The following is a 127,053-nucleotide window of genomic DNA, read 5'->3' as shown; positions in this document are numbered from 1 at the left end:
CGATATGAAAACTTGTCTTGACATGCCGGTCGGTCTATTTAAAACGTTTTTTTGCACGAAATATTTTTCTCGCAAACTCGACAATATAAAACATTTCCGTCGTATGTAAATGTTCCAGGTTGGTCAGCTATCTACGAAGAGGCGCTTTTTTTCGGGAGGTATGGTACACATCAAACTTTGCTCAAATAAATAAAAAAACTAATAAAAAATAAAAAAAAAGTAATGCAATGAGCGCGTCAACAATAACTTGCGTAATTTAATTGCCTAGTGCGAGGAGTGCTCCAGTAGGTGTGCGCGACGTAGAACGGTATCGTCCGTCTTTGTCTCGCGTGATTCTGTGTTTTATTTCGCCTCATAATAATATTATCCTGCCAAAACCACAGACACGCGGCTGCTAAGTGGATTCTAAGAGCGTTGCGGCTAATAGGTTTGGCCGGCTACAACTTAAGATTTCATTTATTAACTAGGTATTCTACTGAAAAATATTGTAAATACAGCGAAAATATGCATCATCACTAGATTTTAAGGAAAATATGCAATAACCGGTGAGAATGGGCTTAATATGCAAATGCATATAATCCGATCTCTAGTCACAACCGCGACTAATTATCTATTTTTCTAATTACGATGACATAATTTTTTCTTCTAACGAGATGTGGGGGCATCGACTGTTATGATCATTTGCCCGAATGGAAATTAGTAGCGTATGAAAAATACACGGGAGATTCGAACTCAGGACCTCCGGGTGAAAGGCTGAGACGCTATTACTCGCGCCCCGGAGGCCGGCAATTTTAATTATTCTAATTATCATCTTTTTTTAATCATTTTTACCAGTTATTTTGTAATGAATAAAATTTTACTTTACCTGAAATTAACCCACGGGTTGGTCTAGTGGTGAACGCGTCTTCCCAAATAGGCTGATTTGGAAGTGGAGAGTTTCATCGTTCAAGTCCTAATAAAGTCAGTTATTTTTATACGGATTTGAATACTAGATCTTGGATACCGATGTTCTTTGGTGGCTGGGTTTCAATTAACCACACATTTCAGGAATGGTCAAACTGAGACTGTACAAGACTGCACTTCATTTACACTCATACATATCATCCTGTGAAGTATTATCTAAAAGATAATTACCGGAGTTTAAACAGGAAAAAGAAAACAACGTTTATCTGAAGTTGATGTTTTTATTTCAAAGCTGCCAATTTGTTTCTATAAACCCTAGAAGGTTGAAATTTTCTCGAATAATTTTTAGAACCTTCGTTAAAGGGGGCTGTAAAATTTCAATAGAATCGGTGAGGCTATGGGCGAGTGATATTAAATCAAAAGCGTACACCTTTTCGTGGGACGCAGAGTGTCCCACGAAGAGGTATCATAAATACTTTTAGGAAACCCCATCAAATCAGAAAAACAAAAAGGCTTACTCCATTTTAAATGAATTCTGTGCAATCAGGTAGAATAATAAATTGTCTCACTGTTTCATACGAAATTAATTTATTTTCATAAGTCATCGTCTATTATATATAAAACAAGAACCGGTGAATTCAATATGGTATGACCGTTGGTGGAAGCGAAATGTCAAAAGCCACCGAGCACGAGCCAAGCCAAGCGGCTTCACTTCAGCTGGACAGAATAAGAATACTTCCATCAAAGATTGTTAAAAGAGGGAATACGAGATATTTGGTTTACATCTGATGACATTGATTTCATAATTGATTTACATGGCATTTCTCCCGCCACCACTCAATCGGTCGCCCTAAAGCATAAGACCGAATGTCTGTGCCACAAACGACTACTGAGCCTCGAATCAGTTTAGCGACCAGTGTCTTAACCAACTCCTATAGCTAACCTAATTGCGTGAGCTAACTAAGCATGGTGCCACACACCACATACTTCGTACCCCACCGCTCACTTGTCATATATTCTAAAATGGGTGGGCGCACCCCCTCAACTACTAAAATATATGTGGCATTCAATAAATTAAATTTATTTCGTCAAGACAGCAATTCGCTGCCACGCCTAGGTCGCTGAATGCCAGCAAGTACCTGCCCACCAATATTAAAGCGCTTGGAGCTTTAATTAGCTGATGACCCCCTCAACAGTCAGACAATGCGGCTCAAGCCACATTGACTAGCCGCTTACGAGTGGCCAATTTTCCCCTTGACCTCTAAGTTCCAGGGTGGCCTGAGTTCTGGCCCCCCCAAGAGCTGGACAGTCGAACATCATATGTCCGTTCGACTGGACCCCCCCGCAGACGCACAGCTCATCAGCTGCCAAGCGGAAGCTAAACAAAAATTGGTTCAAGTTCGCGTGGTTGGAGAGCACCTGGGCACCTGTTGCCCTTAAAAATAAAGGAGAGACATACCATCCCCCCAAGTCCTGTATAAATCTATACAAGGACCTTCCCTTAAAGGATTGGTTTGATAAATCCAGTATTACGATTATAGCTTCAGTAATTTTTGTAAATATACTCCATTTGTTCACATTTAAATAATTCGGTTTTACACGACTCGCAAGAGAATTTCTGTTTTGTCATACTGTGTGGTCGTGCATTGTATCGTATAAACTTTAATACCAATAATCTCTATTAAAAGTTATTAACTAATGATGGTTTAATTTATTTAAATCTTATTTATTCTATATAACGTTAAGGAACTGCAAAATTAAGTTGTTTAACAACAAAAATCATTATTTCATTATATGTATTCCATTATATGTATTCAGTGATTCCCCAACTGTGCGCCGCGACTTTTTCACAGGGGCGCCGCGAAATATTGTAAAAGTTTCATAATTAATTGAACCAAGACATTTATAATTATTAATTTAATGTTAATAAAGTAAAAAAATTATGAAGATACACGAGTTTTATCTATTTTTATAGCTTTCTTACAAGTAGTCGTACTTTTATTTAAGCTATGGAGAAACTTTAATTGAAAAAGGGCGCCGGGACTCGAAAAAGTTTGGGAATCACTGTATTAATGTGTTGACTTCGATGTACTCTTCAGTTTTTTGTTCATTAACGGCTTATAATTAGCAAAATTAAGAAACAAAGAAATGTGTAGACTCTTTTACCATTTGCCACCACATACCTGCGTGAAATAAAATTTTCATCACTTTTCCACATAAAAAGAAAATCCAGAAATCTCTTAAATGCAAGTGATAACTTACGGCACGGTTGTTTAAAAAAAATCTGATGTAGACACTACATTAATTCCTTTACGCCTATTAAATTACACATACACTTTTGTTGCACTTCATTTAAATTTAGTTCATTTGAAAGCGAGATACGATCCTTCAATTCATTAATAAAGCGGATAGTTAAACAACTGCATTGTGGTGGACACCACATTGCATCACACTTTTTTGTGGTGTCCATATCACCATTTCATATTAGTTCATATATAAATTTTGTTTCACGTTGCTCAAGTAGTTACGTGGTGTGAGTGAGAACGTGTCGGATCCGTAACCATACACACATCGGTTCGAATCCGACTTCGTACACGTACATTTTTCTTAACTTTTTTTTTTAATTTAAATATATTGAATTAATAATAATTAACCTCTGTAAAAATTATTGAATTAAAATAGAAAGCACATAAAATTTTATTTCACTAATAACTACTGCTTTTTTCAAATTTTTAATTTTATTTTATTGTTATTATTGAATTATTATTTATTGAATTTTTTTTACGATCGGAGATTAATAATTATTAATAAATCAATATATGTAAATTAAAAAAGGCGATAAATTTGAACCGATGTGCTCTTGTAAGATCCAAATATTTCATTAATTAAATTTTCATTTGGCTATAACTCTGGAACCAATGAAAATAAGTACCGCTTAATGATATACCGTTGAAAAGCTCTCAATGAGGGCTTACTACTACAGTTAAGAAAAAGTATAAAATCCATTTTTTTGTATTTTGAGCTTTTTTGGTCCAGTCGATTGCAATCAAAATGGGATGTACATAACTAAATTTTGCAACAGTCCTAAATCAAAAATTTCAATATCCTACGGCTAATCGTTTTTGAGTTATGCGAGATACATACGTACAGACGTCACGCCGAAACTAGTCAAAATGAATTCAGGGATGGTCAAAATGGATATTTCCGTTGAAATCTGAAAACCGAAATATTTCGCCTATCACAATACCTCCTTTACTTCGTACAAGGAAGTAAAAAGGAAAAATTATACATTAGATCATCTGTAATATGTTTAAATTACCTGTAGAATATTATTTTTGACTTACCGTAAGCAATAAATACTGCCATTCTACAAACTGAACAGTTTTGTTATTAACACTTGATGAAAACTGATATGTAAATTAATTTATTTAATGAATCGTTTATATATACTGTACATATTTGAGAAAATTGATTGATTTTCCTATGTTTAATTAATTTTATTTAAAGAAGTAATAAAAATGTCTTTTACATGGTCATAAATTCGTAAATCTAAAAATAATAATTATTTAAAATTATAACAAGAAAATTAGGCAATTCTATACAAATATATGATTAAAAAAATATTTTTCAAATGTATATTTCATTATAAGAATATTAAATTAATAATTTAGTTAAACTAAAACAATTTTTTTTTCTTTTTTTAACCTCTGGATCCACCGTTAGGTGGATCAGCTTAAGTGGATTGCTTCAGAGGATGAGATGAATGATTTTGTAGCGTGTGTGAAAATGCCATGCCTGACCGGGATTCGAACCCGGGACCTTCGCCCTTTCATTCGGAGGTCCCGACTTCGAATCCCGGTCAGGCATGGCATTTTCACACACGCTACAAAATCATTCATCTTATCTTCTGAAGCAATACCTAACGGTGGACCCGGAAGTTAAAAAAAAAAAATTAGCTCAGTAAAACAATTAATTAGCTTACTCTTTCTGAAGTGATCTGTTATTATGAACTATAAACACGTGATATTTTATCAAATGGTTTTCCAGAATTTTTTATTATATATTTACTATTTTTACTCTATTTTCTGTTAGTAATTTTTCTTTCAAAAGATAATAAACAATATTCATGCAGGAAGTGATATGATATTAATTTAATTTAATAATAATATCTGGTTTTCTAATAAGAATTATTTTTATAACAAATGCAGTCGTTTCTAATATATAAAACAATTTAAAAATACATTATAAACATGATACGTTTCACTAAAAAAAATCTAATCTGGACAACATATAATTTCCTTTATTAAATGTAATTTAATAAATTACATTTACACATTTTTTTTTTAAATGAAAAGTACCAAAAATTTTATTTCATTAAAAACCTCTGATATTTTTTTCATATTTTTATTTTTATTTTATTTATTTTTTTTGTTATTGAATTATTCATCATAAAACTTTTTTACAATGAGAAGTAAATAATTATTAATAAATAAATCAATATATTTAAATAAATAAAAAAAAGTTAAAAGAAAAAAAGGAGATGAAATCTGATTCGAACCGTTGTGCCTTTCCCTAAGAACCAAATATTTCATTCATTAAAATTTTATTTGGCTATAACTCTGGAACCAATGAAAATAAGTACCACTTAAGTCCAAAATCCAGATTTGTTTGGATTTTGGGCTTTTTTAGTCAACTCGATTGCAATGAAAAGGGAAGGTGCACAACTAGATGTTACAACAGTCCTAAATCCAAAATCTCAACATCTTACTGCTAATCGTTTTTTGAATTATGCTAGATACATATGTACATACAGACGTCAACCCAAAACTAGTCAAAATGGATTCAGGTATTGTCAAAATGATTTCCGTTGAAATGTGGAAACCGAAATTTTTCGCGATCACAATACTCCCTTTACTTTGTACAAGGAAGTAAAACACAAAATTCTTTAAAAAATACTATATATATTAATTTTATTAATATTCTACAGTAAATGCATGTTGTAGTATAAAAACATGCAAAACTACAAAGGGATATTCAAGTTACCTTAATTTGAAGATTATGTAAATAATGTATTGTGATAAATTAAAAGCATAAAAATAATTTACTGATAATTTTTTTATAAGTAATTTAATTTTGTCCATCATTTTAGCAATCGATGGTTTGACCATACAATTTATATGGAAAACTTAGAAACGAACAAGTTAGAGAAAATGAAAATATGAAATCCGGCATTTCAACAAACTCTTTTTTATTTCCTTGTACGAAGTAAAAGAAGTATTGTGATCGCAAAAAATTTCGGTTTCCACATTTCAACGGAAATACCCATTTTGAACATCCCTGAATTCACTTTGACTAGAGTCAGCGTGACGTCTGTACGTACATAGTATGTATGTATGTATGTATCTTGCATAACTCAAAAATGATTAGCATCTCGGGCATGTTGAAATTTTAGATTTAGGACTATTGTAACATCTAGTTGTGCACCTCCCCTTTTAATTGCAATCGATTGAACCAAGAGTGTCCAAAAAGCCCAAAATCAAAAAAAGAAAAAACTGGATTTTGGGCTTTTTCTTAACTGCAGTAATAAGCCCTCATTGAGAGCTTTTCAATGATATATCATAATTAGTACTTATTTTCATTGGTTTCAGAGTTATAGCCAAATAAATTTTTTATTAATGAAATGTTTGGATCTTAGAAGGGAAAGACACATTTGTTCGAATCCTACTTCATCTCCGTTTTTTTTAACTTTTTTTTAATTTAAATATATTGATTTATTAATAATTATTAACCTCTAATTGTAAATAAAGTTTTACCATGAATAATAGTTCAATATCAACAAAAAAGAGTATGAAAAAATATTAGAAGTTTTTAATAAAATAAAATTGAATGTATTTTTCATTTTAAAAAAAATGTGTATTAATTTAAATACATTTTAGAATGTAATTTAATAGGTGTACAAGAAAGTCATGTGTTGTTCACATCATATTTTTCTGTAATATTATATTTAACCGTCTAACGACTAAACAACGAGTGACTCAAATGTTTGAACTATATTTTTGAAAATAACTTGATAATAACAAAAAGAAGTTTTATTCAAAAAACTAGTGACAATTGAGTTTCAAATTCTATGATTTCCTGATTTTCATGCAGTCTTAAGTACACAATTGGGGGTATATTTTGAACTGGTTTCTTCTACATTAATGTGGCCTATATTAATGTAGGCCACAAGATAAAGGTTTCTTCTACAAGATAAAGGCCAGTTATATCGATTTACAGGATTATCAACTTATCAAGTAAGCTGATTTTAACGGTCAGAAGGAGAGAGAAAATATTAATCTTAAAATCACACACTTGCATACATACTCGTACATTTTATATATACTGTGGAGTTTATGAGAATTTCTTAACCGTCTCAGACCTGAAACAAGGATGTTCATTAACTCCCTTCTATTTTTGTTATACAAAAATCACTTATATGATTAGGCGTTGCTTTAAAATAGATGAAATCTTCCTTAAAATGTTAGTTATACGGATGATATATTGTTGTTGGCATCGGACCGGCTTACACTGCAAAGAATGATAAATAATTTTGAAAGGTTTTGTAAAAAAATAAACTTGAAGAAGTCTAAAATAATTATATTTAGAAATGGTGGAAAAAGCTGGGAAAATATGAAAAGCGATGGATAGGAGGAGATCGCATAAAGGAAATTAACAGCCATAAATATCTTGGCATAGGAAAATCTGGAATTGAAGTCTTCCCACCACCTATGAAAGGCTTTCCACCACGAGTAGAAAGTCCTGGAAAACGAGAAGCTGTCAGATCACAACGCGATCTTATATGTCATCAGTTCATTGGAGAAGGGGGCAGCAGAAGATTCCTCGTCTTGTAATTAATCAGGAGGTTTTGGTCTCCTTCCAGGCCAAATTTCTGGTGCCTCACAGAATATCGATCTCACAGACCCAGAGAGTCTCTCGGAAATGCAACCGAGAGACTCACCATACCGAGCGGTCACGCAGGCCACCATAGGAAACGTGCCATTGGTGGACTGTCACGGTTGATATGTTAAAACAATCTTGCATGAATGCCATGCGAAAACCTCAGGAAACCAATAAGAAGGATGATATCGAATTCCTTACCTAATGACGGGACCAGCACAAAAGGACTAGGAAGAATCTGAAATACGGATCTGAAGGACCAAACGGTAGAAGTGGAGGGATTCTGCGATGCCATTGAAGAGGATATCCGGAGAGACGGTTACAAGAATGCATACATACGTACATGTTGTACGTAACCTTTTTGGTCACACAACTGCTTTTTGATGTGTCATTGTCCGTCTGTATTGCAAAGAACAGATTGTTAAGCGGACCCGTTGTTCTAAAAAAAAGAATCCTTTTTATCTCCTTTTGGATTCTTCTTTTCATTTCTGTTTTCTCTTTTTTTTCTTCTTGGTAGAAATCCGTTACCCTGGTCTGTATTTGTCTTCACACCGTAATTGAATCTTAATTGCATTGAAAGATATTAAAAGAACAGTAAATGATATATACGGTATAGATATACTTTCTTTTCAACCAGACAAAATGACGATTACTCTTAATATGGAAAATGGTGAAAAAAGCATCGTTGCACCCTATACATCAAAATGATTGAATACTAATACACAAATGCTATACACAGAATTGACTAATTATAATTCTGATTAACTAGCAATGAAAGTACTAGAACTGTGAACTAGTTTTTAAGGCGAAGACAGAACTGATGTACCCTTAATATGTAAACTTTTATATATGAGAAAAACTGCTCGCTCTGTAATACACAAGAAGATGAGATTGTGAAGCACTTCATAGCAAGATATCCAGTTATGAGAGAATGAAGAAAACCTTTTAATAAAACTGAACTGGTTCATAAGGAGTTTTTATGATACTCTGATGGTGAGGACTGGTCCGTAATGAATAGATACTTTAAGGTTGCATGGAAGTACAGACCTTCGCTAATTTAAGAATTTAATTACTGATGGTACTGAAATTATTTATAAAACCATATTGTAGGGTTTAATTCATGATCTGTAGGAGTACGAATATTTACTATACTCTGTGTTCTATAGGTCTGGTCAAAGACTTTAATTACAGATTCTTATAGTTTCTGTTTATAATAATTTTTGTTACTGTTGGATGTGGTAAATTCTTTTAGTTGTTTTATTTTCTTATAGTCTTCTAAATTGGTGATTATTAAATTATAATATCTGATTTGGTCATTACTCTTCAGACGGTCAAATGACCATGAATAATGTCTACAGCTAATATTGATAGTAACAGATGTTGTTTTTTAATTGGAATTTTCTTTGTTTTTTTATTATCGTTATTATTATTATTATTTATTTATTATTATTATAATATTATAATTATTATTAAGAGATTCAAAGGAAAGGTCTCCTCAAGGTTGGTAACCTCTGAAAACATCACCATCGGGGAGGCCGCTGGCGCTGAAGCCATGGTTGCTTCGTCCATGCGGCTGATCGCTTCTGCAAGCGACGCCCCCATGCCCCACAGGAAATCAAGGTACCGGAAGCGACCCGTGTACTGGTAGACACAGTTGACTGCGAAGTTGTGTCGAATGTCTTCGACTAAGACGAGTGGTTCAACATGCAAGGAATCGCACTTATGCGAACACCAGGTCAGCTGAGCATAAAGCGACAAAAAACCAGGGCTCCGTCAAGCCATTAACCTTAGTAAGGCACGCTGCTGGCGAGAACTGAAGAAGACCGTAGACGCAGACCCTTGCGAGCTGGATTACAAGATAGTAACTCGAAGATTGGGGATCTTGCGGTCACCAGCTGTACTAGACGAGAGTAAAAGGGGAGAACGTCGTCGAGACTTGTTCCCGGCCCACTCGTTCGTGCCGAGCGAGACTTGGGCGACTTCCTACTCTTCTCGATGGAGGAGCTGGAGGAAGTTCTACAGTCATGGAAAGCCAGAAAAGCCCCTGGTCAGTTTCCGACCAGTTTCCTCTTCCTAGACGGTTTCCAAGTCAGCCGTAATGGTGGTAGCCTGTGTCATACCCACCGCTTTTTGGCAAGAGATCGCAGGGCAGCCTACAGAAGGCGAAGACCGGGAGTCCAGCACCAAGGAGAAACGGACTCGCACATTTCTTCCATGGCAAGAGACCTGGGAAATGAGACCAGAGGACGATGGACCGTAAGGCTTATCCCTCTATTCAGACCGTGGAAGAAACGGCGGCATGGAGAACTGGAGGACTACGTTACCCAGTTTTTAACGGGTCAAGGTTACTTCGGCGCTTACCTCCACGTCATAGGCAAATCGCCGTCCCCCGACTGCCTCTATTGCCCCGGTGTACGGGACGACGCCGGGCACACCTTTTCCAAATGTGCTTGGTGGGCGACAGATCGAGGAACACTAGAGGCAGATCTCAGAAAACTGAGCCCCCACAACGTAATTGCGATGATGCTTCGTGACCTGAGCAGCTTGGAGTGGGCCCAATATGTCGGCAGAATTCTTAGGACCAAGAAGGGGACCTGAATTGCATTGAAAACTAATTAGCGGCCTTTCCAAGCTAGGATAGGAGGACTCGGGCTGAAGTAATGTGTTAAACGGTTCCGGGTCGAATCCTGGTAGAAAGGGGTTGGTTTTAGGCGGTAATCTGCTGATGACGGTTGGATAATACAGTGGGAGCCCCCGACACACCGTGCGTAAACACATTTCCACCTCCTTTTTCCCCCTCCAAAAAAAAATTATTTTATTTACGATAGATGGTTGAAGAATATAAAAAACAAACTGCAGCCCTTGTTTAAATTCAGTGGTATAATTTACTTATAATAACAACAGTATCGTTGTCGACAAGTTTCTCAGCAGTTACATTAGAAAGAGAAAGGGATGATTGACTGGGTTAATTAATGTCAAGAATGACATCTTTTTAATTGCTTTTTTTTATACATCTTTCTTTTAATTTTTGCTAGCCCTAGTTTTAAAACTATTATCCCGCAGTTCATATTTAAATATCAATAAAATTAATAATATCTATAGCCTTTCATAATCAAGTTTTACAGAAGCACAGTTTAAACAATTTGACAATTTGAACATCTTTATATACTGTTTTAGACTAGAATAAAAGTCAGTCTTGTCATTGTTCTCAAGCTACAAAATTCAACTTTCTTTGCAAACACAAAAATTTTCTTTTTTGAAGAAATTCTATTCGAAGAAACTAGTGATGGTTAATTGGGATTCACATGACATTCAGTGATTTTCACTCAATTCTCATTACACATTTAACTTGGGGGTATATTTTGGAATTGATTCCACACCTACTAGGAGCAGGATAAACACCAATTATATCAATTTACAGAATTATCAACCTGCTTTCTATCATGTAAGCTGATTTTAATAGCCAGAAATAAAGAAAAATAAAATTAATTTAAAAACACACACACAACCCACCGGGTTGATCAAGTGGTGAACGCGTCTTCCGGAATCAGCTGATTTGAAAGTCGAGAGTTCCAGCGTTCAAATCTTAGTAAAGTCAGTTATTTTTACACGAATTTGATTAATAGATCGTGGATACCGGTGTTCTTTGGTGGTTGGGTTTCTTCAATTAACCACACATCTCAGGAATGGTCGAACTGAGACTGTACAAGACTACACTTCATTTACACTCATACATAACATCCTTATTCATCCTCTGAAGTATTATCTGAAAGGTATTTACCGGAGGATAAACAGGAAAAAGTAAAGAAAAAACACACATACAAATACACATACATAATATACACACATACATAAATAAAGTATTGAGACTAGTTTTTTTTTTTTTTTTTGGCAGCCAAAGTGGCAACATTGTAAAGTTACTGTAATCGTATGGTCACATGAACAGCTGATTTATGTTAGGTATTAATATTTTTAGTCTATTGTTGCCACGTGAGACCTAAACAAACTTTTCTTGAAACGATTTTTTGTTGTGCGTTACAAAAATGAGTGATACTAATTACGAGTAACGTTGTGCAATCAAGTTTTGTGTTAAACTCGGTGAGAATGCTACTGAAACGTTTGAAAATTTAAAAGGGCATATAGAGAAGACTTTCGGTCACGAGCCCAATTTTTTAGATGGTTTAAAGCATTTTCATATCAGTTGAACACGATCCACGCTCTGGAAGACCGTTAACGTCAAAAAGTGACGACTATGTTGAGGGAATCAGAGACTTGATACGGTACGACCAGCGATTAACTGTCAGAGTGATTGCAGACCAATTGAATTTGAACCGTACCACGTTCCAACAAATTTTGACAAACGAATTGTTGAACATGAAAAAATTTGTGCAAAATTGATCCCAAAAAACCTCGCTGTTAAACAGAAAAACAACAGGGTGGAAGTGTACCGCGATCTTCTCGGGCGAATTGAAACTGATCCTGATTTTCTAAAAAATGTTATTACAAGTGACGAATCTTGGATATTTGAGTACGATCCAGAAACAAACGCCAGAGCAAGGAGTAGCACACTTGAAACTCACTCTTTCCCAAAAAAAGCAAAATGAGTAAATCAGAAATCAAAACCATGCTAAATTGTTTCTTCGATAGTAATGGCATTGTCCATGAGGAGTTTTTATCTACAGGACAGACTCTAAATCAATAATTTTACCGAGAAATTCTTAAAAAAGACTGCGGAAAAGAGTCACCCGTGTGAGACCAGCCATCAAAGACAACTGGATGCTGCATCATGACAATGCACCTTGTCACACTGCACTCTCAATCAGATTTTGGCAAAGAAAAACATTCCTATAGTTCCTCAACCATCTTAATCACCTGACTTGAGTCCCTGCGACTTTTTCCTGTTCCCGAATTTAAAAAAAACACCTCAAAGGAAACCATTTTGGAACAGTAGAAAACAAAAATTAATTTAACTAACCATCTGAAGGATATTCCGGTTTATGAGTTCTAACACTACTCTATGAAGAGCGGGAAACCCGTTAAAAGCGTTGCTTGGCTTCGCAAGGAAACTAGTTCAAAGGTGATAAGAGTCAATGTATAATTGAATTGTACATAAAAAGTTTTTCTGAACCAGTTTCATTACTTTATTTATAGATCTCGAATATACATATATATATATATATTCGAGGTCTATAAATATATATTAATATTACATATATATATTAATTTCTCGAACATGGTACCACTGATATGTTAATTAATTAAATAATATTAACAATTAATAAAATCCACCTTTCCAGCACATTGAGATAAGCTCTAGATCTTTCGGCTTACTTGAAAGTCATCATCAGGAGTTAAAAATATTAAAGTAAAGTCAAAAATTAAAAAATCGTAAGTTAAAATATATAAACAGTCATGACTGTCCGGTCCTAACAGTATACTGAAGAAAAATATACGTAATCTGGTGGATTAAAGTGAAATCAAACAGAACCATGTTATCAAGGAGAAATTATTATTTCTTTAAATTTATATTTAGTATGTTTTTAAATAATATATCATCTTTAAACATTTTTTTCCTATTAAGTTTTTATTATTACAGTAAATATGATATTTTTCTAAATTAGAAGTATTATAATATTTATAAGATATATCTAAGATTTTCATGAAATTATTATGGTTGTAGTTTGGTCATATTGTACTATATGGTTAGAAAAGTTGGAGTTTTCTGATTTATTATTTTTAATGCTATTTATGTGCTCTTTTGAACGAATGGAGGAGAATTTGTGATTGGTCAAACCCACGTAATCAAGTCGCAATCCTCACAAACAAGACTGTATACTCCTTGTTTATCAAATTTGGTATTATAATTATGTTGGTACTACAAACAAATTATATAATAAAATAAATATAAATAACAATACAAAATTATTACCAGATAAAAAGAATAAAATAAACATAAAAAATGAATGTACACCTTTTAGTCAAAAAATAAAAAATATATACAGAGTCCGGCATATAAACCTGACCATTTTTGAGGGATAATAATTAAACTGTGTTTCGTACTATTAAAACATTTAATATATCAAATTAAGATCAATTTTTGCAATTTGTAGTGAATTACTTACATAGATTTTTTTTTTGTGGAACCGCTTCAATTTCTCGTTGAATGGCCTCCTTGAGGTCTGCAATTGACTGTGGTCGACTACTGAAGACTTTATGTTTGAGATACCCTCACAGAAAAAAATCACAAACAGCCAGATCAGGTAAGACGCGCTGGCCAAGGAATGTCGCCAAATCGGGAAATCAAACGTCCCGGAAAGGTTTCTCGCAGAACATCCACTGCGATTCTCGCCGTCTGGGCGGTGGCACCATCCTGTTGAAACCAAATTTCATGTCCTTGAAAGTAATTCGGTTTCGGTCGAAGAAATTCATTCAACATGTTTACGTATCGATGAGATCTTACTGTTACTCTGCGATTTAACTCCTCAAAAAAATATGAGCCGATTATGCCGAACTTTGAAACCGCACACCACACTGTAACATATTGACTGTGAAGTGGTTTTTCAAGAATTTGCCGTGGATTATGCGAAGCACAATAACGGTAATTTTGTTTATTCACAAATCCTGACAGATGAAAAAGCGCCTCGTCACTTAAAAGAATAATGGCATCCTGGTGGACATTTTTGAGGATGACCTCGTAAGCTGCTTTGCGAGACGCCCGAACACTTGCATTAAGTTGCTGCACTCACATCATTTTATACGGATGGAATTTCAGGTCGGCATGAAGAATTCGTCGTACACTTCGATCAGAAATGGCTAGCGCAGCAGCATGTCTCGCTGCTGAACGTCACGGGGACCGCGTAAAAGCTAACCTTACAGCGTTAATGTTTTCAGGCGTTCTCACAGTCCGTTTTTGTCCTGTTGGTTTCATTTTTAAAGGAGACGATGTGTTCCTAAAATTCTTCACCCACAACAATATCATATTCCTACTAGGAACAGACGCGTGTCGATTTAAATTGTAATGTCTGTGAAATAAACGCTGTGTTACAATAACCAAGTCATTATTTTTAAAATAGGCTTCAATCACAAACACTCGTTGTTCACCCGACCACGACATACTGGCTACTGAAATAGTATGAATAGACCTGTCGATGTACAACACTCCCGCCTTCTCATTGACAGTGGTGCCAACATAAAAATTACTAAAAAATCGTCAAATTTATATGCCGGACCTTATATGTATATATATATATAAAAAATATTATCACGGAGTTCGTTAGAACTTCGCCGGTAAGAATCGACGAACTACGTTTATAGTTCTAAATATGACCTAACAGTGAAATGAAAGTGGGAGAAAAAATAAGCGTGAAAACATTACATTTCAATTCAATTAGGTTATTAATACAGAATACTTTAAAAAAATACTTCGAATTTTGTTAAACAACGTTTTTTCCCATTTGATGAACCGCGAAATTCGAATATGTCGTTTAATTCATTTTTTTAATGTACCTCTACGAATCGCGCCGCTAGATAGCAATATTTGATGTTACTAGGTAGCGTACAAAAACTTGATAATATACTTCAAATAATAAAATTTGAATGAAAATATACTACAGCTTGTTTTAATAGTAGATGCTGTTAGGTAAATGAAAGTACTGAAGATGTAACAATTTTTTTAATTCCCAACACTTCTTTCAAAATAAATAAATAAATTAGAAGTATTAGTTTACAAGAGATTATACTAGTTTTATTAAAAAACCAATAAATAAAACAGAAATAAATTCGATTGGTAAAATCGAATTTAACGATAAAAATCGACGGTTACATTTACAAAGTAATAAGTGCAATATTACACCACGGATTTTCGATTCGTAAAGGCCATTATACTAGTTTTATTAAAAAAGGAAAAATATGGTATGATGTGAATGATCTACAAAAAAAATTGGTTATGAAATTCAATTTGTTTGTTCTAAGGCAGTAAAATTTAATAATAAATCCAAAACATAACAATCAGTAATTCATAAAAAAAGAACAATCTAACAAAACGTAGAGATATCCAAAATAATTACAATGAAATTATAAACCGTACGGTAAGGGTATTGCAGATATCATTTCTCCCGCTCAAAAAAACAAAAATTTCTGTAATATAAATTAAACTGTTTTTTTTGTCTTCAGTAATTTGACTGGTTTGATGCAGCTCTCCAAGATTCCCTATCTACAGCCATTCGTTTCATTTCAGTATACTCCCTACATCCTACATCCCTAAAAATTTATTTTACATATTCCAAACGTTGCCTGCCTGCACAATTTTTCCCTTCTACCTGTCCCTCCAATATTAAAGCGACTATTCGAAGATGTCTTAATATGTGGCCTATAAGTCTCTCTTTTAATTATATTTCTCCAAATGCTTCTTTCTTCATCTTTTTGCCGCAATACCTCTTCATTTGTCACTTTATCCTCCTATCTTTTAACATTCTCCTATACACCACATTTCAAAAGCTTCTGTCTTTTCTTCTCAGATACTCCGATCGTCCAAGTTTCACTTCCATATAAAGCTACGTTCCAAACATATACTTTCAAAAATCGTTTCCTGACGTTTAAATTAATTTTTGATGTATACAAATTTTATTTCTGAATTAAGGCTCGTTTCGCCTGTGCTATTCGGTATTTTATATCGCTCCTGCTTCGTTCATCTTTAATAATTCTACTTCCCAAATAACAAAATTCTTCTACCTCCGTAATCTTTTCTCTTCCTATTTTTATATTTTATATTTTCCATCTACATTATTTCTACTGCATTTCATTACTTTCGTTTTGTTCTTGTTTATTTTCATGCGGTAGTTCTTGCGTAGGTCTTCATCCATGCCATTCATTGTTTCTTCTAAATCCTTTTTATTCTTAGCTATAATTACTATATCATCAGCAAATCGTAGCATCTTTATCTTTTCACCTTGTAATGTTACTCCGGACCTAAATTGTTCTTTAACATCATTAAGTTTTATGTAAAGATTAAAAAGTAACGGGGATAGGGAACATCCTTGTCGGACTCCCTTTCTTATTACGGCTTCTTCCTTATATTCTTCAATTATTACTGTTGCTGTTTGGTTCCTGTAAATGTTAGCAATTGTTCTTCTTTTTCTGTACTTGAACCCTAATTTTTTTTAAGATGCTGAAACTGTTTTTAACAAAACGATACTGATAAAAAAGATAAGACACCACATTTTTATTATCAAAATCTGTTATTAATTTAGAATTTTGTTTAAAAAATACATGTTAAATATGTGGAATAGACAATAGATATACAATAATAGATAATAATGTTTAAGCGTTCCATATAATAGGCAAAGAAAAGAAAAATTTGTTACAAAACTTTACCGGCCCGATTTCATTTATTAAACAACGAATAATGGTAAGAACTGTATAATTGAAATTTTGATTTTAAGGGGTTCAAATCGATAAAAAATTTAATTTCGTGTTAACAGCGCCATCTGTTGGACGTAAAAGCAACATACGCTATACTAAATATTTTAGGATTCCATTGCAATTTTTCTGATATGTGTGTCTGCTATAGATTAAAAAACTACTGGACCGATTTACGCGCGGGGAGAAGGGAGAAAGGGAAAAATTGTAAAAGGGAAATAGTAAAAAATCTAAAAAGGTAAAAGGGAAGAAGGGGAAAATGGAAAAAAGGGGAAAAGGAAAAGAGAAAAAATAAAAGAGGAAAGAGGAAAGGGGAAAGGGAAGTAAGGGAAAGAGAAACGGGAGAAGGTAAAGGAAATGGGAGAAAACGGGAAGGGAGAGCGAAGCGAGTCATGACCCTCTGATCGTGACGGGAAGCGCAAGTAACCATAGAGCAGATGCTAGATTTGGAATTGTAATACATTTTTTGTTTATCTTTATTGGACTTTTATATTGAACCATTTTATTCATTCATAAAATGGATTAGTCTAACAAATATTTTCAATTTTCTTATCTTCCTTTTTTGTTTTCCTTTATTTAAGTTTTCGGCAACAATTGATTGTTTATCGTATATTCCTTCAGTATTTTCATAAAAATATTTATTTACCGTTTTATCAAGATTTAAAAAAAATCTAAATATAATATTGTTGATTAAATATTTTTTTTATTTATAAAAAAATAAGTTTGCTGTTAAAAACAAAATTGCGAGTGAAGCTACATCTACATTGTGGGCGAAGTCGCGACGGGGTACGCTAGTTTTAATATATATTTATCTTTATATATATATTTCTTGTGTGTGTGTGTATGTCACTGAACTCCTCCTAAACAGCTGGACCGGTTTTGATGAAATTTTTTGTGTGTGATTAAGTTGATTCGAGAATGGTTTTGATTCACAATTTGATCCGATAGAAAATGTTTTTTTAATTAATTAATTTGTTTATGTGTTGTTGATCTTGCGATGGTTAATGTTCACAATTAAATCCAGTAGGCAGCGCTGCGATCGCGTTTTAGAATTTTTTTTTAATTTTTGGCATATCAGTCAGAACCGGTAGTTGGTGGTGCGATCGGATTCTAGGAATTGTTTTTATTTTGTTGCTTTTTCGCATATCAGTTACTTGCGTCGTAGCTTAATGTTGTTATTACATTAAAATTCGTATTTTTAACGGTCTACTGTGTTTAGAGAGTAGTTTGAATTAAATCCTATAGGTAGTGCTGTTCTGACAATTGGATTTATTTACATTCTGACTTTTATAAAGTGAAAGGTTAAATTTTATGAAGTTCCGTAATGTTTTGTAAGTTTCTTAATGTTGAGTATTAGTCGTAATGATTTTGCAGCCACAACCCTTTTCGTTAAAAAATTATTTTCCACCGAATACTCTGATTAGAGAGTGGTGTGAATTAAATCCGATAGTAGTGCTGTTGTTTTGCCATTTGGTTTTATTTACCTTCTGACTTTTATAAAGTGAAAGGTTAATTTTTTTTGAAGTTCCTAATGTTCATTGTTTTTAAAGTTTTATGAAACTTTCAATTGTGTTCATTTAATTTGTATGTATACTCAAATCTAGCAATAGCGAAGCATTGCCGAATCTGCTAGAATTGCACGCTTATTGAGAATATTATTTATTTAAATAACGTTTTAAAGTGTAATTAAAAAATATACATTGTGCAAATTTGTAAGATGCAGTATTGACGTGAGTATTTTACATGATTTTTCATGAATTTTAATGATGTATACACGTGTATTCAATAACAATCAACTTAACCTACAAACCCACCGTGTTGGTCTAGTGGTTAACGCGTCTTCCCAAATCAGCTGATTTGGAAGTCGAGAGTTACAGCGTTCAAGTCCTAGTAGAGCCAGATATTTTTACATGGATTTGAATACTAGATCGTGGATACCGGTGTTCTTTGGTGGTTGGGTTTCAATTAACCACACATCTCAGGAATGGTCGAACTGAGAATGTACAAGACTATACTTCATTTACACTCATACATATCATCCTCATTCATCCTCTGAAGAATTATCTAAACGGTAGTTACCGGAGGCTAAACAGGAAAAAGAAAGAAAGAAAGAAAGAACTTAACCTACAAGTCGAGTTGTGGACTGCGTAGTGTGTACACTAACTTTGTATAGCTCCGCGTTTTTGGTCATTTTGGTTGGTTTTTTGGTTGATTTTATTTGATTTGTGCATTGAAACTTGTGGAATAATGACTTATGGACACGGACATAATGTTTTAAGAGATTTGGACACGGATTAATTGAGTTATTTTGTTTTTTTCTTAAAATAGTGTTATAGTATAATAACCAATAGTTTTTTTTTGGTTATTTAAGTGGTTTTTTAACCATATAAAAAAGGTTATAAGTGTTATACTTATAGTTTAGTAGTGTGACAAGTGATCTTGGATATTGGAAGTGATTAATTAATTGTTTTATTGGAAATAATTATTTTTTTAGGTTATACATTAAACGTTATATTAGTATAAAATTTTCAAAGTTAAACAGCGAGTTTGTACTTGCTGTCTACGTCATACTGAAAGTAGTAAACGAGGACTTTGTTAAAATTTCTTGTGAATAGAATGATGTGTGTAAATTTTTTCTGTTATTCGAGCCATTATAAGGGGTTACAGTTTTTCCTTAATAACTTCCGTAATATACCCCCTATCCCAAAAAGTTTTCAATATCTATCCGTTTCAGAAGTTTTTCTTTATCCTGACCCCCTAACCCAAAATCATCCCCCCCACCCACCAGCCCAAATTTTTTCCTTCAGTTTTGTGATCATACATTTTACCTACCCCCACCAACCACCTCCGGACCCCCCGTCGACAATGCGACGTAGGGGCTCACTTCCTATTGAAGATACGACCTCACAAGTGGCCGGGCCCTCAAGAGGGACTGGCGGAAGGAAAGAACATGTAACAACGGAGTCTGAAGTAATGGATACTGGCACTGGCGGGACGGGTATCACTCAGGATAAAAAGAATTGGAAAGTGGTTGAAGGCAGAGGGGCCAAAAGAGCTAGAGCTGGCTCATCTGAGGAGGAGGAGGCTCCTTTAACATTGAAAGAGGTAACGCATAAATTAGGCAATGTTTTAAGTCAAATGAGACAGAACTTGGGAAAAACAAGCATGACAGTAATGAAAGCTCATGAACGCGACTGAAATATATAAAGAGTTACTTAGGATCAACGAGGAATCGATGGAAACAGTTAATCAGAGTACACAGACCGAGGGGATGTCTAAAAATGAAATGTCGGACATCTTAGATACCGATTTGTCCGATGAACAGCTTATGGACAGACTGTCATCCAGGTGGTCTACCTGGGTGATGAATCGCTTGACCCAGGTGAGCGCCTTAAGACCGGAGGAGGACAGCTGTCATTTTATTGGTCTAGTTACGGTGAGGTCCAACAGCCAATACGCTGGTGCGAGTCCTGGAGCAATGGTGCTCCAGGATTCCACGATATTAGAAGAGGACAGAATCACCGCAACAGGCACAAGGTTTTACAGTGTTGTATGACTCTAGTAAAGGCGACAGGACCATGGCGGCTTATGTTATCAAAGCGCTTAGAAGAACGGTTTGCAAGCTGGAATCTTCAGTATTCGTAATCCCTTCCGGTCCGACAGGCAAGTTAATTAAAAAAATTGTAATTTATTTAATGAGAAAAGGGAAAACTCTTCCCAGAATGCTTCTACCCAACCTGGGGGAACAAATGAGAGCCAGATCAAGATCGGCGTCCGCAAGGGGTGCACTGCCAGTTAACGATAGTAAGACCATAGTAGTAAAAGGACCAGGCAAGTCCTATGCGGACTTACTCAAGACTATGAAGGATAATGTCACAGCGGACGAAGCCGGTGATGTATTGTCAATAAGAAGAGGCAAGAACCAAGAAATGGAAGTGAGAGTTAAGGGGACCCAGAGGGCGGGGGAATTTTCCTCACTGCTGAAAGACAGGATGACGGACCTGCAAATAGACGTTAAAACCAGAGGAGACCGAAGAACTGTTGTACATGTAAAAGATTTACTGGGCGATACATCGGAACAAGAACTAAAAGAGGCGATAGCGAGGGTACTTGGCACTGATGAGAGCTATAGGGTCACCTCAATTAGAGAGGCATATGGCGAGACAAAAAATGCCACGGTGGTGATTTCTCACAGAGGCGCGATCAAACTGATAGCTTCAAGACTGAAAGTTGGGTGGATCAATTGTAGAGTTTATATAAGAACAGAAAACGAAAAATGCTATATGTGCTGGGCGGTAGGACACGGCAGAAGAGATTGCAGGGGCCCAGATAGGTCTAATCTTTGTTTCAATTGCGGCGGACCCGGACATATGATAAAGGATTGCCGTGAAGCCTCTAAATGTCTGGACTGTAGAAGTCACACACACACAGGACTGGCAGTGCGGTTTGTAATAAGGCCCATGATTAAAGTACTGCTAATAAACAATAATAGGAGCAGATTATCACACGATCTAACTGAAGAAATATCCAATAGGGGAAACTACGACTTCATCGTGGCTATTGAGCCAAACAGACTCTCAGTAGCCGGGAATCAATGGGTTGTAGATATAAATGGAGACGTAGCGTTTAGGAGAACAACTGGTTACAAAGATTATAATCTTCATTTACGAGATGAGGGCATTATAGCTGTTAAGCTGGCCGAATTAATGATAGTCGGGGTATATATTAGCCCAAACATCACAATAGAGGATTTCCAGATAGAATGTTCTGTGTACAACGGGTCGTCACACAGTCACGTAAGCGAGTGATAATCCTAGGGGATTTTAATAGCAAAACTATGTTAGCAGGCTCAGAATCCTTTAACGCAAGAAGTGGAATCCATGAGGAATTTTTGGAGACCACGGGTTTTATTTGTATAAATGACGGAACGCCCACTTATAGTGCCAGAGGACATGTATCCATTTTAGTCTTGGTTATAATCGATGGAAGAATTCATCCAAAGATAGTTGAATGCTCAGTAATCAACGATGAAGCCGGAAGCGACCATAGACGAGTCTCTATCACCATCAGAGATCAAAATGCTAGATCATTACAACCACGCATATAGACTAACAAATCACCAAATACAACGGGTAATAAGGAGATCAGCTAATAAAATAATGACAAGTACACTTATGGATCCTGATATATTTCAGAGAATAATTGTCGATGAAATATCTAGAATCCCTCAGAATACAACTAGATACCACCCAGTATACTGGTGGATTAACGAGATTGCTGAACAACGTAATTTGATGCAAAATAGTAAGAGAAGAGCTCAAAGAATACGAGCGCGCACAGGAATGACAGAGGAAAGCAATCTCGCGTTAGAACGATATAGGGTAGCCAGGAAAAAACTTAACTACATGATCAAAATGTCTAAACGCAACAAATGGTTAGAGTTGTGCGCAGAGTTGGATGCCGACCCCTAGGGAAAGGCATTCCAGATCATAACGAAACTGTTAGGTAGACATGTACGAGTCCTTAATACTGAAAAGGCTACACAACAAATGAGAGTCCTGTTTCCGAGACAAGAGAGGGATAACCATCAGACAATCATCTGCGACAGGGCTAGATTCACCCAATTAGAAGTCATGAATGCAATGAAGAAACTAAAAAACAAAAAGAGTCCGGGACCGGACGGAATACCGGTGGCGGTGATTAAGGGGCTGGCAGAGGTCGTACCATGGGAAGTTGTGGACGTAGCCAGTCATGGGCTACAACATCGAACGTTCCCAAAATGCTGGAAGACTACAAGGACAGTGTTTTCACCTAAGCCAGGGGTGAATAACGGACAGGAAAGTTACCGGCCCATCAGTTTAATTAATAATATGGGCAAAACAGTCGAACGTATGATAGCCACCAGACTCCAGGAAGAACTTGATACAAAAAACTGCTTACATCCAGACCAACATGGATTTAGAAAAGGTTTCTCTACAATTGATGCACTAGTTAGTTACTCCTGGGGATATTGTGAGTGGGGAAGGAAAAAGAAAAGACCGAGTTCCGGCCGGCGGTGTTGGTACCGGGGCTCTTCGGAGATTCTGGGGCCGGCATCGTCGGTTAGAGGCAGGCATCATGACCGAGTCCCGGTTCCCCTTGGAGGGGGTGGGGGACGGCATAGCCGGACCTCGCCTTCGAAACGGGGAATTAGAGGCAGGCACTGAAAAGAAAAAAGAAAAAAAAAAGATCTGTGACCGGGGAGGCTAACCTGCCGTGCCGGGCGCACAACCGGTGGGCGGGGGACGCCTCCTTAGAGTATATGGACACTCTCCCCAACTGAGTATACTTAATTGGATATCCGGTTGTGGAGAGAAGGAAAAAAAAACTTAACCTACAAATTTAAATTATCAGTTCTCATTTGATTCTATGAACTTATGAAGTATTGAAAATAAAAATGTCAGTTTGTAAATAATTTATAACATTTATAAAATTAAAATATAATTTACGTATAATAATTATAGTTTAAAGTATATTTAAAAAATTGAAGTTATAATTTTTGTAGCTGATTAATTTTATAAAAAATGTTCTAAAATTGTTTTTAATTTACAATTATCTAAAATTTGGTAAAATAGATGTTAAAATAAAGAATGAGAAAAATGATAAAAATTTCTACTAAAATTTTAACAACGTTGCTTTTTTTTACAGTGGTTTATTTTTTTAATTAATTGATTAATTAAGCTTATCACATGGTTATGAAACTTCAAAATTATTATAAGTGAAAATTAGAAGTAACGTGGATGAAAATTTAGGCACCTACGTATTAACGCCACCGCAGCTACAGCTTTATTTAAAAACAAAGTAGTCAATCGGATTTCGGTGGAAAATGAACAGTCTCTTTATTAATTTTAATAAATGGTTATTTATATTTATTTATTTTATAAATATAATTTAACCAAACTTAACCTACGCTCGCTAACCTTGACTAATTAATACCGTTCTTTTTTGAGTATTTATTTAATAAATTCAGTAATTATTGAATTATTTATTATTTAAATAATCAAAACACTCCTGTTAATTAGTCAAGGTTAGCGAGCGAAGCGAGCTCAGGTTAAGTTTGGTTAAATTATATTTATAAAATAAATAACCATTATTAAAATTAATAAAGAGACTGTTTTGAATCTATGTTAAACTCTATATCGGACCATTTTCCACCGAAATCCGATTGACTACTTCGTTTTTAAATAAAGCTGTAGCTGCGGTGGCGTTAATACGTAAGTACCAAAATTTATTAATTACACTAATTATTAATTTTACGGCGTTTCGATTTTTTAATTCAATTTTCGTCAGACATCTCAATATTTAGTGAAAATAAATATTAATCATACTACACATAATTAATCAATAAACCCATTACAATAATACAACAATCACAAACTGATAATAGTCATATTAATTAATGAAATTTCGTCCACATTCCTGCTAATTTTAACTTAAATAAGTTACTTATATTTATGTGTTGTGCATTTATTACAGAACAATGCCACGTCAGGACAACGTCTGTCAGGTCCGCTAGTGTTTATATATAAATATAAAGAAATAATAATTTAATCTAAAAATTATCTCCTTGAAATACTCTCAAGTGTTTGTATGTTTACCCTATGATAGATAATACCACCCTATATAATATATGCCGGCATCCGTGGCGCGAGTGATAGCGTCTCCATCTTTCACCCGGAGGTCCTGGGTTCAAATCCCGGTCAGGCATGGCATTTTTCCATGCCATGCACAAATTTCCATTCGGGCTAAATGATCATAGAAGTCAATGCCCGCACATCTCATTAAATACAAAAAAATATATATATCTCCCTCTATGCATCATGAGACCTTGCTGATAGTGAGGGGACTTTCATACTCAGTGACATAGAATAGCTGGACCGAAGGTGTAACCATATCGGAGAGGTATCTGTTGAGAGCCAGACTAAGGAATGATTCCTGAAAGAGAGTAGTAGCTCTTTCAGTAGTTGTTAAGGGTGAAGGTCAGGAGGACTTAAACGGCCATATCAACATCACTCAATCTTCTGAGTACTGTGCAGCTGAAAGCAATAGAAAACTGCAGATGCTTTTTTTCCAAGAAAATGTATCTCTCTGCATTTTCATGTAACAAGATGAAGAGGCCATTGTTGGAAAAATATTCTGGAGGTAAACTATTCCCCCATTCAGATCTCCAGGTGGGGACTACTAAGGAAGGGGTAACCAGAAAATTAAAAAATAACATACTAAGAGTTGGAGCAAGGAATTTTAGAAGTCTAAAAAAGGTTGGTAGGTTAGATAATTTGAAGAGGGAAATGGATAGGTTAAATATAGATGTATAGGAATTTGCAAGGTTCAATAGAAGATGAAAACGACTTTTTGGTCAGGTGATAACTCAGCTTTAAATAAAGGGCAGGCAGGAGTAGGTTTCATAATGAACAAGAAGATAGGGAAGAGAGTAGAGTATTTTAAATGCATAGCAATTAAATCATTGTAATAAGAATAAAATCTAAGCCTAAGCCGACAACAATTGTTAATATCTATATGACTACAAGTGCCCATGATGATGATGATGAGGTAGAGTATGTATACAAAGAAATTGATGAAGCAATTAAACACATAAAAGGGGAAGAAAATTTAATAATAGTTGGAGATTGGAATGGAAGCATTGGAAAAGGCAAGGAAGAAAATATTGAGAGTGAGTATGGGCTGGGCAAAAGGAATTAAGAAATACTATAAACAGGAAGTGTGAACTAGTGAAAGAAGAGTATATTAGAGAAAAGTGTTCAGAACTGGAAAGAGATGATCACTAGTAAAATAGACAAGAAAGTTAAGGAAAATTTTGTGGTACATAAGTTAAAATCTAATAATATGTTTAACAAAGATGGTACACCGATTTATAACACGAAAGGAAAGGACAATAGGTGGGTGGAATATATTGAAGAGTTATATGGAGGAAATGAATTAGAAAATGGTGTTGTAAAGGAAGAAGAGTAAGTTGAAGAGGATGAAATGGGAGAAACAATACTGAGATCTGAATTTAAGAGAGTATTAAAAGATTTGAATGGAGAAAGGCTCCTGGAATAGACGGAATACCTGTAGAATTACTGCGCAGTGCAGGTCAGGAAGCAATTGATAGATTATACAAACTGGTGTGTAATATTTATGAAAAAGGGGAAGTTCCATCAGACTTCAAAAAAAGTATATAGTCGTGATTCCAAAGGAACAGATAAATGTGAAATTACAGAACAATTAGCTTAACTAGTCATGCATCAAAAATCTTAACTAGAATTCTATACAGAAGAATTGAGAGGAGAGTGGAAGAAGTGTTAGGAGAAGACCAATTTGGTTTCACGAAATGTATAGGGACAAGGAAAGCAATTTTAGGCCTCAGATTAATAGTAGAAGGAAGATTAAAGAAAAACAAACCAACATACTTGGCGTTTATAGACCTAGAAAAGGCATTCGATAACATAGACTGGAATAAAATGTTCAGCATTTTAAAAAAATTAGGGTTCAAATAGAGAAATAGAAGAACAATTGCTAACATTTACAGGAACCAAACAGCAACAGTAATAACTGAAGAACATAAGAAAGAAGCCGTAATAAAAAAGAAAGTCTGACAAGAAAGTTACCTATCACCATTGCTTTTTAATCATTGCATAGAACTAACAGTTAATGATGTAAAAGAGCAATTTAGATCTGGAGTAACAGTTTAACGTGAAAAGATAAAGATGCTATGTTTTACTGATGATATAGTAATTCTAAATGAGAGTAAAAAAGATTTACAAGAAATAATGAATGGCATAGATGAAGTCCTACGCAAGAACTATCGCATGAAAATAAACAAGAACAAAATGAAAGTAATGAAATGTAGCAGAAATAATGTAGATGAACCACTGAATATAAGAATAGGAAGAGAAAATATTATAGAGATAGAAGAATTTGTTATTTGGGAAGTAGAATTACTAAAGATGGACGAAGCAGGAGCAATATAAAATGCCGAATAGCACAGGCGAAACGAGCCTTCAGTCAGAAATATAATTTGTATACATCAAAAATTAATTTAAACATCAGGAAAACATTTTTGAAATTAAATGTTTGAAGCGTAACTTTATATGGAAGTGAAACTTGGATGATCAGAGTATTTGAGAAGAAAGGTTTAGAAGCTTTTCAAACGTGGTGTTATAGGACAATGTTAAAAACCAGATGAGTGGATAAAGTGACAAATGAAGAGGTGTTGTAGCAAATTGACAAAGAAACAAGCATTTGGAAAAATATAGTTAAAAGAAAAGACAGACTTATAGGCCACATATTAAGGCACCCTGGAATAGTTGCTTTGATATTGGAGGGACAGGTAGATCGGAAAAGTTGCGCAGGCAGACAGTTTGGAATATGTAAAACAAATTGTTAGGGAAGTAGGATGTAGGGGTTATACCGAAAATTAATGACTGGCACTAGATAGGGAATCTTGGAGACCTGCATGAAACCAGTCAAATGACTGAATAAAAAAAAAATATATATATATATATATGCAATAAAAGAAATTATTATTATTATATATATATATTCGAGTATATAAAAGGCAAAACAATTGATAAGAGGTTTTTGTCAATTTCAGCACAATAAGTTGGTAACCCTGTGATGATTCAACTGTTTCAGTAAGATTGTTTTGTTTATAACCTCGAAATCACATTTTACGCGAGTCCTCTTGACGTTTGCATCTTAGTTGAACAGGTTGCAAAGACTTGATTTCTTTGGTTTTTTGAAGTTGAAAATCGATTAAAATTTCCTCTCGTATGACCGAGCGATACAAAAAAAGTTGTTGAACTGCAGAAACTTTTACTAGTGGGTAGAAAAAATTTAGACGGTCGAACCTCAATTATTGAGGAGCACCTTTCTGTATGTCTAACTAATGTTTCAACTCAAGCACTTGAAACTAACAGAAACTCTCTCATAAAGATGACCTATGAATTTCAGTTGAGATTATGGCTGAAAAATTATAGATAATTGTCAGTACTGTTCATAACACCAACAAGCCCAAGATGTATTTAAAGTGAGTTGATAGATCACTATAAGGTGACAAGATGTGCACAGAACTGAAACAATGATTTCAACAGGAATGATACTGCACAGTAGTTTAACCTGTGATGAAATATGGAGTCAGCATTATGAACCGTAATCAAAATGCCAGTTCATGGATTTTAGAGTTCACCTGTCACCAGGTTGGTCTAGTGGTGAACGCGTCTTCCCAAATCAGCTGATTTGGAAGTCAAGAGTTCCAGCGCTCAAGTCCTAGTAAAGCCAGCTATTTTTACACGGACTTGAATACTAGATCGTGGATACCAGTGTTCTTTGGTGGTTGGGTTTCAATTTACCACACATCTCAGGTATGGTCGAACTGAGAATGTACAAAACTACACTTCATCATTCACACTCATACATATCATCCTCATTCATCCTCTGAAGTATTATCTAAACGGTAGTTACCAGAGGCTAAACAGGAAAAAGAAAGAGTTCACCTGTCAAGAAAAAAATTCAGAATCCAACCACCAGCAAGAAAAACCATGATGACAATCTTTTGGAATGCATCAGGCATGGTTTTTGCCAATTTTCTAGATCAGTGAACAATAAACAGTGTACTCTAAGGTAATTTGCTTATCAACAAAAAGTGAAGCCAGCAGTTTTGAAAAAACCCCTAGATCTCACCACAAAGGGTTCATTCTGCTTCATGGTAACTCCTGGTCTCACGCAGCTCAGATAACTAAAGAAACCATTGAAAAATTGTATCGGATAGTACTATTTCACTCCCATACAGACCTAACTTGATGCCATCAGATTTCATTTTTTAGGTCCACTCAACAAGGTGCTACATGGTAAGAGGTTTAATGGCAATGATAATGCCACAGAAAATGTGCTAAATTTGCTCTGACATCACGACAAAGATTTCTTTGCTTCAAGCTTAAATAAGCTGATTCATAGATGGGACAAATGTATTAACATTCCTGGAGTTCATAGTAAAAAATGAAAAAGTGTCATACTGATTAGATAAACCATTTTAGCTCCAGAGCAATTTATGTCTTTAATTACTGACTGACCCTCATACATTTAGCTTAAATGTAATTTGAACTTATGAAACTTTAGGGCTTACATACTAAAATGTAATATATATATATATACATCAGACATTCTCTAATAAGACACAAAATTGTGTGCTGAACCACTTGTAGCACTATATGTTTAAACTAATCTATTCATTTGACACTTTTTTTATCGTTAATTATAATAGTCAGTTTTTTTTTGCAATAGATTATGAAAATATTTATACACTATTTGTGGTAAGGATCAGTTAGTATATTTATGATGCAAAAAGCAAAAGGGCATTTAAGAAATCCTGTTTAAAAACAAGACAAACTTCACCGTGGTTTATAAATAATACCATATACATCATTACTTGGGAAAAATAATAGACATTGATGAGTTCATATTAATTTTTAAAACTTTTTTCCTACTGAAAAATTATAAGAAAAATAAGAAAAACAGTTTTTGAAAAAACTCTTCTTTTGAGTCTATTACATGAATAAAGAGTGTGTTCCCTTTTAACATTATGAAAGCTCAAGAGTTGGTTGCACCTTTATGACTCCGAGGAGAAAAGTGAAGAAATATTTTAAAAAAATTCAAAATGCTGTTTTAAATCTTTTTTTTATTATTTCTGGTCACATCTGTCAAACACTAATAATGGAATTATAATAGAATCCAATATAATATGGAATCCATATTATATATGGAAGCAGAGGACACTAATTTTTGTTCAATAGAATGAAACCTAGAAACAACCACAGAAATGTATTTGTACAGTTCATGAATCAATATAACTGACAGGATTGCAAAACCATAATGCTTGACTGAAAAACAATGCATATAAATCTAAATATTTTTGAAAATTAGATTACAAAGTTGTCTTCTTCTTCTTCCTCCATAAAATACTTTAAAGCCTAATTTAACATTCAACAAGCTCTATCTATTTCAAACCTCAAAAAGGACAAGATATTATTTCAGTACTAACGCTATGAAACAAAACAAGTAGTGAAATAATGCATCAAGGATAGCTGGATTGAATTTCTCATTAATGACATAAGATACATAACATAACTAGTGATGGTGATTACACCTAAATATAAATATGTAGATTTGTAAACAATTAATTAATTATTTTTTTTTTTATTCTACACACCTCTTTTTATTCTTAAATACCTGAACAATAGTTAATTTGAATACAAGTCATTTTTCCATACTTAAAATATACAGGTTACTTTGCTTACCTAAAATAAGATTCTGTTCCAAAGGTTTTACCTCTGCCACAAACTTGTGATGAAAACAGAAGATAATTTTCTTTTTTGTTGAGGTTTTAGGGTCATCCACTACCATGGTCATTAGCTCCTTCCTTTTCTTCTAATATATTTATATCAGGTTTAAGCAACACATCAAAAAAGAAGAAAAAGATAATACTCCTCTCCCCCGTGACAAAAACCCTAGAAACATAGTCAGAAACTAGTCTAGTCAAAATAAATCGTCTAGTAATAGACAGAATGTTATTAAAACTCCAAATAGAAAACACAATATGAAAAGGATATAAAAAAAGGCCCTTGCCACTTATAATACAAAATATTTCTAACAAAGTTTTTGCAAAGTCATACTTTCATACATTCTTATTTCTTATCACCAACTTTTGCCCTTGGGCTATCCTTTCTTTTTTCTTTTCTCCATCTTCCTGAAGGTCTCAATGTCAAATTCGAAGGTATCTGAGGCCTCCGAGATGCAATCTTCTGATTCTCTACAGGAAATTAGAGGATGTCTTGCTGCCAATATCTGATACCAGCTCAGATGGTGCAATCAGTAGTGCAACTGAGTCAAGACTCAATATGCACCCCACACCAATGTATGTGGGGTGACTGAAGTACTTGGCTTCTCATTTAATGGTCTCCGTGCCTTTAGAGGCTCCATCATTGGTCTTTCAAAATCCTTTTCTTCTAATATATTTATATCAGGCTTTACAGTTCACTGAGAAGAGATCTTCTGTATTTTAATTTTTATTTTTGGTATATCTCGCTCAGACTTCTTTGGAGGGGATATAAATGACTCCAAAAAGGCATTCTGGAGAATCTCTGAATTTGCTCACCACAAACTATTTCATGAAGTGCACAGTAATAATATACTCTTTTCTGCAATGGTAAACATAATCTTAATATTTAGTTTTTGTAATACATCATTGCTAATTCTCTTTAAATGTTTATGGTTGGATATGGATATGGATATCTCCTTTACAGGCCCTTTTGAAACGCCTCAAGCTATCACGAAGGGACTAATCTTTAAAAAATCTCTTTCTTTTCTTCTGATTACTAAATGATAAGAAATAGATCTGCCACTTTTCATTTGAAATTTAGTTCGAGCTGTTTTTTCAAATATTGTAAACTCTTCACTCTCCTTCGCTTTGCATCCGAAGAAATGGTTCTCCTAAACAAAGGATTTACATGGATCTTCTGCGATGGACGTTGTTGTTTCCATAATTTATAATTTTGTCAGTTAATATGTCACAAGGTGCGGGTGGAGAGACGATTAGGCATCTCGGGATCATTGATCCTAGTTGGGCTTCCCAGTCAGCCGCTTCCTACAGATTTAACCCGGACCAGGGAATCAGGCACTGCCTGACCCATGATACCGACATCCCAGGCCTTGCACATAGCAGTAAGGACTCCAATACCCTTATCCTTGGTACAATCCCTGCCAAGGACCGAAGTGACTGACTCACACTGAGCGCCGCAAGACATCGGCAGAGCAATTTTTTTTTTTGTATTCAGTCATTTGACTGGTTTGATGCAGCTCTCCAAGATTCCCTGTCTAGTGCTAGTCATTTCATTTTGATATAGCCCCTACATCCTACATCTCTAACAATTTGTTTTACATATTCCAAACGTGGCCTGCCTACATAATTTTTTCCTTCGTCCCTCCAACATTAAAGCGACTATTCCAGGATGCCTTAATATGTGGCCTATAAGTCTATCTCTTCTTTTAGCTATATTTTTCCAAATATTTCTTTCTTCATCTATTTGCCGCAACATCTCTTCATTTGTCACTTTGTCCACCCATTTGATTTTTAACATTCTCCTATAGCACTGCATTTCAAAAGCTACTAATCCTTTCTTCTCAGATACTCCGATTGTCCAAGTTTCACTTCCATATAAAGCGACACTCCAAACATATACTTTCAAAAATCTTTTCCTGACATTAAATTAATTTTTGATGTAAATACATTATATTTCTGACTGAAGGCTCGTTTCGCCTGTGCTATTCGGCATTTTATATTGCTCCTGCTTCATCCATCTTTATTAATTCTCCTTCCCAAATAACAAAATTCTACACAACTATTATAGCATAATGTATTATTGCATCACTAAGAAGAAGATGGCAAGTCAGTTTTGGTTCAACTATATATTTAAATCTGCAATGTATCACTACTGTGTTATATTTATAATTTTATATAATTATGAAGAAAATAAGGGTTGATTAATTTTCATAAGATTTCTTTTTAATAAACCCTATTTCTGTTGTAAACATTTTTACCTAAATATCATTTTTATGCAACATAAAACCTTATGATAATTTTAGTTTTACTTTTTATGATCATTATATTTGATTGATAAATATTTTTTTCTGCATCATAAAATTTTATGATAATTTTATTTTTATTTGTATGCTTATTTATTCTTGATCAGTTAAATTCAATAGTCTTGAGAATGTGGAAGAAAATTACAATTATAATTTTATTTAGTATTTGATGAGTACTTACAGATTTTTAGAAGAAAATTAGTTCTATTTTTTTTGCTAACAGTAATTTAGTTTTAACAGTTTTTCCTGATTTGCTCAACAAAAATAAAGCAGGCAGTTAATTGCATAACTTTCCTGGTTAAAGTGGTCAAATTAAGTAGTTCATTTTTCAATTCAATTTTAAGCTATATCTTAATTGTAAAATAATTTCTTTTTCTTCCAGAAATTCTCCATTCTTTCAGACTATTTAGCTCTTCTTTCTTCAGTCCATTCTCCTCTGTTGAGTTTTTCATTTCATCTACAGGAACTTTTAATTCAAAGATCTTCTTTCTAAACTAGACATTTTTTCCTGTAATGCTTAAATTTTTGAGCTCTTCTTTTATCTATTTAAAACCCTTAACTGCACAGTGTTGTACTTCTACAACATAGCGATTAAACATATGTACTTTGTTTATTTTTTTAAGAAAACAGGCTCTATTTTTTCTGTTTAGCCTACAGAACCATCGTAAAGTATTACTTCAGAGGATGAATTGGAATGATATGTCTGAATGTAAATAAATGAAATAAATGTGTGGTTAATTGAAACCCAACCACCAAAGAACACCAACATCCATGATATAGTATTCAAATTAAGAAACAGGCCTGGTTGCATCCTATTGTGCTTTTACAACGTATGCATTTGATTTTTAGTTCATAATATACTCACTAGATCACTCGTGTATTTAGTTTTTAACTTTTCTTTTCCTGTTTAGCCTTTGGTACCACCGCAAGGTATTATTTCAGAAGATGAATGAGAATGATATATATGGATGTAAATGAAGTATAGTCTTGTACAGTCTCAGGCCGACCATTCCTGAGATGTGTGGTTATTGAAACCCAACCACCAAAGAACACTGGTATCCATTGTGTATTTAGTTTAAACATACTTTCTTTAGTAAGATTGTGGTTTGTTGTCTAGTTGACTGGGTGGGCTGAATGTGAGTTATTATTGTCACTGGTAGTATAAATTCTGGTTTTTAAAAGTTAATTATATATTGATTGCATTTCAATTCAGACATTCAAGTGGTTTCCTTAAGTTAATTATTTATTTCTGTGGAGGAAATTCGTGTTTTCTGTTTGTTGTAGTTCTACAATGCCATGCATGAAGTACTGCATATTTTCTAAACTTGCATAACTTAAAAGTGTCACATGTAAGACTTACTTTATTATTATTACAAGTTTTTACAAATGTTATTATTTGTATATAAGCTCTTTAAAATAATTATTTATTTCTTAAAATGTCTGCTGATGACTTCGGAAACAGAATTTTGACTGATGCTGAGTTAGAAATGTGTTTAGATAACATTATTGAAAATAGTTATATTTCAGAGAATAATTTAGAGAATGACGAATATATTTTAGAACCTATAGATAATAATGATTATCTTATTGGCTCATTAGATAGAGATAATATTGAACTCAATGATGAAATTTTAGAACAGCCTGAACAGCAGAACTTAGAATCAGATAATGCAGGCCTTCCATCTGTTCTAAGGTTGGAAGAAATGAATCATTATGATTCAAATCATATAAATCAGTTGTCAAGATTAGAATCACTGATTTGAGTCATATAAATTTTTCAGTGTATCCAATGTCAATAATTATTAAGAACAAATAGAATGCATAAAAGAGTATTTTTATGAATCACTGCAACTCAATAACGCAATACCAAAAGACCTTGAAAGCCACTTTTGTTAAAAGTACCAGTACATATAAATAAAACTTCAATAAAATCTTTAAATTTTAATAATTAGTATAAAACTATTATATTTATTATCAATTGATTTCTTAGCCAACTGATTTTGAGTTGACTATCAGATTATTGAATAGAATCTAAGTACACTATCAAAAACTTGATGAAATTTATATCCAGCTAATATTAAAAATTATTGCAATGATTTCATTTTTGATAATCATTGTAAAAGTTGCACACAACTGTTGACTAATGAACTGTATAATTAATTATATCTCAACAAGTAAGTAACAGAGCAATGGGTCTTTACTAATTTTGTTTATTCTGAAATAACAAAGTTTGAATTGAATAGTTTATTTATGATGTTGCATTGGTTAGCCATTAGATCATCAACAGTTTCTTCATTTTATATATTACAGCCCACATCGCCAGACAGACCACCTATCTGGCAAAGTCTTATTACTAATTGATGGCAGCCATTTCAATAATTCGGTTGTGGTACAAATCAATGAAATTGATTCAAGATTAGTGAGATATGGAATGATTAGTTGCCCAACACTTGATGTGCAGCTGTAGTCACACTGTGGAGTGTTCTGTGTTCACTTTGCGTTTCTATGCAATGGAACGGTCATCACAATGCACCGGATCTAAATTTTGTTGCCCATCTCCCGCCAACGAAAGAGGCTGCAGAGCCTCGCGATGGAAGCATGGTAGCTGGAATGGGACACCACGACTAAGGGAAGATCCCTATTCAAGTTTTTGCAGGATCTGGGAGGATGGTATGCCTCGATTTTGTTTTATATAATATGAACCAATACATTATTCGGTTCCACCTGGAAGCTGATGAGCTGGTGTCTGCAGGGAGGGCCAGTCAAATACACCTGAAGTATGACTGCCCTGCTCTTGGGGGGCCAGAGACCGGGCCACCCTGGAACTAAGAGACCAAGGGGAAAATTAGCCACTCACAAGCGACAAGTCAATGAGGCGAGAGCCGCATTGTCGTACCCTGTGGTAGTTCCTTGTTGCGGTTGCTATGTTCAACCGACATCAGTAATTTACTTAAGGGAAAGACTACTACCGTACTGCTGTGGGAAGATAACCTAGAGATATATGGCTGACTACCAACCAATTAAGGCTCCAAGCGCTTTAATATGATGGACAGGTACTTGCTGGCATTCAGCGACCTAGGCGTGGAAGCCAATTACTATATAGACGAAATAAATTGTAATTTATGGAGGTCGTATATATTTTTAGTAGTTGACGGGGTGTGCCTACCCATTTAAGTAAATATATGACAAGTGAGCGGTTGGGACACGTAAGCGTGGTTAAGCGTGGTGTATGGCACCACGCTTAAAGCGCTCACGCTGTTAGGTAAGCTCTAGAAGCTATTTAGGACACTGGTCGCTTAACTGTTTCGAGGCTCAATTGCCGTTCGTGGCATAGACATTCGGCCTTATGCTTTAGGGCGACCGAATGGGGATATATATAAATAAATGCCAGTAAACAGCTTCATTGAATCCTGACTATATGATGGAGTTGATAACAACGCTACTGCCATTACAGATTCTGAGGAAGAATAATGAGGTAATTTCATTCTTCAGACTTTTGAAACTTGTATTTTTATTAATTATACAGAGCGTTTCAAATTTGTAGTTCCCTTTGTAGAGAATTTAATTCTGAGAAAATTGATGTAAATAAGTTAATGTCTATTAAAATTAAACACGAATTTGAGAAGTTAAACTTTAATTAGAAACAAAACACACAAACTGGCTTGGGAAAGTGATACGAATTTAAATAGAAAAATTTACATACAAATATACTAAAAATAAATTTGAAAGATCCCTCCGAAACGTATGAACATTTTTTTATTTTTTCAGAGGTTGGCAATGACAGCTGATCAACAATTAAGTGTAATGTAGCTTTTAATTTAAATATTCATTTGAGCTGTGCGTGTGCTGTTATTGTTCGGCCTTATCTCTCACCTCAATCACCAGAAAGTTCTCATACCACATCCATGTTTCGAAATCAAGAGCGTGGCAAACGTTACAAGAGCATCATTTATACCAATTCCATTTGACACGTGTACAAGAGTTATTACCACCTCATTTGATAAACGGATGAAATTCTGTCGATAGTTAATTAGAAAATGTGAACATCATCCCGATTTCCTCAGTAATATTCTAATTACTGATGTATCCTGTTTTACAAGAAATGGCATTGTAAATTATCGTAACATACTTGGGCAGAAAAAAATTCCCAAGACTTGCAAGTCATTTTTCTACGCACTCGTTTAATGTGTGGAGTGATCTTCCTAGTGATAATCTTATAGGCCCTTTTTTACCGCCAAGGCTCAATGGAGAGCGGTACTTGCATATTTTGCAAATAAATCTGACTGAACTCTTGGAAAATAATTCACTTGCAGATAGAGTGCTCATGTGATTTTTCAATGTTGGCGCACCTGCTCACTACTGTCGTGATATAAATCATTTAAATTAACACATTTAGTAAGCAATGGACTGGTCGAAACAGACCAGTAAATTGGTTACTACGTGCTCCCAATCTTATGTCAGCAGGCGTTTTCCTTTGGGGTTGGATGACGTCGTCAGACTATTCCGTTCGTGTTGGCGTACGAGAAGAATTGAGAAATCGTATAATAGAAGCTCCACCGCTATTATTAGGAACGATAATGATATTAGGCATGCCCGGCTAACATGGATTCGCCGAGATGAACTCTGCATTAAACAGAATGGCGGTCACATTAGCAACTGCTTTGAAGAAATGTTTGCAGCTTTAACAAGTAGCAAATTTGATATTTAATGATTTTTAGAAGATACCAAAAAGTAAGCGATTTTTATTTTTTTAATTCTATTTTTTCTGTTATTGATAAGTTTTCTATTTGTTTTCATTTACATTAAGTTGTTCAAACATTCATGAAAACTGTTCTGTTTAAAATCGTATAATTTTTCCGATCCAACTTGTATGATCTGTTTCAAATTAAAGTTGAACGTCTCAAACTTGTGTTTAATTTTTATAGACATTATTTACTTAATTTTCTCAAAATTAAATTCTCTATACAGGTAACTAGAAATTTTTGTTTGTTTTATTGATAAATTAACATTTATTTTATTCAAAATAAAAAAAAAACTTTTTCGTGTTTCACCCTGTTTTTTTCTTAAAACCTAAGAGATAAAAGTTTGGGACCACATTTATTCAATTTCATAGATCAAAAACCATAAGCAAGCACCAAATCTACCCTAAGAATTTTAGTACGGTTAATTTTACAGAGGGAGCAGAAAACAGGGCTAAATGTTTCGCGAGCCGAAACTCGCTAACGAACCGTTTTGTGACTTATTTTTTTAAGAACGTTTTTCTTATTTTGGGCCATAAAATAATCTCCCGAGAGATTGCCATGCAATTTGTAATCGTTCTATATATACAAGTAAATATATAATTACATTATAATATTTATATATATAATTAAATAAATACAAAAGTATACAGTTTGGTAAAACTAAACTTTCCTTCTTTTTCCTGTTTAGCCTCCGGTAACTACTTCAGATAATACTTCAGAGGATGAATGAGGATGATATGTATGAGTGTGAATGAAGTGTAGTCTTGTACATTCTCAGTTCGACCATACCTGAGATGTGTGGTTAATTGAAACCCAACCACCATAGAACACCGGTATCCACGATCTAGTATTCAAGTCCATGTAAAAATAGCTGGCTTTACTAGGACTTGAACGCTGGAACTCTCGACTTCCAAATCAGCTGATTTGGGAAGACGCGTTCACCACTAGACCAACCCGGTGGGTTTGGTAAAACTAAACTGTAGGATGGTTAAACAACGGGAGGATACGGTCAACAGACATATGTTGCTGTAAACGAGATTCAGAATTACTATGGCCTGGTAACGTGAAGAAATATTGGAACTAATTTTGACTTAATGAAAACTGCACTATAAGCAGAGTACTTGCATCTTGGGTTCTCTGATGACTTACCAGTCCATGAATTGTGTTCTAATCCCACCAAAAATTGGTGCAAGAATGCCAATCCCAACAAAGAACCTTACTATCATAAGTAATATACACACTTTCCTACAAATGTAATGAAGTTAATCAAACCTATTTTTAGGGACCTAGCCCATCCTAATCTGCTTTGAAGATACCTGCATGTACACAAAATGCAAGTGAATCTCTAATATGGTCCCGTTTACCCAAATCCATTTTTGTTAGAAAAAAGACATTGGAACTAGGTAGTTTTGAAACAATAGCTACCTATAATGAGGGAAATATAGTAAAATTTAGAATAATTGAAAAGTTGGGAATTCTTCCTGATAAAAATTGTGGTGCGAGGCTGAAGTTTGTGACATACTAAGGATAAAAGAAGCCAACAAGCACATTGAAGAAATAGAAAAGAATTGTTGGCGAAAGGAGATTGGAAGACAAGTATGAAGAGAAAGAGGACCCAGACAATCCTTCATAAGGAGCTGAGATACAATATGGTAGGAAATATTTACAAATTTCTATAGTAGCCTATGTTTAACTTGGGATTTCTGAAAATAATACTATTTAACTTTCAATGTACCTATGCTCGAGAACTTAGTCAAGTTAATTTTATTTTATTCTGTTCAGCTTACCTAGCTGCTCATTTTAAGCATGGTTTGTTTTTAATCTTGTTAGTTTAGAAGTAAATAAAGTTTTAGTATGAATTTTATTCAAAAATGTTAATATTTTTTTTTTAAATATACTTTTTCAAATATGAAAAATTTCTCCACTTAAATTGTAAACAAAGGTGCTAGTTTTAAATTAAAGAAAAAATTAGTATGATATCACCTATAGTTTGGAAAAAAAGGTACATCAAACCTATGCAAATTAACATGGTGGATATACTCGTATATATGGACACCTGACAGCTCGTAAGAAATTAAACTGATGTAGTATTTGTCAAATTATTTTTTTGCTCATTGGTGATGTTATATCACTATAGTATCATCATCATCAACTGAACAATAAATAGTATAAAAAAATTTAAAACAAACCATAGAACTTTTAATGTTTTTTTTTTTAACTGTACTTGTGTACAAAAATTTTCGTAATGGTAATATAATTTTAAAAAAGTTTCAGTTACAAAATTTTCCAATAAAACGTTTTTATTGGAATAATTAATATATTTTATTTTTGCTGTAATTTTAATTATGATAATTAAATTATTATGAAAATAACTGCTCTTTTTTAACAACTAATAAATAAATCATTCTTTCCACAAATGTTAATTATGACTTTAAGCAATAAAATTTATTCTGTGAATAAGTTTTTATTACTTGAACCAAAGTTTATCAATAATATTAAAATTAGACTGGCTCCGATAATTCATAATAACTAACTGAGAGCCCAATTAATAATTACCAATTTCTTTATAATTTTAATTTTATTTTTACTGCTGCTGTAATAAAAATATTATTACCAACAACATCAAGAGAAAAAATTTGCAATAACTGATCATTATTTAAAAGTAACACAATTTAATACTAATAATGTTTTATAGTCACTTTTATGTGAGTTTTATAGTTTTTCTCTTAATAATCATTTAAAGAGGAAAACTATTTCTTAAAATATTCAGTTTACAAAAATTGTTTTTTTTCCTTTTACCAAAGTATTATTCAACATTTTTAATAGGCAATTTTTTTTAAAATGTTTATAGTTAGGATATGATAATATATTAATCCAGAAATGATTCTTAGATTTTTATGCTACTTACAATATTGATGCTATCTGATATTAAATTTGAAGAAAAAAATAACTAATTGTGTAGTATTAAATTTTTTCTCAAATATTTATTAAAAATGTGATGATAGATTGTTTTGAGGTTGAGGTTGAACATGAAGCAGGACTAATGGTTTGAAATAAAAATCTTATATGAAAAATTAAAACAGCACACCGGGCTTCAATAAGAGAAGTGAAGATGTTAGATTGGAATCAGAAATTATGCATTGATACTTTGGTATAAATAATGGTGTAAAAAATTATCAAAATAATTAACAGTCTGCTATTCCCAGATAACATCATGTGTTTGACTGTACATCCTAATTCAGTTAAGATCAGCATTGTCTCCCTATTTGTTGTTGAATCCGAACGGGTTTGAAATAAACTTTTTATTTTCCAGATTAATGTGCTAACTGAAATATTTATTTCTGTACAATATCTTAATTATATAGAAGGTATAGATTACAATGCTATCAGTCATGATGACTTTTTAGTGATAGAAGAAATGTCATCAAATTGTCTAACAATATTTGATAATATATTATGAGAAAAACAAAGTAGTATGATATAACTTTTATTTACCATTTGTTGTAATAATAACATTGATGTATATTACATGAGCCAAACATGTATTCTTGAAGACATCTGGTTTGTGATCACTCAAATTTTTATATGGAAAATTTTATATCTCAGTGTTTTTTCCTTAACAAACATTAATGTTTTTATGGCAATTTCTATAAGAAAAACTAGTCTTCAGTTTTTTTTTTCTTTTTTTTTGTAAAACTTATACTTTCTTCAACATGTAGTTACTGACAATATCATTTGAAAAACTTAAGATATGTAACATAACATGGAAACATCTCAAAACGATTTTCTAATGATTAATGATCAAAACAAAAGGGATACTCATCATAACAACATATTCCTGATGGAACTTTCCAGAGCTACAGACCTGAATGACTTTACAACGTCATAATAGTGGTAATTCTGCTTATTCATTTATTTATCTACTTATATCATGTCTGGTTACTGAATATAGTGGGATAAGTGTTATCTAAACTTCATTTTCTCTCTTTTACAAGTAAAAATTATGTCGCATATAGGAAATATATTTCATTTAATTAACTTATCCTAAAAATTTTTTATGTAAGTGTAAATTTAAGAGTAATCAAATTGTTAATTTTAATAAATTTCATGAAATTTATCCATCTGGATATAACACATGGAAATAAAATCAAAGGAGTTAGAGATTTCTAAAAGAAATTAATTTTCCCTGCATTTCTGATCAATATTAGTTAATTCTTAAAAAAAGAAATTGTAGTTGATAATATGATTTATCTTTTTTGTTCTGATACAGTATTAAAATTATTTGTTAGATCTTTTGATCTACCTCTTTGATTAAACTTCATCAAGTGTTTTATAGTCATCAGTTATTCCATACAAAATTAATTTTTCCAGATCTATTAAAAAAAAAATCAATATTAAACTTCTTTACAAAAGTGCTCCAAAATGAACCCAACAGCTACAGTAATATCCGTAAAATCAGTTACGAGGAAATTATTTGAAAAAGTAATTTAGATACAACTTACATAACAAAGCAAGACATTAGAATCACTTTCCCAAAAATAATACAGCCTAATTTCATGATTGATTTCTACTCATAGTTTTTCTTTTAAAATTCAAGCTAGAGAAAAGGTTGCAGCTTTCATTATAAGATCTGACCAAATTTTTTAGCAATGTAAATTATAAGAAGTTATTAAAATTATAAAAAAATAATTGAATTAGTTCATGAAGCACAGGTGTTCCATAGAACCATCGTAGACCCAGCCTCTTTTAATTAATTATATATATATATAGATGAGTCTGAGAAATGCCATTTATGCAATCCCCATAAATGGGGGAGTGTTGGACTCGCACAGGTTTGGCTAGATGTTATTAAGAACCTATGTGTACCCACACCCTACCGACTAAAACTCCTATCTCACTGATTCGGGGCCAGTCCTGTAGTTTAAGCATTGCACGGGCCCAAGAGGTGCTTTTAGGGTCCAAGGTTCCACAGTCCCCATGCTTCATCATCGTTGCCCATCCGCACATCGGCTCCACAGGGGGCTGTCCTTCGCCCCTTCACCATCAGGTCACTTTCTTGATCTGAGTCTTAGGTCTTTTAAATGCAACTCTGATTCCTTGCTGGGTGATCTTCAGTCCTCTTACTGATCTGGGTCCTATATCAGGCTCTATCCATTCTCTAGCTCTCTCACTTTAGTTTTCAGGATAGTTGTTGCTAGGTGTACTACCTTGTCCTATTCCATCCTTCCTATCAACATGTATGGAACTGTTTCTTCCAAAGAAAGCCAGCTTAACCCAACATCTTGTCTGACCACATCCCACCGCTGGCATTGGTGAGCTCAACGGTATCTTCAAGATCACAGTACCTGCATATAGGAGACACTCTCCTGCCAAATTGTTGCAGGTAGGCTTCAAACTCGCAATGTCCTGAAAGGAGCTGCATGATATAGAAACCTACCTCACCCAGTTCTTTCTGCACATTGTAGTTTTGGCTCCTCTCCAACCAATTAATTTTATATTAGGGCACCTACTGCTAAAAATTGTAACAGGTACATGTATAATAATGGGACATTTATAAGGTAAAGAAATAATTCAAATATTAACCTCACATAAAGAATTATTTTTCAAATCTTTATATTTTAATTCTAATTCACTGAAAGTTACATTTGGTAAATCTATCTTGGTCCATTTCACTGCTAGAGAACATATGTATGTTCAAAATGCCCTGGGGGAAGATATATATAGGTTAGGCAATATAAAAATAGCATTATGTTAATAATATGAGTTTGAAAGCTTTTGTTAAAAAAAGGTATCAGAACAACATTTAAAATAAATTATGTGAAATTTTTCCGCAAAATATTTATACATCATTAACTCCACTTTTTGAATCAATTTTGAATTCTATGTACCATACTAAATGATTTTATTGTTTTACTGATAATAAAGATTTGGTTTGATTTTCTTAATTTAACCTAATAATTCTTTAACCTTATCATATTCATTGATTATTAGACTCCAAAAAGTCCTTGGTGAACATTGAATTGAGGACCTTCAGTATAGAAGTTAGTATCGCTATTAATATATTTTTTGTTACGTGGAAAATGTATATCTTTTAATTAATACCTTATGTTTTATTTTATTTATTTTTGGAGTTCAATTAACAAGACTAAGGAATTGTTGCACGAGACTTAACAAGACCAACTGTAAACTGTTCTAGGACTTGCAGCTATTTGCAGAGATATATATATGGAAAAATAAAGAAAATGAATATTGTTATACTAATTTATATTGTAATTCAGGGTTAAAAGAGTATTGTTTTAACAAAACCATCAATTGAACAGATCTATTTTATTTGTAAAATAAAAACTACTGTTACTCTCCACTCAGCCTTGAAAATGTAAAAGTTTCATTTTTTTTATTTTTACTGAAAATGTAGAAGTTGCATTTTTTATTTCTACTGAAAAATTCTCATTTTTTTGTAAGATCACATTTAAATTAAGGTTTTATTTGAATTTTCTGTTGCTGCTAAAAGTGAAAAAAATATAATTTGTATGAATGGGGCAGAATGTGTCAGCAGAACACAGGCGAGAAAAATATTGGGAAAGTAGTTGTTGGCATAAGAAATAGATTTTCAGAAATTTTTTTTTGTAGAAAAGATGCCCAAAATATTTAATTCTTTAATTGTTTTTTTTTTTTTTAACGCCTTGGATATTTTTATATCAGGAAGAAAACTAATTTTTGTAATGCCAAAGTAGTTTTCAGACAACTGTTTTAATTAGCTACTTAAATACTGCTGTCTACAATAAATGTAAAAAACATACAAAAATAACTAATGAATAAAATTTATCTGATTTCACACAAGTTAATTACAAATAATATATAACAATAACAACCCACTCAATAATGTTTAACAAAAAAGCAGTTAATATCTATAATAGTTGACCACTGAATAATTATTATGCCCTATAAATTTCATTATTAATTTTTTTATTCTATTGGTATGATACGGTAAGGTTTATAATCATTTTAAGATTGATAGAATAATATTTTTTAATTCATTAGAAGTAAACAAAAAATAAAATATTTCAGAGTATGAAAATATCAAACAAAGTCACAAGACAAAAATTTATGACAAATTCATTGATCTAGATTTTAATCATGATATGCAATATCTTTGGCAAATGTTTAATAATATCTCTGGCATAATTTTTTTATTAATTTATTACATTAACTATCTTCTTTATTTATGTTAGGAATTACCTAATATGCTGGGTAGTTAAAAGATACTGGAAAGTGTGTGAAACACTTGTATTAAGTATGTAAAAAGATGTGATAACATTTAAAGATTATAAATTAATTACATGGTTTCAAATTATATAATAATTTTTCTTCCTGAGGAACTTGTTGAGGTAATTATGGAGTTTTTAATTCATTTAAACTCACGAAGTAATAGATACTCATGACATCCATGTTCCTATACAAAGGAAATATATACTGTGATATATTCATTGAACATCGTACCACAATTTTCATATCACTGCAGAATATGAGATTAAATAATGGCTTAACGTTTTGTACTCACCACACCCAAAATAAAAACAAATACGCTTTTTACACGAGTTCGATCCAGGTCAGGCATGACATTTTCACACGCTACTTATTCATTTCACCCTCTGAAGCAATTCCTAACGGTGAACCCAGAGGTTAAATAAGTTTTCTAAACATAACCCATCTAGGGTTAAACGTGGATCTAGGTCTAGGGTTAAATGCGTCATCGCAAATCAGCTGATTTCGAAGTCGAGAGTTCTAAGGTTTAAACCTAGTTAAGGCAACTACTTATATACGTATTTGAATATTAGGTCGTGGATACCAGTGTTCTTTGGTGGTTGGGTTTTTTATTAACCATACATCTCAGAAATAGTCGATCTGAGATTGTACAAGACTACACTTCTTTTATATTCATACATATGATCCTCTGAAGTAATACCTTACAGTGATTCCGAAGGCTTAACAGAAAAAAGAAGAATAGGGGCAAGTGATTTGGATGTAAACTATGTCAAGAAATTATAATGTAACGATATTCGGATCGTCCACACTGCGATAAAAAATGCATCAGAGACGATTCAGTTAAGTACAAATACAAATGTGAAGACAACTTTATTGGAATTAAAACAATGAAAAAATATGAGGCAAAATGATTCAAATATATTACTCGTCTTTTATAAACTAAACTTTCATCAGAACTCGATATATCGATACTACTTGTTTTAGTCGAACACTACATGAAATATATGATCAATCACAACATTAATATCGGTTTAAAAATGGCGAGGGCTGCAAGTAGCTTCAGTACGGGAGAAAAACTTGTGTCGATTATTGATGATATCGAACTAATTACAAAGTAATTTATTATTTTTCTTTTTATTAATATTTGTGTTAAGACATTTCATATTTAATTTATAAGACCAATTAGTGTTATTTTATGTAACCTATTTTTTCGTAAAGTTTTATTTTAACTATAACGTAATAGACAGTAATTGTATTTGGCACCGCGCGGTGCCAAATATTCGAAATCACTAACAAATGCTTAGTTTTTTTTTTTTTCAATTTTACGTTGTCTTGTGAAATTGCCTACCGGCATTTAAAATTCGTAGTCCAGTTCTTTTTTATTAACAAAGAAATAACATTAAGGTTATGTTATAACACACAAATTATAATTTGTCTATTGTAAACTTGTGTTTAATGTAACATTAGTATAATAGTTTTTTATTTTTTAATTGATTACATTTTTAAAGGAAAACAATTCTCTTGTGTGGATTATCACTGGTATTCAGGTAACTTGAATCTTTAAATTTTTACTCCGAACTTCGCCATTATTATGTACCTAAGTGATTGAAGATTTTTATCATTAGATGAGCCGTAAGAGCATGTTCTAAAACTTTATTTATTGATTTTAATAACTACTAGTTTTATTCTGTTGAACAAAAAAAAAATTATTGTATAAAGCATCAATATAAAAAAATAATCAAACTGCTGCTTATCTCTGCCTTTGATTCAGAAAGTTTTGGGTTAGGATCCTGGTGTGTTAAGCTTCATACTAAAAAATTAATTTCTAATTATTAAAAAAACATAGATATAGCTGCAACAGGACATATGCCTGTATTTGACAGCAAGAAAAAGTTTATATAAAAACAATGCGTATTCTATCGTTTAGAAACGACTATCACACTCTAGCAATATCCACGACAGTCAAACCATAATTTAGGTGATGCACTCACACATTGTCATTGTGCATCACTTTTATCATTTTATCAGCTTCCAGTTTTGAGAAAGGTTTGTAGTTTGATCATTCAGTAGTGATTTAATGAGATTGATATTTGATTATTATATTATACTTAATTTGTGATTTTATCTTCTCTTTTTAAGTTTTAATCTTTGAATTTTCATGTTTCTGGTCGTGTATATATTTATTCAAGTTCAGTTTATTTTATATTTAATTTTTTTAATTTTACTGTACAATTTGATTTTGAATAGTCTGCTCAACCGTAGCATGCAAAGTTCAGCTCTAGTTCATGTTTTAAAAAAATTTCCTTTTCTATCTTAATTGAAGTTTGATAAAAGAAATTCTGATTCTGTAACGAGTTGTAGTTGAGTGATCAATTTTGATAGTATGTATGTTTTGAATTCATAAGTTTATAGTTGGAAACAAACTGTATTTTTATAGTTTAATCGATTTTTAGCTAAATCAGTTTTTTTGGCATGATTTGTAATGCTTAAAAAATGGAAATTGAACTGATTCACTTGCTCTAACATGTTTTATCTTATTTTTAAGCCATAAATCTAGTATAAATGATTAGTCATTATTTCCATCCCTATATTATATATATATAACATATTTGTTTAGCTTACTTTATAAACTTCAGCTGAATTATGGCAAATGGGTTAGTATTTAATAGAGAAAAAATTCTTATTCAAATAAGCAACAGTGCCAGATCAAGCAAGTGGAAATTTACCTAATATCTGACAATTCAACAGATCGTTAATTATCGTTTATCAGAAGGTTTCATAGAGAATCTGGCAGCACACCTTATTAAAACAAATCCTTCACAAGAAATTGCACCAAATAGTTGTTAATAAAAATATAAAATGTTTAAAAATAACCATATATCTAATACGATTTAATAATCTTGATTTGTAAAATTACCAACGTAATGTTGATAATTATATTAGATGTTTGTTTGTTATTTATTTATTATACCCTGAAATATGATATGTTAAAATATTTCAGAGAAATAGTTGAAAATACCATAGCATTAAAACATCAGAAACCAAATGCAGTTGAACAGCTTCATCTTACTGAACTACTTGTAGCCAAAGATAATGATTTAAAAGAAACATTAAATCTAGCCGCAGAACAAGCAAAAATAAATCAAAAAATGGAAGCTTTAAAAATACAAGTTGAACGACAGGATCAAGATATTCAGCAGCTTCAAAGACAACTTAAAGAAGCTGAACAAATATTAGTAAGTCTTTAAATAGTATTGATGCATGTTTTTAGTGCATACTTTTCTTTATCTCAGATTGCTAATGTTTCTGTATTTCTGTATATAAAGTAGCTGTTTTTAATTCATAAATGCTAATAGCACCAGTTAAATTATATGCAATGTTTAACTTCTTCAATCAGATTATTATCTTTGATTATTAAACTTAAATTATATAATATAAATTGATCAATTTAACATTGCTTTGACCATTTACCAATTTATTTGTTTATTGTTAGTTTACCCTACATTACACTTTATTTTCCAGCTTACTACTACTTAATCTGTAACAGTTATTATTTAATAACTGCTTGATATTATACATTAGTAATTTTTAATGTGGTTTCGATTCTTACCTAAGATTAGAATACCCAAATACTATTATTCCAAATGTCATTTATCTGTTCTATTAGACTAATTACAAAAATATTAATTGTTCCACTGAGATGAATACTAATATTCAATTGGAATAAGTACTGTAGCAACATATACGCCTTATACCTTCATTTGTTAAAAAATATCTCATTTAATATTATAACAAATCGATTATGCACTGAGTTTACATAAGTATAATTACCAGTAATTTTTCCTTATAACATTTTTTTTTCTTATGTTGTAAGTGTTGCACTGTCTTTATTTTGCCGATTTGTTTTTTAATGATTTTATTTTATAATATTTTAAACTTCAACTAAGAAGTATAAAGTCATGTCGTGTTTGTCAATACTAGTTGGTCAAGTAGTTCTTTGTCTCTATTAGAAGTTAGAAATCCTCCCAATTCAAAGGCCAGTTTTCAAAATTCAAATTTCCTTTTTGTTATAAGATTGTCTATCAGTTTTTGTTCTGGAGAAGAAACAAGGGGTAGTTGTTTAAACTTCATCCTGCTTCTAAACTTTCTGATATTGAAATATATTAATCTAAACGAGTATAAACAATAAAAAAAACATTTACTTTAAATAAAACCTTGCATAACCAACCTTAAAAGTCATCTTCAAAAGATTCGGAATAGTCTGTTAGAGGCAGAATGTCTAGCTGCTGCTGGTGCTTAAAACCATTGTAAAACTATTGCTTTTAACAAGGTATAGATTCATGATGTGTTGTTCGGATTGAGTCAACAAAATATGAATTCAGCCAGATGTCTGAATGGTGCTTTTCGTTACCATATCAAAGCACTATCATTTGTGTATGAGGTAGTTTGACAAGTTTATTGAGTGATTAACGGCTAGGTGGTTGTAACTTTCGAACCGCAAACAATTATTAGACCTCCAAAAGTCAGTAATAGTGACTGTTGGAGGGAGTGCCACTAATTGTAACAGTGAGTAGTAGTGCCAGGCAAAATGTACTATTTGATTATTGCTAATAAAGTTCTTCTGTAAGTTGGAACTGGAACAAAGAAACACATTTTACTGCCACGCTCAACAACCTCTGAAGATCTAGTTACCATCAGTCAGGTTTCCTCTGTTATTTTTTCTATGATCTCTTTTTCCTTCATCTATTTCTACTGTTACTTGCACACCGCTAATCACCGAAGACTTCTGTAATACAGGCTACACACAAACTTCATGAAAGCATGAACTTCAGTCTATATATATATATATATAATATATATAAGTGTACAACAATTTTAGCCGTGGAGCAACTAGTTGGTTGTGTAAACTGTATACATTAAGTAATGTCGGATAAGCAATTATTAATAATCACTTCCTTTATTTACTTCAAAATTTACACCTCATTAATTAAACATTGCAATGAGTTATAATAATTTATGTTTAATTTATTAATCAATTAATTTATGTTTCACATTTTAAATATATATTAAGTATGTCTAGCTAGAACAATAAAAATTGAGTGATGTTGCTAATACATCTTAAAGGAAAGTAAATTCATATAATTATTTCTAAGATCAGCTGGTTCATTAACAAATAAAAAGAAATAAGATGACCGCAGATGTTTACATTAAGCAAGAGAACAAAGAAAACAAATGAATGTGAACAATGAGATATGCCAATTTCATTATAAATAAATCTTGATGTAGTGGTTTTACATTAAATAAAAAATCAACAGACCTGTGTTTTAGTTAAAATATGATGGAAAAACCACACATTTTTATTTTTTGAAATTGTTTTGTCGTACTTTTTTTGTATTTTTTTATCTTAAGAATCATCTGTATTAATTTTTTGTGACGAGATGTTTCCCTTTCTTTCATTTGATTTGTGCAATCCAGACATTTCTTAGATTTTTGTAAAACGATTTGATACTCAAGGATCACTATCTTCCAATAAAACAATAAACTTATGTAAACTCACATCCATTGCATAAAAAGCCTGATCAAATGAACATGACTAAGCCATAAACACAACTGAATTACATAATCCTCAAGCATTGACCTTCAGACTAGCAATAAGCAGGTTTATTAGTTGATAGCAATAATCTATTCTGTCCAATGCCTTTCTAACTCTCAAGACCTCCTTCCTTATCATTAGCAAACCATTCAGGGAATTTATTTCAATATCGAAGAGTATATATAAGAGGCGGGGAGAATAGTAAAAAATTACCAAACAAGAAGTTAATGGGTTTATTTAATTAGTACTCTCCCATGCTGTAAACATTTTTAGTATGCCAGATTTTATGCCTTATCTCAATCAAAATAATATATATTTAAATTAAAATTTTTATTTACTATTTTTTTTAATTTCAAACAAAATTTCTCAATAATTACTGTACAGTTTCATTCAAATTTTATTTCTTTTTTCTAAATATGATTAATTTGGCTATTTACATTTTTCTCAAAGTTGAATTTTAACTTTTCTAAATTTTGTAATATAGAAGTAAAAATTTTTTAATAAGATAAATAGATAATTAATGTGCACTTAAATTTTCATATTTATTGTTAGGTAATTTCTGAAGAAGACAACCAAAAGTAGGCATTATCTAATATCTGAATCATAGATAAGGAATAAAGTCTTTATTTTAGTACTATTGTTACATTACGTTTATTTATTGTAGGCAGATTATATTATTTGAAAAGGTTATATTTTTTTTAAGTTCATTAAATTTATCGCCTCCCACTTAATATTTAAACAAAGTAATTTTTTATTTCAAACAGTTTTCTTAGTCTTCCAGAAAAAGAGGATTTTTTATTCCGTTCTGAGAATGGAATAAGAAAGAAGAACAAAGATGCCTGAAGAAGCCTAAGCACAGGCAAATGCTGAGAGTAGAACTCGAATGTTAATATTAACCAGGCATTTGCATTGATGGTATACTGGACAGTAGCCTAGCAGATTGCAATAAGTAATTAGTGTTTGAAAGTCAATAAGATTACTAGGGGTCATCTTAAGTATATATATATTGTCACCAATTGGCTTCGACGGCATGTGGCACTTACTAACTTATGGTAGTCCTGAAAAAGGCCGTTTTTGTTGTCGAATAGCTTCGACGGCTCGCCCCCTCAAGTGTGTCCATATCTGTGTGGCTTATATCTTTACTGCTGGCTTTTCATCAGTGTATTAAACCTCCACACTGAATTTTTTTTTTACTTTTAAGTATACTAGTTATCAACATTTAGAAATTTCTTGGAATATAAAACATTTGAAAAAAACCGAAAAACATGACCATATGCTAGTGTGTGGTGTGCACAGGATGTGAAAAAGCACTAGATTTATGTCGTCTGTATTGAACTTTCACTTGTGTGGTTGAGTGTATTTGTAGACTTCTAACTTGTTCATGCTGGCAATTTATGTTAACTAATTTTGTAGTTTTTTAATTAGATAAAAGTAATTATTTCTACATTTTATGAAAAAAAGAAAGACCTAAATTTGTGGATTTTACTTATAAAAAGTTTGTTAAATTTTTATGAAATAAATCATCAATTTATTCCATATACTAATAATTGATTTAGAATCTTTTATTTAATTTACAATTTATTTTCATCTATTCTGCCTTGTTTATGATCTGAAAATTAGTTTACATAAATCCTATGAACATTTTAGAATAGATCTGACATACAAGTAAAGTAAGTATAGTATTTATGTTTTTAACACAAATTAAAATAATGTATTGTATATTTTAATGAATGCATTGAAAATATTTATATGCACAGTTTGTTATAAATGATATAAATCATCAAAGTATTAAATTAAAATAAAAATAATATCAATATGTAATTATAAAATAAAAGTAAAACATAATTGTCTAATCAATGCTTACTGAAATACAAATAATTTATTAAATAAATCTATTTAATAAATAATTGTTTTATTAATAGCAATAAGGTAGCTTGTTTTACTGAAACAGATGCAGTTTCAACAATCCCCTCCCCCCAGCAGACTAGTGGCCAAGAACTCATTCTGTCATCATCCCCTTCTTCATTGTCTGTTGATGACCAGTTGACTAATACGTTAGCTAATTGTTTGTAAATGCATTCATCAGGCACTTTTCTTTTCTAAGACCCATAAGTAGAAGGCTTAGGATGCATTTTTGAAAATAAAATTGTTATATTAGTATTACAAAAATTAAACTTTTAACTAATGGTGAAGGTCAATTTTAATGAAAGTAATATACTGTCGTGTGTTCACGGCTTGATCAGGATATTGAGAGATTGACAATTGAAAATGTTTATATAATTACAATTTATTAGTTTAAGAACATAAATAAAATGAGATAAATCAATAACAATAAATTTCAATAATAATCATAGTAATCACAGACACAATAATAATAATAAACAGTGATTAAATACAAAACAGAGTACTAGTACAGAGAAATAGTAAAGTCTTACTGTTTCAAAAGTGATGAAAAATCAAGTAAATTTAAAATTCTACAAAAGCCCGTTTAATGTAATTTTTAAAAAATTGCATAGTAACAAAATATAATTGTTTATATGAACAACATATGATGCTGAATCAACAGTAACATGCTGATCTCCGCCAGTAGTAATAGAAAAGTTACTGTCCCATGTTTATAAGCATGGTCAGCAGGTTATATGTATCCATAGACCAAGTGCTCAGCACTAATGTGTTGAAGCCTTTCTTTTGGTGGTGGTGGTAGTGGATTTTTTTAACTGGTTGGGAAAGTTCTGGTACTTAAAGAATGTAACTGGACTAACTTAGTTGGTTTTACAGGAGTTCACAATAAGATTACTGTTGGCACAGCAATTATATGTGCTTCAGTTTGAAAGTTTCAAATTCAAGTGCTTGTAATTTCTCCCCTGACAGTAGTGACTGAGGTGCCATGTATGCTTGTCCCCACACCCTTCCATAATAATAATAATTATGAATTGAATTAAGATTGTTTAAAGAACGGTCGAATAAATGAAATTGGGCTTTAGGAATGTCATTTTTTAGAGGGAAGATTAGGAGGGAGAGAATTAAATAGTTGTTGAGACTTGTAAATATTGAAATTGGTAAATAATAAGCTGGTGAGCTGTGGTTGAGTATTCAATCTATGAAGTGGAATAAAGGAGGAGAAAAAAACAATAATAATAATGATTGCTACAGGATATACATGATGTTCAAGAAGAAATACAGGTTTTCCCACTGTAGATACATTTTAGTTATAGAGAAAAGTATCTTTATCAATGAAAATAAAGGTAGTCTTATAAAAATTCCATGTATTTTTTACACTTCAAATAACTCATACTAAAGCAATTGCTAGCAAGATAAAGCAGTTCATTTACACCATAGATTGATTATTTTTCATTGATGTATAGAATAAAGAATTTTTTGCATGATGCTTTGTATTATTTATTGAATTAACTAAAATATTAACATATTCAAATTATTCATTATCATACTGACCACTGTTAGAATATTGATAAAATTTAATATTATATGACATATAACCACCGACACTGTAATTAGACATGGACAGCAAAATTTACATGTACACTCATAATATATTCAAAATTTGGAAAATATTTCAAATAAAATTACGAATTATTAAAAGAATATGTTTTAATGAAATAGATAAAGAATTCAGTACAAACTGAACATACTGGATACTGAGAAAACCAGTTATTGGGAATTAATATAAATTTAATTATCTATTTTCTGTGTTTTGGTGGCTTATATTTTATATAATTTGTGTGTGTGTGTGTGTGTGTGTGTGTGTGTGTGTGTGTATGCGCACGCACGTGTTTATATTGTTTGCTTATTCCTTAAACTGTATGTTTTGTATTATATATATATATTAAATTTTGATTTTATTATTTATTTAATGTAATATAAGCAGTTAAATTGTATTTTTAACAGGCTACAGCCATATATCAAGCTAAACAAAAGTTACAGTCAATTAGTAGAGCCAATAAAAAGCCAGTTCCTTCTGAAGAATTAATAAAATTTGCTCATAGAATTAGTGCTTCTAATGCAGTTTGTGCACCTTTAACATGGCAACCTGGTGATCCTAGACGACCTTATCCAACAGGTATATAAATTAACTTAATTAAAAGTTATGCTGTGTTATACCTATAAATTAAAGTATTGTAATAATACTTGGATAATTACAATACACAATGAATTTTTAAGAAATTTCATTACATGCATTAATATTATCACCAAATAATATGTATTACCCATTTATATCATTCATTAATGATATTTAAAACTTTTTGTGACCAAATATATGAATTTGTTTTTTAATACCTTTAGAAAATTCTGAAGCTGTATATACATTGTACTGTATTGTAACAAAATCTAAAGATATTTTGAATTTTTATTCAAGTCTTATTCTAGAAACAAATGAATTTAAATACAAAAAATCTTCGTGAGTACGAAAAAAAATGCTTTTAGGAGGAAAATGTTTACAAGTGTGAAAGCTAAAAGTACATTTTTCTTGGCTTTATAAAAAAAAAAAAGAATGTAATTTTGCTAATATTTTACATTTTTTCGTTTTCTAGATGGTGTAATATAAAATTTAAATGATTCACTCTGCTTTCATTTGGACCACATTATTTTCACTACTCAGTTTTTACTTACACTTAATTGATTAATCAATAATGAACAATTAAAATATTTATAAACTTGAAATTTGTACATTACTATATATTATAAATAATATATGTTACTGGCAATGACTGAAATGAATATATTATCGACATTGACTGATGGTTTTAGGCACCGTCATCAATGTCAACAGTGTCTAGCAGATTTAGGTAATGTCCATACATATTACATAATTAATACAAGGTAATTATTTTCAACTATGGACTTAACATGTGATTTTGATGAAATTTTCAATATAACATATAGGACATAGGTTATTCATTAAAATTGAAATTTTGTCAGAAATGTCTTTCACATGAGCTATGACTTTGTAAATTATACAGTACTGTCACCAAACATTTTGCAATTCAGCACTTATACATTATTTTCAGACTAAAGAATTGGGTTTTGTATACAATGTGGTACCTTCAACCATTTTTGAATTATTTGATTTTTAAAAGTATATCATGTTTCCATATGATTAATAAACATGAACAGTTTGTTTCATTTTTTTTTTTTTTGTAATTGATAAGTATTAAATTTGATAATATTTACTCCTAAATATAGATTATTAGGAATTTTTATTTGGTAACAACTCATTGCTTTGGTAAAGCAATTGAAAGAAGGAATTTTGATAACTTCAAACACAGCATAAAGTAATCTAAATGGTGATACAATTTGTTTTAAAATCTGATGGGCAGTTCTACTTTTATAAAGTTTCATATTTGAGTTCACATACTTTCTGCATTGATAGTAGTTATTTAACTATTTCAGTTCTCACTTTTCTTTTCTGGAAATGAAAAATTCAGCACAGTTGGTGTTGAATAATACAGAAAGTAACTTTTTGTTTTTGGTTTATAAATTGCTTTCTTTTGCAATATCATTACTGTGTTTTATTATTTCTTTATATTTTAAGAAGTTTTATAATCTAAATAATATTTAACTTTAGCTGGGCTCACTATCACTAATTAAGTAGTTAAACATTGTTCATAATTTATTTATTAAAGATTATTTTCATTGATTTTTTCAGACATAGAAATGAGGATGGGTTATTTGGGCCGTCTAAGTGATCTCCCACCTAATGGTCACATGTTACAACAGCCAGGGAGTCTGTCTGATATGCATCGAACTGGTCATCCACCAGGTGAGTTGAAAGTAATTTTTTAAATTTAAACTCTTATGTTGTTTAATTTTTAATAAAAAGATCTTTTCTGTGTTATTTTATTGCACTTTCAGCAGTTTTACCCTCAAGGCAAACAACCATTTAAAGTTTACCTACAGGAGTTAAATGCATTTTATAAAATATATTTATAAAACACCTCCCTTATGTTTGTTGATGGTGTTCATCATATCACACTATTTGCTTCTAGCTGTGAAGCACTATACTAGAACTTACCTATAAGATCCTTCATCATTAAGCACATATCATAGTTCCTAGTTCAAACTTAAGTATGGATGCCAGTGATATAAACACCCTTGTGTATATGCATGAATGATTAATTCTCAGCTTCTGTGCTTTCACTAAGGTTTTCAGACATTTTTGTCTGAAAACATTAGTGTAAAATACTACTACTGTTAACTTGAGTTACAGAAGCTCAATCCGATGTCTGCCAGACATTCTTTTGAAGTCACTACCACTGCAACATACATTTAACAATGTATTCTTTTGTAACTAATAAAAAGAGAATTCTTTTTATTTTTTCATTTGCTAATGCACTTTATTTTTTATGTAGAAATTATTCAAAATAATATTTACAATTTAAATCAAACTTCCTCATAAAAAGATTTGTATGCATCAAGTGAAGTTTAAACAGTAGTAGTAGGCCACCGGGCTGGTCTAGTAGAAAACTCATCATCACAAATCAGGTGATTTCGAAGTTGAGAGTTCTAAGGTTCAAATCCTAGTAAAGGCAGTTACTTTTATATGAATTTGATTACTAGATCGTGGATACCAGTGTTCTTTGATAGTTGGGTTTCAATTAACCACACATCTCAGGAATGGTTGACCTGAGGCTTTATAAGACTCATTTACATTCATACATATTATCCTCTGAAGTAATACCTTATGATGGTTCCAGAGGCTTAACAGAAAAAGAGAGAGTAAAACCTAAATATTATCTCAAAGAAATATGTTTATATTACGATAGATATTTTACAAATAAAGGTTTGATAGTAATGAAAGACTGAAATGCCTTAGCAGAAAAAAATAGCATTAGAGAAATGGGTTGGTCAGGGAAATTAAAAAATAGAATTTCAGAATTTTGCACCAAATGTAAACTAGTGATCATAAACACCACTCTGCTTCTAGATTGGTGTTCCACAACAAAATCAAATGAAAATAGATGTAATGATTGTTGATTTGGGAATTTATGCTAGAAGGACAAACGTGTCAGTTATAATTACTTTTGTGAGGGTTGTGAAAGTCTGTAAAAATGGTTCTTCATGGGCAACCAACTAGTACAGGCAGTTGAATACTGTATCACAATAGTTCCTTTTGCCACGCTACACTTTCTCAGAGTTTTTAAACAAGAAGGGCTTAAAATAGTTCTACAGCTTCTGCTTATTTTCCAGACCTGAGTCCTTGTGACATATTTATTTTCCTCAAACTGAAAATCCACTTGACATCATCATTTTGGAACTGTTAATAACAGCCATGATAGCTTAGCTGAAAGCAATCGCACTTGATTTCCAGTATTGTTATGAAAATTGGAAATAACATCTCTGATGATAAACAGCTTTTCAAGGAAATTACTTTAAAAGGGACAGTGTTAATTTGAAGGTTATTTGTAAATACAGTTTTGTAATCAAATCCCCTTTACCTTACCGTACCTCTTATCTGTATTTTTTGAGACTGGAGAAGTATATACAATTTAAAAAATAAAATTAATAAAACAAAAAGAGAAGCTAAAAGTGTGGAAAATACTACATTACCAGTCAAACATCTGTTGCATTAGAAATACTCACTGGGATAGTGTAAAAGTAAATATAATATATACTAGATGAAATATAAAATAAGAGCTAACTCAGAAATAGCATAAGGGTGATGTACAGAAGTACAAAGACATCTAAATGACATTTGTAGATAAAAAATATAATTTATTATTTAGAATTGAATAAAATTTTTCTAATTTTATGGAAAATTGGTTTAAATTATAGAGAAAGAACACATCTATAAAGTTTGTGTAAGAATTTGGAATAGGTTAAGTTCACATAATGAAGGACTCTTTATTCAGAAAAAAGCAAGGTAAGAATAGTCTATATCCATTGCTTTTTAGCTTGTACATAAAAGAAACAATACAGGACATGTGGGAAAATTTAATACTGGAGTAGCTGTCCAAGAAGACAAAAAAAGATAAGAGTGACGATGACATCTTTCTTTTATAGGAAAGAGTTCACTTTATCTTTTTGGAAGAAATGCTGAGCTCTTGGATTTATTGCTAGGAGAGAAGTTTAGTTTGAAATTTATTAAGATTAAAAGAAAGATTATAAACTGTAACAGAAAGAAGGATAATAAGGAATTAAAAGTTTAAATGTGAAGATAAGTAGCACATTATGGTAGAGGTTATAGAATTTTTTTTAGGTTGCAAAATTATCAAGATAGAGGAAATAAGATTGGTATCGGAAGCAGTTTAGGACAAACGAAAAGAGCTTTGATGTAGGAAAGAAATCTGCTAGTATTAAATATAAATTTTAATAATTTGAGTATTATTCTTAAAAAATCATTTTGTGTAGAGTGTAGTAATTTTTGTTGTGAAACATGAACAGGAAGAAGAAGAAGAATAGCGTGGCCTTTGAATTGTTGTATTATAGTAAAATATTGAAAGTAGGGTCAAATGTTAAATTCCAAAATGAAGAGTTCCAAAAGTGAAATCAAGAGAAGAGACATTGTGACATTGGTATGACTTTGTTGAGATAGTAAACATATAAGGACTTAAGTACTCTTTTATATTTTCAATGTATTGAAAGAATAGGATGTGTAGCACCATGGATTTAAATTTGCATTTTCACTCTTATGAAAAGATGTTTACTCAGGAATTAAATGAATTTGATACTAAACAATATAGCATTTTCTAAAATTAGTATTGTCACTGTTGATGCATCAACAGTTGTGAATGTACAAGTGTTACCACATAACTTCTTGATATTACCTAGAAAAACTTTTTTGTTATTGATTCGTACTTTCTTATGGCAAGATGGACTGTTCATAATGATCACTTGCTCAGTTATTTCAATCAATATCAGCTGTTAGTGACAGTAGTTCATTTTGTAGTCAGTTGTTTATCTTCTTCCATTTGTAATGTGTTACAATTTGTGATCCTGCCAAGTGTCAATTACAAGGAGGAATCTGATTTTTTATGACAAAACAATTCTGTGGCTGTAATTCACAGGCCAATTATTATGAGTGATGCTAAAATACAACAGTGGTGCCATTCATTTTGAGAAGGGCAAACAGACATTCATGATGAAGAACATAGCAGCCAGTCTTATGTAATAATGGATGATTAGATTGAAAAGCTTGATGAAAAAATTAAAAAAAAAAAAAACTGGTGCTTCACTGCATCTCAGTTGTCTTTTAATATTTTCTGATCTTTACTTTATAAAGTTTTGACTGAAGAATTGAGCTTTAAAAAATGTTTGCCAAATATATGCCAAAGATGTTAAACGATACATACACAAAGAAAAACTTTTTTTTGCATAAGTCATAAGGTTTGTTCATATTTTTCAGTTGTGTTTTTATTTCAAAATGGTCCTTACTTTAAAAACATGCCTCTTAAATCGGTTATATAATCGCTCCAAATTAACTTAGTTTTAATAATTTTAAAAACATCTTATCATGGTGTTGAAAGTCTAGTTAATTTATAATTTTTTTTTTTTTTTATAAAAGTTTAATATATTGATCATATATTAAATAAAATTACATATTAACATAATATGTAATTTATGTATATTAATATGTAATTACATAATTAAATAAATTAACATATTGAATATATTGAGCAATATTGTAATCACTATAATCATTAAAGATGACAAATGGTTATGTTTGTTTTAAATGGTTTTTTTGTGTAAAATTTGGTTTTCTTTTTTATAATTAATTACATGCTTGCATTCAATGCACAGACTCCTTAGATCTTACTATGGGATGAAACCACTATTGTAGGTTCACTTATTACTGTTTAACAATTTTAGCAAATAAACCAATTATAACATCAAAACAAATACATTAAATGATATAACTTTATTAAACAATTACTTGAAATAATTATATAAAGAGAAAAACATAATATATAACTTAAAAACAGCTTACCAAACTCCAATTTGTTTTCCTTGAGTTCTTTCAGCTATTCTCCCATCTTTAAGAGGAGTATAATTGTGTTTAACATATGTAAAATTGTAATCATACATAATTAAATTATATATATATACATACACATATATAAACAGCTGATTGTCATTTTGTTAAAATTCGTCAATAGTTAAATTTTTAAGTCTAAGTGACTACGTCCATGTTGTAATAGTTGCTCAATTGTTATCTTATGTATATAAAACGAAAAACTGAATTAGGAAAACTGAATTAGTTAAGAAATAAAGTTCGTTATCAAAACAGGTCATGGTAGAAGAAATCAGGAAGGCAGTTTTTATCAGAAATCCATACTGATGTCTTCTTAACCCATATAGTTTGAACTGATTAGAACTCAACAACCAGGATTACAAAATATACATACATATATATATATATTACATTCCAATAAACAACAATTAACTAAATATCTTGAACAGATTGCTGAATTAACAAAATGCATGCAAAGTAGTAATAGAGTTCCAATTAGGTAAACTAAGAAAAAGAGAATTTTTTTCTATAAAGGGTTTTAAAACAAATTATGTAAAGTACTCTCATAATGCAAAAATTCTGTTGAGTGTATTGGTTTGTTTGGTATTTTTCTCGCCGCCACCCCATTTGGTTGCCCTAAAGCATAAGACTGAATGTCGTGCCACAAATTGCTATTGAGCCTCGAAACAGTTTAGCGACCTGTGTCCTAAATAGCTCGTAGAGCTTACCTAATAGCGTGAGTGGACTAAGTGTGATGCCATACACCACTGCTTAAGTGTCCCAACCTTGTCATATATTTACTAAACTGGGTAGGCGTACCCTGTCAACTACTAAAAATATGTATGACATCCATAAATTGAAATTTACTTCATCTAGACAGCAATTCACTGTCACACCTAGGTCGCTGAATGCCAGAAAGTACCTGTCCACTATATTAAAGCGCTTGGAGACTTAATTGGCTGATGGTCAACCATAAATCTCTAGGTTAGCTTCCCACAGCAGTGCAGTAGGAGTTTTTCCCTTTAGTAAACTACTGATGCTTGTGAGTGGCTAATTTTCCCCTTGACCTACCTCTAAGTTACAGGGTGGCCCAGTCTCTGCCCCCCCCCCCCCCCAAGAGCAGGGCAGTCAAACATCATGTTCATTTGACTGGACCTTCCCACAGACGCACAGCTCATCAGCTGCCAAGCGGAACCAAAACAGATATTGGTTCAAGTTTAGCATGGTTGGTGAGCACCTGGGCACCCGTTGCCCTTAAAAATGAACTTGAGGCATACCATCCCCCCAGATCCCATAGAAACTTGTACAGGGATCTTCCCTTAGTCATGGTGTCCCATTCTGGCTGTCATGCTTCCATTGCGAGACTCTATAGCCTTTTCCACAGGCAGGAGGTGGGCAACTGAACAAAAGTTAGATCCGGTGTATTGTGATCACCGTTCTGTTCCGGTATTGGCCCGGCCTGAAACCACATCCCAAATAGATTGGCCTCTTCACAATCTCCACATGGCTGCCTGAGCTTTCACCACAAAATAGATTGGGAGACCCTTTCCCAATACAGTGGTAGCCTCGTAGGAGGTTGTTTTAAAAACACCAGTGCATACAATTAAGGCTCTATGCTGGCACTCTTTAAATTTTGAAGAAGTGCTCTATTCATATTATTCTGTTATGAGTGTAGGAAAGTAATACTATTGTGATATTTTTGATAAAGATACAAATTTATCCAAAAACATACTGCTGGCTTGGATCTAACTAGGCATAGCCAGTACTGTTTTTCATCAGTATTGCAATCTCCTCCAAAGTTTTCTCCAAAAGATATAATGAATTGTTTCAGTTTGTAGAAATAATATTATCAGAAATTATGGCAATACCGTAACATTAAACAGTTATCCTAATGGTTAATAATTCAGCTTCTGTATAGTGATACACTTCATGGGAAACGAAATTGTGAAAATTTGTCAAGGGCACAAGCTGAGAAATATTTACACCACATCTGTGTCAGTTTAGGGCCATGTGTATGTGAATATAGCGATTCCTTTATTTAAAATATTTTAATGTGAGGAACATAAATTTTAAGACAGTGTGATTCACATTCCATTTTGTTATTATTTATATATAAAAATTTTTGTATACAGTGTTCTAATAAAGTTAGGATAAAATATTTTTTTAAAGAAAATTAGAGAACATTAAATGGTTTTAAATTTATCTGTTTTTCATTTCCTTGAAAAGTAGTATTAATTTCTTACAGTTCCAGCAGAATTGCTAGAAATCTACTTATGTGTCTGGACAACTTATTATTTTGATCATGTACATTATACGTCCAAGAAAATAAACTAAAGCCTTTTCATCCAAGAATTGTAATGAAAGAAAGCTAAAAGATGATTCATATGTCTGTACAAGAATATAAATTTATTATAAGTCTAAATAGATTTTCTTGTAGGTACATTCTGTATTGCAACTAATTTGTGAAAAGTTTCATTACTTTGATTCCTCAGATTGATGCCATATTTTAAATGTGTTATGTCCAATATTTAGAGCTTCAAGTACTTGAAGCAAATTTTGAGATTTTTTTTGTCCATATTCTGTCTAATCAAATGGCGAAAGCCCAATGTAAAAGAAATTAAATTTTGTATGCCAGTAAACTCTTTTATGTAGAAAATAACTAGTAATCCTTATAGCATCTGCACTCTTCTTTTAGATCTACATAATGTAAAAAAAGAAATGCCTTCCTTGCATCTTCCTTATGTATGCAGCTTACTTTAATCGGTTGAAGTGCATGCCCTATTATATATCCCTAGGTTATGTAAGCTTAACGTACCCTAGAGTTAGGGTTATATTAACTTTTACACCCAGTTGCTCACATACCACTGGGTAAACTTCATACAACCTAAAAGCAGCAGTAGAGAGTTCTGTAATGGCAAACCTAGTATTTATTCAATTTTAGATGGGTTCTTTTTAATTTCCTTTATTTATTATTTATTATTTATTATTAATTCAAGAAGTCATACATTTTAAGCCACTTAAATGGCACATAATGTCTATGAGGACTGAAATAGATAATAAAAAATGAAAATATGCAGAAAAACATTTTATTGGAATTAAATTTAAAATTTACGACTGAAACATAAAAAAATGAGTTATATATTTAGGGCAAATTTTTGTGGTTACTTTATTAAAATTTCAGAATATTTGATTACATAAAAAGTAAGTTATACAGAAAAACAATTCTGTAATGGCAAATTAATAGATCTAAAAGTTTTATATTTATTTGTTTCACATTTAGCTAAAGTTGCTAAATATACAAATTATCTCTGTTGTAAGATAAATAAATAACTTGCATACATTCTCCAGAAAATAACAATTACAATGTTTAGAAAAATTTGAATTATTAGTTTCACTTGTCATGTTCTACATTTATTTATTTCATTATAAAGTGAATTAAAAAAAAGTTTTAATTAATTACATTTTCAGAGCCTCCTGCCTCACAGCAGAACCAGTTTGCATGGCATCCATCTGGAGAGATACATATGGCTGTTGCTGGACAAGGTTCTGTTCCTATGGATACTCGTAATCACAACAAGGATACTGAAGATGTTGAGGTTATGTCAACTGATTCAAGCTCCAGTTCTTCGAGCGATTCACAGTAATTTAAAAAAAAAAATGTTTTACAAACTTCAAAGACTGCTATTTTCGTTTTTTCAGTGTATTTAATGTGTATGTGAATTAATGTCTTTAATTTTTATTCTTATATTAAATAGTTTTTTTAAGGTACTTTTGGTCTTTTCTTTTACCACAGTCCTCTGCTAGAATGTAAAAAATAAAAGAATGTTTATATTGGAGGGAGGATGTAAAAGTTTTACAATTGTATTACTTATTTTTTTTATGTTACTTTAATTTGCTTCGCTTTGTCAGCTGATGTAAATCAACTGTCCATTATTTCAAACAACATTTTCAATAAGATTTAAATTTCTTATTGTTTTTTACACTGAGTTTAGTGATTTTTCTTGTCATTATGGCTGGTAATATAACCAATGACCAATGAAAATGGATTTTGAAAGAGAACTGGAGTCCCTCCAATTATCTTCTTTTCAGAGAATCCTGAGAATTTTCTGTTTCTTCTTTTCAGAGAATTCTGAAAACTTCAAGAAAAATGGCATTAATCAATTTGATATACCTCCTTCATGTACACTAACCATTTATAGAATAAATATATAATAAATATGATCTGACTAGGTCTATCTGAATTGTGTGAAAGAATGATTGACCAATCACCATTACTACTCTTGAAAATGAAATAAATGGTAGTTGCTCAGGCATTTATTCAAAACCCAATAAATCAAAAATAAGAGCAGCAAGTGAATTTGGTATTGAACACAGATCTTTGGATTGTCTGATACAATATGTAGTTTTGAAAATATATCAGCCAAGATTATGCATGGACTATTAGGTCTTTGTTCTGGATCATCTTGATCCAGAACGAGATAATTTATAAGTGAAAAATAAGAAAGAATTCTATTATTCAAAAACATTTTTAGTCCAACAAGGCAAAATTTAAACTGTCAGGCACTGCAACTCTGTCATCATTCAACAGAAAACCCCCCACATAACAACTGAGAAACAGTTAAATTAACCTGGAGTTACAATTTAGGCAGGCTTTTTGGGTAAAGGAATTGTTCCACCTGTCATTTTCAATGTAACTGTTGACTACTAGTGCATGTATCTTAACATGTTGAATACTGTTATATCATAAGTAGGATACAATTGAAGGTAAGGAGTCATCATTATCAAATAGAAGTGTACATCTTACTTGACCAAGAGTTTCCCATAGGTAGTTAAGTCAACTGGAGTAGGTGTATGGCCACTAAGATCGCCTCATCTTACCCCAATGTATTTCTTCTTTCATGGATTATTAAAAATAAAGTATTTCCAAGAAAACCATGTATTATTGATGATGACATGTTTCATTCCCCCCTCTATGAATCATGAGACCTTGTCGTTGGTGAGGGAGCTTGAGTGCTCAGTGATACAGAGTAGTTGGACCGAAGGTGCAACCATATCGGAGAGGTATCTGTTAAGAGCCAGACTAAGGAATGATTCCTGAAAGAGGGCAGCAGCTCTTTCAGTAGTTGTTAAGGGCGTAAGTCAGGACGACTTAAACGGCCATATCAACATCACTCAGTCCTCTGAGTACTGCGTAGCTGAAAGCAATGGAAAACTACAGCTGCTTTTTTCCAAGAAAATGTAGCTCTCTGCATTTTCATATAGCAGTGATGGAGGCGTCTTCCTTGGTAAAATATTCCGGAGGTATACTAGGGAGGGGGGTCACCAGAAAATTAAAAAAATAACATTCTACAAGTCGGAGCGTGGAATGTTAGAAGTTTAAAAAAGGTTGGTAGGTTAGAAAATTTAAAAAGGGAAATGGATAGGATGAATGTAGATGTAGTAGGAATTAGCGAGGTTCGGTGGGGAGAGGTTTTTTGGTCAGGTGATTTTAGAATAATTAACTCAGCTTGAAATAATGAGCAGGCAGAAGTAGGTTTCGTAATGAACAAAATGATAGGGAAGAGAATAGAGTATTTCAAAATGCATAGCGATAGAATCATTGTAATAAGGATAAAATCAAAACCTAAACCGACAACGATTGTTAACGTCTATATGCCTACAAGCGCCCATGATGATGAGGTAGAGTGTGTATACGAAGAAATTGATGAAACATAAAAGGAGATGAAAATTTAATAATAGTTGGAGATTGGAAAATGTAAGGAAGGAAATATATTGGGTGAATACAGGCTGGGCAAAAGGAATGAAAGAGGGGACCGACTTATAGAGTTTTGCATGAAGTATAATTTAGTAATTGCCAACACCCAATTTAAAAATCATAATAGAATATACACTTGGAAAAAGCCAGGCGATACTGCAAGGTATCAGATAGATTATATCATGGTTAAAAAAAGATTTAAAAATAAACTCGTTGACTGCAAAACTTACCGTGGAGCAGACATTGATAGCGACCATAATTTGGTGATAATAAAACGTAGATTGGGGTTTAAAAACCTGAAGAAAAGGTGTCAGATGAATTGGTGAAATTTAGAGAAGTTGAGGAAGAGGAGGTAAAGATGATTTTTTAGGAGAACATCACAAGAGGTCTGAGTAAAAAAGATAAGGTAGAAAATGTAGAAGAAGAATGGGAGAATGTTAAAAAGGAAATTCTTAAATCAGCAGAAGCAAACTTAGGCGGAACAAAGAGAACTGGTAGAAAACCTTGGGTTTCAGACAATTTATTGCAGCTGATGGATGAACGTAGAAAATATAAGAATGCTAGTGATGAAGAAAGTAAAAGGAACTATCAACAATTAAGAAATACTATAAACAGGAAGTGCAAACTAGCGAAAGAAGAGTGGATTAAAGAAAAATGTTCAGAAGTGGAAAGAGAAATGAACATTGGTGAAATACACAGAGCACACAGGAAAGTTAAGGAAAATTTTGGGGTACATAAATTAAAATCTAACAATGTGTTAAACAAAGATGGTACACTGATTTATAATACGAAAGGTAAAGTCAATAGGTGGGTGGAATATATTGAAGAAATAACGGAGAAAATGGTGTAAAGGAAGAAGAGTAAGTTGAAGAGGTTGAAATGGGAGAAACAATACTGAGATCTGAATTTAAGAGAGCATTAAAAGATTTGAATGGCAGAAAGGCTCCTGGAATAGATGGAATACCTGTAGAATTAGTGTGAAGTGCAGGTGAGGAAGTGATTGATAGATTATACAAACTGGTGTGTAATATTTATGCAAAAGGTTCAGACTTCAAAAAAAAATGTTATAGTCATGATACCAAAGAATGCAGGGGCAGATAAATGTGAAGAATACAGAACAATTAGTTTAACTAGTCACACATCAAAAATCTTAACTAGATTTCTATACAGAAGAATTGAGAGGAGAGTGGAAAAAGTGTTAGGAGGAGACCAATTTGGTTTCAGGAAAAGTATAGGGACAAGGGAAGCAATTTTATGACTCAGATTAATAGTAGAAGGAAGATTAAAGAAAAACAAACCAACATACTTGGCATTTATAGACCTAGAAAAGGCATTCGATAACGTAGACTAGAATAAAATGTTCAGCGTTTTAAAAAAATTAGGGTTCAAATACAGAGATAGAAGAACAATTGCTAACATTAACAGGAACCAAACAGCAACAGTAATAATTGAAGAACATAAGAAATAAGCCGTAATAAGAAAGGGAGTCCGACAAGGATGTTCCCTATCCCCGTTACTTTTTAATCTTTACATAGAACTTAATGATGTTAAAGAACAATTTAGGTCCGGAGTGACATTACAAGGTGAAAAGATAAAGATGCTACGATTTGCTGATGATATAGTAATTCTAGCTGAGAGTAAAAAGGATTTAGAAAAAAACAATGAATGGCATGGATGAAGTCCTACGCAAGAACTATTGCATGAAAATAAACAAGAACAAAACAAAAGTAATTAAATGTAGTAGAAATAACAAAGATGGACCACTGAATGTGAAAATAGGAGGAGAAAAGATTATGGAGGTAGAAGAATTTTGTTATTTGGGAAGAAGAATTACTAAAGATGGACGAAGCAGGAGCGATAAAAAATACCAAACAGCACAGGCTAAACTAGCCTTCAGTCAGAAATATATAATATGTTTACATCAAAAATTAATTTATTAGTCAGGAAAAGATTTTTGAAAGTAGATGTTTGGAGTGTCGCTTTATATGGAAGTGAAACTTGGACAATCGGAGTATCTGAGAAGAAAAGATTAGAAATTATTTTTTAGCTTTTGAAATGTGGTGCTATAGAAGAATGTTAAAAATCAGATGGGTGGATAAAGTGGCAAATGAAGAGGTGTTGCGGCAAATAGATGAAGAAAGAAGCATTTGGAAAAATATAGCTAAACGAAGTGACAGACTTATAGGCCACATATTAAGGCATCCCGGAATAGTCCCTTTAATATTGGAAGGACAGGTAGAAGGAAAAAATTATGTAGGCAGGCCACATTTGGAATATGTAAAACAAATTGTTAGGGATGTAGGATGTAGATGGTATTCCGAAATGAAACAACTAGCACTAGATAAGGAATCTTGGAGAGCTGAATCAAACCAGTCAAATGACGGAAGACAAAAAAAAAATGTTTCAGTTCACTGTAGAAGATGCAAGTTGAGGAAAACAAAGAACTTTGCACCAAAATATGCTAGGGTATAAAATTTAAACTAACAGATTGACTCAGTGCCAAAATCAATCAATTTTATTACTCAAGAGATAGTTTTTAATTGCAATTTCAATTAGATCCTTAATTTTGCTTAATAAAATAAACTTCTTTATTTTTCTTAGTGAAACTATATTTACTTTTTATCATCACATTTCATAATTGTGCATAAATTTTTCCACCCTTTGGTATTGAGGATCTTATTCTCTTGAGGACTAGAAAATTTTTATTAAAAACATATGAAAATTTTACACTTTTGTATTCTGATTACACAACTAACAAATTCTACCTCTATAAAAATACTCAGAAAATTAGTAGGCGTATAGAAAAGGATATTGAAGTTTTAATTTGTTATAATATCTGTTGTATGATATGTACAGTGTTCATTTAAGACTAGAATCAAAGGACAGTTTTAATTAAACACGTGACGATAGATTGATTCTCTATCTTCCTGCTTGGCAACCCCACTACTAAAGATAGCATTTCCTGAACAGAAAGCTTTCTGTGTTGTGTAGTTTGTGAAATTTGAATCTGTGATACAGTTCAACATGCATTCCATAGAAAGTTTAATTGTGATTCTCCAAGTGGCAGTAATTTTCGTTGGCATATTTTAAATGACTGAATGTTTGTATTAAGGGAAGAATACAGAACAATCAAAGATGTCTGAAGAAAATGTTGAATGTCACAAAATCTTAAAAAGGCCGGCCGCAAATTAGCAGTATCGGTGAAGACAATGTAGCATGTTTTAAGGACACTTCATTCATACCATTGATGAATGACTTCCTTTACCATTGATGCGTATCCACTTCATGGATACGCATTCATACCATTGACAGTTGTTACAGAGTTTGATGCCTACCGACCATGTTGTGCGTGCCGACTTCATAATCAAAATATTGCAGCATGAGGATGATGACTTTCTTGAAAATGTTGCGTTTAGTTATGAATCAACATTTCATCTTAATGGTAAAATTAATACGCAAAATGTTTGTATTTAAGGATCAGAAAATCATTGTTGAAACCATTATTGTGAAGGACTCCCCAGAATTAATTGTTTTTATGCATAGCCCAACTGGAAGTTTATAGCCCAATCTTTTTATTGAAACAAGCAAAACAAGAGTTTCTTATTTGAATATGCCGGTATCACCTTTCATGTCTCTTTTCTGAACTGAAAGATGGAAAATTTTATTTGTCAGTAAGATGGTGTGTCTCCTTATTGGCATAACTCTGTATGGGATTGGTTGCAGTATGTTTTCCTCAATTACTTGATCAGTCAGCTTGGACCCAATACAGTTTGTTAACAGTGATGTCCAAGGTCGCTCAATCTGACTCCATGTGGTTTTTTCTTTTAGGGTTTTATAAAAGAATTTTTGTATGTTCCTTGACGACCTATTTATCTACACAATTTGAAGCAGCTATTACTTTCATTACTCCAGCCAGATATACTGATTAAAGTACAGGGTGAACTCACCTTATCGGTTTGATGTGTGATATAAGGTGTTAACATTGAATACTTGTTGGAAAATACTGTAGAAGAACTCATTCATTTTATATGGACTGCATTATTGTAAACTACTAAGGTATTAATTAACTATAAAACGTTTAAAGAAATAGATGCTGTTTCTCCCCATTTAGAACAGCTATTAACAACACTTCTGTTTTTGGATTAATGCCGTCTCAAATAAACCACTTTTTATTTAATTTCCTTTAAGGTTACTTAAGTCAAAAGCAAGAATTCATTTTTAATCTTAGGCTTAAATAAGTCTGAATTTATTGAATTTTTAAATAATACTGGTCAACAAAATTTAATTTTTTGTTTGTTAAATGAGAGTGAAAGGCTGATTCTTATAGTATGTTTTATGATGATATCATATGTTAATAGATTTTTTATCGGGCTCAGTTTTTTGTAACTGAAATTTCTTTTGAAACAAAAAAAATGTATGATGAACGTAATATGACAATACATTACATACATTTTGTACTCACCTAAAATCTTTTCCTTTTGGATTTGATTTAGGTAGATCCCTCTTTAGATTCCAGCAGTAGTCAGCTGACATTTTTGGGTTCCATTTTCCGTAGTATCATGTTTCCATTGTAGATATCAACTGGTGAAAGCGTTCTCCATGTTCATCACTGATAGTACTGAGATTGTTAGGGGAAAAATACAAATGTGGATGTAAGAAATGAATTTTGAGTGACGTGTTATACCCAAGATCTTTATAGTTTTGAAGAAGTTCACTTTCAAGTTTTCTGTAGTTATGCGCCTTATGGTTTCTAGGGAAGTTGTTTACCACATTTTGAAATGATTTCTCCAAGTCATTCAAACATTCTTCAAACTCTGGATCACTCCAACACTATCATGATATACGTCTGCATCCATAATCACAGACAATAATGTTTAAATTAGCAGTCTAACCTCATAGCAGAAGTTGCAGTTACTGTACTTACCACTGGAACGTGACTGTACACAAAGCACTAGTTTGTAAACTCTGCGAATATGCACCTCGTCTTGTTGAGTACCAAACCTGTTATGCATACAGAATGTATGCATTAACTATACGATATTACAACAATATGTACTTAAATACTTTATAATATGACTTACCTTACCTTAATAGTTCATGAAATTGGTCACCATGAACATCCAAACATATCTGTACACATTTTTCTTGTTCTTAAAGACCCTCACAAATTGTTCATGTGGAATTACAAATGGCAGTTTGAAGTTCCAGAAGGCTGTGGGGTATTGTGAAGGTAAACTTGACTTTTTCCTTAACGTCAGTAGTAAAAAATCTGGTAGGCCAGTGGTTCCCAAACTTTTCTGAGTTGCGGCACCCTTTTTAAATTAAAATTTTTCCATGGCTTCCTACTCTAAGTAAAAGTATGGCTCCCTGGGACACCACGCCACATAGTTTTAGAATCACTGTGGTAGACATAAGTCCAGAGAACAAGGTGGTCATAAACTCTTAGAAATGAGTCAATCTTCAAAAACCTTTTGCAGTAACTTAATGGATTGCCTGGCTGTGCAGTCACACAGTCTTGTTGAATCCAAACATTATTAATTTTGTCCACAGTTAGCTCTCCCACAAACTAGTGATCGATTTCATAATAAACTGAATCTTTTGTTTCTACAAATAATATTGGGTCAACTATTCTCCTGAATATTACAAAATTGCATCTTCTGGTCATGTTTGGTATGTGGGTTGCTGAGAAACCATAAACATGAATTCTGTACATGCACATATCCTCATGAAATAATATAACGTTGCCTTATCAGTATAGAAAACAGTAAAAGATTTCATCAAAACTTTTTCGCTAGATACTGTAGAAACCATTCTTATTATTTAATTTATTTCTACACTCTGACTAGTTAATAACTTTTGGACCTCTTTCAGTTTATATGGAATAAGAAGCTTCGTACAAACTTCCTTATGTGCAATTGCAACATTGTTGTTTTTCTATTGGCCAACTTTCGTATTGACTTGTTGGGACTACAGTTTAAAGCAGCTGAAATGTATTGCAATTTTTCTTCATTGAGTGCTGATGATGGTCTACCACTCCGTTTATAGCCCTTTACTGATCCCACTTCCCTAAATTTCTTGATTAGTGCTCTTACAATATATTTTGATTGCTGGTCTCCATGGCAGAAATAGTATCATCTCAGCCTTTCATTTGAAAGTCCCGGATTCAAATCCTGGTCAGGCATAGCATTTTCAACCACTACAAAATAGTCCTTCATTTAATCCTCTGAAGCAATACCTAACAGCGGTCCCGAAGGCTAATAAAAAATACATATATATATATATTTCAATTAGGAACCAGTTTACCTGGAAATTTAATTGAAAACTGGTCTTTCACTGTCTATATGTACTCTTGTGAGGTGTAGTGGCATCTTGACTATAGTTTAAGAAGTGAATGTCACATGGGATTCTGGGATGGAGCTGAGTAAGAATAGGAGCTCTGTCTGCCTCTCCCTTGTAGACCAAACCGGAATCCATAATTTAACCTAAGTCGGGTACAAACAAAAGTTGAATTCAGTAAGGGAATTAAGACTAAATTTTGTTGTTGCGAGCAACATTTTTTTTTTTTTGGTGGTATGTTGTGTTTAAATTTACCTCAAATTTCGAGACATTCACAGAAATTGGCTCAATAAAAGTAGAACTAGGTGCAGGGTTTGTGCTTCCACAAACTTGTTAGCTAGTTCAGAGGGATATAATGTAGGATATTCAAGATGTCCAGACGAGGCCTACAGCAAAGGCAAAAGCTGAGTTAATAAATCACCGATGTAAATGTCTACCGAGGCATTTACATCAGTGGCATCTCAATGAGGCCAGGCTTATTACTATGAGATGTAAAAAGTCAGAGGGCGATAGACAACTTCCGTTAAAGCCCATCAGGGCTATGAACAGGGGGGGTGGTGACCGGAACATCACTAGGTGGATGTCTTTCCCTACAGGGTTGGGATGTCTATATGTACTCGCACTCGTGAAAGACGCATTCAATAAGAAATATTCAATGTTCTATAGTAAACACCATTCTGAGCATACATGGTCTCAGTCATTCTTAGGTAATCAACATAGTGTAAACAACAAAGAATCAGACACACCTCATCACAAGGTCACCAGCCTGACTGGCTCTAAGAAACAAACTACACACAATGCACAATTATTAATTTTTACAGAAAACATTACTCGCAGCACACAGAATACAATCCCTCAACAAATACTCGTGTTTGTGTAAGTGTATAGTTACTTTTTGAATGCAATGTATATTTTAATAGAATTGTTTACAATGAAAGATTGCCAAAATTATAAAAGGATTATATTCTTGTATTAAATATATTTAAAATGGTTAGGGTAATGAAAAAGTATGTACTGTTGCAATTGATTGTCAGTTGTATGTAATATATTATTTAAATAATTTTAACTGCAGTACTTCCAAATTCAAATTAGATGAAGTTAACAAAAAATTAAAAAAAAAAGGTTTATTTGTTAAAAACAACAAATAAAATGCAGTGATTTGATTAGAGTATTTTGATGAAATTAAATCTGTTGTATGCATAAAGACAAAATAGATCCTCCAAAAATCAGACTTCATTATGTATACTATTATCTGGATATGCTTGATCATCATTTGCTACATTGTGTTATTTATCGAACTGCAGATGGAATGCTTATATAGGTTATGCAGTAATGAATTTGAATCCTATGATTTTAAATTTGTATGGTGTAAGTTAGGGAACATGAAAAATGGATTAGTACTAAATACATATTCTTCAAAGGTATTAGTGGTATGATTTATATTTTAGATTTATTTTAATGTGAATTTAAATTACTAACTAGACTAAAAATAGTATCAATATATTATTCTTCACTATCTAAAATCCTTCATTCAACCACTAAAAACTGTTCCTGCAGCTTCATATAATATACATTTTATATATATTGATGTTTATATTCTTTTCAGTCATTAAGTAATCTGCAGAGTTAGGTGGAATCAGATTATCATAGAAAAGACATTAAATATTATTCCTTAATTTTAAATTCTATAAAATTGTATTTTTATTACACAAAGACTACCATAGGTAGAAGTGTGAAGGACTCAATAAATTATTCTACTTTATTTTATTTAGTATATATGAAGATTTTCTTAATGTATAATAATCGAACATAAGGAGCAACTCCACCAATACCTCATTGATTCTTATTATCCCTAAATAAATTAAAACCTTGTATTTTAGGGCCTTGAAATCCTAGCCTATGATTCATGCATGTTAATTATGTCAGCCAAATATTTGCTAAATGTATTTTCAAATTCATTAATTTAATAAATAATAGATTAGACATGAAAATTACAACTTAGAATTGTCAACCTAGCAGGATAAATTTATAACAATACCAATAATATATATTGATTTCATTTTAAATTTGATTAATATAAATTACCTAGTACAGAATATTGAGTAAGACATATCTTACCTTAATTTTACCATGAAAGTACTTTTGCAAGATCCCACATTCTCAGTCATGATTGAATTATTTAATTAAACTGCATATTAAAAATTAAAAATACTAAAATGAAAACTGTGTACTAATTATGATATGAGTGCTGCTATCTGTTGCATATTTTATAAGATTATTTCCCTCAAACACTGTGTGATGGTTTATCAAATTGAAATTTTGTTTGTATTTACATATGCAATATTTTTCTAATATATTTAATTTTATGTCACCTTTATTAATTTCTAAATCTCTGTTAATATCAGAAATAGTATGTTTGTTGTTTATTAAATTGTCTGCTCTGTTAGAAAAACCAAATATATTATTTTCGTAATTTCTATAATGTTCAAAAATCTAGTTTTAAAGGATATATAAGTTCTTCCTATATAAATACCACCAACATTATTATATTTAATTTTATAAATTCCACACATTGTTTATTTCATTATTATTATTTTTTGCTTTTTTAATTATTTTATTATGTAGTTATTAAGTTTGTATGCTGCTTTAAATATTTCTTTACTGTAAGTTTTAGTAATGTTTTCAGTGATATTAGCTATAAATACTTCATGCATATGTTTTCAGTTTTTTATGTTAAGGTAGTTATTTTCTTATTGTGGTTTGATAGTTTTTTATATATATTAATTAAAGTAGTATCATATCCATTTTCAACCACTATATATTTTATGATGTTTATTTCATTTTTTAATTTTTATTATATATTTATTTAATTGTTCTTATAATCATATTTGTATAAATATTAATTTCATAAGACCAAGAGTGATTTGCTCTTTTATGAATTGTTGTATTATTAGAAGTAAGTTTTCTTTATACTGATACTTCAATTTGGTTGTCTGTGTTTATTTCAATATTGACATCTAAATAATTTAACATTTTATTATTATCTGTTGTAAGTGTGAATTTAAATGTTCATTATAAGAATTTAATTTGTTTAATATTATTAGATGTTCATTATTTATTATTGGATTATATTTAATGTGAATATCATTAACATACTGTATCTACATTAAAACTTTATGTGCATGAATGATACCATACACTAATTTACCCTCGAAATTATATAAATATATTTCTGACATAATTGCTGTTAGGGGAAATCTCATAGGTTGATATATTTTGTATATAATTACTTGTTATTAAATTCAAAATAGTTTTGTTGACATATATTTCTTAAAATAGTGATGATACCTTTAATAAATTTTGGATCTTCCTGGTTACTTATTAATTTATTTTCTAATATATTTATGGTATGGTCTATAGGTATGCCTACGATTAATGTTAATTGTGTCATAAGTAATCAGTTTAGTGTCTTTATTAACATTTAAACTTTTTTAATTCATTTACTTAATCATAACCATTTTTTATATTAAATGTATTAGGTAAATTTATTTTTTTTCTAAGAATTTTATCTGTTATTTTAGATATAATGTAACAGAGGAAGATTAAAAATTGATCTAAGATTACATTGATGTTTTTAATTTATGAAATTTTGGAAGTCCAGTTAACAAAGGGGCAATTCATTCAAAAGGATATAATATAGAATGGAATTTTAAATAATAATAATAATAATTATTATTATTAAAAATTGATATGAACTTTTTATTAACTTTTTGTTACTTTTAGAAATTTGATTTTTTTCAATCTTTTAATAGTAAAATCAGATAAAACAAATACACAAATGAAGAAATGAACATCATAAAATATATATAGCATTTGAAAATGGATATGATACCACTTTAATTAATATTTATAAAAAAGTACTATAAAAATGTTTCATGATGGTTGAAAAATATAATAACTTAATGAAACAACATAATGTTGATAATAAATTTGAGGAAATTAATGACCCAACTAATAAATTTATGTGTGCACATTTGCATATATGAATGAATCATCGACATACACTCAGTTATAAACATCTTCTCCAATCACATACACACATAAGACATCGACAATGCAAATTAATTTACAACTAAGTTTGCCTTGTATGGCAGGTTTTACAATTCAGTATGTCAGAAAATATTTTTTCATTTATTTTACTTTTTTAAAGATTTTTCATTTCTTTATTTTTTTTTTATGTCTTACAATAACTTTCCTTGTATGAAGACAAGATACTTTCAGAATATTTTACTAGATCCATTTACTAACTCATTTTCAATTTTAAATGAACAATTTTGTTAAAACCATTAACAGCTCAAATAGTATAGACAACTTTATAATGAAAAAATGTCATAAACTGTATGATGATTGCTAAAGATAATATATCATATCCTTTTCTTGATAAGACATGAATTCACATAAAGTGTGCCTATAGGATTAGAAAATAAATTAGTTTATTACATTACATTCTGTATAAAAAAGCTGTCCAGCACGCATACTTAGGGAAAATTACTGCAGGATGTGTAATATTTGAGGATCATTACTTAATTTACTGTTGTCAAGTTATTTATTAAAATGCTGTATTTATTGCAGATCTTGATACTTTTTTTTGATAGTTTAACAGTAATAAGAGGTGTGATCAAAAAGTATCTGACATTGTCTTTTTTAGTGATAACTTAAGTCCTCTTGTCACATTTCTTTTGATCTCTTCTCTGTTTTTAAATCTCTTTACTTTAAGTGAAATGTTAATCTTAGGAAAGAGCAAAGATCATAAGCAGCCATGTCTAGCGAGTAAGAAGCCTGCTGACATTAATCATTCTTGTGCTTTGCCAAGAATCTCTGGATAAATTGTGATACATGGGCTGGAGCATTGTGAGGAATTTTCCAATTGCTATTCTCCCAAAGTTGTGGCCTCTTGTGTCGAACAGCATCTCTTAGCTGACAAAGAACAGTTATGTAGAATTCTTTATTGACACTTTGTCCTTTAAGAGCATAATCGTGATATACCATGGCTTGATAATCAAAAAAGACTGTCAATATGACCTTTACATTACTTAGCGATTGCCTGGCTTTCTTTTGTTGCGAAGAACTTGGAGCTTTCCAATGAGATAACTGTGTTTTTGTCTCAAGGTCAAAATCAGAATCACTATTAGCATTTTCCTGTATATCTTACAGTTGGTTTTACTTTTATTTATGAAGAAGTTTAGGGATAAATTTTACTGTTATACACCACATCCTGAGATCTTCTGTCAAAATTGATTACACTGAGCCAAATGAAATTCCTACTTTATTTTCAAACTCTGATTATTATTTGACATTATTCATCACCATATGCCAAACTTGCCCAGTTTTTTCAGAGTTTTTGCTGGTGAAGAGTCTACCAGAGTGTTTGTCACTTTCAATAGATATTTGGCTATCTTAGAAATAGTGATACTAGTCTTTAATCTGTGTAACATCCATAGCTTGGATCACCAAAAGCTGTTTTAATCTTGCTCACTGTCTTTTACTTGTGTATGACAAAGTTTCTGACAAAAATGAATGTAGATTCTCTGTTCAGTTCATTCAGTCATTTTGAATGGTAACAATAACACGATAAGCACTACTCACACATTCTACTTTCATGATTTTTAAACATCGACTAGCTGCAATGGTAGCAAAACAGTGAATCATATGGAACCAATACAAGTAAGATCACATACTACAATGGGGTCCCCCTCCTGTGCTACACCTTTTATCACAATAAAAAATTAAGATCCAATATTTCTTGATCGCACCTCATAAGTACAATGAATACACTTTAATCATTGTTCAGTTTGCTGCCTAGAGTTGATCATACAGGTACATAAAAATTTCACTGGATGAAATATTTTATATGTGTCACTAGTTGAATCATTAGCTGCCCTAATTTAAAAAATATGATTGGTTTTAATCATATAGAGTTTTGTGAGTAAAGTACATTTTAAGTATTATTATCTTAGCGTAATATTTTTAAACAACACTGCACACTGATAGTACAATATTTTTATATGTATGAATGTTTATTTCAGTTTTTATGTTTGTTTCTTTTATTTTTACATTGAGAGTAGGGGTTCATTTCCCAACCAAGTATTTATTCTCTATTTGTCATAAAGGAAACAAGCAACAGAAAGAAAACCTTCTCTGTCTTAGAGTAACATGGTACCTATTCTTAAAAATACTGCTTCATGGAAAGTTAATGGGTTATTTATAAATCCTTACTGCATCCTTGTGCAAGTTATTTGCTTGAATTTACATTATGCTGTCATGATGCTTGTTTTAAAAAAGCAAATTTGGATAATGCAGTTAGTAAAGATTAAATGAACAAATTAATTATATAAGTGGATTTTGAGGTAAAGTAACAGTGACTTCTTTTGCCAGTAGTTAGTACTTATATTTGACATATTTTAAATAGTATAAGGAGGTAGAGATAAATGTTGGTTCTGCATGTTGTATATAGATCTTGAAAAGAAAGTTTAAGTCAATGGTACAAATGGATTTAATTATCTGACACTTGGCTTTTTTTCAGTGGTTTATCATGAGCAACAAAATTTGTGTTTTTTTGTATCTTCAAAATATATGGTATTAATAAGAAAAACAAGTAAGTCATTGAATACCCAAATCACCCCGTAATTAGACTTGTGCCTCATGGACCAGATGTTTCTCTTCAAACACATTCAACTGCATTACCAGTCAACAAAACATCATCCACTTGATGGATTCAGTACTCAATTTACTCAATAAAAAATAAATTGGTATTCTTCACTAAACATTTAAAGATGAGGATCCATAAGTTTTCAACCACTCAGAATTAAGATTATTTGGTATGCAATTTGGTTTTACCAAAGAAAGAAGTACTGGTAGGGGCAGGGTTGTCAGAAAAATGTACTAGTTTCTGGAAGACTAGTGGTACAGAAAATTTCTTTTTTTTTTTTTAAGGAAGGAGAACACTAGAATTTATTCTCAATTAAAAGGAGCCTAGAAGGTATTCTTTATAATAGCAATCCAGTTTTCTTCAGTACATATTGCCTATTAAAAAATGTATCAAAATTTAAAAAAGAACTTAGAAAATATTCTATTCAATGATGTATTTTGTTGGGTACAAGAAGGAGAACACAATAAATTTCACGTCCTTTTTTTGTAAATGGAATACGAGAACCAGGAAAGATATTTTGGTCATTGCAAATTAGTCCAAAAGAAATGTTGAAGTTAGGAAATATATTAATAAAAACTAAAAATGTGGTAAATCTCTTGTTATTTGGCTCACAGCAAATTTAGCTAATGCCCTTTCATTTAAAATTTGATTCATTGAAGCAATTTCTCAAGGTTTTTGACCAAAATATCCCATGCTACCATATCTCATTCAAAGATTTCTATTGTGGTAGGCAAAGGTAGAAAAATAAATTCTGTTTCTTGTTATAGGTTTGCCTGTTTATTAGTACTGAATTTAAAGAAAATAAAAATACACATTTAAGAGTGAAGTGACTCTGCTAATGTTTTTTTATGTAAAAGAAATGAAACAGAGTTCATAATCTATTCTTAAATAACAATAAAAAATAAAATAGTATCACATGGCAGTGTTTCTAAAATTTGTAATCGTGATAGAGATTTAATAGCTACTATTAGAAGTGAAGATAATTGATATCATATGATGAATTATGTTATTTTAAAACAGAAAAAAAGAATAGATATATGTTTGATAAACAATGAAAGTAAAAGTAAAAAGAAAAAATCACTTCTTACGTTGGAAGATATAAATTTTAATTATTTAAATGCTTTATGGAAAAATAAAATATTAATTGGATGTACCAAAATAAATAGGATCAGAATATCTGAAATGTACAGTATGTGTAAAAAGTAAAGTTCACTATTTACCTTTTAAAAGTAAAAGAAAACGAGACAAAGAAATTTTAGAAATGATTCATACAAATTTAAATGAGCCTCATACAACAGTAGGCAGTTACAGTGAAAAACTTTTTAATCATTCATAGACAATTATAGTAAACTAGAAAATAATTTACAGTATTAAATCTGAAGACAAATTTCCAATGGAATTATGGTTGTTTAGTTTCCAAGTTATAGAAAAAGGACTATAATAATGATATATTTCTCAAAGATATTTTCATGTTAGAATAACTGTTATTTTAATGTGGTAGCAGATCATGGTTATATAAATAGAAAGAAATTTTAAGAGCCTATTAAATCAATATTACAACTGAATAACTATTGTATTTTGTCACTAATTATTAAATAAATTAAAAGTTGATGCTATCTTGTTCAATTATTTTGGCACTACTTAGTGCCGACACTAAGTAAGTGTCAGGCTAATACGTGCCCGACAACCAATAAATTGCAAACTTTTAGGTTATTGTTAATTTCACGATATAATCATTATATTACCATTTGTATAACCATTTGTGTTTATTTTATAAATATAATTTAACCAAACTTAACCTATACTTGCTAACCTTGACTAATTAACACAGTAATGTTTAGAGTATTTGAATAATAAATTCAGTAATTATTTATTATTTAAATACTCAAAACATTACTGTTAATTAGTCGAGTTTAGCGTGCAAAGCAAGGATAGGTTAAATTTGTTTAATTTATGTCTATAATTATAAGCAACAATGCTTATATTTTTAATATGTAAAATATGTTAACGATCCTGTAACTTTTAAATATTTTCAAAGTTATGGGATCATTGAAGGGCTAATATGTAAGTATCATTATTCTAACATGGCAGCATTTCGCAGTTATATAAATAAAAAATGTAGAAAAAATATTAAGTGGCTATTGAAAGTAAAAAGAAGAAAAGTTATAACAAAAGAACCTAATTACTTTATTATTAAAAGTTAACCTAGATGGCTTATATGAAAATAGATATTGTGATACCTATTTTTGATTGGACTGAATAAGTGGAAAAAGAGAATTCTAAAATTTTTTGAGTTTAAAAATTGTGAAGACAAGAGAAAAAGGATAATATTGACGTGCCTGTAGAGCAACATTATTAATAATGAATTTCTTTATCTTATTTTTTATCTGTTGCATCGCTTGGCAACATAAATAAATAAAAGTTTATTAAATATTACATATAATTAATTTAATACAATTCAATAATTAGGATATTGCATTTATTAATATCTTGAAAACTATAGGTATGACTCATTCAAAGATGTTATCAAAAGTTTGCTTAATAATGTTAAAAGTGGCCAATATATCCAAACTGTAACAGACATGCCACAGATTAAAATCTATATTTAGATAAATTTCAAGTGATAGTCCACAAAGCCTCATTTTACAATGAAAAAAATAATAGTTTGCTTTAGATAAGTAAAAAAAAAATGTTTTGTAAAAATCATTTATTTCTCAATCTCTATTTGATTTGTTCTCTGTATCATTTGATTTTTACTATTTTACAAGTTCTGTAGTAAAATGATACAAAATGTGAATTAAAAATTGTTAAATACATTCATTCCAATTTTTTATAGATATTACTAACTAGGTTCCAGAGATTTTAATTCAAGGCAAACCTGTGTCTTTGGGCCTGGGATGGTTTATATACTAATTAAACTTATGGAATAGAAAAAAATCCTTCAGCACAACAGATGGTGGCGGTAGATTTCACTGGTGCTAAGTAGGGGATAAAAAAGATTTCCACCTTAAATTTAAGAAAAACTTCAAATTTACCCAATGCGATAAAGATTGCACATGAAAAAAGTTTCACGTGTTTAGCATACGACCAACCCCAACTTACAGCAACATTTTGGTAATCCCTTGCTGTAAGGGTTAGTCATATCAAAAATGGTTTCAGACAAAAGTTTTAGGTAATGTTTGGAGGACTAACGATCACTTTAAACTGATTCGATACTGCACTTATTAAGGGAGGTATGATTTTTTTTTGTCTTCAAAACCCCATTTTTTCACTTTCTGGACCAATGGTTGGTATATCAAAAAACTTTACATATATAAGTTTTAGGTCCTTATCCAAAGAATAGTAGGAACTTTAAACGAATTCGATATTTTACTTAATAAGAAAGTTATAGCAATTTTTTTCGAAAAAGCCCCATTTCGACTCCCATCGTCCGACTTTGGCCGTTAACGAATTCGAACGAGATTTTGGGACGGGTTATTTTTAAGGAACAATTTGAAAGTGATTGGCGCAAAGTTATCGCATCCACAAGAAAGTGAAATGTATATATAAATGTATACATAAACTTTTAAGCTGACTGTGGTTTTGGGGTCTGGGAGATGTGAACACGAAGATATGTCGAAATTTTCCGAAAGTCGAATCATCGTTCCCATTACAATAGGTAGCTTTCCTATGAAATCTTTTTTTCGGACCTTGTTAAATACTACTGGCCTCCACCGTTAAGCAATGCACTGTTATGTCTAGTGGCGTGGCAGTTTACTGGCCCCCTGTCTTGCCCGGTCCTGTGGGCGTTCCGTCGGGGTCCTCGCAGCTTCATCGAGGGACATTGACCTCCCCTTCTGGACAGCCCTCTGTTGGAGGGCTGCCCTTCTCGTCAATACACTATTCAGCTCCAGGAGCTCCGTGCGTTTCGCACGTCCTTTGCTCTCCCCGCGGCCCTCTCAAATCTTGAGGGTCCCTGCTGGCATCATCGGAGAGCTTCGACTCCCCACCCCCCACTCTTGTGTGTGGGTGAGCCAAAGCATCCTAGGCATCAGGGCTGCCACTCTAGCCCTACATGGCAACCACGCTTTGTCCCCGGATACCATCTTTTTTCCTTTTTTATTATGCCCTACTTGATCATTCTTTAGTACAGTTCCCTCCACACAGTATCCATGAGGCAGGGAAACCCACCCAGAGTATGTTCATCTCTGTCGTCAATTCTACTTTCTATGGGAGCGTTTCACCAGTATTGCAGTATAATAACACAAACATGATACAACCAATACAAATAAAAACAAAATAGAAAAAGGGTAAAAAACAATGTGATGATATGTATAAAAGTCATTCTCTCTAATCTCGTACATTATTGGGCGCATTTGGTACGCCTTGCTTCGTAAAGTTGTAGCAGCCTGTTCTCGTCTGTCTTCAGCGGTCTCATGGATTTCTTCCTTATCACGACGTACCATTAAGTAAATACAATAATGGTGACATTAATACAGTAGAAATAAGAATAAAGGAAAATAACACACAAAAAATAGCATCATCACATGATACCAAGATTTTCTGTTGCCCTAAAGGCAAGGGCAACAGAAAATCTCTGTTGCGCAATCCCTTTTCCGTACATACTACGCTGCAGTAAGATCTTCTTCCCTCTTGTGGAGTACCGGCAATTACAGGAAACTTGATATGAGTAAATACAAACAATTAAGATAACAAATAATACAAGAAACTTAATCAAAAAGTGCAGTACATAATGATAGCAATTCCACGCCCTCAGTGCTCTAACCCCTAACCTGAGCACAATTCTTCTCCCGTTTTGCGTCCACAAGTTAGAGAAGCTTGAGTTAATTCTTCCTTTCATCTTGAAGTGTCGTCGAGCAAAAAGGTAACAAATATGATGAAATAAATTCATAAAAAAGTAAAGAGAAAAAGCTTTCCGAAATAAACATGAATATGAACCTATATGTACAAGCAAAACGCCCTCTCTGTTCTACCTAAAAATTACGCAAGGATTAAGTTCTATTGGTGATTACTTTGTTTGGCAAAGGTGACGTGCATGTTTTTGTAATCGTCAAATGCAAGTTAATCGATCAAACCCGATTCAAATCTCTCATTGATATCTATGCAATGACTAAAAAATACACAACATTTTAACTGTTGGAATTATGGAAACAGTCCACCTATTCACAGTGTTATTATATTCATTATCGATGATGTACAGGATTCGAAACAGCTTAAATTAATATGGAATTTTATTAAAAATAAAAAAAGAGTTCACGTGGGCCCGGATCATTAAACGCAGCGCAGCTAACGTCAGTTTTTACCATCGAAGTATCGATATGAATGGTTTTACGTTAATGCCAGCAACAAGTCGATTGTAATGAATGAACGATGTTTAAGGTCTAGCCAAATATAGCGTAAAGTAAAGCAAAGTTAGACAATTTAGAATTTTGTTTGTCAGCTTTAATTTATACGTAATTTTTTTAATTAAATAAATCTTCCAAGATGTTGTATTTGGAAGACTATTTGGAGAGTAAGTTTTTTACGGAATAAAATTTGTATTTTGATTGTGTATTTGTTTATAGTTAGGCTTGGGTGATTTACAAAGTTAATTTTATATTGCAGATTATTCCCTAGAGTGACGCATTGATTGTAACTGAATTTATAACGCTGTTTACTTTTGTTACTAATACAATTGACTCTCTTCTCTGATAAAATTTTTGTCCTCCAAATTTTATCCAAGGCAGACATAACCTCAATGCAATGTAGAGACTGATACCTTCTTTTTCTGTTTAGCTTCTGGAACCACCGTTAGGTGTTATTTCAGATGATGTGTATGAATGTAAATAAAGTGTAATCTTTTAAAGTTACAGACCGATCATTCCAGAGATATGTGATTAATTGAAACAAGGGACTGATACATGATGAAATAAAAATATACCAGTTTGTTATTATTATTCATTCTAATGCATCAACCAAAATTATTATTTAATTTATTTTAACTCACAATGTCTTTTCAATTTGATTTTATGGTATTGTTGCTTATATTAACTTGTGATCACCGTCTTCTGACATGTGTAAATGTGTCTTAATAAATTGGGTTTTTGTTAACTTAATTCAGGTATATTATTTGCCCTCACTTAATTTTTAAGATTTATGTAAAGAAAATACTGTATTATCTTGATTTGATTTTTGAGTTCATGTTATCTGATTGATTCATGTAATGCAGTGAAGTTTCAAAATTGTTGCCACTGTGTTAAATACATTTTTTTCTCTTTTGAGCTTTCTCACTCCCCTGGGCATGTCTCACTCCCCTGGGCATGTCTCATTCCCACCAATTATTTTTATATCTGAAAATCTATGAAGTTTTGTGCCATACTCTACTTTCAATTTTAATTGATAAAAAATTACTAGATCTTTGAAAGATGTAAAAAAAAATTTTCCACATTATTCCTTTTAAATCCCCAATAACTGAATCAAACAAATTGCATATTGTGTTTAAACAGTGGGATATAATAATATACCATAATCATATCCAAATTGTTTTCTTATAATTTTCTATAAATATTGGCCAATGCAAATATTATGCAACAAAAAATCTGTACATGGACTTTGTTCAGATATTTTGTTGCACAATCATGTAAAGGTTTTTCTGATCATCAGACATTGTAATCTTTAATATGATATTACTTAGAAATTTCAAATTTATCCCATCCTTTTTCTGTTTGTATTTATAAATTTTCTTTAATCTGAGATGTTTCCTGAAAACACTATTTGATCTTTAGGAGGATGACATGCATTCAAAAGTCAATAATCTTTGCATATGTTGTGTTCATAGTGCTGATTGTTAATGTACAGAAAAGTGCCACTTTTTTGTAGTTTTTGTTATAATAAAGATTTGAAAATGAAAAATCAAAAAATACATATTTTCATAGTGGCGAGGGTAATGTTTTGAATTTTTATTAATATTCCTTAAAAAAAAATTCCTTATGTTTACATTTTAAGTCGACTAATTTAATATTTAAGGTTAATAGACAATGTTAGCGAGCAGTAGGTTATGTTTACTGAGGTAATGTTGACAAGTTCAGTACCAGAATTTATTAGTTACCTAACCCCTTAACCTTGACCGAAATTTGTGTTTACATTTTAAATCAGCCAGTTTAAGTTGGATAAAATTAGTGACCGTTAAGTTGTGTTGGTATATGAAATTCAGTGCACAGAATAGTTAGTTACCTAACCTCAAACCTTATACTTGACCTAAACATAACTTGATTGTAATGAAACATTAATGTTATTAAATTATGAAAATGGAATTAAACAAATTTCTGAATCTTGTTTGATTTCAGCAAACATTTAACCTAACATTAACTTCACTCACTGAACCATTTTAACTTAAAAACTTTGATAGAGCAACACTTTTTTCTTGTTTATTGATTAATAAAATGATCATAAAAACATGTGCCAAGATTATTGATCTCTGAATGCACTTCATCTTTCAAAATAATTATCCAGTAATTTCTTTAAAAATTGCCTGAAATCAGTTTTACAGTGCAGGTTGGTTTTTTAGTTGTTGAATAATTGTTGACATAGAACTGTTTTGGTTCTTTGCATCATATTCTTTGAAACACTAGTTATGGTGGTTTAACTGATATATTCCTTCCCACATTGTTATGTTCTTGCGTTGAATATAAATATATGAACATCTTTACTTTTTGATTTTTTTTGGTTAAATTGTGTTTTGTAACTATTAACTAGGTACAATATAGCCATGCTTTTTTTTTAAACATAACTAATCTTCATTGTATAAATTCATTTAAAAGTTAGTTTGTTATACATATTTGTTCAGATTAATATCAACGAGCACAAATAGTTTGTATTTTGTGCTTGGCAGACCTATTTTCAGTTGTTTACCTCCAAATATCATCTGAGATCTATTATAAAAGTTTTAAGAGGTTAGTTTTTAATCCAGTAAATGCTCACTTCTTTTTTTTTCTAGTTGTTTATCATATTGTTAGTCCTTTTGAATTTTGTATATTTGATGTGTGAATAGAAATTTTTTAATAATGAATATAACACCTAGGAAGAGGGCTGCTGTAATTGCTTTATATGAGAACACTTATTTTACTCAATGAGATATGTACTAGACATAAGGTGAGTTTTCTATAGGTAACAGACGTATTAAATTGAAAAATGGAACTGCTTCAATATTAGATAATTGTAAAGGAAATTGTGTGAGCAAAAGAGTTATCGCTTCTTGAGATGATGAATTTTTGTCAATTAAAAATAATGTACATCCCAGATAAACAGCTTTTATCTTCAAAAAAATTCTGCAGAGTCAAAAGTCAATATATTACTCAATGGTTAATCAGAGTTGTTGAAACTGGTTGAAGGTTTTGTAGACCAGTGATAAAACAAGTTTTAATATGTGTTACGTTGATAAAATGACTTGAATTGACCAGGAAGTATAAAGATTGGGCTTAGGTAGACAATAAGGTATAACTTTTTGACAAATCCTCATTTTGTGTTCTGGAATTAAGAATACAGCACCTACAATAAGCTAATGATGAAAAGTTAAGTCCAAAACACTTCCACTGAACTGTGAAGCATCGTCTAAAATAATTATTTTTGGGTTCTTTTGATTTAATGTGGGTGGGCTGATTTGTGCCCTGTAAAGGTATGATAAATATTGAAAAATATTTATTTGAGCAAAGAATATGAGGAGATTCAACAAAACTTCAGCCAAATGGATCTGCCGTGTTTCAGTAAGATCTTGCACAGTGCCACAGTTGAAGAAAAGTTAACCAAATTTTTTCAGAATAAAAGTACTCAACTGCTGTGAGAGTTGATATGATGAATCCCACTGAAAATCTGTGTCTGATTGGTAGGACAAGCTCAGTAAAGAATTGGGTTACACTAATAAAGTAAGATGAATTAATCAGTTATATAAATGTGGTTTCATGGTGTAGAAATTTGTGAAAAGTATAAATTATTGGTTGACTTGATGCTGAGTAGGATTAAAGCTAGAGAATAGTCGAAGTGATACTGTATAAGACTACACTTCATTTACACTCATACATATCATCCTCTGAAGTAATACCTGAACGGTAATTCCTGGAGGCTAAACAGGAAAAAGAAAGAAAAGGATTAAAGCTAAAGAATATATACCAACTTGTAAAAGTCATTTTAATGCAAGTTATTTTATTTGTTTTGTCACTATAAAGAAACAAAAAAAGGAAACAGGTAACCATGTATCTGTTAATTTTCATGAGGATGTAATTCTTTTTTCTACCAAGTATATTTTTGTAATTATTAATTTTGTTTGTGTCTTTTTTATATTTACTGTAATTTTCTAGAATAAACATTTTATAGTCATTTTTTCCTATTGTTATTTTTATTTTTTGAGTTCAATTGTGCCTAAATTTAATCAGTTCAGCAAGTCACAGATTTTTAAGTAGAAAATTTAAAAATTTAAAAAACTACTTAAGAAATTTTCTATCTACCTATACAGCTTATCAATTGTTTATTGTTTAAAATAAAAATATTTTACTTTTTTTTGTTTTACTCAATTTTAATTGTTAATAAACTTGATGTAGAACATATATATGTTGTTCAAAGTAGAACATCATGCAAAACTTATGTTCATTATAGTTACTAGTTTTTTATTTGATTTGCTTTCTTCTTCTTTTTTCATTATGGCCCTCTAAGGACTACACATAATAATTTCATTTCCTTCTCTTGTGTTGTTTCCATACCTCCCAGTACTCCCTCCTTTTTGCTTTGCACATTTTCCTTCCTTCTGACTACTTTGTTCCAGTTCTTCTAACATTCCAACCTTGAAATCTTTTTTTTCACACTTTCCCACGAAACACATCTTTTTCTGTTATTTCATAGTTTATGTTCTTTCTTTCTAGATCTTTGATCTGCTTTATTTAATATAAATTTATTTTATTTTACAGTGATTGAGCATCTCCCTCAGGAGTTACGTGATCGATTTACTGAAATGCGGGAGATGGATCTTCAAGTTCAAAGTGTGTATTTAAGTAATTTTATAAGTACAATAGAACATTTGTTTTCATATGAACTGCATGTGCCTATTTAGGTAGTAAGTTTAGTTTAAAAGTTACTATTTCAAGTATACTAAAAATTAAATTGTAATAAAGAACATATGTAGGTCATATTTTATAGATTATTTATGGTATTTTGTTCTGTTTATATTGCCAACATATGCACCAATGAAACTGTTTTGGTTGCACAGTACAGTAAGAGTATAATTACAAAAACTGAATGTCTAAATAAATAGTTTCTTAAAGACATTAACTTTAGTTGCCAACTGCTTCAAAGTGTTGCTATTATATCTTTTCTGTAAACTGATGTGTATTAAGATTCAGAAGCTGAGTAATGTCATCCTCATTTTGTTTTATCTCATTGCACTGTTCTAAGTACATCAAGAGCTTTTGTTGACATTAATGTTTTTACTCCCTTTGGTCATTGTTGTTATCTTTTGAGTCTATTTCATTTGATTTATCGTTAAATAGGCATTTAATGCTTACTTAATGATTATACAATTTAGTTAACAGCTTATGAGAAGGATCAACTTTATCCACTTTAAATTATTCACTGAATAACATAAGATGTGAATTCAGGTAAATCTTTTGTAACTTAATAATACTGTTTGGTTTTTCTAGTCTGTTGTGTATAATGTTTACCTTCGAAGTTAATACTGTTTGCTTTTCATTGTTTCAGTTTTTTCACTTGTGAGCACTGCAATTTCTTTTTAGCTAATTTCTTTAGACTCTACCAGATTTTTACTACCGTGTTTATGTATGAAATTATCTGTGATATGTCAGTTGAAGATCTCTTTTTTAATTGTTACTTTCTGGTTATGTTTCCAACCTGCATTACAGAATAATAGTTTCTTAATCATAATCTGATAGATTTTGGGTTTGATTTCTGTTCAGCTTCTACATATTTTTTATACTACAAGTATTATATATCATATACCATTCAAAAGCCTTGTGTTTATTCTCTGCCCAAAATGTGATGCGGCAAACTTAATAAAGTTTTTTTAGTGATCCCATAGTGAATTTCTTTAGATTGAAAAAAAAATTATGCTGTCTAAATAGCGGAATTATATATATATATATTGCTTAATATTATAGTTTTGTAATATGATGATGTACAGGGAACATGTTTGTGGCATGTGGGTCTACGATGTTGGTTAAGATAACCTGAACTAAGTTGGTGGAAGATGTCCAGGGGTGAATAACTACGTCTGAGACTACCTTGGGTTAGATCCCAGGCCCCAAGGTCAAGGTTAAAAGAAAAACAAATCTCAATGAGTTTGAGGCATGGGGCCAGCAGTAGAGGTAAGACATATGGAGTGCTGTGATAATACCGTAAAGTGGGCCTGGCATCCTATGTTGTAGAGCGGAAAGGGTTTTAGTGGGTAGGTCTGCAAGGAAGAGTTCCACACTACTCTGGGTATGAGACCACATGGTGCATATAAAAGGTTCCCCTCCTCCAATGAAAAAAAAAAGACTGAAGTCATAATTTATGCAAAGTAATCTGATTTTTTTGATTCTCTGGTTTCTTTGAGTGTAAGCTGTAGATTTCTTATCTTTTATAAGTATATTGACATTTTAATTAAAAATCTAACTAAAATGTTTAAAGTTGTGCTTTCTTAACTTTTTAACTGCAAACTTTGAAGTCTGTAACAAATTATTTTCACTAAATCAAAATATCGTCACATCCTTATCTGTAGCAATTCGTGTAGTGCTGTACAATCTGTAGAGGATTTGTATTGTAGACATCCTATTGTCATCGAAATTGGTAACACAATCGCTTAAGTGAATTGTTGCAATACACAATTGAATTTCTGCGGGATCCCTAGCCATATTGGAATCCCAGGTAAAGAACATTTGAATTCTGCTGCTAAAAATGCATGTAGCCAACTGTCTTTCACCATTTGAGTTACAACTACCAATTTTATTAATTCCATTAAACGTAAACTTTGAAGAAGGTGGCAAGGGGACTGGACTGGTACAGTGGATGATAAACTCTGGCACATGAAAGGTACAGTGTTACCAATCGACACCATACCAATGGACAATCTGTAGCAATGCCAATCAGCACAGAAAGTGGTCCTGTGATGATTGAGATTATCACATACCAGAGCTACTCATTGAGAATTAATGTCGGCAGAAAACACACCACTATGCGTATGATGCAACTGCCACTTAACTGTTCACCATATCCTTGTGGACTGCATATGTTAGGTGGCTTTACATCATAAATTCAAATTACTGAGAGACATTCAGCACATCCTAAGAAATGATAAGAATGTATTAGACCTGGTATTGTTACTTCTAATTAGAATCATTATGCAAATTAGAATCATTAATGATTATCAACCATAAATGTTATTTTGTTATCCAGATACATTTTTTATCTTAATTGTTGCATTTCTTTAGTTATTTTAGTTTTAATTTTATTATTGTCTTAATTTTATCCCTATTTTATTAACATTTTAATATCCAAGAAGGGTCTTCTTTTTACTTTTTGATCTGGGCGATGATAATGCAAATCATCCCCCGCAAAAAAAAATTCATTCAGTTGTTGGTAATTGGTTTCAGTTTGGGATTATTTGAAAAGTTAAAGAATGAAAACAAATTTTAGTTTTACTTTTTAAAGTTTATTTCTTGCTACTTTGTGATAGTTGATAAAAAAATTCTCTGAAATTAAATACTATATTTTTTTTCATCTGAATGAAAATATAGAAAAAAATTAAACCTACTTTAATTTAGAATAATGTAAGAAATTTGAAAGTGTAATAAGCCACCTGCTTGTACATGGAGCATACTGAATGTGGTGGAGGTAATGGAAAGGGATATTGTATATCTTGTGCAAAATTTTTATTTTGGTTGTGTATTATAATCAAGTATGTTTGCTACCCTAAAGTCAGTTAATTAATTTTACGTGAATACTACCAGCCTAAATTAACTTGTATATATGTTGGTAATGTTGTATTGATGACTTTATTTACTTGCTTAACAAGACATTAAGATACATAAGAAACAATCATGTACAATATATCATTCAAATATAAGTTGGAATTTTGCCGTGCAGACTGAGAATGAGCAGTGAGTGTGGTAGAACACTGCGGGTAAGTAGTTTGTTATGTGTGGAGGGGAGCAACCAGCCAACCATGCCTGTAGGTCAAGTTCCCACAGGCAGAATGAGCAGGAGTTACCATAGATAGCACAGTTAAATATCTGGAAAGACATATGTTAGCGGCTGTTGAATCACTTTGAGATATAAGGAGATGCTGTATTCTAGGACCATATTGTGACCTGTGATGAAATGTGGGTCCATCATTACATCTCTGTATGGACGTTTTTCACCCTCCAAAAAAAAAAAAAAAAAAAAAAAAAATCATTACATCTCGGAAAGCAAGAGAACAAGTATGTAGTGGTGGAAAAGGAGAGGGGGGCACCAGTCACAAATGCTGAAAGTTCTGGCAACTATCTTTTGGGACTGAACACCCACTGTGCAATCCAGATATGTCACCGTGTGATTTCCACATGTTTGGTTTGGCGAAAGAAGCTTTAGGAGGAGAAAGATTTGAAGATGACACTGCAGTCAAGGATTATGTGTGCAATTGGTTTTTGGGCAGCTATTTTGTTTTTTTTTTATGTGGGGATTAGGAAACTACTTATCTGGTGAAGAAAATCTATTTCTGTTGAAGGAACGTCTATGTTGGTAAATAAGGTAACGTATTTGTAATTTTATCCATTATGAGTAAAGCCATGTAAACAAGTACCAGTGTATATTTGAATGACCCTCGTATTAGATATACTTTGTTCCTATTCCTTTGGATTAAACAAGTATATTTGTAATTTAATTCATAACATATAAAGAAATTAATATACTTATTTACTTATAGCTTTTATTTTTATTTTTTTACATATAGATTCTATGGATAGTTTGGAGAAAAGGGTGAAAACATTTTTTGGAAATGCGAAGAAAATGAAGTCACAAGAAAAGGAAACCGAGTATGAGAGTATAAGAAAGGATTATTATAAAACTTTGGAGGATGCTGGTAATTTTTTTTAAGTTGTGTTGATTATGTTATAGTACTCATGATTAATGTTTTTTAATCCATCTATTGTAGACTTGAGTTTATCTAACTTGTATGGGATTATGCTGTGGTCTGATAAATTGAAAGCCATTTGTTGGAAGGTACATAAGTAAATTTACCAACTATAATAATCAAGTGATTAGTATAACCTGCCTAGACATTACCATTTTAGGTGTGAATGGTTTAAAAATAAGTATTTTTATTTTTTTCAAATAAAGTAATAAAACTTTTATATTTTTATTGAAGAAACTAACTGTATTTATAACATAAAAACTAAGTATAAATAATTTTGTAGATATGCTCAGAAAAGAGTAATGGTTACTTGATTATCTGAACCAAAACTTGAGTTATCCAAAATAACTAAAAAAAAAAAAGTCTAAAAAAATGTTTAACACTGAAGAATTATTTTAAATTATGCAATTCATAATGGAATAAATGATAAAAAATGAAATATTACCAAATATTAATGAAGTGTTATCTAAAAGTTCTTGAAATTTGTTTTTACGCATGCAAACAAGGGCAACAACCAGATGCTAGTATTAAGAGTGTAAGGTATCCTTTGTGAATCAGAACCCCTAGTCTCTTCAATGTAAGCAATTGTATTTCTCTTCGATGTAAATGATTGTATTTGTTTTTGGAAGGCAGTTTTCCATTGTCATGTTTGCTTGTGATTGTAGTTTTGCAATGATTGATCTAGAAACAGTAAAATGTTAGTGCAAGCATTCAGTAATAAAATTTCAAGCCAGATGCAAACATATGACTGATTTAAACATTTTAAAAGTGGTTGAACATTTGTTGATGAACTACAACAAATGAATGTGTTATTTTATGATGAATGTTTGGGATGACCACACCAGGAAATGTCTGCTCTTCAGAATGCTATTGTGGAAGGTCATAGTCAGACTATAAATGACATCTATAACACCATGGGATTGTTTTACAGTACATATCAATAGATTTTATCAGAAGGATTGTTGCAAAGTTTGTGCCACAATTGCTGAACGACAAAAAAAACTGTCAAACAAATATCTCCATTGAACAATATGAACTGTTTCAAACTAACTTCAATATCATTTATCAAGTTGTCACAGGAAATAAAATTTGGGTTTATGTTCTGTATATGACCCTAAAACTAAGAAGCAATCATTCCAGTGGTAAAGTCCATCTTCACCTCAGCCAAAGAAAAAATGCCTATAAAGTCAAAAGCAACATCAAATCCTTATTAATCTATTACTTCTGTATTGATGAGATTATCCACACACTTGCTGGTCAGATTAATGGGTAATTCTGTTACGTTGTTTTAAGGCTGCGGAGGGAGGATATAAGAAAGAATTGTCAAGAGGAGCGGTCCAGGAATTACTTAGCCCTTCATTATGATAATGCAGTAGCTGAACACACTCACCAAAAAAGGCTTCCACTCCTATCATTATAAAAGTACTATGATCGGTGTCTGAACTCCTATTAGTCTACTTTGAAGGTGACGGTGGTGAATAATATGCGTATCCAATACGTATGGAAACTTTTGGGTCAGCTCATATCTGTTGTCTTTAAAAAATTAACAGTTTATAGAATCAGTATGATTGCATAAAATGTAGTTTATTCTATTATTTTTTACTGCAGGTTACTGAATAGCTTACATTATTTTTTTGCTAATAACTGGATTTCAAATTAATCTTTTATTGATTAAAATGTAATTAAACAGGATTATCCAAAATCGATTGCTTTCATTATTTAGAGTAATTGTGAGTAAACAGCATTACTAGCTAATATTAATTAGCTAGTAATAGTATTCAAAATCTGTTATCTCTAAATTAGAAGTGACTATCTTTTTTGTATCATTTTAGTTCCTCTAATTCTCTAATGAAAGAAAGCCCAATTTTTTTATTATTCTTACCTTAATTTAGCAGAGCACAAAACCATAAAACTCAAGGAAAAGAAAGAAAAGACTTTGGCCATACATCCTGCATAAAAGTATTACATCATCTCTATGTGTTAGTTTAATTTGGAAGATCACTGGTAAATTAACAAATAATACTACTGCTTAAACAGGATTATTGATCTATATAAAATCATCATCAAACTGATATCTAAATTCTTTCAGTTACATGTAAACAGTTTTAGAAACTTGTCTAGTGTATTTACAGCAAGTATTTCTTAAATTAATCTTATAAAAATATTATAAGGTCTAGTCAGGATTTTTAATAATTTTAATGAAATAATTAAATTCTCATTCTATAAAACTAAATTCCACTCATTAGTAACTAAAATGTAGTCATTATGAATTAATAGCTCAAAATATTTTATAATGTTTCAAACATTTATAATATTAATTACTCACAAATATAATGGTGTAGTTTTTTTATGTTAATGTAAAGGATTAAATGTTATATCTCTGGTATAGCATTTTTTGTTATACCTTTGAAGAATATATCTATTTTATCTTTGAAGGTAAGGTTATTTATTAGATTTATTATTGATATAAATCAATTACTTTTTACTCTGTTTTGGGGTTTCCTGTTGAGAGCTTATCATCAACCTGCTGTTGTGTATATATATATATCAGCATAATATATATATATATATATATATATATATATATATATATATACTGCTTGTAAATGAGAAATAAAACTATGTATTTGATCAATACCTTGATTGATTAGATTCAAAATATGTTACTGTTAAAAAAAAAATTGCATTTACTATTACAATTGTTTGAGTTGTGAATTATAGATTCATTGTATTAATTTCAAAATTTAATTTTTTGTTTCCATTAATTAATAAGTTTTCAATTAACTAATCTTATAGTTTATTTGCTTGTTATTTTTATAAGACTCTGTTTATTAAATTTTTTGAAACGCGTATTCCAATATGCTTTACATTATTTTTCTTATGAGGTAAAATAATGATGTAACTTGTTAAACCAAGAATTGAATTTATAAACTTTACTAGATCCATCACTTCCTGTACAAGCTGAATTACCAAAGTTATTGCTTTATTAATGAATAACTAGATCACAGTTTTTTAAACTTTTTGAGTGCAGTATTTACACATTAGGCTGTTTGGGATAAACCCACTGGCTTGGTCTAGTGGTGAACATGTCTTCCCTAATCAGCTGATTTGGAAGTCGAGAATTCCAGCGTTCAAGCCCTAGTAAAGTCAGTTGTTTTTACACAGATGTGAATACTAGATCGTGGATACTGGTGTTCTTTAGTGGTTGGGTTTCAATTAACCACACATCTCAGGAATGGTTGAACTGAGACTGTACAAGACTGCACTTCATTTACACTCATACATATCATCCTCATTCATCCTCTGAAGTATTATCTGAACGGTAATTACCGGAGGCTAAACAGGAAAGAGAAAGAAAGGCTGTTTGGCATAACCCACTGGTTTGGTCTAGTGGTAACTTGTCATCACATATCAGCGGATTTCGTAGTCGAGAGTGCTAAGGTTCAAATCCTAGTAAAGCTTGTTACTTTTATATAAATTTAAATACTAGATTGTGGATAACGATGTTCTATGGTGGTTTGGTTTCAATTAACCACACATTTCAGTAACAATCGACCTGAGACTGTACAAGATTACACTATATTTACATTCATACATATCATCCTCTAAAGTAATACCTTATGGTGATTCCAGAGGTTAAACAGGAAAAGAAAGGCTGTTTGGCATCTAGCATTATTGCCTAATGCAAGACTATCATGTCTAAAAAACTGAATTTTTTGAAAACAGGGATTGTAGTTTTATCATAACTCTAGCTCTGTTAGCTTATTTACTAATTAAACCATAGAAACATAATTTTTCACCTGTATTTCTTAATGAATTTAAATAACTGTAGAGATATGATACTCATACACTAAAAACATATTGAATTATAATTGTTAATAAGTAAGTTTATGAGTTATGATAGTCTTGCATTAGGAGTATAATATATATAATTTTCTCTATCTTCATCGATATTTGTTACTTTAGGATCATTACTTTAAAATTATATTGGATGCTATTTGAATGATATTTCAAGAGAATGTTGAGTATGAGTATTTTTTTTTTACATAAGCTGTATGTTGGTTGTGTAGAATATATGGTATAATTTGTATATGTGATTTCAGAGTTTCATTTCATTCTTGTAATAAATGGCATGTTAATTTTTATTACAGATGAAAAGGTTCAGCTAGGTAATCACATGTATGATCTGGTTGCTCGTTATTTACGCAGGTTGGATCAAGAAACACATAAGTTTAAAATGGAATTAGAGGCTGATCATGTTGGGATAACTGAAATATTAGAAAAACGTAAGGTATTTTATTGTGAATTAGGTTATACAGTGATTTATTGATTGTTTGACAGTTAGTATTTCATGTTAAATAAAAATATTAAAATTTAGTTAAAGAATTTCTTAGATCTTGACTGATGCGAGTATAGTGTAATTATGATCTCTTGAGTTAACATGAAAGTACTATCTGAAAATAAAACAAGGTTCTTTTATGCTGATAAATCTATGTGAAATCAGAGAAATACTAATAAACTCAACACCTAAAGTTAATTTATTAAGCAAAATTTGTTATCCTTCCCCCATAAAAACAGGAGTTATACAGCCACTCTCACAAATACTCTTCAGTTGTGCCTTAGAAAACATTACCTGTATGGAGAAACAAATCAGAAGAGTAAAACAATACTCCTTCACAGTTCGTATAGGAAGATGACACATATTAAGTGTTTCACCTTCGCAGATGGTTTGGTTATCTTGTTGGATGATCCCAAAATATTAAAAGAATAAATAAACATGATTAAAAACCTGGCAGAAAGAATAGGTGTACAAATGTTTTTTTGTGAAAATCACATTATATGGTAATATCAAGAATGCCCAAACCTTTATAAAAACCAGGTATGGAAAAATAAAAAAGTAAAACAGTTTAAATACCTTAGGGAAAGTATAAAATGGAATGTCTTAGAAAAAAATAGCCCTAAGAAATCAACTGAACAAAATGAAATCAGCCTGTCATTAACATTATACAATAAAAAATTTGCCTATAAATGGAAAATTAAGGCATTTGATTATGTTAATTTGTCCAGAAGTGTTGCAAGCTGCAGAATGTTTGTCAGTTATCGGTACAGAACCTTTTAAAAGGATTGTAAAAGAAAGAAAAAGGATTTTTAAGGAAAATATTTAGCTCTAAAAAGGAGCTAAACTTAATACTTATAGACTTCGTCTACACAAAATGCTATGTCAGAAATTTAAAGAAGTTATGTCACGTTATAAAACTTGACAAATATTTAAAAAAAGTAATAATAGAATTTCTAAGAATTTTCTCCTCTTTATCTAGAAAGAAAAAATGAAAGTGTACATTGTGATAAAAAAAAAAAAAGTAAATAATGCAGGAATAAAAATCCTGCTAACAAAATCAGGAGTAGATCTAGAAAAACTGAGAAGTTTTGGAAAAGACTCTTCAAAGAAAAATCTCCTAAACTGAGTAGTGACAGAAGAAATCAAGAAAAATGCCAATAAAGATTTAAAAATTACTGGCTAGAAAGGAAGGAGAGGATGTTAAGAAAAGTGTTAAGGATGTCCATAGTTAGTCGAAACAAAAAAAAAATGATGTGTACAAACTTACAATAATTTTTTTATGTTAAGATCTGATCTTCCAAGAGAGAGATAGACAGATTGATTAACGTTTTATTTATTAAAATTGACGCAGTTGAGAACCAAAGTCCACTCTTTCACATAACCAAAATTAGTACATTAAATATACAGTGCATTCATAAAGTCACTCAATCCAAAACAGATGTCAATCCCATATTTGTAATTCTGTTGTTATAAGGTAACTGGCAAGGCATGTTGTTGATACTTCACTAAACAATGTCAAAACACATGACTCATTGTCCTTCCATCAGTGTTTATAATTGTACTGCATTACAATTATGCTATTTTTCACAAGCTCAGTGTTTATTTATTGTGGAACATTATTTAATTACTATATGTTATTCTGAACCAGAATGTTTTTACCTTTAATTTTTCTGATTGTGTAAAAAAATTAACCAATTTTCATTTAGTGAGTAGATTTTGTGGAACAGGAATTGAAGTTGATTGTAAATGTAGTGTTTGTCCATCAGTGTTAGTTCATATGAAATTGATCAGTTCTTTTATGTTCATTTTCACCTTTATATTCTTCAGGACAGTCACTCAGGAATTTTCCTTAATACTTTGAAAAAAAAAAATCAAAGACAGTGGGTGAACTATAAAACCTGTCCATATAAATGGTATGGTCTTGGTACTAATACTTTAGAGATAGCAGCGTCCGGTACTCCTATGATTGTAGCGTACAAAGTTAATATTTTTAGTTTTATTATTATTAGGTTATTGAAGTAAGGTTGTAGTAAAAAGGTAGTAGCTTACTACTACCTTTGTAGTAAAGTAGTCTTGTAACACAAGAAATAACTGAATTATCTTGAATCCCCTTTTCAATATAAACCTCAAGCTGAACCATATAACCTGTAGCTAAATACATAAAATGAAAATTTTAATACCATATTTTTTGGGTTTTTTTTTTGTATACTCAAAAGAATTCTTCCTTTAAAACCACAGATGATTTTGTCTACTTTAAAATTTTTGTATAGAGAAAATGACTGTGAAATTGTAATTACCAAATGGTTATAGTATGGTCTAAGTTTATGCAAACAGTCATGGCCATGTTGTTGTCTTGAAACATAAGGTGTGTTATTATTCAAGTGCAAATTAGAAAGAATGGCTAAAAAATGGTCTGTTTGCATAACTGAAGGTGGAAGTGGTGTGTTGATAGAATTATCTGTTGACCAGTAATCAGCAATTTTAGGTTTTTTTACTAGAGACGTATTATGATAGAAAAAATAAATTTCATTCAATTTTACTGCTACTCATTTGTTCCATAAACTGCCTTTTTTAATTTGTTCAAACATTTTAATTTGTTTATAATTAATTTAGCATACCTTTTGTTTTCTTATTTTATGTTTTATGTTAGTTTCTGGAGAGAATATGGAAAATACATCTAAAAGTGTTGGGAAGTTTCATCAATCCCTGCCATTACTCCACACATTTCAGTGAAATCGGGAAAATTTGGTAGATTATCATCAAAAGACCCTCCCAAATCAGTATCTGATTTTTTTCATATACCGTTTTTTGGTTTGGAGGGACGGGTACTATTTCCTCTTCTGTAGCATGTGTAGAAACAATTGTAGGCTAAGGTGCCGTAGATGGTCCTAGCTGGGAAATGTTTTTGACATTATACATAACCTCTTTATCAGATGAACTTATACTATCTTCAGCAAGGTATAATTAAGATCTTCATCATCTACCTCCCCTTCAGAACCAGAATCACAAATCTGTTCATCCAAAGATTCACATTGTACAATATTGGGATTATTTCTGTTCTATTGAATAGAACTGTCACCATCTGCACAAATATTGCGATCCAAATCAGTTCCATCCATCAAATCCAATAAAATATTAGTATTATTTATATAATGAAAATAACTTATTTTAAATATAAAAGATACAAAAAAAATTAATATTGAAAAACAGAAACTATGACACCACATCAAAACATAAATACACGCCATACTCGTTTATATGTTCAGACAACAGTAATATTTTCTTATATTACTTAAAAAGATCCAGTAGATATAGTTGTTGGATGAATGAATGGTCGGAATATCGACTCATGAGATATACAGATTGTTGAATCATTATACTGGTATCAAACACCTACCATTCAAGTAGATAATGATGTTACAGAGGAAATACAAATGCAAAGGGGAGTAAGGCAAGGATGCATTTTGTCCTCCATGCCTATTTAATCTGTATTCCAAAGCGATATTCAAGGAGCCTCTAAATGAAGACAAAGTTGGAGTTATAGTCAATGGTCGGCCAATTAGTAGTTGGAGGTATGCAGACGACACTGTCATCATAATGGAGACGTTGAGTGATCTACAGAGAGTAGTTCAAAAGATTAAAGATGTTAGTATATGGCCTTAGAATGAACCTCAAGAAGACAAAGTATATGGTGATAACTAGATCACTAATGGCGGGCCCAGAGTTATACATCGACAATGTGATGATTGATAGAACAACAAAGTACAAATATCTTGATACTTGGATAACCAACAACATGGAGCAAACACTGGAAATTAAAACCCGGATAGAAATGGCTAGAAGTGCATTTCTCAAAATGTGTACTTTCTTGTGTGATCGACAGGTCAGATTATATCTGCGGACTAGAATGGTAAAATATTATGTGTTTCCTGTGTTGCTATATGGAATGGAGGCATGGACACTGAAAAACTACACGTAAAAATGCTGGAGGCCTTTGAAATGTGGTGCTATAGACGCACGCCAAGGATATCTTGGAAAGATAATATATCAAACATCAAGGTACTAGAGAATATGAATAGACAACTCAAGATTTTGTCTACAGTACAAACAGGGTAATTACAGTATCTAGGTCATGTAACAAGGACAGAGAAATTCGAGTTGCTCCAGTTGATGGAAGATGGTGGGCAGGCGTAAAACGTTGAGAGACGCAGAATTTCATGGTTGTGCAATCTGAGGGAATGGTTCAGTGCAATGTCCACTTCCGAGTTGCCTCCTCAAAGGTCAAACTAGCGATGATAATCGCAAACCTCCTGAAAGGAGGTGCCACTTAAAGAAGAATGAATGAATTTTTAGTAAATCGACCAATGAACGAGTCTATAATATTGAAAACCAAAAATATGCTTGTATAGCTTTATAATAGATTTTAATACAGAAACCAAAGTTATACTCAGGGTGCGGTGATACAAACAATTTAGGCTATCGGTGAAGACTCAGGCTTCAGGTTCAAAGTGTTAACAGACTGGATTTTCACCAAATTTTTCACAAGGCTACAAAAAACACAAGTTATACCTGTATTGAATTCAAGTGATACAAGATCTTGGAGAACCTGACTTTACCAGATAGCTTCAGTGCTATTGGTGGTTTAAACATTTCATTCAATGTGATTGTTTTATAGACAACATTTTTTATTCTGATTAAATGTAGTTTCATCTTTCTGGATACATTAACAGCCCATATAGTAAGAGTATGAAATTCTGAGAATTCTCAGATTTATCATGAAAAGCTATGCATTCTCAAAACGTTGGGATTTTGTAATAGTTAGACCCATTTTTACATAGAAAAATTAACTTTAAAACATTAATCATAGTTCATTAAAAATTGCACAGCTTTGCTTGAAACTAAAGAGCAAAACCGCTGGTTATAGCAAGATGGTGCTATATGGATTACAATTCATGTAAGGTAAGAAAAGCAAATGTATTGAGCACTTTAAAGAGTTAATGAAATAGTTATTGTGTGTAACGTATTAAATATAAATATATCCATTTATTTGTTCTTTGGGAGTTAATTATGACTGGTTAATTTGTAGTAGGTGAGTTTATTTATATACTTTAATTTATTATGTTTATATTAGTAATAAATACATATATATATATATATATATATATGTTTTTTTTTTCCTTCATAGGATCCCAAGAGCTAGATCAACCTCCTGCAGTGATGAGTGGCAATAGTTCACAAAAAGAGAACAGATATTCAATTGTGAATTCTGGTTCAAGATCATCACATCTAAGTTAGTATGATAGTTTTTTTATTATTATTTAATTTTATGTGTAATCATAAAACCATCTTTTCAAAATTGTAACTTAACCCTTTTAGTACTGAGCAGGCGATTTATCATCTGCACATGCAATGCAGGAAAGACCAAGTGGGCGATAGATTGCTTGGTTGTGAAAGATCGCTGGAGGTTTTGTGAAAAAGACCAAGCAGGTGATCTGCTGCCTGCTTTATTTATTTTTGTTTTTCTAGTTATTTAAGGTGATTTTTGTGCGATATGTGATTATTAGAAGATTCTGTGTAATGTTAATAATACTATTATGAAAATAGTTGACAATCCTGAAAAATGACATAATAATAAAGATATAATCAACATAATTAGTTCTTTGTTTAGAACACTACATGCTGATGTCAGTCCAGTCACAGTCGGGGATGAATGTCATTGTTTACATATGATGAGGCGTGCTGTTTACGTTATTACTGTATTCTTGTCTACATTTAATTCTTTTTTCTGTGCAGTTATGTTACTGGTATTTATTATGTTAGTTATTTTAGTTTTGTTTTAAGTGTGTAATGCTGTATTTAAGAATGGCAGATGAATTTGTTAGAAGCAGTGAAATAGACCATGAACTTGCTCTATTATCACTATTATCTCTGAATATGATATATTCAGTGATAATAGTGACACTGACCCTGATTATAATTATGACCAAGACTCAACATCAGGACCCTTGTTTTTGTCATGCAATATTAGTATGGTAACCAATGCAGGTGAAAGTGAGGTTATGCAGAATTTTTTCAACAGGGTACGCCTACCCTGTTAACAGTTGTACGCCACTCCTGTTAACAGGCAGGTTCTTAGTGACTAAGATTCTGATAGTTCTTATTATAATGATGATGATGATGATGATGATGATGAAAGAGTGTGAAGATATTTCAGATTCTATTCCATGAATATTTGAACACAATTTTGGCTTTCATGAAAATCTTGGCCCAAAACACATTCCTTCATCAGTTAGAAAGTCAATAGACTTTTTCAAATTTTTGTCACTGAAACACTGCTAAACATATTTATAAGAGACACGAACAGTTACGCTAACCAGTCCCTTTCTAACGTGAATTATTGCTACCAGAATTTCACCTCGCAGCCTTCTACAGTCTTGGGTACTATTACAACATTCTGAAATATTGGCATTTGTAATTGTTATCTTTAACATGGACCTTAACAGAAAACTGACAATAAAATCATATTGGAATAAGAATGAATTCCAATTTATTCCATGATTTAGCAAAATGTTTACCCGGGTTAGAATTGAAAATATCCTTGCGTTCTTTCATATGGTTGACAATTCTAAATAACTTAAATTTTATGAACTTGGTCTTGGCCCATCTCAGAAATTTCAACTTCTGGTAGATTACTGCAATAATGTATTTCAATATTACTATACAGTCAACCAACAAATTGGATTGATGAAAGTTTAGTAGGGACTAAGAACCAAACAATTTTAATGTGGTACCTACCAAATAAACACCATCATTGTTGTGGGATCAAGTTTTGGGTTTTATGCGATGCCGTTTTAAAATATTGTTTGAAATTATTTTGCTGTAAAGATGCAAAGTCAACTGAAGACACAAATTGCATAAAATATTTTGGTCTAACATACACTATTGTAAAAAAAATATTTTGGCTTGTAATTACTTGCAAAAAAGGTGTCATATTTATATTGGTTACAATATTATAAAATTCAGTAGCTTCAAAAGAAAATAAAAATACTAGTCAGAAATGTTTTAGCACAACACTTTTAATTCCACTTCAGTTTAAATTGTTTTTCAATCATAGACTGGATGTATTCTTGATACATATATTGCCCTCCTGATGATGTACGTGTTCCAGAAGAAACTTGTGACTAATGTATTTGGACATAGCATAAAGAGTTAATCAACAGCACCAGAATTGAAATCTGTATCTTTATTATTGCCATCAAAATTGTTAGTCAAAGATAAGAATTTTTACATGTGTCCACTAACTGTAAGTACCCCTTTTTCAAGAGGCCACAAAAAATCAGCTATAGTAGATAAAGAGCTGCAATTTGATAAAATGGGATCTCAGACCATGGGGAACCTGCACTGAAAATTGGATTTTACAAAATAAAATTATGATTTATTCATTATTTTTCATGTAAATGAGTTGAAACTTTACACTTTGTTAGAGAAATATATTCTAAAAACAATTGTTAGGTTTCCCACAGTAAAAAAATTATTGTTTTGAAGCTACATCATACCAAACTTGAAAATTATTACAAAAAAAATTTGATATAATTATATATTAACAAAAAAAAAAAAACTGGAAACTTTTATTAAATTAAATAAAAGCATATTAAAATACAAAAATATTGACACCATGATCATGTCAATAACTTATTTTGAAGTAATTTTACAGTGTTTTTACCAAAAGCTTGCAAAATATACTATTTAACCTTAATCTTTTTCAGCAAGTAACTGCGTTTCTCAACTCCTCCAAAAATAAGGTGCTCCCTAAATTGAGAAAAAAATTGTCTGGTCCTAAAAGGATTAAGCTAATTCTCTTTTTTTATTTTATTGTGTTTATATTATTTCAAGAGGCTGTTTACTGCAGCATAATTACAATGAAATTACTTCATATTGGAAGATTATGTAATTTTTTTGAATATCCAGTGATATTCTCAGGTAAACATAACATTGCTAATCGTGTGGATAATATTTCTATTGCTCATGAATTTCTTAGTGTTTTTTTAGATGACAAATTCTCTTGTAATGATCAAGTTGATTTTGTTAGTAAATAAATTAAATCATGTTTTGAGGCGCCTTAATAATGTGCTAAGCTTTTAATTATTTATTATGTTTATGTATATTCCTGTTTGAAATATAATTTCATTTCTTGAGGCTCCTTTAAAAAATAAAATCCAGTTTTCAAGATGTAAAAAGGCTGACAGATCATTGTTTGGCAACTGTCAGTATATATTCATATAGACTGATATTTAAGAAAATTATATGTTAATTTATACATGTGTTCGTATGTATCAATGTGCATGCTTTGCTAAAAAAATATATTTATTTCATCTTTATCAAGTCAGACAACAAAACTCTCTTCAATGTGACAATTATTATATATTATTTTTTATGTTTAATGTATATAATTTCACATTTAGTTGTATTTTTACTAGGGTTAAAGTGGTTGTAACTAATCTAACCCTGTAGGAATTAAGGTAATATATAATCAATTACCTTATAACTTGCTGGTTAATTAGTGTATCAATAGATTGTGGCATTCATGAGATAGAATTGTTTTTATTGGAAATCCATTAGATAGCAATAGCGTACAATAATTTTTTTGAATTTAATTAGAAAAATTGCTATGATGATATTATCTTTCATGTTTTCTGAGATGTTCAATTTCATAATGTAGAACTATTAAGCTGTGTAACATTTTTATTTCCACAATTACTTACAATTTCCATTTCTATAACTATTAAGCTGTATAGAATTATTAAAGCAAGTAACATTTCCAAATGAAATTGCCAGAATGCTTCAGTCTCCTCACATACTTCTATCAATTTGGTCCACATGTGAACTGGATCCTTTGTATTATTAACTTATTAGAAAAAGGAGTTTTTGGCTTACAATATGTTTTTACATTTTCAATGTTTAAGATAGGTTTTGAAATGTGGTCCATAATCCATTTTTTAAATGGAAATAATGTGAAACCAACTTATTTGGCTGGATTATAACCAAAACGGTTCATAAAAATAGACTGTTTATAATTTTTTTACTTTCTTCTGATTTTATACTGATTTTAAAACAGACCAATTCTGCTATATGACAGTGGTGATATTGTTGCAAGAGCTGTGCAATATTGGCTGTTTTCTTAGGTGGCATCATTTTATCAGATCAACATATTTTAAAAGAATACAAAACAGTTAGCATAACTCATGCATCAAAAATTTTAGCTAGAATTCTGTCCAGAAGAATTGAGAGGAGAGTGGAAAAAGTGTTAGGAGAAGACCAATTTGGTTTTAGGAAAGTATAGGGACAAGGGAAGCAATTTTAGCACTCAGATTAATGGTAGAAGGAAGATTAAACAAAAACCCAACATACTTGGCATTTATAGACTTAGAAAAGGAATTTGATAATGTAGACTGGAATAAAATGTTGAGCATTTAAAAAATTTAAGGTTCAAGTATAGAGATAGAAGAACAATTGCTAACATTTACAGAAACCAAACTGCAACAGTAATAATTGAAGAACATAAGAAAGAAGCCATAATAAAAAAAGGGAGTCGACAAGGATGTTCCCTATCACAATTACTTTTTAATCTTTACATAAAATTAGCAGTTAATGAAGTTAAAGAACAATTTAGATCTGAAGTAACAGTGCAAGTTGAAAAGATAATTAAAGGATGCTACGATTTGCTGATGGTACATGGCGTTTCATAATGTTCTTAGGAGATACAAAAATTCAGTACAAAAATGTATTTCACTTACCTAAATGAAAGTTGTACAAGGTGATGCAGGGACTCAAAATTTTTGTTAAAATCTATAATGTTCCATATGTGCTCCTCTGGTGACACGGCACACATAAACACGAAAGTCTAGCTCTTTCCAAACTCGTTCTAACATGTCATTTTCGATAAAGTTGATTGCATTGATTATGAGATCCTTTAGCTCAGCGATATCGTGCGGCATTGGTGGGATAAACACGTTATCTTTCATGTAACCCCAGAGAAAGAAATCACATGGCATGAGGTCTGGTGATCCTAGTGGCCACAGCATTATGTGTTGGTCTTCTTCAAACGCACGTCCTATCCAGTGCCGGTGTAATGTTGCGTTAAGGTACTGTCGAATCTTGTTATGAAAATGGGCAGGACAACCATCTTGCTGGAAAATGAAGTCGTTGAGTAGCTGAGGTATAAGCCATAATTGAAACATGTCCAGGTATATCATGCTGGTTACTGTCGTTTCCATTTAAAAGAACGGCCCATACACTGCCTCACGAGAGATTGCACAAAAAATGTTTACTTTCGGAGAATCCCGAATGTGTTCCACATAAGCGTGTGTGTTTTCAATTTCCCAAACTCACATGTTATGACGGTATTCTTTGCCGCTCATATGGAAAGTAGCTTCATCACTGAAAATTATCTTGTTTAGAAAACCTTCATCTAACAACATGTTTTCCTCCATCAGAAAGACGCTGGATTAATTGAAGATGGTACGGTTTCCATAATAAACGTTTACGGAGAACTCTCCACACTATTGTTTTCGGAATTCCTAATTCTATGCCTGCAGCCACAGTCGATTTTGATGGGCTGCGAATGAAACTGTGCAAGTTTCATTCGCAGTGTTTCAATGTCGAACATGTGCATGCAGCACACGTTCAACATTGACTTCTGAGGTTGATGGACAACCAGTTGATTTTCGCTTGTACAAGCAATTGGTTTCACTGAATTGTTTATACCATGCACGAATTGAATTGTCACTTGGTGGCTCCTTATGATATTTCAACTGAAACGCACGTTGCACAGAAATTACTGACTTTGACAAGTGAAATTCTAACACACAAAACGACTTCTCGCTTCCCGTGGCAGCCATTTTCTGTACTGTCGACGCCTAGCGAGTAAACTAACTGCCTAGTAACTGATTTACTAACAGCCTAGTATATGTGCAAAAAACTATTTGAAGTACTCTTTCGTACAGTACTTGTTTTATTCTTATGAGTGAAATTGTTTTTTGTTAATGAATTTTCAAACTCCGAAGAACATTATGAAACGCCCTGTATAATTCTAGTCGAGCGTAAAAAAAGAATTAAAAGAAACAATGATTGGCATAGATGAATTCCTACGCAAGAACTACTGCTTGAAAATAAACAAGAAAAAAAGAAAGTAACGAAATGTAGTAAGAAATAATGTAGATGTACCACTATATGAAAAAATAGGATGAGAAAAGACTATGGAGGTTGAAAAATTTTGTTATTTGGGAAGTAGAATTTATAAAGATGGACAAAACAGCGATATAAAATTCCGAATTGCCGAATAGTACAAGTAAAACAAGCTTTCAATCAGAAATATAATTTGCTTACATCAAAAATTAATGTAAATGTCAGGAAAACGTTTTTGAAGAGCAGCTTTATATGGAAGTGAAACTTGGATGATTGGAGTACCTGAGAAGAAAAGATTAGAAGCTTTTGAAATGCGGTGTTATAGGAGAATGTTAAAAATCAGATGGATGGATAAAGTGACAAATTGATGAAAAGAAGAAGCATTTGGAAAAATTTAGCCAAAAGAATAGACAGGCTTATAGGTCACATCGTACGGCATCCTGGAAAAGTCACTTTGATATTGGAGGGACCAGTAGATGGGAAAAAGTTTGCAGGCAGACGACGTTTGGAATATGGAAAACAAATTTTTAGAGATGTAGGATGTAGGGAATATACCAAATGAAATGACTAGCATTAGATAAGGAAGCTTGGAGAGCTGCATCAAACAAGTCAAGTGAATGAAGACTAAAAGAAAAAATTAATTAAAATTAATTCAATATTACGACAGTGTTGGTGGAAATAATGTTAAAAATTAATTCTAAAAAATAATGGCGTTTGTTATAAAAATCTGTTTTAACGAATTTAATTCTTCCTATTTTTATCTAAAATTATATTATGAATGTTACTGTGTATGTGCTGCAATATTGCTTTGTATATCTGTGTTACCATTGTAGGTGAAAAACGTCGTGATCGTGATAATATGGCAGTGAGTACAAGTAGCAGTAGCAGCAGCAGCAGTACAAGTACTGGTAGCAGTGCCGGTGCTGTAAGTGGACATAATGTTGAACATATCCAACATAAAAGGTTGGCTACAGTAGAAAAGCTTTTACCAGATCTGAGAATGCCGACAGCACCAACAGTACAGTCTGTTATGCCGTCATCGCCTCAGCCTCCTCCTCAAGTTAAATATTCACTCGATCACATAGGTGCTGGTGGTACAGCTATTGCTGCAGCTGCTTCACAAGCCATTGCTGCAACACAGCAGGTATCTAGACTGTGTATAAGTTCTTATATATGTATTGAGAAATTTTTTATGTCCTCAATGTGTTTACATCAGATTAAATTGTCTGATTAAAAATTCTCTACCTTCCACTTTTATTTTTTATTTAGAATAATAATTTTTTGTGTTTGAAATATTTTGAAAACTAAATTAACGCTTTCCTTTTAAAAGTGTTTAGAATTTTATGGAGTTAGATTGGCTTGATTAAAGTAAAGAAATTAAATTTCTTGAATATCTAATCTCTTTATTAGTAATATTATAACAACAATTAATAATATTATAAATCATTCACCACATGGTAATTGTTAAAAAATATTAATTGTTGAAAATTAATAACAATTAATTAACAATTGTTAAAAATATTAAGATTAATATTAATATTTTCTTAGCACTTTGCCACTAATAAAACAATAGAACTTAATAAAGAGTAAAGGAACTTACTCAAAATAAATACAACAATGTAGAATAACACAATTGTAAAATAGACAAGAATCAAAACTAAAATGAAAATTGAAATAATTCTTAAGAGCTCATTGACATTTGTCATAAATTTTCACCTGCAAGCCACGTGTCTTTATATGATGTAAAGGACCTATCTGTAATGTAACGTAACATATGGGTATCACCTGTAGCTAAAATAAAAAGGCAAATTATATTTTTATTTGGCTTGCCTATCAGCCTCCTCTCTATTTTCATATTATTTCACTTTTTGTTCTTCATTGGAGAAATTGGTAAACAATTTTGTGGAAGTGTTTGTATGTATGCATATCTAGGAATGGTTATACGAGGGTTATTTTTTTTCAAGGTCCAATCGGTTGCGAAATAAAAACCCGCTCAAAAATCAGATGAACCTTTGCGCATATGTGTTGCGCAGTGTCTCTAGTATGGCCTTCAATCACACCGCGTCACTTCGTTTAGTTCTGAACACGCAGCTAGCATGTAAACATCTATACAACAATATCATCTCCCACCAAGTGTAAAGTGCGTGCGGTAATTAGATTTCTTCAGGCTGAGGTGTGTAATGCCGTTGAAATTCATAGACGAATAAGTAATGTGTACGGTGAAACTTCAATGAATAACAGCAAAGTGCGACAATGGTGCAAGAACTTTAAAGCAGGACGTACAGATGTTCATGATGCAGGCGGTCAGGGAAGGAAGCAAGTGTTAACCGATGATTGAGCGAATGGATGAGGCAATTCGAGAAAATCGTCGGTTCACAATTTCTGTTTTGAGTGATTCGTTTCCTGAAATTTCAAGGTCAGCTCTCTACACCATTGTGAGTGAGAGTCTTCAGTACCGCAGACTGTGTGCGAGATGGGTTCCCAAGATGCTTGGGAACATAGGCGGCTCCGTTCTATGATGAGGGTATTGGAAAGTTGGTACCACGCTACGACAAATGTCTAAATCGGAGTGGTGACTATGTAGAGAAATAGGAAAGCTATGTAAGTACTTGTTACAAATAAAAATTTTTTATTTTCACTGTGGTTTTAATTTCGTGACCGATCGGACCTTGAAAAAAAAAATAACCCTTATATTATATAAATAATATATGGTATTGATTTATTTTTATATGCATATTGTTTGCGTAGTTACCTACATTATGCTTTGTATTGTAATAATAAAATAGCGTATGATAAAATATTTTGTTTGGATAATACACATTTATTGTATTTTATTAATTTTCATTTGCTTTATGATAAATTTGGATATTCTTGCATTACTTGTTACTGGTAACACAAGCCTGCGATGTTTGTGTTTTTTAGTTTTGATGATTTTTTTTTGCATTTTTTAACTCTGAATCTGAAAATAACCTTAATTTTTCCATCACGTCAGGATTTTTCACAATCGCAAATTTCAAAATTTGTAAAATGTTGAAAAACTCTGAAAATGTGATATAATAAAATAGATATAATTTTTTTTTATAATAAATTATTATAATATATATTCACTTTTTTAGCTTGTACTATGAATTCTTGTAACTAAACAGTTCAGTGGTCTGAAGAGGAGGCCAGGGGGCACCATTGACCCCTTAATTTCTAATGAAAATTGCCGTAATATAAGCCTAATTTCTATTATAGTGCATTTTTAAATTAATTTATTTTTATTTATTTAATTAATTTTTATGAGGTATGTCATGCCTTTGGAAACCATTCCCCCTCTACACCCACTTGTAATGACAAAGTATGTAAAATGCTTACAATTTTCTTCCATATGTTGAGGTTTCTTTGAACAGCTTATATTCTATGTTCCTTCTATATTCTTTATAGAGTTTATCTAGGTGTAACATCCGGCAAATTCTGCCATCATCGTAGTAGTCCATTTTCCTTAATACCTCCTTTTCATTTCTTTCATGTCCTGATATCTCTCAACCATCTCTTTGCTAACAGCACCCAGATTTTCAGGAAAATAGTTCACATGTGAATTCAGGAAGTGAACCTTCAAGCTCATGGAACAGCCTAAATTCTTTACTTGCGCAGCATGTTCTCAACGGTTGGTTTGAAGTTTGGATCCTTCTTATTGGCCAGAAACTTTGGTTACTACATCTTCAAAGGCTCCCCAGGCTTCTTTTTCTGCAGCTTTTTGTTTCTCAAAATTACCATCTATGAGAAGTTTTCTAATGTCAAGACCAGTAAAGACACTCTTTTAGTTTGATGGTTGATAAGACTGGAAATTTTTCACAGATATATTTTAAACATTTACCCTCTTTTGGTAAGGCTTTGACAAATTGCTTCATCAAGCCTAACTTGAAGGAGAACTTTATTTGTATCTGTGAGCTTTTTGGAGCACATTTTTGATTCCAGGTTCTAATGAAGCTCTTTTTGGCCAATCTTTCCTTATTCAGTGATTTTCTCTGTCCCTGCTGTTCCATTCACACAAAAGGCAAGGAAACTTTGTGTGTCCTTGTTGTCAAACAACAATATTATTTTGAGATATAAAACTTCAATATTGAGATATAAACTTCAATATTATTTTGAGATTATTGCATGTAATCCACTTATTATTGTCATATTTAGTTTTATTGAGAACGAACTCCAAATTACCGTAAACCTTTTTTAAATAGGCAGAGTATCTAATAGGTATTGACAGATACATATTCCCATTGTGAAGAAGGACAACTTTGAGGCTTCCTTTGGACAAATCTATGAACAGTCTCCAGTTGGTACTTTCATAGGAATGTTGAATCGAGTCAAAAGTCCACATACATCAGTGCAGAAACTAATTCTCCTTCTTTTAAATTCTTTTTTCTGTACCTGAACCAGGAAAATGAGATGCCAGCTGCTAGCAGGTTCTTCTGTTTAAGCCTCGAACTAAGCAATTTTGAATTTTCTTTGGTCAATGTAAGTCTCGAACCAAATTGTTTAGTTCAGACTGTGTATAAAACTTTGGTGCACAGCTATCTCAGAGTTCATACTCTTCAAGGTTTTCTTCATTTAAATCATTTGTGGAACCATCTATTTCAGGTAAATTTTCTGGTGGAATTGGCTCTGGTACATCTGGACCATGAGGAACTGGGTGTAAAGTGGATGGCGTATTTGAATAGACGATTCTTTTTTTATTCTTCAAATTGAAACCATGAACACCAGTCGAACAAAACTATCAATCGTTGGTGTGATTTCGTGGCTCTCACCACACCATTGGAACTCTAAATTAGAATGCTTGTTATTCACCCTTTGATCACATCTTAAGTGCTTCAACACATGTGTAGCAAATGTAGTGGGGTGTCCAAGTTTTGTTTTGATCTCCTACTTACACTCTGAAATATGTGTGGTGCACTTCACAAATGAAACTTGTTATATTTTTTTTTTGCTTTTCCACAACTAACATACCACAAATGTAACAAAAAGAAACTGCAGAATTTTTGCAGCTATTTTGAAAACGGAAAGTTTGCTTTATGGCCAGAAAATATATTTTCCACTGACAAAAACGATCATGGGGGATGGAAAAAAGCTTGATTCGTGCACGCTGATGGTTGAAACAGTACTGATAGTAGAAACAGTACTTGACAGCTATCTGCACAACGTGCAGATAGCTGTCAATAAACATGTTGCTTCTTGTTAAGTCTTGTCACAACCTGTCAGCTAAGCTGTCAACTCTATGCTTTAACTGAACATTAGAGAGCCAACTCTCACACTGTCTCGTCATCTTCAACCCAATCCCCCCCTGGCCCACCTCTTCAGACCACTCAGCTGTTTCGCTACAAGAATGCACAGTATAAGCTAAAAAAGTAAATATATTGCATTAATTTATTATTTAAAAAAATCGTTTTATAGTATCACATTTTTGCAATTTTACAAATTTTGAAATGTACAAAGAAATTGCGATTTACAACTCCTGACATGATGATAAAAAATGAAGTATATTTTTGAATTCAGTCCTAAAACATACATAGAAATCAATTATCAAAAGTTAAATACATTACACAACCCAAATTTTGCAGGCTTGTATGATTTATTGTGATTTAATTAAAAATATTTTTTTAATATATTTATTTATTGTTTAGTTTATTGTGATAATGTTTCTCTTAATTTTAATTACGTATATAACTGAGTATACATAATAATTTCCTTTTCTAAATTTATTAATATTGTACAGTATTTTAAGTTAATGTTATGGCACTTTTTTTTAAATATCAGTTGTAATGTAATACTAACATAAACGGGGTTTATAAAATATGTTATCCAAAATTTCAACAGTGTTTTCATAATATCCATACAAGAAAAAATTCCTTTAAATAAACATAGATCTAGAAATCTCTTTTTTAGACCTTACTGTGATTTTATTTTATTATTTTTTTTGAATAGAAATTTAAATCTCCAGAATTGATTTATTTCATTGAAATTTGGTTTACTTTTTTTTAAGTAATATTCTCTACAAAATAAATAAATATGGAAATAAGTAATAACTCCAGTAGGTATCAAGTAACTAAGTATGCATCACATTGTAATGCTTAAAATTTTACTACAAAATTATTATTTTTTTTTTAAATCAGATTTCATATGGTTGAATTTATTTATTTATTTATTTAACCAGCAAATACATTGAGTTAAGTTTAAGTATACAAAAATATATGAAACAAACTCTCAGCCTATAGAGGTAATCTGAGTTACCTGTTCATAGTTCTGGTATCTTATAGCTAAATAACAATCAATAGTTAAAGTAATCTTATTAAATTCACCTTTTCCCCTTTATCACCCACAATTCAGTTAAATATGTGTATATAATTAATTACAAATGTAACAATTTTAAAATTTTCATATTCATAACACTCTAATTATAAATTTATGTTCTTAGTCCTGATCCACTTTTATCACTTTGGTTTTAATACTTTTTACTGACGAATTGATATTTTTCAGCTCAATAGGCAGTTGGTTGAAATATTTCACAGCAATGTACTTGTTATTTCTTGCAGATAAAATCTTATTGATTCTTGGAATTATTATGCTTTTATTTCTCGTTTTGCTGTTTGATTGTAGAAATTTATTTCTTAAATCATTGTAATTGTGAATAACTGATTCAATAATGAAACATTCTGTTATGTTTAAAGGCACTATTGTGATTATTGTCTTTAAAACTAATTTTAAACATTCTCTTCTGTAATGAGATCAAGGTATTAATCCCATTAATTACCATAAGCGCCTCCCCACGCTATGATGCCATATGTAGCAATACTATGAAATAAAGCAAAGTAGATTGCTATTGTAAATTTACAATGTACAATTGCAAATTTTAGTTTAAATTTATGCTTAAATTTCAAAATAATTTTGTGCCAGTTTTATCCTCTATACCATTCAAATAGTTGATAATAATGCTATACCACTGACCCTCCTCTCAGACAGAAACATTAATTTAATATTTTTCAAATATACTTCAATCGTTTTATAAATTTGTAAACTTAAAAACATTGTTCATTTTAGAGTTTCGAACAGAGTAACAATACATGGTTGTTATTATTATTTAAAAGATTAGCAATGAATGATACTTCTGTACAAAGTATGTCAAATCTGTATAAAATTGTAAAACAGCTGACATATTTGCTATCTGTCAGGCATTTCACATACTGGCATTAGGAAAAATCCCTAGATGGTAATTTTTATTGTAAAAAGATTCTTACAGTTATTTTACGCTTACTGATATATATTTTTAATTATTTCACTTTAGTGTGCTGTTTTTCTCGACCGTTATGTAAATACTCCCATATCCACCTTATTCCTAAAGTCTTACCTCTTTGTATCTCTTCTGATTATAATAATCAAAAGGATTTGATCCTTTGATGTTTCTAAGGTTTTGGAGAAATTTTTCAGAATCAATTTACACAATAATGCTTTTGCAAAATTTCAATCTTGATTTAATTTGCACTGCAGTACTCCTACGTTTTGTTGAAGGTGACATTCATTATGTGATGGCTCCATCGGAAATTAACTCTGTTGCCTTATTTGATTTCTCCTGGGCATTACATTTTATTGTACAAGCTTGAAAAACTCAACGTGGATTTTTCAAATCAGCAGTAAAGTGGTAACTATAACTGAATGAATGTCTTCCTATGACTTCAGGTGTTCCCTATGTATTTGTTTTGTGGCAACTCTTATTTTGTTTACTCCTTGATGATATTGTTACTGATGATTTACAACTGAATTGCACGTCTTTTTGGTGTATTTGTTAATTGCAGTCAAAATGGCAAATTTTGATGTGGCCTGCTTGGTATTTGAGCTAAGGCTCTAGATTTTTTACTTAATACCAATAAGCCAAAGGCTTTGATTGGTGTTTTATAGCTGATGTTAATATTCAGTATGTGCTTTGGTGGAAAGTGTTGCTCTTGTGTATGATAAGTATGTTAGGATGTTCAGATTGACAAAACTTTCAGTTTGTGTAAGTAAGTGACTTATGTTTGTAACCAGCTAAAAGGTTTTGTTGGTATCAAAAAAAGAGCTGAGTACTTTTTATTTCTCTGTCTATTCAAATAATTTTTTAAGATACTGATTATCGCATTTTAAAATTATTGTTGTATTGTTTACAATGATTTTTCTGGATAATAAGTATTAATAATTTTTGCAATATGCTCTGAGGTTTGTTTTTGATATTAGGAGAGATTACCATATTATTCCTTATTCAGACAGCTTATTTTATAGGTAAAATTTTGTATAAGTACTTACTAAGAGTTTATTTATTTAAAAGATTCTCTTAAATTCTTCCCTTTGCATTGAACTGTAATTTTTGATGATCATTCATTGTGACTTGACAGTTTTTAAGGTGTAGGTTACTCTACCAAAAGATTTATTCATATTATAATCCACAGGTTCCTTCAAGAAAAGTCTTATTGAAAACTTGTAATCTTTTTTAATGATTTTATGTTTTTTTTCTTTTTTATGACTGGTTTTTTTAGTTTATATTTTATTTTTTCCTGGTTTGTATAATTTTTTATTTTATTTTGTATTTTTTTAATACTTTGGGGTTGCCTGTGGAGTACATGGCAAAATAAAGAAAATCAGTAATTTTCCTGAAAACCTTCATGTCAGGGAAAATAATATTAGAGGGCTCAATAATAATTTCACCTAATCCTTTGGAAAGAGTTGCAAAGAAGGGAAGCGTCCAAATCATTTGCTATTGAGTTAAGTTGGCAGGTGTGCTTCCTGCTGGTTTTCCTTTTTTAAGAGTCCTCTATAATTTGGGAGGCTTCGTTATATTTACCTGGTCCTTTTTTTTATCTTAAACCTTTACAGTGAGAGCGTCTGAAATTTTGGATTTAATCTTTCTAGTTTTTTACAGATGATGGCTTAGATTTTTATGATGTAGAGTTTTCATGCTCTGACTAAAATTTGAAGTGTCTCATTGATTATGTACTCAACCATATTTATTACAGTTAATTGTATATTTCTTATAATCTGTTTTGTACCATGTATCTGCTTAGGTGATGAAGCAGCATGAACATAACACTGTCTGTTTCAGCATTTTACTGTTGATTGTTTCATGCTTCAAAATAATTTATCTTCTATAGGAAAAAGTTTTTATAGCTTCTTAATTTATATTATTCCTATGGCTATTTTTTGTGCTAGGCATTTTGTGGAATGAGTTAGATGATGTCTTTTACAATTGATACATGAAGGCAAATTCTGCGTATTTCATCAGGATGGATTTACACAGAAATGTGTGCACACATATATATTTACCCACACACACACATGTATGTGCGCACATGTTTCTTCTTGGGTATCTGATATCAACAGTAAATGCACCAGTATGCATGCGATGCAACTGCTGCTTGACTGTGCGACGCATTCTTGTGGAATGCAAACGTTACGCAGCCTTGAGTCGTAAATTTAAATTGCCCAGGAATTTTCATCACATCCTGGGTAAAAATAAAGAAGTTTAGGACCAGGTGTTTATGTTTCTCTGGGGTGCTAATATTTTACATACGTTTTAATAGTGTTTTTAGGTTTTTTTTACAGTAGTTTTATGTTTTGTGTCTTAACATTTTAGTTTAAGTTTTTTGTTTTGTCTTTGTTTTTAATATTTTAATTTTGTTCTTAAATTTCCACTTTTTATTTTTTTTATTTTTTTATTTTTTATTTTAAGTTTTTATTTTTTTTTCAATTTTTGTTATTCTATTAGGTTTTATATTTATATTTCATAGTTTGTTTTCTGGATGTTTTTATTAAATTTTTAATTGTGGATTTTTAAAGTTTAGTTTTTTTAAACATACATATGTCATGTTCAAGCAATGATAATGTCAAAATGTTTTTCGCCCAGAAAAAAGGCGAATAAAAAATAATCTTAATTGCTGACATCTATAGCAACACAATGATATTGAAATAAAAACCTCTCGCATCTAATTGATATATTCCAGCACATTTTTTCTCTGACGTGACAGTCTGTTTAAAAGATATATAGGCAAATGTCAGTGTCTGATTGTTTCTTCTTATATTTAATTTTCTGCATATGTCCTCTTTGCAAATTTAACTCTTCAGTGACTCCATCCTTGGAACAATTCAAAAGATCTCTGTACACAGTAACACTAAACATTGTTAAAATTTACTCAGCAAATTTTTATATTTTTGTTTTATGTATAAATGCATCAGTAAGAACTGAATGCTGAATTTTAATGAAAGGAGTTTATCAAAGATTTTGGCAATTAAATTTTCCTTTTTTGATGAATAATGGAAAACTAACAGTTTACTTATCATTTAAGCAACCAATAAGTGTGAATTTTAGATATCAGTTTTGTCAAACTGCTGTTTGTTTGCTTCATGTGCTATAATTTTACTGATACAATTGTAGCCTTAAATATTTAAAAAAATAGTTAATGACAGACATTTAATGATTATGTACTGCTGTGTGTTCTATAATAAACTGAAATCAGCTCATACTTCTGGTGTTTTCTACTCCTATACTATCAAAAATTTAGAGCTCTGAAGGGTAATAAATATTAGATGAATCATGTATTTATAATTATATTGTAATAAGTGTTTAGTTAGGTAACTCTAATTTTAAAAAAATCTAAGTGTTCATGGAGATTTTTACAATTTTATATAATGAAGTCAATGATAGTCAGTTGGAGCGTTTTTTTTGTAATTTTTTTTCTTAAATCAAGGTGATGGGACTTACTGGACATTGCATTATACTCATAAAGTTTACCAAACGTATAGAGTGAATTGTAAAATTTCACAATGGTCATTGCTGTATCTTACATTTATATTCTGCACCCACTGCAAAGTTAAGAAGTGTGCTATAGTTAGCATATTTCTGCAATAAAATACAACATATTGTACTTATACAAAAGTACAATATGTTGTATTTTATTTTAAGTGTTTGACTTATATGTCTATGTTTAAGAAATTTTTCCTTTATGATGCTTTATGGCATTTTCTGAAACACATTGTTTTATTTTCAGATTAATGAAAAACCTACATTTCACTACCTGTCAAAAACTCATATAATTCTTGTACATTTTGGTTTTTAGTCCTGTAATAATGTTTTCAAATCATTTTCAAATTGAATCTTTAGGGGAAAAAAAGTATGATTACTGAAATCACAAGCAATTTGTTTTTACTAATTTTTCTTTAATTATTTTAATGAGATAATCATTGTCAGAAAGCCATCCACTGTGCTGATCATACTGAATGAATATTTTCATCCTTCATTTAATTATACTATCCATGATGTAACATAAAAATGCTTTAAAAAACCTGACATGAGCTGATAAAAATAGTTTCAAAATGGTATAGAGGTCTAGTCATTTGATATAAGACCATCCAATAATTATAGTATACCAAAATAGTAACATATACTAAAATTATCCACAAATAGTAGTAGTACTGGGTTTAATTTGAAGATTCTATTTCTAATCTGATTTCTGAAATTTTCTCTTGTAGTGTTATTTTTTATTTTATTAGTCATTTCTTTCTGAACAGGGCTATAGGAATTATTTTACAGTTTGAACAGTGTTGTAGATAAAATCACAATTTCTTTTATTGATAGAGATTGATCCATCTGCACAATAATTTGTGTAATGGTAATATATTTGATCTAGTGTCAGTTTTTATAATCTGCGTTCAATAATTAAGTAACTTTAGAGCTTTACCTATATTAGTGTAAGTAAAATTTAAATTATCCTATAAGTTCGTAAAAATACTGTGAAAATGTTTTTTTCAGTTTGGGCGCCAGCCTTAAATCGGTAAGGCGAGCAATATTTAAACAGTAACTTGGAACAGGACATGAAACTTCTCTTGGAAGTATATTAAGTATATATTATATTAAGTATTATTATATTTCTGCTTTGATACAAGTTTTAAATCACACTTTTATGCCATTATTTGCTGTTCGTGTAACAAGAACATTGCATAAAAATTAATTATTTATTCACATAAATTTTATCTCTTTACTATTTATGTTTTTAATAGATGCAACAAGGTAGACGTACAGCCAGTTTGAAGGCATCTTATGAAGCAATACATTCAGCTGGTCAACATGGCTCAACAGTTAGTGCTGGTTCACAAGGTCAAGGGCATGAAATTAGCATCAGTAAAGAGCTTGCAGGTGCTGCTCAGACAGCCATTGCTGCTATTCAAGACACTCATAAAAAACATAAGAAGTATGTGAAAACTTTTTAATTGTTTTTCAGTCTATTAAAATTTACTTGAAATTTGCAGTTAATGTTATATCAAAATTGGCGTTTTGATAAGGGGTATTATGTTTTCTAGAAGTCTGTTATAATAAGTGTTGACAGAAATTCAAAAAATGTTTATTTTCAAATAATATTAGTAGCTGTCGTAATGTGAATTGGAGACTTGGCCATATGAATTTTTTTTCACAACTGTACTCTCATTTGCAGATATGTATTGTTATATTTATCTCTTAGTTAGTTATTTTTGATGAAGAAGGGTAGTTAACGAAGACTATCTTGTTTCATTATTATTTCTTTTCTTTTTTTTAAACAAAGAACATTTTTATTTTACAATTTAAACTGTAAAGAAAAATGGTATGACCCAATTTTAAATTAAGATTGAAAGACATTGTTATTAAGTTAATAATTATTATTATATTTTCAGCTAAGAACAGTACAATTTCTATGTTGTGTACTGTATACCTTTCTAAGCTTCATTGTTATATTATATGTTGACGTGTTTCAGAACAACTGCATTGTCAAAACTTATTGTACTGGTACTTTTAAATTACTGTTAGTCTTTATATAGTAACCCACCAGCAGCTTGGTCTAGCTGTGAACTTGTCATCGCTGATCAGCTGATTTCAACATCAAGGGTTCTAATCTTCAAATACTAGTAAATCCAGTTATTTTTATACAGAATACTAGATTGTGGATTTTATTATAAATTATGGATTTTATTTTTAACCTCTACGACTACCATTAGGTATAACTTCAAACGATGAGGTGAATGACAATTTTTGTAGAGTGTGAAAATGCCTTGCTTGACTGGGATTTGAACCTGGGACCTCTGTATGAAGGTCCGAGACGCTACTCATGCCTTGGAGGCTGGCAGATTGTGGATTTTTGTTTCAATTAACCACACATCTCAGGAATGGTCTACCTGATACTGTACAAGACTACACTTCATTTAAATTCACACATATCATCCTCTGAAGTAATACCTTAAAGCGGTTCTGGAGGCTAAACAGACAAAAAAAGGTCTTTATATAGCGTTTAGTCAACGCCCCTCTCTTAAATTTGATGTCATATCTTATCTGGCTTTCTTCTTGTTTATTTGTTATTAATGGTTATACTGATCTTTTAATTTTATTTATGTATTTCCTGTTTTCATTAAATTGAGGTTCTTGAAAAGAATATCTGCTTGATTGTTGGGCTGTTCATTTATGATCATTTTATTGTTTCTTTTTAATTTAAAGATTTCAAAAATGATTAATGATTATAAATTTAAATCATTTTAAAATTATCATTTTATTTTAAAATAATCATTTTTAAATTGATAATTTAATGATTTAAAAAATTTAAACTTTCAAAAATGATCATTCTTCCTTTTTTAACACAGTTGTGAATTAATTTCATTGATTTTTTCCATTTTCATTGGGGTGTCCTTTTTTTATTAAATGCATTGCATAATTAAAATCTTGTTTTTTATTTTTTAACGTATCTCATGTGTTCGTTATATTTTTATTTTCTTCCTGTTTGTCTAATGTATGTTGCATTCCATTTACATTTTATTTTGTGTATTCTATTACTGTTGTAAATTTCCTTTTATTCTATATTACTATTAAAAATCTTTTTTAGTGTATTATTTGTATTTATATCCATTTTTATATTATATTTACTAAAGAATTGTTTAATTGGGTAAATATCTTTCCCAGTAAATGTTAATTTACGTCATTTAAAGGTTTCTTTATAGTTTTTTTTTTGTTTTAATTTCGCTTCTTTTATTTCTATTTTTATTCATTTTTTTGATAATTTCTTTTTTATACCCATTATTTTCTGCTATATGAAAAAGTGGAGCATAAATTAGTGGCTTTTACATAGAAACCATAGCAAAAAAACTGTATAAAAAAGAAGTATAGTTATGAAAATTCTTAGTTAATTGCATTTTCAGAACTTTATTTTACTTTTTTCTGTGAAACTAGTCATCCTGTTAGGTTTTTTCCTATGATGAATTTTACAAAATTTTATTTAATGATGTAATGTAACTAGTTACACAATTTCTAATATTTTAATTATGAAATATTATTCTTGTAATGAGTGGCATGGTTTTAGAAAAGAAAATTCTGATAATTATTGAATGTTTCATGGGAGCCTGGCAGAATACTAAATTGTTCATTTATTCAATTCTCTTTTCATCAGAGATGAACAGAGTTTTCTTTGGAAACTCTTATCATATGTATGCTTTTGGGTCTTTGATTTCAGGAAGTCAAGTTTGTCAACTAGTAGTTCTTCAGGTGTCCAAGTTGCTGTCGGTGGTAGTTCTAGCCGTGTTATTATTGATGTCGCTTCAAGCAGTTCAAACTCAAGTTGTGTGTCTGGTACCAGTTCAGGTGTTAGCGGTGTACCACCTACATCACAAGGTGTTTCTGCAATACCAGCAAGCCCACAAGAATCATCAGAACGTAACACTGACGTCACTTATGATCCTAATGAGCCACGTTATTGTATATGTGATGAAGTTGCTTTTGGTGATATGGTTGCTTGTGATAATAAAACTGTAAGTATCTTTTTATCACTGCTCTTATTTTTATCTGTATTATATAAAACATTTACAGTATAAGGCATGCTCCTAAATTTTAATACACATTTTACCTGCTCTTTTGATTCTGTACCATTGTAAACTCAAAGAAAATAAATTAGCTTAGTTTTTAAAAAATTGTTTTTGGGAAATTTGATTAACTTACTGAGTTAGAAGATTCTATTAAAACGTTATAGTTACCAGATAGTTATAATGTCAGTGATGTCAAAAAATAAAAAAATTTTTTGAAGAAATAGCAGTTCCAAAATAGGGCTTAGTATAGCTATGTTTCTCTTTGTTGCCCTGAAGATGGGCAACATGTTACATTATGTTACATTCAGGAATGCATAAGATCAATAAATAAATAGCAGATTTATGTATAAAAATCACAATCAAGAGTAAGATTTGAAAAATTATTCTGCAATATTTCTGTACTCAAAAAGTGGACTTTGTTCTGTCTATTTCATGATAATTGTTTTTGTATTACATATTATGTATGACAGGTTATCCAGAAAGTAAGTTCAAAGACCTATTAAAAATATCAAAAACATACATAAAAGTTTTATTGCTTTTGAAGTACAAAAATCTTACTCTGTTTTTGTAAATACTTCCTAACCTGTTGAGGCACATATCAAGTAGGATAGATGCTGTAATACTTATCATAGAATAATGCCACCTGCAGCGCAAGTCACATATTGATGATTTTTTTGACTTCGCCATTATTTGACTACACAGGAACATAATGAGATAGTCACTAGGTATAAGGTCTGGGCTGTGCAGAGGATGATTGAATTGTTCCCACTGAAGGTCATGACAAAACGTTGCATTATGGTGGCAGCATGTGGATGTGCATTGTCATGAACCAACATAATGCCCAGTCAAGCAGCCACATCACTTCTCCTGGGTCACATATGACAATTTTTTCACTTGTTTGCAATAAACAGCAGTATTGATTTCGCAGCCTTGAGGCAAGATGTCGAAAAACAAAACTGCTTTTTGGTCCCAAAACACTGTGCACATGATCTTCCAAGTGGAAAACATTGGCTTCATCTTTGTGGATGAAAGTATGTCACAGTCTAAAGTTTCATTTCAGGCATTATGTGTCACACTTTTGACTCATGCCTCACAGTAAACATACACTCAAGAAGATGTCATATTCTTCTACTTACAGAGTCAAAAATTACAAGCTGCTCAATCATTACATTAGCATCTCAGGCACCTAGCATGTACAAATCAAAAATTCAATTTTTCAGATTCAGTTTGAAAATTTATCATAAGAAAACAGAATCATCAGTTTCCTTTAATCTTGTCATCAACTGCATGCACCAAATCATCGGTAATCAAAGACAGTTGTATGCTCTGTTCATCATTGTGTACATTATCATGCATGCATAGAATTGCAATTGTAGCATTGCAGCAGCAATATGTAAAAATGGGACTTATACCTATTATTTAGAAAAAGTATTCAATTTTATTGTAAAAAATGTTATCATATACAAATATCTGATAAATATATGCATCCACCTGTTGCTAAGGTAATAAAGTACATTTGTAGCACATTGTGACCAGTTGACAAGGAGAGGGATTTTGTTCTTTTCTAGTTTCAAAATATAAAATTTTAAAAATGATTAATTTTATTCAATCAAGCTTTTTATGAAAATATAAAAGAAAATGACTCATCTAACATAAGAGTGGGAATGAGACACCATATAAGTAATAATATTATGATTTTAAATTCTAGATTGTTGCTTTATATATATTTACTTGTAATAGTAGAACCCTCATACTGACTTTTTAATTTGTCTAAAATAAAACTATTCAAAATATACTGCGCTTGAAGTTTTATTTCACATTTTTAATAATTTATTTTGCATGATTCACAAATTTTTCATTCTTACTATAGATGTATTAGATAAATAGTTGCTAATAATTAATTTTTATCAAACATATTTATATATTGAAAATTGCTGAAAAATAGTAAAACTTGCTGAAATATTGTAAGGAGCAGTTTCTAATATCAGCATATATGTAATTAGTTGTTATAGCATATGTAATATCCAGATGTTATATCTTAATTTATGAATGTCGTAACAGAAACTGGATGAAGAATAATATTAATCACAATTATTATTTTATAATGTATATTATTTATTTTATAATGTATATTATTGTTTCACGATTCAGAATTTTATTATTATGAGCTATGTAATAAAAAGTATAAAAATTATATTTTTCCAAAATATGAATGTTTATATATGTACAGACCATTTTACCTGGCATTTATGTTAACTTAAATGTTTTGTTTATTTTCAGTGTCCATATGAATGGTATCATTATCCTTGTGTTGGTATCACAGATCCTCCAAAAGGTAAATGGTATTGCCCTCAGTGTACAGCTGCTATGAAGAGACGTGGATCTCGTAAAAATTGAATTAATATTTTTTTGTTTAATGTGGATTCAAGCTTTGTTTTTGGAAATTTTTTTACTACTATTGTTGTACAATTTACATATATTAGTGACTGACTGAATATGAATATGACTGAATGTGATAACTGTAGTAGTTTTAATTGCGCAATTAATTTTATAACATTTTTATTCTTTACTCTTGTGGGATGTGTGTATGATTTTTTATTGTGAAGTATTTCAGTATTTAATGGCATATGATTTTTTATTGTGAAGTATTTCAGTATTTAATGGCATTTAATAAAGATATAAAACTTGCAATATATGTTAATTATTTTATTACCCTTTTTCTGTGTGCCCTTTATAATTGCTTGCAACCGATTGATTATAAAAAAAATGTTGTGTTTACTTCCTGTTTAATGTGGATTCAAGCTTTATTTTAGGAAATTTTTTTACTAATACTGCTGTACAATTTACATATATTAGAGTGGCTGAATATGAATATAACTAGAGACAGGATTATATGCAACATAAAAAGCTTGAAATATGCATGAAAAGTTCAAATTTTTTTAGTTTTATAAACTTGAACAATCAGGTACTGTTCCAAATGTTCAGTAGTAAGATTCTGTCATCCATCACTCAAAATATTTTTATAAGTGGAAAAGGATCGTTTCACATCCACAGAGATAAATGGTCAGTATTTGAATTTGAGTGCTATGTCAGCACTTATAGGCAAAAGTTCACCTGTCCCATTAATAAAACTCAATTTGACACAAAGGTTCAAAGCCTGGATTATTGTTCAAAATTTTTTAAATACCTCTGGCAATGCGGAGTTCATTTGGCAAATTTTATTCATTAA

The 127,053-nt window shown here is 31.4% G+C and overlaps 2 protein-coding genes across 2 annotated transcripts; both read left to right on the top strand.

The window, feature by feature from the left end:
- The first annotated feature begins 45,964 nt into the window (after window positions 1-45,964).
- On the top strand, window positions 45,965-64,270 carry MED4 (mediator complex subunit 4). Its single transcript, XM_075361818.1, has 5 exons — window positions 45,965-46,056; window positions 47,944-48,178; window positions 54,442-54,613; window positions 56,201-56,314; window positions 63,971-64,270. Exons 1-5 carry the CDS (start codon window positions 45,980-45,982, stop codon window positions 64,144-64,146), a joined length of 774 nt encoding a protein of 257 aa, XP_075217933.1. The 5' UTR covers window positions 45,965-45,979; the 3' UTR covers window positions 64,147-64,270.
- Window positions 64,271-84,673: 20,403 nt separating this feature from the next.
- Ing3 (Inhibitor of growth family, member 3) lies at window positions 84,674-126,509 on the top strand. The gene is made up of 9 exons (XM_075361814.1): window positions 84,674-84,814; window positions 89,238-89,309; window positions 93,251-93,379; window positions 97,582-97,716; window positions 102,955-103,059; window positions 109,787-110,097; window positions 121,008-121,198; window positions 123,476-123,770; window positions 126,105-126,509. The coding sequence occupies exons 1-9, from the start codon at window positions 84,787-84,789 to the stop codon at window positions 126,219-126,221; spliced, it is 1,383 nt and encodes a 460-aa protein (XP_075217929.1). The 5' UTR covers window positions 84,674-84,786; the 3' UTR covers window positions 126,222-126,509.
- Window positions 126,510-127,053: the final 544 nt, after the last annotated feature.

Source organism: Lycorma delicatula, chromosome 1 (genome assembly GCF_047948215.1).
Source record: "Lycorma delicatula isolate Av1 chromosome 1, ASM4794821v1, whole genome shotgun sequence".
In the NCBI taxonomy this organism is placed as follows: domain Eukaryota; kingdom Metazoa; phylum Arthropoda; class Insecta; order Hemiptera; family Fulgoridae; genus Lycorma; species Lycorma delicatula.
This window is presented reverse-complemented; position numbering and strand designations above follow the sequence as displayed.

Excerpts from the sequence above, each read along its gene's own strand:
- Ing3 (XM_075361814.1), top strand. The coding sequence starts at position 84,787 with ATGTTGTATTTGGAAGACTATTTGGAGA. Across the intron at positions 103,060-109,786 it reads TTCAAGATCATCACATCTAA|GTGAAAAACGTCGTGATCGT; the intron begins GTTAGTATGATA and ends TTACCATTGTAG. Across the intron at positions 121,199-123,475 it reads ACTCATAAAAAACATAAGAA|GAAGTCAAGTTTGTCAACTA; the intron begins GTATGTGAAAAC and ends CTTTGATTTCAG.
- MED4 (XM_075361818.1), top strand. The coding sequence starts at position 45,980 with ATGGCGAGGGCTGCAAGTAGCTTCAGTACGGGAGAAAAACTTGTGTCG. Across the intron at positions 46,057-47,943 it reads GATATCGAACTAATTACAAA|AGAAATAGTTGAAAATACCA; the intron begins GTAATTTATTAT and ends AAAATATTTCAG. Across the intron at positions 56,315-63,970 it reads TCGAACTGGTCATCCACCAG|AGCCTCCTGCCTCACAGCAG; the intron begins GTGAGTTGAAAG and ends TTACATTTTCAG.